Here is a 144,179-nt window from a genome sequence, read left to right as displayed (position 1 = left end):
CTTGGGCTTGAGCTTCCGAAGGACACTCTCTTCCTCTTCCTTTGCAACAGTCTCAGGCACTGGGGCCTTGTTCTTCTCAGTGGCTGGGATACTTCTTGTGTTTCTCTTTGGTGCACTCTTAGGCTTAGATGCAGCCTTAGGTGCTTCCTTGGGCTTGGATGCAGCTCCCCCTGACCTTATGGCATCTCCCATAAGTTTGGCTGCCTTGGGCGCTGGTGCAGCTGCCTCTTCTTCCTCCTCCTCTTCTACCATGATGGAGGCCTTCCCAAGCACTCTAGCCACAGTCTTCTTCACTCTCTCTTTCCTTTTCTTGCCCTCAGCTGCAGCAGGCTCAATGGGAGCAGGCTTCTCAGTTGAGGCTCTAGCCTTTGACATGGGCTGCCTGCCTGCTGGCCTCTTGATTTTCAGGCCTGGCTTTGAGCTTTAAGCTGGCTCAACTCTCTTGGAAGTGGCCTCTTCCTCTGCCACATAGTCCTCATCTTCAGAATCTGAGGTTTTCTTCCTCCTTTGTCTCGTGGCAGCTTTAGGCAGGTTGCTGGGTGTGCTCCTGCTGCCATCATCTGAGGAACTTGAGGGGCTAGTGCCCTCACTCAACTGCACTTGCTGCTCTGACAAGTTTTGGCTGTCACTCTGGTCTGACATGTTGCAAACTGACTGCTGACCCTGTGAATAGATTATAGAGGAGATAGAGTGGATGAGCATCACAAAATGCAGAGATTTTTGCAAAAAGAATGATCCAAAAACTTAGTTTTAGTTTCCCACTGAAATCATCTCGGATCTACCGATTTTCAAACTCGGTGATACCGAAGCAGTTTTGGAACCTAAACTAGTGAACTCGGTCAGACCGAGTCACAGTTCGGTGGCACCGAGACTGCTAGGGTTTCACTGAGTTCAAAAATCGGTCACACCGATAGTAGTTCTCGGTCAGACCGAGTTTTACTTGTGCAATGGCATAAGCCAAATCGGTGGGACCGAGTTTTTCAACTCGGTGGGTCCGAGATGGTTTCGGCGGAAACCTAAACCTAGAATTTTTGAATCAAACCTAATCTATGAGCGTTTTGACTGGATAGAAGTTTATCAAACGTGGCCAGAAACAATGTGATCACAATGTGCTAGGAATCAGATTGAGGAATAGCACAAAGATCAAGTCCATACCCTAGTTCGGCGGGGACTTGCTACGGCGGCAACGGCGGGGCAGAAATCCCGTTGACGGCGACGGAGACCAGCGACTGGAGGCTGCTAGCGGCGAGAAGACGATCCGGAGACCTCGGGGGCAGAGCAGGCTATCGCGCGGGCGAAGGGGTTCGGAGAAATTTCCAAATTTTGCCCGTGACTATATATAGCCCGACCCTGTCGGTGTGACCGAGTTGAACAACTCGGTGGCAACGAGATTCATAACTGCGTGCAGTTAACAAAACTCGGTGAGGCCGAAAGGTTCAAATCGGTTGCACCGAGATTGAAAACTTAGATCAACTTAATGATCTCGGTAGGACCGAAAGTGGAGTATCGGTCAGACCGAGAATCATAAAGAGGTTTTGGAAGTTTAAGTCTATGACGAATCGGGGACTCCGAGCGCTCCTCACACAGAGTGGTTCGAATCTGACTTGATCAAATTTTGTGATGCGGCATGAATAGAGTTTGAGACGAGAAAAGCATAGATAGCTAGAGGAGGTTCTTAGGCATTCTTGTCCATCCACTTGGCAAAAAGAAATAAAACCGAACAATCAAAGCAACAAGTGGATGTCCTCGAATGAGTAAAATATGCAATCAGCATGCTCACACAATAAGATGGCAAATGAAATATGTGGCAAGGCATGCACAACCAATTCTAGCATCTATCAAGCAATTTGCGATGACTAGGTCATCTATATATGAGTATATTGACTTAGGAGTCAAGTGAGAACACTTGATCGTAGGTCATACTCATCGTTTAAGCTCAAGTGGGGTTACCACTTTTACATAAAGCATTGTTTTGTTCACATCTTTAGAGTTGCTTTAGCTCAAGTCTTAGAGTAAAGCTCCCCCTAGATGTGATATCCCCCCCTAAGAGGGATGAACTAACCTTGGGTTTTGTCGATGATGACTTCATGTAGATATTGAAGATGTGGATGCTCAATGTTGATGTAGATCTCTTGGAGCTACCCATTTGAGTGAATTGCACTTTCAATACCTACATGGGTTAGTCCCACAAGGAACAAACAAGGATATCCATAGACATAGAGTGATGCACACAAAATATGATGTCCATGATAACTTTTTAGGTTACCTTGTCCCTTGTCTTACCAACAAGAGGGTTTGTGACTCCTTGAACTAGTGCAAGATGTGGAAGTTGATTGCACTTGTTCTTGCCAAAATGATAAGAGTGAAGTATGTTGGCGGAGTCACCCTCAAGAACTCTCTAGTTCTTCTTCTTTTGGATCCACATCATCTTGATGGGAATCCTTGGAGTTGTAGTCATACTTGATGAAGTAGAGCTTGAAGTAATCTTGGGAATTCACTTGACTAAGGTCTTAGGAGCTTCTTCAGATGCATCAATTTCCTCTTGAAGCTTGTCCTTGCCTTTTTGCTCGTAGTCTTGTGGTGGAAGATCATCTTGAGCTTGTGTCCCCTTGAAAGAAGTATACTTCTCTTGTTGAGGGACAAACTTTGTCTTGGGGTATTGATATTCTTCCCACTCAACTCCATTGGCATTGAACTTTCGTTCAAAACCAACACCTTGATTCTTCCGGTGCATTCCTTGCTTGCGCACAATTTCCTCGAATTGCTTACTCCCGGCAAGGCTTTTGTAGACTCCTTTCTCTATAATTCCCTTCAATAAGCTATTTTCTTGCTCAAGTGTAACTTGGCTAAGAGAATCATTAGTGGAATCAAGAGAACTACTAGAAGCAACAATATTGGATTTAGCATGATCATTGTTACTACTAGAGGAAGAATCTTTCTTGTTAGACTTGACTTGAGGCATGTAAGTGGATAAGAGCAAACTCTTGGCAATGTAAGAAGAACTTTTCTTGCGGAGATCATCATTGATTGCCTTTAAGAACTCATGCTCTTGCTCAAGATTGAGCTTTTCAAAGCGTAGTTTCTCATGAGCTCTTAAAAGTTCTCGATGATCTTCGAAGATAGTGTCATGAGCTAACTTAAGAGTTTTTAGTTCTTTAGTTAGAGCCTCAATCTTCTCCTTATCATTGTCATTCGTTTTATCTTGATTAGCATGATTAATTGGTCTTTCATCATAGTATTCATCACTAGAGTTGTCACCAAGCAAATCATCACCTAACAAGTCATCTTCATCACTATTGAAATCAACATACTCGGGGTGTGTTACCTTAGGACCTTTGGCCATGAAGCATCTTCCAATTCCTTCATTTGGTGAGTCAAATATGTCATAGGAGTTGGTTGACACAAGTGCTAGACCGGCAACACCTTCATCTTGAGTATCTTCGGAGTTGGAGTGATAACTTCTCTCGGAGTGGCTGTCGGAGTCGGAGCCAGATACCCATTCACCAACATGAGCTTGATGTCTTCGTCTTGTGTAGCTCCTTGATGATTTTCCTTCCTTTCCGAATCCTTGCTTCTCCATGAGTATCTTCGTTCATAACGATCATCTCTACTCCTTCTCTCTCTTGGTGGTGATCCTTTGCTTCTTCTTTTTGGAGAATCTTCTCTTCTCTTGTAGGGAGCCGTACACTCATTGGAATAGTGTCCGGGTCTTCCACAATTGTAACAGTTTCGCTCTCGACTAGAAGGTCTTTTGTCATTGTAGGACCTTGATTTGGAGCTTGTATCTTTGCTTCTACTCTTGTAGAACTTGTTGAAGTTCTTCACCATTAAGCTCAATTCTTCATTGAAGTCTTGTTTCTCACTTGATGATGTAGGGGCTTCACATGAGGCTTTATAGGCACCACTTGATTTGTTGTGAAGTTCCTCTTTATCCTTAAGTGACATCTCATGAGCAACAATTCTTCCAATCACCTCCGTTGGCTTGAGATCTTTGTAATTGGGCATCATTTGGATCAATGTGCACACGGTATCATATTTTCCATCCAAGGCTCTTAGGATCTTCTTGATGATGAATTTATCGGTCATCTCTTCACTTCCTAAGCCGGCAAGCTCATTTGTGATGAGAGCAAGCCTAGAGTACATTTCAGCGACACCTTCACCATCCTTCATCTTGAACTTGTCAAGTTGGCTTTGAAGCACATCCAACTTGGATTCCTTAACGGAGTCGGTACCTTCGTGCATATCAATCAAAGTGTCCCAAATTTCCTTTGCATTCTCAAGGCGGATGATTTTGTTGAATTCTTCGGGGCACAATCCGTTGAAGAGAATATCACAAGCTTGAGCATTGTATTGCAACATCTTCAACTCATCCGCGGTAGCTTCACGGTTTGGTTCTCTCCCATCAAAGAAGTCACCTTGCAAACCAACACACACAATAGCCCAAACAGCGGGGTTATGTCCAAGAATATGCATTTTCATTTTATGCTTCCAACTAGCAAAATTAGTACCATCAAAGTAAGGACCTCTACGGTGATAATTTCCCTCGCTAGACGCCATACTCTCCTAGGTTGTGAAACCAAGGCTATGACCACCAAAAGCTATGGAGATCAAGCAAATGGAGACCAAAGCTCTGATACCACTTGTAGGATCGAAAGTATGTCTAGAGGGGAGGTGATTAGACTACTTGACCAAATAAAAACTTAACCTTTTCCCAATTTTAGTTCTTGGCAGATTTTAGCTATTTTAGGACAAGTCAAGCAATCATCACATAATTCAAGCAAGCATGCAAAGAGTTTATGGGCAGCGGAAAGTAAAGCATGCAACTTGCAAGAATATAAAGGGAAGGGTTTGGAGAATTCAAACGCTATTGGAGACACGGATGTTTTTCCTGTGGTTCGGATAGGTGGTGCTATCCTAGATCCACGTTGATGGAGACTTCAACCCACGAAGGGTAACGGTTGCGCGAGTCCACACAGGGCTCCATCCAAGGGCAACGGTTGCGCGAGTCCACGAAGGGCTCCACCCACGAAGGGTCCTCGAAGAAGCAACCACCCACAAAGGATCCATGAAGAAGCAACCTTGTCTATCCCACCATGGCCATCGCCCACCGAAGGACTTGCCTCACTAGCGGTAGATCTTCACGAAGTAGGCGATCTCCTTGCCCTTACAAACTCCTTGGTTCACTCCACAATCTTGTCGGAGGCTCCCAAGTGACACCTAGCCAATCTAGGAGACACCACTCTCCAAGAAGTAACAAATGGTGTGTAGGTAATGAACTCCTTGCTCTTGTGCTTCAAATGATAGTCTCCCCAACACTCAACTCTCTCTCATAGGATTTGGATTTGGTGGAAAGAAGGATTTGAGTGGAAAGCAACTTGGGAAGGCTAGAGATTCTCCGATCAACAAAAAAAAAACAGAAAAAACTGCTTCAAAAAAAAAACAAAAAAAAAACTTGGGAAAGAGATCAAGATTCATATGGTAGGAATGGAATGTCTTGGTCTCAACACATGAGTAGGTGGTTCTCTCTCAGAACATATGAGTTGGAATGATGTGTGTGTTCTGATGGCTCTCTCACTGAATGAGGAGGTGGAGGGGTATATATAGCCTCCACACAAAATCCAACCGTTACACAATTTACCAATCTCGGTGGGACCGAATCAGAAAACTCGGTCTGACCGAAATAGTAAACCTAGTGACCGTTAGGAATTTCGGTGGGACTGACATGCAACTCGGTAGGACCGATTCGGTTAGGGTTTGGGCATAACGTAATCTCGGTGAGACCGATTACACAAACTCGGTGAGACCGAATTTGGTAATTAGCTAACCAGAGAGTTGGTCAGGCAAACTCGGTGGGACCGATTTGCTCTTTCGGTGAGACCGAGTGGAACTCGGTGAGACCGAAAAGTTACAAAGGGGAAACACTGAGTTTACATTGCAATCTCGGTGGGACTGATTCGCTCTTTCGGTGGGACCGAAAAGTTACGAAAGGGAAACAGAGAGTTTGCAACCCCATCTCGGTGAGACCGAGATCCTTATCGGTAGAACGAATTGCTAGGGTTTGGCAGTGGCTAATGACAAGTGAAACTCGGTGGCGCCGGATAGGAAGAATCGGTAGGACCGAGTTTGGCTTAGGGTTTAGGTCATATGTGGATATGGGAAAGTAGTTGAGGGTTTTGGAGCATATCACTAAGCACATGAAGCAAGAGGCTCATTAAGCAACACCTCATCCCTCCTTAATAGTATTGGCTTTTCCTATAAGACTCAATGTGATCTTGGATCACTAAAATATAAAATGAAGAGTCTTGAGCTTTTGAGCTTGAGCCAATCCTTTGTCCTTAGCATTTTGAGGGTTCCACTTTCACATCCATGCCATGCCAATCATTGAGCTTTCCTGAAATAATCATCTTGAATAGCATTTAGCTCAATGAGCTATATGTTGTTATGAATTACCAAAACCACCTAGATAGTTGCACTTTCAGACTTCGTAGTCCAAGTCCGGGCGTCTTAGGATAATAGTTCCCGCCTGTTCTGGTGCCCCTAATTCCTCGGACTCCGTCGCTCTCGCTAGGCAAGGCATCTTCAGATGCGATGCGTCCGGCGCGCCGTTAGCTCGTTGTCTGCTTCGACTGGCAGGCGGGTTCCTCCTCGAACTACACCATGGAAAGAGTTGAATGCACGATCAGTGTTCTGCCTTACAAACATAATTCCACATCCACGTAGAGACGATCACTACTTCACAACATCTCTCTGCTGACGTTTTGTAGGTATCACAATACTTCCTGGTCCTTGGTTATCTTATTCTCGCAATGCTTTTTAATACCGTACTGCCGTTAGCACCCTACTCGCGACCGGTAGTGTGTCTTGAGCGAGTCGTCTCCGTACGCGCATCTGTTCCGTTATACGGGAGTACCTCATCCACGCGCGTCGCGGTAATCCCACGACTCGCACAGATGCTCATCTAGCTTTCCGTGGGGACATAAGTCGCTCTTTTCTCGGAAAGAGTAGGCGACGTCATCGCGCTGCTTCTCCGCCCTCCTGAAAGGGGCAGAACGTCTTACGTGTTTTGTCACCACGCTTATTTCTTCTTCGCCCCGCTCTACCCTTTCGCACACGCTGCGGCTAGCGCTACCAAACTCCGTTTTTTCATTGAAAACTCATCATGTCGTAGCAGGAGGCGAGCTGGATTGTCTCCCATTCACGTTGAGACATCAAAGTATCGGGAAGCCGGCTACCTAGCTGTGATATTCACGCACCGGACTTACCGAATGCGGCGGATGTCCACACAGCTCCGCTCGAGAGTAGCTTTTCCCATTTTCGTCGTGGCACCTGCATTTCCTCTACCACTTTTCTTAGTCGCGGGGCTCTGTTCTTCTCGGGCTGCGGTAGGTCACTATTTTGGCCCTCACTTATCCTCAACATCTCGGCGCTTTATGCTTCGGGCGATGGCCTTCTCCGTCGTCAGCCACTTCGGGCCTATCGATGAGAACCTTTCCTGTTCAAACCGAGTGGTGGGTGGCCGCAAGAGATAGATTAGCGAAAGACCGCATGAGTGGGCAGCGACTGCTGCCCGTTATGCGTCTTCGGATCGAGGGTACCTCTGCGCTGATACCATAACGGAAGGCGGCAAGCGCAGGTGGTTCCAGCGATCAGCGATCCGCTCACGCCGTAGAGGCCACGTGGTCGCAAAATGCCTGTCACCGCGTACTAGCGCACGATGTGGATACCATAAAGGGGTGGCAATCGGGGTGGTTCTACATCACCGAGCCGCGCGACTCCAACTGGGTGGCGGCCCCCAAATTTCGATCCGGAATCCCCACGCGGCTCACCTCTTGGAAAAAGAAGGGCCTGTCCTGGGGTTCTTCGGTAGAGCTGACCGGACTCCAGACCTGCATCCAGAACATGACGAACAAGAAAATCAAGCTCGTCAACGTGGTCCAGGTTATGCTCTTCCGCCGGATCCTTCCGTGCCAACGACGGGCATTTGTTTTGTGGGAGTTCGACTCGGCCAGCACCAGATGCTGCGAGAGCTCTACGACACGCACGAGGACGTCTGGAGGGTGCTGTTCAAGGGCGCGATGCCTCCCTCCCTCACCGAGGACCGCGGACTCAGCGCAAAGCGCCGCGCCCATCCGTAGGCTTTTATATCTCTCAGGGTATTTATTGCCCTGGTTTAGTTATGTGCTTGATCTAAGCTTTCATGTCATTAACAGGACTGGATAAGACAGCGGAGCAGCTTGATTCGCCCCCCCTGCCTGAGATCTGTAAAGGTCTCTTATAAGAGTAGACTCAGGCCCTTCGAGGTGCCCGGAAGTAAATTCCGAGGTATATTAGTGGGAAATCTCGGGAGCCATGAACGCGTCATCGGGGCATGGTGATCGTCTGGAACTATCATCCAATGATCGACAGCATCCTCCCACGGTGAAGACGGAGTTGAAGGAGGACAAACGCGAGTTCTTATCCCCTCCAGACCGCAGTGCCGACAATGAAAAAGGAAGGTCGACCCATCTGGTGTAGGGCCAAGTTGGTGCCAAGAAGAGGATAACCCTCCTCCGGATTCTGATGCTAGGCGCGGCCTGCATAGCAGCAGCAACGTATCGGGTACCACTTAGAGTACAACCTCCAGTGTGTGCGAAAGTGTAGAGCATGTCTCTGGACTACATAGTCTTTCGATGGTTGTTTTTATCTTTACTGCCTCTATCGCTGATGTAGGACGATAGATGAATCTATGTAGCCTCGTCGGTGCGAGCTCATCTCGCGTTTCCTCGTCGATGCGGGTCTATGGCATTAATGGAATTATGTGGAGTTATGCGGTTTCTGCCTCCGACTCGTCTCCCCCTCTCGCCCTTTCGTTTATCAGGAGCGATGCTGCTGTCTCTCTCAAAGGCACGACCTCCAAGGGGAGGTGAGTCCTAGGGGCGCCTCACGGCGACCTCCCGGACCCTGGGTACCAAGGGAGCGAGGCTCCTACGGGCTTCGAGTTTGGGCCCCAGCGACACTGCGCGGAACCTTCGATGGTTCCGGACTCCGGCAGGCGGTCCCCCATTAAGGGGGGCCAACCATCCGTGCCGGTGTCCTCTGTCCAACCAGAGGCACCGGACAACTTGCTGGAAGCGCTTCACAGCGCTTCCATCGATGAGCACCGCACTATCATGAGTGCGGTGGTCAAGGATTCAGTCCGCCAAAAACGGACTGACCGAAGCTTGCGCCAGCCTCCTAACAGGCTTTGAGGTAAGCATTCAAAATATAAGAAAATATTACCGCATAGATAGTAGCCCCTGATGCTCTGTTCGGCGTTCGCGAAGAAAAGCCGAATAGAGTATCAAATGATAACTCAGGAGTCTAATTAGAGTATGTCTATGTGTATGTGCAGGCTTCACTGCTGGCCGCTGCCGCATACTGCGGAGGTCTCTGCGCTGAAGCAGGCCTGAAGCGGTCCGAGGACGAGCTCGGCCTTACCAAGAGGCAGCTCGAAGAGAGCAAAGGTAAGATATACCCTGTCTATATAGTTAAAAAGAAGTTCGGGTGTAAAGTAATAGGATCATCATGAATTTGCAGGGGCCACGACCGAGGTGGAGACCCTGAGGAAGGCGTTGTCCGCGGCCGAAGACAAAGCGGCCAAAGAACGCATTGAACGGGAAACAAGAAGCCCGAGTGGGCGAGGTGCAGCAAGAGCTCGAGGCTCTCGCCAAAAAGCACGAGTCCTTGGAGCTTGACTCCAAGACGCGAGAGTCCGAGCTCGCGCAGCGCTTGAAAGCGTCCGGAGCGCCAAGGCCGAAGCCCACAAGGCCCTCCAGGAGATTGATGCGGCGAAGAAGATAGCAGCGGGTAAGGCATTCAATATGCAAAGCAAGCATGTGAAGGAGACTTTCCTTTTTCTTACCCGAGTTGGAGCTCTCCAGGAGCGTTTGCAGATCTTCCCCGTGCTGGATGCCGCGGAGTTTTACCGGGCTGAGGAGGGGAGCTCAACGGAGAAGTTGTTCTGGTCTCAGTATACTGGGACCGAACACCCCGTGTCCTTGAGCGACCAGCTGAAGCAGTTGGTCGAACTTCACAAGGCGGCCGAACAGGCCATGAGGGGCCTTATAGTCCGGATGTGGCTGGCGAGCCCCTGTCCGGCAGCTACTTCGGTCTGTGAGGCGGCTTGTGGAAGCCTGCCCACGGCTTGAAGTCATCAAGCGGTCCGTCTGCATCGAGGGTGCACGCAGGGCTTTTGCCCGGGCGAAGGTGCACTGGGCGAAGCTGGACGCCGTGAAGCTGGTGAAGGAGGGGCCGCCGAGGGCAAGGAGCATCGCTGCCCCGAGAATTACTATGAGAGCGTCCTGAAGGGTTCCCGCTTAGTGGCAGATGAGTGTGCCAAGGATGTAATTTTGAATGAACATGCCCATGTGATCCTGTAATATGAAACGAGTTCTTTTGCGCCATGCGACGCTTTCTTAATTTAAAATATTACCTTCTGTGCGGCCGTTTATAAAATCTGAGAGTTGGCCAGTCGTCGGCTTCTGCCCCCATGTAACTAGTACTGGGGTGTTCGGGGTAAATCTGAACACTCTTTACCCCAATTTTGGGTCCTTCAAGGGAGGTGCTCAGCGCAACGAACCAGGCAATCGGACTATAATGCTTTATCACTCTCACTTAGCCATAGAAGTCTAAATTTTAAATTTTTGGCGAAGCCCCTGGTATTCGGAAGGCCGAATTTGGGGCGCTATACACGCCTAAGCCGGACAAGCCGACTCCTCGCCCGAAGCGGAAAAAGTCTTTAAGGACTTGAGACCTCTCGAACAGCGACCAGTCTCTCGCCTTATCATGACAGTCAGTTTTTGGCTTTCTCTACTGAGGTGCTCGTCCGGAAGAACCGGGACACAATCGCAGTAGTTCTCCCACCGCTACCTTAGCCGATATAGCGGAACGTAAGGTACCAAAGCATGGGAGCCGGGCAACCCAACATTTGACCCAAGACATGATTCGGAGCTGATGCATATAATGCTATAAGTTCGGGGTGCCGCACTATCGAAAGTGTTCGGACTTCTTGCGCCGTATTATGGGGTAAACGAGAGCCCCTGGCGTACTGACCACCCGAGCGTGCAGGTGCGGAATGTCGTAAATGGACATATAAGAGAAAGAGAAAAACTTAAATAATGCAATGACAGATTAATAATATGCATTGTTATTTGAATAATACGTCGAAGCGTACTGGTACAAGTAGTGCAATAAGCATAAAGTAGGACAATTCGAAATGTCCTATCCCAAGGCAAGCTACGCATAAATAGTGAAAAGCGGGTATATCAAGTATTACTAGAGACCACCTGGCGGTTCCCGTGTTCATCTTAGCTTCTTGCCGCCTTGGTTGTTGCTTCCGGAATGTGTCCGGCAATCGGACTGCCGAAGAGGCTTCCGAAGAGTTAGGCCCTGAAAGAGAAAAGGAATGTCAAAGGTATAACCTGGTGTGGTTAAGCCACAATGCGGGGCGTGTCCTGATTGTGCCCCCGCTATGTCCATGGTATTTTCAATGCGTAGTTATGTACGCGCGCACGAATTTCGTCGCTGCACTGGGACTGGGACGGGGCCGGATTGCTAGGCGAGCGTTATCGCCAGGCGATCCTGTTGCAGATTGTTCCGGACTCGCTTGAAGGTGTCCGGGGGCTGTAACGCCGAATGAGTGGTCTGCCTGAACAGGCTGCTTTGTGCCTCTGCTGCAAGGGCCGCAGTGTGCTCTTCCGTATGGAGCGAGCGTTCTGTGTTTCCATTTACTGTTATGACCCCGCGAGGTCCTGGCATCTTGAGCTTGAGGTATGCGTAATGCGGCATGCATTGAATTTTGCATGCTGTCCGTCCGAGCAGTGCATGATAGCCACTGCGAAACGGGACGATGTCGAAGATTAACTCTTCGCTTCGGAAGTTGTCCGGTGATCCGAAGACCACTTCCAGTGTGATTGAGCCTGTGCAATGGGCCTCTACACTGGGATGACGCCTTTAAAGGTGGTTTTGCTGGGTTTGATCCTGAGGGTCGATACCCATTTTTCGCTCTGTCTCCGTTGTAGAGAAGGTTCAAGCTGCTGCGCCGTTCCCATCAGACCTTAGTGAAGATGAGCGTGGTGGGTAGATCCGTTAGTGCATGGGTAGGACCAGTGGGGCGGTTGAGTCTTGGCGAATGCAAGGATCGCTGTGACCACTGCGTAACCTGTGATCAAGGTATCGAACGACGGCGCCGATGGTGTGACTTCGGGGCGGACGGGCAACCGTCATCGGCGTTCGAGACATACCTCTTAGTGCTTATCGCTTACCTCGCTCTGAGGTTGGTGAGTGGTTGCCGGGGGGATATCTAGTGTTCAGAGTGGCTATTCACTTGGCTGGGGAAACCCTTCTGTCCCTCGCTAGGGTCTTCCGGCGCAGCGGCGGGCCTCTTCTCGGCTATAGTCGATCGTTGCGAGCCACCGGTGTACCTTCCTATAGTGTTTGCGCATGTAGTCTTGCGGCCTCGCTTGAACCAGCATTCTCTATCTGGGGTTGGAAAGGGTGTTGCCCTGTAGTGGCTCGCTTGTCGAGGAGGGGTGCCGTGGAATTTGACTTACGAATGCTTCGTCTCAGTATCTAATCCAATGGGCGTGAGCCGAGTATTTCTTTCGAATGGCTGTTTTATGACGAATAGAAGAGCTTGTTTTGAATCCGGCGCTTTAAAGTGACCTTTGTATCGTTCGGTGTTATCACTGTATATTGCAGCGCTTCTTAGGGTTCCTAGTTACCGGAGACCAGCTGTTGGTAATATGCGCGATTAACGGTTTGTGGGTATTCGTAGTATCCAGGGTGTCCTGATGTGTTGTTGCTGTCGAAGCACGTTCCTAGTGTCTCAACTCACCGCGCGCACAGCGGTCATGAGAGTGTTGTGAGGGCTGCATAGATTGTTGCTTCTCCTGGCTTCGTGCTACTCCGTCACAGGGGTATGTTGATCTCGTGAGATTTGACGCTAGGCGCTGGTCTGCGCGTGCTTCCGCATTACAGTGTTTGTACAATTTGAGTTTTTATCTTAATGGTCCAGTTAGATGCCTTTCTCAGAAAGGTGGTACCTGTCCGTTCTGGTGCTGGGTTATGTGGCGTGCCAGTCGGATCCTTCAGAGCTTACGTGTGGTGTGCGCCCTAAGTGGCCCGGGAAGTTGGTTCGCAAGAGATGCCATCTTCGAACACCAGATACGTGCCAACGGCCGACGGATCTGCTTGCAGCTATTCGCCAATTTGCGAGTGGTCCTTTGGTTTTGTGGAGGTACTTGATGGCTTGTAGATCGTCCCGCGAGCCATGGATGGGGATGTGAGAGAAATCCTCATCACATACAGCGGGATGTGCGTGCGTGCCGTCGTATGATTCGATTTACTTGGTTTGAAACCTCAGGTTTCTGGACTGGATTCTCCCCCCCTTCATACGCTGCAACGCAGTAGTGGTGTGTGCGGTCGACCTCTGTCTGGGCGGGAAGTGGAGTGGAATACTCCGCCGTAGTTTCGTTGAGTCTTGCTCTGCTGTTAGTGAATCGGGCCCGCGGGATTTACTTCGTGTGGTTGTACGACGCGGATGGGCATGTTCCCGTGCTAGGGTGCGCACTGTTTATGCGTTCACGGGTATATGGTATTAACCTTGTATTGTTGCTTAGGTCAGATGTCTCGCAGGGCTTGTGTTGCCCAGCGCGCTTAGTATCTTTGACTGGAGATGGCGACTGGGTCCGGTCTGGAACTTTAGTCTGCATGTTCTCCTCTTGTGCTCTCGGTCTGTCGTGCCGGTCCTTCTCGCAGTTCGGTGCTCCTGTGAATGTTTTCTGCTTCCTTCTCGAGGTGACAGTAGAACCTGTTTTGTCTATTTGTTTATGCTCTTGGCGGGCACTCGAGTCCTGCTCCTGTGGCCGCAGGTCTTCGGTCCAAATTTGTCTGCTAGCAAGTCTTGATTAGTTCTTGAAGGTTGCTTACTCCTTTCTTTTTCTCTTACGGCTATTCCGTTGGCCAGTAATCTGGTGCTTGAAGGTGTGTCTGTGTGTGCTCAGGCGCGTAACTCGTCATGCCGAGGCTCGCCTCGATCGCTGGGAGATAGTTTGCTGACTTGTTCTCTCCGGTCTTCTCCGGCTTCTCGTCATCTGCTGCTGGCGTTCTCTGAGGGCTAGCGGTTGTTTCGCTCCTCTGTAGATCTCTACCCGTTCTGTAGTGGTTGTTTGATGTTCTATCGCGCACTTATCCGACTGTTACTATCTCCTTGTGCCGTTCATCTCTCTTGCTGTGGCCAGGGTGCTTAGAGTGGCGCGCTGCGTCGGCGCTGGTTTTGCTGTTTGGCGGGTCATCTCGCGTCTCGCGCCGTTTTGCTTCTTTGTTGGTCCACAATAGACTAGTATTATATCATATTTGTGAATGTTATGGGTGGCGCCAGCTCCAGTGATGCTCCGGGGGGCGGTGATCCTTGTGTGTCTCGGCTTGCGTTCGGTCTCTAATTTTGAGTGTCGAAGTATTCGGAGCGAAGCTTCGAGGCATGTCGGTTAGTCTTCGAATCAGTTGCTAACTGATGTTTGTGGCAACTTGGCCTTGGCGCGAATTCTTCGTCGTGGTCTGGGTGCATTGTTGTCGGCCCAGGTTCTACGCTGACAGGAGGGACGTATCTTATGGAATTGGACTCTCTAAGGCGAGTGCTGACGATCACGGAGGTGACTACGTCGGATGACTCGCGCGCGCAGTCAGACCTACGACGGGACACCGATATGAGTGTCGGGTCGTGGAGCGAGAGATGCGAAGTGGTGGGCGACCAGGTTACTATGGGGAAGCCAGTATCCGGCTCTTATCGCTCACTGAGTAGTGAACGGCTTGCCGTAGTGTTGGCGGGTCATCCCTCGCCTCGTGCGAGACTGGCGTGGATTGCTCCGTTAAGCGCGTTATGCTGGGCGAGTAGCGATCTCCCGACCTGTCGATCGTGAGTTGAGTGTCTTGCTGTTGCTGACTGCCGCGGCGCTCCGACTGGCGCAATCCGTCGAAGATCAGGTCTCCGCTCGATATGGCCGTAGTAGTTCAAGTGTTCAATTGACCTGATGGCCAGATCGCGTTAGCTGTTCTCATTGTCTTGTCCGGAGTATGGCCAAGGATTTGGCCTCGCAGTGCAGCGCAATATGGGTCCGTTTTCTCCGCGCGAGGAGATGCCTTGTCACCGTGGACTTCCGCTCGCTTAGCGTGAGTCTGGGTCAGAGCCTTATGTCGGTTGACTACACAGTGGACTCTTAATGAAAGCAGCAAATGTCGGTGCTTGACACAACGGCAGATCTCTTGGGTGGGGTCCGAGTGCGTCTGTAGGCGATGCGTGGGAGGACCGTAACAAGGAGTGCGGACCGACTGCTCTCTACGTTCGGTCTCTTGTGATGTGTGTTGGCGTGGCTTGATTGTTCCTGAGGATGCAGTTGTAGTACTAGAGAGGGGTCAGGAGGGCCGTTGTCGGTGTCAAAACCGGCGGATCTCGAGTAGGGGGTCCCAAACTATGCGTCTAAGGTGGGTGGTAACAGGAGGCAGGGGACACGATGTTTTACCCAGGTTCGGGCCCTCTAGGAGTTGATCTACCACGAGATCGAGAGGCTAAACCCTAGAAGCTAGCCTATGGTATGATTGTATGTTGTCCTACGGACTAAAACCCTCCGGTTTATATAGACACCGGAGGGGGCTAGGGTTACACAAGGTCGGTTACAAAGGAGGAGATATACATATCCGTATTGCCTAGCTTGCCTTCCACGCCAAGTAGAGTCCCATCCGGACACGGACGAAGTCTTCAATCTTGTATCTTCATAGTCCAACAGTCCGGCCAAAGGATATAGTCCGGCTGTCCGGAGACCCCCTAATCCAGGACTCCCTCAGGCCCCACCTGGCTTCCCACCGACTACTTCTTCCTCCTATATATACCTCATACCCTGAAACTCAGAGAGCCACGAAACCACTTTTCCACCACCGCAACCTTCTGTACCCGTGCAGATCCCATCTGGGACCTTTTCTGGCGATCTGCCGGAGGGGGATTTGATCACGGAGGGCTTCTACATCAACACCATAGCCTCTTCGATGATGTGTGAGTAGTTTAGCACAGACCTTCGGGTCCATAGTTATTAGCTATATGGCTTCTTCTCTCTCTTTGGATCTCAATACAAAGTTCTCCTCGATGTTCTTGGAGATCTATTCGATGTAATACTTTTTGCAGTGTGTTTGCCGAGATCTGATGAATTGTGGATTTATGATCAAGTTTAACTATGAATAATATTTGGTTCTTCTCTGAATTCTTATATGCATGATTTGATATCTTTGCAAGTCTCTTCGAATTATCAGTTTAGTTTGCCCTACTAGATTGATCTTTCGTGCAATGGGAGAAGTGCTTAGCTTTGGCTTCAATCTTGCGATGTCCTTTCCTAGTGACAGTAGGGCAGCAAGGCACGTATTGTATTGTTGCCATCGAGGATAAGAAGATGGGGTTTATATCATATTGCTTGAGTTTATCCCTCTACATCATGTCATCTTGCTTAAAGCGTTACTCTGTTCTTATGAGCTTAATACTCTAGATGCATGCTGGATAGCAGTCAATTTGTGGGGTAATAGTAGTAGATGCAGAATCATTTCGGTCTACTTAACACGGACGTGATGCCTATATTCATAATCATTGCCTAGATATTCTTATAACTATAAGCTCTTCTATCAATTGCTCGGCAGTAATTTGTTCACCCACCGTAATACATGCTATCATGAGAGAAGCCACTAGTGAAACCTATGCCCCCCAGGGTCTCTTTCTTATTATATTGCATCTCTTTTTATTTTCATCGCATCTTGTTTACTATTTTGCAATCTTTACTTTCCAATCTATACAACAAAATACCAAAAATATTTATCTTGCTATCTTTACCAGATCTCACTTTCGCAAGTGACCATGAAGGATTGGCAACCCCTTTATCGCGTTGGTTGCGAGATTCTTGACTTGCGTGTTATCTCCTACTGGATTGATACCTTGGTTCTCAAAAACTGAGGGAAATACTTACGCTACTCTGCTGCATCACCCTTTCATCTTCAAGGGAAAACCAACGCATGCTCAAGAGGTAGCAAGAAGGATTTCTGGCGCCGTTGCCGGGGAGATCTACGCTCAAGTCAAGACATACCAAGTACCCATCATAAACTCTTCTCCCTCGCATTACATTATTTGCCATTCGCCTCTCGTTTACCTCTCCCCCACTTCACCTTTGATGTTTTATTCGCCCCTTTTTCGTTCGCCTTCTTCTGCTTGCCTCTTGTGTGTTCGTTCTTAGTGCGGCTTGTTGCCATCATGTCTGAACCTAGGGAGGTTATATTTGAAAAGGATAGTAGTAACGATGGGGGAAATGTTGATTCTTTTGATTATCCTCATGAAGAACCTACTATTTTACACACTAAAAAGTTTCGGATTGGTAGTGGTGATATTATTGGAAAAGGAGTTATTCAAGATTTCTTTCCTTGCGCCGGTGCTTTGCCCACTTTGGGTGGGTCTATTCTTCATAAAACTAGTAGTCTTGCGGATGCTATATCTTTGCTCGTGGTTGAACTTGAAAAACAATTTATCCACATGCATCCTTGCATATAAAGGATTTTTCTAGAATTTTCCAATATTGAGCATTCTTCTGTTAAGCGAGCAGCTACCATCTTTTTAGCTCATGAGTTCAGGTTTATAATAAAAGAGGCCAACGAAATTTTTGTGCATTATAGGGTGGATGTCGGCCGTCCTCCCATAGAAGCAATCTTTTTTTATCAAGAAGACATAATGCGTTTACGATCTTTAGATCATGTTGCTTATAATGAAAATCTTAGAAAAAAGGTTCTAACTGATGTTCTAGTTGACAGGATTTCTGAACTTAATGATAATTTTGCTATCCAGAATAATGGGTTAGCTTTTTCCCTTGAACAAAGGCTCATGAATTTTTGCCAAAAGAATGCTTATAATGATGAATTGGTTGTGCAATATGAGGGGCCAAAGGAGGAACCAATACCTCCCGAGCTTGATCTTGGGGTCTTTTGTCCCATTAAATTTAGCCCTTTTGATTACTTTTGCTTTCCACAAAGAAAACTTGCTGCTGAACGTAGGGAGTATGAGACGAGTTTTCGCGATTTGCCTTATCATTATCATGGCAATACCTAGATCTATTCTTGCTTTTATGCCTAGCTAGCGGCGTTAAACGATAGCGCTTGATGGGAGGCAACCCAATTTTATTTTTTGTTCTTTACTTTTTGTTCCTGTTTAGTAATAAATAATTTATCTAGCCTCTGTTATGATTGTGTTTTTATGTTTTAATTAGTGTTTGTGCCAAGTAAAGCCTTTAGGATCTTCTTGGGTGATTGTTGTTTGATCTTGCTGAAAAAACAGAAAGTATGCGCTCACGAAAGTAATTTTAGTTTTTTACGAAAGAGCGATAAAATACCAATTCCAACTGCAGTAGATCAATATGAAAATTATTTAGGTCGTCCTAATTTCTCAGAATTTTTGGAGTTGCAGAAGTATTCAAAACCTCCAGATTGTTACGGACTGTTCTGTTTTGACAGATTCTGTTTTTCGTGTGTTGTTTGCTTATTTTGATGAATCTATGGCTAGTATCGGGGGGGGGGGGTATGAACCATAGAGAAGTCATAATACAGTAGGTTTAACACTAACATAAATAAAGAATGAGTTAATTACAGTACATTAAAGTGGTGGTTTGCTTTCTTATACTAATGGAGCTTAGGAGATTTTCTGTTAAGTTTTGTGTTGTGAAGTTTTCAAGTTTTGGGGTAAAGATTTGATGGATTTTGGAACAAGGAGTGGCAAGAGCCTAAGCTTGGGGATGCCCAAGGCACCCCAAGGTAAAATTCAAGGCCAACCAAAAGCCTAAGCTTGGGGATGCCCCAGAAGGCATCCCCTCTTTCGTTTTCGTCTATCGGTAACTTTACTTGAAGCTATATTTTTATTCACCACATGATATGTGTTTTGCTTGGAGCATCTTGTATGATTTGAGTCTTTGCTTTTTAGTTTACCACAATCATCATTTCTATACACACCTTTTGGGAGAGACACAAATGAATCGGAATTTATTAGAATACTCTATGTGCTTCACTTATATCTTTTGAGCTAGATAATTTTGCTCTAGTGCTTCACTTGTATCTTTTTAGAGCACGGTGATGGTTTTATTTTATAGAAATTATTGATCACTCATGCTTCACTTATATTATTTTGAGAGTCTTTTAGAACAGCATGGTAATTTGCTTTGGTTATAAAATTAGTCCTAATATGATCGGCATCCAAGATGGGTATAATAAAAACTTTCATATAGAGTGCATTATGAGAAGTTTGATACTTGATAATTGTTTTGATATATAAAGATGGTGACATTAGAGTCATGCTAGTTGATTAATTGTGAAATTGAGAAATACTTGTGTTGAGGTTTGCAAGTCCCGTAGCATGCATGTATGGTAACCATTGTGTGACAAATTTGAAGCATGAGGTGTTCTTTGATTGCCTTTCTTATGAGTGGCGGTCGGGGACGAGCGATGGTCTTTTCCTAGCAATCTATCCTCCTAGGAGCATGCGCGTAGTGCTTGGTTTTGATGACTTGTAGATTTTTGCAATAAGTATGTGAGTTCTTTATGACTAATGTTGAGTCCATGGATTATACAAACTCTCACCCTTCCACCATTGCTAGCCTCTCTTGTGCCGCACAACTTTCACCGGTACCATAAACCCATCATTTACCTTCCTCAAAATAGCCACCATACCTACCTATTATGGCATTTCCACAGCCATTCCGAGATATACTTTCCACCGTTCCGTTTATTATGACACGCTTTATCATAGTCATATTGCTTGCATGATCATGTAGTTGACATCATATTTGTGGCATGGCCACCATTCATAATTTTTTATACATGTCACTCTTGATTCATTGCACATCCCGGTACACCGCCGGAGGCATTCACATAGAGTCATATTTTGTTCTAAGTATCGAGTTGTAAGTAAATAAAAGTGTGATGATCTTCATTATTAGAGCGATACCATCCATGGATGCTTCCACATTCCTACTGATTTGAGTGAGCAGGCACTTCTAAATCATGTGCATGAATGTGGCACCAACATTCTTAAGACCAAAGGGCATGCTGACATAACAAAAACACCGAAATGGGGTGATGAAGGCTGTTTTTATATCATCGGGTCTGTACAGTTGATGTCTACTACACAAACTTCGTGTAGACGTTGTTGGGCCTCCAAGTGCAAAGGTTTTAGGACAGTAGCAAATTTCCCTCAAGTGGATGACCTAAGGTTTATCAATCCGAGGGAGGCATAGGATGAAGATGGTCTCTCTCAAACAACCCTGCAACCAAATAGCAAAGAGTCTCTTGTGTCCCCAACACACCCAATACAATGGTAAATTGTATAGGTGCACTAGTTCGGCGAAGAGATGGTGATACAAGTGCAATATGGATGGTAGATATAGGTTTTTGTAATCTGAAAATATAAAAACAGCAAGGTAACTAATGATAAAAGTGAGCACAAACGGTATTGCAATGCTTCAAAACAAGGCCTAGGGTTCGTACTTTCAGTAGTGCAATGTCTCTCAACAATACTAACATAATTGGATCATATAACAATCCCTCAACATGCAACAAAGAGTCACTCCAAATTCACTAATAGCGGAGAACAAACGAACAGATTATTGTAGGGTACGAAACCACCTCAAAGTTATTCTTTCCGATCAATCCATTGGGCTATGCCTATAAGTGCCACAAACAGCCCTAGAGTTCGTAGTAAAATAACACCTTAAGACACAAATCAACCAAAACCCTAATGCCACCTAGATTCTCCAATGTCACCTCAAGTATCCACGGGTATGATTATACGATATGCATCAAACAATCTCAGATTCATCTATTCAACCAACACAAAGAACTTCAAAGAGTGCCCCAAAGATTCTACCGGAGAGTCAAGACGAAAACGTGTGCCAACCCCTATGCATAAGTTCACAAGGTAACAAAACTCGCAAGTTGATCACCAAAACATACATCAAGTGGATCACGTGAATATCCCATTGTCATCACAGATAAGCACATACAAGACATACATCAAGTGTTCTCAAATCCTTAAAGACTCAATCTGATAGGATAACTTCAAAGGGAAAACTCAATCCATTACAAGAGATGGAGGGGAAGAAACATCATAAGATCCAACTATAATAGCAAAGCTCGTGGTACATCAAGATCGTGTGTCGGGACCCTGATTCCAAGTCACATCGATCTAGCCGGTAACACCTCATATCACTTTGCGGCCTCACGCACGGTATTCCCATAGGTGTCGCCTTACCCTGGCCCGGGACCGTTTGCGCCTTTTGGCTCACGTATATGATTGTGTCGCTAGCATCCATATGACAGAGAACCCGGGCCGACATGGCTAGTCGTGAACCCAAAGCGGCACTAACCTATGGGGACAGGCATACATGATTCACATCGAGCATGTCGGTCAACAGCGTGTGAATCCGGGCTGTAGCACTGGGCTAACAGGACTCCGGGGAACCCGGGCTGTAGCAGGCTAGGCAGGACTCCGGATGTCACCGTGTGACACTTCCCCGAAGGGACAAACACAGGAACGAAGTGAAACACATGCCGGCCAGTCAAGTGTCCTGAGCAGTAGTGCTGGGCTAGTAGGACTCTGGTGAACCGGGCTGTAGCGGACTACTATGGCTCAAGGAAGCACTAGACTACATTTCCCCATAAGAGAGGCTGCCAAGGATAAACAACTAGATTGTCGGATCCCACACATAGCAATACACATCACACGTACGCATAACATGCAAGTATGTGCTGTACAACATGGCATCACAACATAACGCAACTCATATAGATAAAGGCCCAGAAGAGCCACATAGCATTAAATACAAACAGGGGTCACATGACCCATCATTCAGAGCATACAAGCAACGTAAGCATTACATGTCTGAGTACAGACAACTACAAAAGAAAAAGGCTAAGAAGCCTGACTATCTACAAGTCCCTCCCAAGGGTACAAGATCGTAGCTGAGGTAACAAGCTACTCGTCGAAGTCCAAGCGGTACTACTAGTGAGACAGATGTCTCACCTACAAAACATAAATAAAGCAAACGTGAGTACAAAGGTACTCAACAAGACTTACATCAGATCCTATCATACATGCATTTGTATCAAGAAGGTAATGTGGGGTTTAGTTGCAGCAAGCCAGCTTTGACTCAGTGGCTATCATGTTCTACGACAATGAGAAACTTCTTTGAGATGAGGCAGCGCACACGAGTCCACTAATCACCACATCAATACACTACCATGGATTCATCCTTGTCTCCTTACGAGAAGGCCATCCATAGCACTCACACTTGTCTTGAGCATTTTAGAGTATCCACTTAAAGTTGTCTATGTACCACGTAAGCATCCAAGAAGTCCATAACCGAGGACACGGCTATTCGAATAGATCATGATAACCCTGCAGGGGTGTACTTCTTCACACACACTCTCACCACTTATCACCATGTACACGTCATGTACCTCGGCAACCTTCAAACGGAAGCCTGGCGAGGGTTTCGGCCACGACCTGACTAACCACACAAGTCTCTCATCCAGGTTTATCGCCTATTCGGGTTCCATCCGCAAGGAGATCCGGCCGGGGTGTCGCTCACGGCCCCAAACGATGTGAGCAGGGTTCCCAAGTCCACCATCCGGGTGCCACTTGGTACACCATGCCACTGTGCCTAGTCTGCCCCAAGCCCACCTGGTCGGGTGCCACTTGGTAGACTACTAACACTACCTACAAACACCAGAAACTAGTTGCGACTCCTGGACAGAAATCAAGTTGGTTAATAAGTTGAGAGGGGTCGAGTTACCGGAACCCAATGTGTGGTAGTATCGAGTCATTGGACAACATACATAGAACTCAGTGCTTAAGGACGGCTCTAGTGAGACAACGCACCATGTACTCCTACATGGCCTCTCACTGCTACCTTTACCAAATCGTGTTCACACGCTTAACTCTCAGCACCAGAACATATCGTACCACTCCAATTCATTCCCGATGAATCAGACCTGACACAACTCTAAGCAATAGCAGGCATGGCATGGAAAGAACATAACATGGCTCAATCAACTCCTACACATGCTAGTGGGTTTTAACTATTTACTGTGGCAATGACAGGTCATGCAGAGGAATGGGTTCAACTACCGCAGCATAAAGTAGCAGTTGAATCGTTGTTGTCCTAATGCAGTAAATGAGAGCAGGAGCGAGAGAGTAGGATTGTATCGGAATGAACAAGGGGGTTTGCTTGCCTGGTAGATCAATAGGGGGCACTGCTCCTCTGACATGTACTCTGGATCGGTCTCCGGAGCAGGACCTATCAAGAAGGAACGGTGTTAGAATCAAAACACATGCATATGCAACAATATGATGCATGAACATGACATGAATATGTGATGCTATTTGAGTTAATGCATCTAGCATTTATTTGGTTGAAGTCCATTTGAACCAAGGGTTCAAATACAACTCCAAAATAAGCTCTTAAATATGCCATAAGTGTGTTTTCATATATACAGCATGTATAGATGGTTTGTCATGCATGAAAATGGTACAGATGGATAGATTGAATTTTTTTGATAATTTTTCATATATAAATTATTTCAATCTAAGCTACGGTTGAATTTCTATGAATTTTTGAAGTTTTGAACATTTTTTGGAATTTATGAATTATTTTAAATCCAGAAACTCAATTACTGCATCAGCACTGCGTCATGCCTGCGTCAGTAGGTCAACAACGCTGACCAGGTCAAACCTAACGTGTGGGGTCAACACGTCAGTGTCACAGTGTTAAACGGAGGTTTTTTTCTAATCTAATTTAGATTAGTGGCGCTGGGGCCCACTGTCAGTGTCACCGGTTAGACTAACCACGGGGTTAGTGGCTAATCTAATCTGCCACGTCAACTAACTGGTGATTAGCCGCCGGTGCTAATCAGAACGCGGTGGCGCTCCTCGTCCGGCCATCTCCAGCGATGAGAGCTCGCGTGGCTGGGCTCTACGGACGCGTCGTGGCGAGGCACGTCGTTTGGTAGCAGCGGGAGGTGCTGGGGTGGTCGGAATCAACAACGGCGGCAAGCGAGGCGGCAGCCAGAGCTCGGGTGGGTGCGGGGTTAGCGCTGCGGCTTGCAAACGAGCTGGCTGTCGCGCTAGCGTTGCTGCACGGGTTGTTGCGAGTGCAACAGACGCACGCGCGGGGCCATTTGGTCACCGGGGCTTCGCCGGTGACGAGCCCGAGCGACGACGGCTATGGTAAGCAAGGGGGCGACGGCTACGGCGACCAAACGGGGGCAGGGTTAGTGGGGAAATGACCGAGGTCTCACCGCGGTCACGGAGAGCTTCTCGGCGAGCTCGGGGAGGCTCGGACGGCGACGGATTTGACGGCGGCGATGCACGGCCGTGCACGGAGACGACAGGTCGATGGCGAGGCGACAGGGCGTCCGACGATGCTCGCGTTGAGGGGAGCTTCAAGGCGTCGAGGCGGACGTAGGGGGCATCACGGGGAGGCGAGGCGTGCCCGGTGGCTGCGGTGGTGCTCGGCGGCGCGCTGCGCTCCGCTCGGGTGTGAGGTGGAGGGGGACCAGAGAAGGGGGGGAAGCACGGGGGAGAGTGAGAGAGGTTCGGGGGAGTGCGTGGCGTCGTCGGGTGCCTCCAGCGGCGAGCGGGGAAGCAGGAGGTGGCCGGCGTGTGCTCACGCGCGGCGAGCGCGTGCCCCTGTCCTCCTGGCGCGAGGAAGGGGACGACTGGCAGTGCCAGTCGGCTGGGCCGGCCTGCTGGGCCGCTGGGCCAGGCCGGCTGCACAGTGCCAGGCCGCAGGTAAGCACAAGTAGGCTTTCTCCACTTTTGTTTTCTTTTCTATTTTTCTGACATTTGTTCTGACTTAGTAATAAAACTAAACCATTTTATTTAATTCTGTCAAATTTGGTAGGGACCTAAGGGATTAATCGAAAGCCCCTCACCAAAATTCAGAATTTTTGGACATATATTATATGTATGGCAAATATATATCCAAAGCAAATAAATACTGGATTAATTCCAAATGCCCAAGATAAATACTTATGAGCTCATAAAAATATTGATTTGATTTTTATCTCTGTCCAATATTTTCAGAGAGCAACATGAGCATTTTCTTGGACCCTTTTGGAGCAATTTTTACTTCGGTCATTTTCAGAAATGATTCTGAGGGTTTCACAAATCCCCATTTCAAATTTTAATGGAATTTAAACATGATGCAAACATGAAGGGCTAGCCTAGGTCATACCAGAAATGGGATGTGACATCGTGCCAAATTGAGAACACGAGAGAGAGAGAGAGAGAGAGAGAGAGATCAAACACATAGCTACTGGTACATACCTTGAGCTCCGAGGGTGAACTACTCCATCCTCGTCATGGAGAGTGCCGGGATGATGAAGATGGCCATCGGTGATGGATCCCCCTCCGGCAGGGTGCCGAAACATGGCCCCGGATGTTTTTTGGTGGCTACAGAGGCTTGCGGCGGCGGAACTCCTGATCTAGGTTTCTTTTCGGGGTTTTTTGTATTTATAGGAATTTTTGGCGTCGATATCACGTCAGGTTGGTCTCCGAGTCGTCCACGAGGCAGGGGGCGCGCCTAGGGGGTAGGGCGGGCCCTCCACCCTTGTGGATGGCTCGGGACTCTTCTGGCCCAACTATTTTACTCCGGGGGGCTTCTTTTGGTCTATAAACAATCATCAAAAATTGGCACGTCAATTGGACTTCGTTTGATATTCCTTTTCCATAAACTCAAAAACAAGGAAAAATAGAAACTGGCACTGGTATCTAGGTTAATAGGTTAGTCCCAAAAATAATATAAAATAGCATATAAATGCATATAAAACATCCAAGATGGATAATATAATAGCATGGAACAATTAAAAATTATAGATACGTTGGAGACGTAGCAAGCATCCCCAAGCTTAATTCCTGCTCGTCCTCGAGTAGGTAAATGATAAAAACAAATTTTTTGATGTGGAATGCTACCTAACATATTTATCCATGTAATTCTCTTTATTGTGGCAAGAATATTCAGATCCATAAGATTCAAAACAAAAGTTTAATATTGACATAAAAATAATAATACTTCAAGCATACTAACAAGGCAATTATGTCTTCTCAAAATAACATGGCCAAAGAAAGCTTATCCCTACAAAATCATATAGTCTGGCTATGCTCCATCTTCATCACACAAAATATTCAAATCATGCACAACCCCGATGACAAGTCAAGCCATTGTTTCATACTTTTGATGTTCTCAAGCTTTTTCAACTTTCACGCAATACATGAGCATGAGCCATGGACATAGCACTATAGGTGGAATAGACGGTGGTTGTGGAGAAGACAAAAGGAAGGAGATAGTCTCACATCAACTAGGTGTATCAATGGGCTATGGAAATGCCCATCAATAGATATCAATGTGAGTGAGTAGGGATTGCCATGCAGCGGATGCACTAGAGCTATAAGTGTATGAAAGCTCAAAAGGAAACTAAGTGGGTGTGCATCCAACTTGCTTGCTCACGAAGACCTAGGGCACTTTGAGGAAGCCCATCATTGGAATATACAAGCCAATTTCTATAATGAAAATTTTCCACTCGTATATGAAAGTGACAACATAGGAGACTCTCTATCATGAAGATCATGGTGCTGCTTTGAAGCACAAGTGTGTTAAAAGGATAGTAGCATTGCCCCTTCTCTCTTTTTCTCTCATTTTTTGTTTTTTTGTTTTTTGTCCTTCTCTTTCTTTCTTTGGCCTTTCTTTTTTTATTTCCTCACATGGGACAATGCTCTAATAATGATGATCATCACACTTTTATTTACTTACAACTCAAGAATTACAACTCGACACTTAGAATAAAATATGACTCTATATGAATGCCTCTGGCGGTGTACCGGGATGTGAAATGAATCAAGAGTGACATGTATGAAAGAATTATGAATGGTGGCTTTGCCACAAATACGATATCAACTACATGATCATGCAAAGCAATATGACAATGATGAATCGTGTAATAATAAATGGAACGGTGGAAAGTTGTATGGCAATATTTCTCAGAATGGCTATGAAAATGCCATAATAGGTAGGTATGGTGGCTGTTTTGGGGAAGGTAATGGTGGCTGTATGGTACAGGTGAAAGTTGCGCGGCACAAGAGAGGCTAGCAATGGTGGAAGGATGAGAGTGTGTATAATCCATGGACTCAACATTAGTCATAAAGAACTCACATACTTATTGCAGAAGTCTATTAGCTATCGAAACAAAGAACTACGCGCATGCTCCTAGGAGGATAAATTGGTAGGAAAAGACCATCGCTCATGCCCGGCCGCCACTCATAAGGAAGACATTCAAAAAATATCCTATGCTCCAACTTCGTTACATAACAGTTCACCATACGTGCATGCTACGGGACTCACGAACCTTAACACAAGCATTTATCAAATTCACAACTAATCACTAGCATGACTCTAATATCACCATCTTCATATCTCAAAACAATCATAAGGAATCAAACTTCTCATAGTATTCAATGCACTTTATATGAGAGTTTTTATTATATCCCTCTTGGATGCCCATCATATTAGGACTAAATTCATAACCAAAGCAAACTACCATGGTGTCTAGAGACTCTCAAAATGATATAAGTGAATCATGAGAGTCCAACAATTTCTTCAAAATAAAACTACCGCCATGCTCTAAAAAGATATAAGTGAAGCACTAGAGCAAACGACAAACTACTCCAAAAGATGTAAGCGAAGCACAATGATTAGTTGAATAATTATGAAACTATGTGAAGACTCCTTCTCATAAATAAAATTTCAGATATTAAGTACTTTATTCAAACAGCAAGCAAAACAAAATAAAATGACATTCTAAGGATAACACATATCATGTGAAGAAGCAAAAACTTAGGCTCAACCAAAACTGGCCGATAGTTGTTAAAGAAGAATGGTGGGATGCCTACCGGGGCATCCCCAAGCTTACATGCTTGAGACTTCTTGAAATATTAATTAGGGATGCCTTGGGCATCCCCAAGCTTGAGCTTTTGTGTCTCCTTAATTCCTTTTATATCGCGGTTTCTCTAAATCTTAAAAACATCATCCACACAAAACTCAACAAGAACTCATGAGATAAGTTAGTATAAATCCATGCTAAGCCTTATCATTATCTACTGTAGCAAATCACCAAAATTATTATTTAACATTGCCTACTAATTGCCTCTGCCTATTTAACACTCCTATCCTCAAATAGAATCATTAAACAGGCAAACATATGCAAACAATGCAAACATAACAGCAATCTGTCTAAACATGATAGTCTGTAAAGAATGCAAGAGGAATCGTACTTATTTAACTCCAAAAATTCTGAAAAATTACCACACTGTAGATAATTTGTTTTTACTGATGGTGTAAAAATTTCAAGATTTTATCATGTTCTGAATATTCACCAATATTCAAAACATAACAGCAAACTTTCTGTTTTTAAAACAGCAACATATGGACTTGCAAAATAAGCATGGTAAAGACTACACTTGACTTTTTATTGAACTAAAAGATGAAAAACATTACTCTAAATAACAGCAAGAAAATCCTAATAAAATAAAATGATGCTCCAAGCAAAACATATATCATGTGGTGAATAAAAATATAGCTCCAAGTAAGGTTACCGATGAACGAAGACGAAAGAGGGGATGCCATTCGGGGCATCCCCAAGCTTAGGCTCTTGGTTGTCCTTGAATATTACCTTTGGTTGCCTTGGGCATACCCAAGCTTAGGCTCTTTCCACTCCTTATTCCATAGTCCATCGAATATTTACCCAAAACTTGAAAACTTCACAACACAAAACTCAACAGAAATCTCGTAAGCTCCGTTAGTATAAGAAAATAAATCACCACTTCGGTACTGTCAATACAAGATTCATAATTTTTCTCACATGATGCCTACTGTACCATATCATTTCTACAATTTATATTAAGCAATATAAGCCACAGAAACTAGAAAACAAGCAAACTATGCATCGAAAACAGGATCTATCAAAAACAGAACATCCTGTAGTAATCTGTAACTCTCGAATACTTCTGTAACTCCAAAAATCCTGAAAAATTAGGAAGTCCTAGGAAATTTTTTTATTAATCCTATGAAAAATAAATCAGTATTTTATCATGCTTCTGTTAAAAATTAAAACTAATCTCCTGGGCGCAAAAGTTTCTGTTTTTCAGCAAGATCAAATCAACTATCACCATATATCATCCCAACGGTCTTAATTGGCACTTTATTGAAACAAAAGCTATAAAACATGATTAATACAGTAGCATAATCATCTTAACATGCAAAAACAGTAGGTAAAGGTGTTGGGTTGTCTCCCAACAAGCGCTTTTCTTTAATGCCTTTCTAGCTAGGCATGATAATTTCAATGATGCTCACATAAAAGGTAAGAATTGAAACATAAAGAGAGCATCATGAATAATATGACTAGCACATTTAAGTCTAACCCACTTCCTATGCACAGGGATTTTGTGAGCAAACAATTTATGGGAACAATAATCAACTAGCATAGGAAAGCAAAACAAGCATAACTTCAAGATTTTAAGCACATAGAGAGGAAACTTGATATTATTGCAATTCCTACAAGCATATATTCCTCCCTCATAATAATTTTCAGTAGCATCATGAATGAATTCAACAATATAACTATCACATAAAGCATTGTTTTCATGAGCCACAAGCATAGAATTTTTATTACTCTCCACATAAGCAAAACTCTTCTCATTCAGAATAATGGGAGTATCATATGAAACTCGAATACTATAAATTGTTTCCACATTAAAAGAGTAATGTTCAGAAAAAGGGTAATCATAATCATGACAAGTTTGTAATTATAATCATCACTACTTTTTATAACATAAGTATCATCACAATAATCATCATAAGTAGCAACTTTGTTCTCATCATAATCAATTGAAACCTCTTCCAAGATAGTGGAATCATTACTAAATAAAGTCATGACCTCTCCAAATCCACTTTTATAATTATCACAATAAGATTCAACATCCTCCAAAATAGTGGGATCATTAATTCCTAAAGTTGACACTCTTCCAAACCCACTTCCATCAATATAATCATCATAAATAGGAGGCATGCTATTATCATAATAAATTTGCTCATCAAAACTTGGGAGACTAAAAATATCACTTCATTAAACATAGAATCCCCAAGCTTGGGACAAACATTAATTGCAGCAAATAAATTATCAAAAATGTCATTCTCATCAAACATAGCATCCCCAAGATTGGGCCTTTTCATATCATAAGCATAATCATTCTCATCATTAATAGTATGGATAGCACCAATAGTATAGCAATTATCATCATCACAATGAGTAATAGGAGCAACATCATTTGGGAGGGATACCTTTTTACCTTTGCTTCTCCCTCTTTTCTTTTTATTCTTCACATTATGTATGGGTTTAATCCTCTTTTTGGAGCTCCTTATTAATGAGATTGGTTGAATAGAAGGCTCCTCCTGGTTACCTGATTCATCATAAGAAAGAATAGGAGGATATTGGGAAGTCTCTTACCTTTCATTAGTATTCTCTTCATATTCTATTTGTTTTCTTGTCTTTATGTAATTGGCAATATAAGGATTTTCAATGCAATTCACCGCACAATACATATAAATTTCCTCTAGATCAAAATCAAGAACTGTCTCAAGGGCAAATTCTGGAGTACCCATAGTTATACGTTACATTTCTTCATAACCATGAAGCAAACTAAGTTCATTATGATGCGCAAGGGAAATAAAGTCATCACAAATTTTGGACATGATTGGATCATGAAACAATTTGCATTGGACATTTAAATGACCACATTCATTGCAAAGTTCACAAGGATGGCTAAGAAAATTTAAATTTTCAGCACAAACATCTAGCCTTTCTTGCAACCATTTAGTTTCTAAATACTTATGCCTCTTGCAAAATTTATCTTCCCTATTTGGTGTGTACTTGCAAACTCTATGCACTCCACAAAAATTGACATGCTTCTAAGAGACATTTTCATCATGACTAGTGCAATCATCATTAGTACTATAGATATTCAAAGAGTTTGTACTAACAACATTGCAATCATGCTCATTATTCAAAGATTTAGTGCCAAACATTTTAATGCATTCTTCTTCTAGCACTTGGGAACTATTTTCCTTTCCATCATTTTCACAAAAGATACTAAAAATATGAAGGATATGACACACCCTCAATTCCATTTTTTGTAGTTTTCTTTTATAAACTAAACTAGTGATAAAACAGGAAACTAAAAGATTCGATTGCAAGATCTAAAGATACACCTTCAAGCACTAACCTCCTCGGCAACGGCACCAAAAAAGAGCTTGATGTCTACTACACAACCTTCTTCTTGTAGATGTTGTTGGGCCTCCAAGTGCATAGGTTTGTAGGACAGTAGCAAATTTCCCTCAAGTGGATGACCTAAGTTTAACAATCCGTGGGAGGCATAGGATGAAGATGGTCTCTCTCAAACAACCCTGCAACCAAATAGAAAAGAGTCTCTTGTGTCCCCAGCACACCCAATACAATGGTAAATTGTACAGGTGCACTAGTTCGACAAAGAGATGGTGATACAAGTGCAATATGGATGGTAGATATAGGTTTTTGTAATCTGAAAATATAAAAACAGCAAGGTAACTAATGATAAAAGTGAGCACAAACGGTATTGCAATGCTTCAAAACAAGGCCTAGGGTTCGTACTTTCAGTAGTGCAATGTCTCTCAACAATACTAACATAATTGGATCATATAACAATCCCTCAACATGCAACAAAGAGTCACTCCAAATTCACTAATAGCGGAGAACAAACGAACAGATTATTGTAGGGTACGAAACCACCTCAAAGTTATTCTTTCCGATCAATCCATTGGGCTATGCCTATAAGTGCCACAAACAGCCCTATAGTTCGTAGTAAAATAACACCTTAAGACACAAATCAACCAAAACCCTAATGTAACCTACATACTCCAATGTCACCTCAAGTATCCGCGGGTATGATTATACGATATGCATCACACAATCTCAGATTCATCTATTCAACCAACACAAAGAACTTCAAAGAGTGCCCCAAAGTTTCTACCGGAGAGTCAAGACGAAAACGTGTGCCAACCCCTATGCACAAGTTCACAAGGTCACAGAACTCGCAAGTTGATCACCAAAACATACATCAAGTGGATCACGTGAATATCCCATTGTCACCATAGATAAGCACATACAAGACATGCATCAAGTATTCTCAAATCCTTAAAGACTCAATCCGATAGGATAACTTCAAAGCGAAAAATCAATCCATTACAAGAGATAGAGGGGAAGAAACATCATAAGATCCAACTATAATAGCAAAGCTCGCGGTATATCAAGATCGTGCCAAATCAAGAACACGAGAGAGAGAGAGAGAGAGAGATCAAACACATAGCTACTGGTACATACCCTCAGCCCTGAGGGTGAACTACTCCCTCTTCCTCATGGAGAGCGCCGGGATGATGAAGATGGCCACCGGTGATGGATCCCCCCTCCGGTAGGGTGCCGCAACAGGGTCCCGATTGGTTTTTGGTGGCTACAGAGGCTTGTGGCGGTGGAACTCCCGGTCTAGGTTTCTTTTCGGGGGTTTCTGTATTTATAGGAATTTTTGGCGTCGGTCTCACGTCAGGGGGGTCTCCGAGTCGTCCACGAGGCATGGGGCATGCCCAGGGGGTAGGGCGTGCCCTCCACCCTTATGGATGGCTCGGGACTCTTCTGGACCAACTATTTTACTCATGGGGCTTCTTTTGGTCCATAAAAAATCATCAAAAATTGGCATGTCAATTGGACTCCGTTTGGTATTCCTTTTCTGTAAAACTCAAAAACAAGGAAAAACAGAAACTGGCACTGGGCTCTAGGTTAATAGGTTAGTCCCAAAAATCATAGAAAAAGCATATAAAAAGCATATAGAACATCCAAGATGGATAATATAATAGCATGGAACAATCAAAATATATAGATACGTTGGAGATGTATCAACAGTCAGATCTGATGGTACCGAGTATACGCATCCAAAAAGGACAAACGCTCACACCCCATAGTTGAGTCGACGATCTGGTTGATGCGGTGGAGAGCGAAGTGATCTTTCGGGAAGGCCTGATTGACGTGCTTTAAATCAGTACACATACGAAGTGAATCATCTCTCTTGGGGACTGCTACCTATTGAGCATGCGTTGGTTTTCCCTTGAAGAGGAAAGGGTGATGCATCAAAGTAGCGTAAGTATTTCCCTCAGTTTTGAGAACCAAGGTATCAATCCAGTAGGAGACAACGCACAAGTCACCTAGTACCTGCACAAACAATCAAGAACCTTCCAACCAACGCGATAAAGGGGTTGTCAATCCCTTCACGGTCACTCGCAAAAGTGAGATCTAATAGAGATAGTAAAGTAAATATTTTTTGGTATTTTTATTGTATAGATTGGAAAGTAAAGATTGCAAAATAGGAAACGAGATGCGATGTAAATAAAAGAGATTTAATATATTAGGAAAGAGACCCGGGGGCCATAGGTTTCACTAATGTCTTCTCTCAAGATAGCATGTATTACGGTGGGTGAACAAATTACTACCGAGCAATTGATAGAAAAGCGCATAGTTATGAAGATATCTAAGGCAATGATCATGAATATAGGCATCACGTCTGTGTCAAGTAGACCGAAATGATTCTGCATCTACTACTATTACTCCACACATCGACCGCTATCCAGCATGCATCTAGAGTATTAAGTTCATAAGAACGAAGTAACGCATTAAGGAAGATGACATGATTTAGAGGGATAAACTCAAGCAATATGATACAAACACCATCTTTTTATCCTCGATGGCAACAATACAATATGTGCCTTGCTGCCCCTATTGTCACTGGGAAAGGACACCGCAAGATTGAATCCAAAGCTAAGCACTTCTCCCATTGCAAGAAATATCAATCTAGTAGGCCAAACTAAACCGATAATTCGAAGAGACCTGCAAAGATATCAAATCATGCATATAAGAATTCAGAGAAGAACCAAATAATATTCATAGATAATCTTGTTCGTAAATCCACAATTCATCGGATCTCGGCAAACACACCGCAAAAGAGTATTAGATCGAATAGATCTCCAAGAACATCGAGGAGAACTTTGTATTGAGAATCAAAGAGAGAGAAGAAGCCATCTAGCTAATAACTATGGACCCAAAGGTCTATGGTAAACTACCCACGCTTCATCAGAGAGGCAATGGTGTTGATGTAGAAGCCCTCCGTGATCGATTCCCCTCTGGCAAATCGCCGGAAAAGGACCCAAGATGGGATCTCACGAGTACAGAAGGTTGCGGTGGTGGAGAAGTGCTTTCGTGGCTCTCCCTGATGTTTCTAGGGTATAAGAGTATATATAGGCGAAAGAAGTACGTCGGTGGAGCTACGAGGGGCCCACGAGGGTGGGGGCACCTGAGGGAGTCCTGGATTAGGGGGTCTCCCGACAGCCGGACTATATCCTTTGGCCGGACTGTTGGACTATGAAGATACAAGATTGAAGACTTTGTCCCGTGTCCGGATGGGACTCTACTTGGTGTGGGAGGCAAGCTAGGCAATACGGATATGTATATCTCCTCCTTTGTAACCGACCTTGTGTAACCCTAGCCCCCTCCGGTGTCTATATAAACCGGAGGGTTTTAGTCCGTAGGACAACAGATAATCATACCATAGGCTAGCTTCTAGGGTTTAGCCTCTCTGATCTCGTGGTAGATCAACTCTTGTAGTACTCATATCATCAAGAACAATCAAGCAGGATGTAGGGTATTACCTCTATCAAGAGGGACCGAACCTGGGTAAACATCGTGTCCCCTACCTCTTGTTACCATCCGCCTTAGACGCACAGTTCGGGACCCCCTACCCAAGATCTGCCGGTTTTGACACCGACATTGGTGCTTTCATTAAGAGTTCCACTGTGTCGTCACCATAAGGCTTGATGGCTCCTTCGATCATCGCTAGCGATGCGGTCCAGGGTGAGGCTTTCCTCCCTGGAAAGATCTTCATATTTGGCGGCTTTGCACTGCGGGCCAATTCGCTTGGCCATCTGGAGCAGATTGAGAGCTACGCCTCTGGCCATCAGGTCAGATTTGGAAACTTGAACTACACGGCCAATATCCGCGGAGACCTGATCTTCGACGGATTTGAGCCCATGTCGGACGCGCCGCGCAGTCAGAACGAGCAAGACATAACTCTACCATCGAACAGTGTTCGGGAGATCGCATCCGCAGCTACTCCGGCTTTTAATCCGGAGCAAGTCACGCCATCCGAGAGCGGAGGGATGGACCCCGCCATGGAGGCCGCACTATCAGTGGCGATAGAGCCGGATACTGACTTCACCCCTTACGAGAGCTGTGTCGCCGAACCACTGGATTCATCTCCGGCCACGGACTCCGAGCCACTCATATCCGTGCCCGTCGAGTCTGACTGGGCGCCGATCATGGAGTTCACCTCCGTGGATATCTTTCAGCACTCGCCTTTTGGAGATGTGCTAAATTCATTAAGATATCTCTCCCTGTCAGGAGAACCTTGGCCGAACTATGTCCGGCTAGAATGGGATGCGGACGACGAAGAAATTCGCTGCCCACCCACCACCCACTTAGTAGCCACTGTCGACGACTTAACCGACATGCTCGACTTCGGCTCCGAAGACTTCGACAGTACGGACGACGAAGCCGGAGACGAACAGGATCCACCGCCCTCGGGGCACTGGACCGCCACCTCATCATATGATATATATATATATGGTGGACACCCCCAAAGAAGCCAATGGCGACGAGACAGCGGAGGATGACCCCGCCAAAAAGCAACCCAAGCGCCGACGTCAGCGGCGCCACTCTAAGTCCCGCCACAGCAAGAGCAGTGATACCGGCACAGGAGATAGTAACACTCCGGATAGTGCCGAAGACAACAACAATCCACTCCAGCACGGTGTAGAGCTAGAGGACGAACAAGCTAGCCCTCCAGAGCAGGCAGCAGATGGAGAACCGGAGGAGGACCGGAGGAGGACAATTACATGCCTCTCTCCGAAGACGAGGCGAGCCTCGGCGATGACGAGTTTATCGTGCCTGAGGGCCCCGTCGAGCAAGAGCGCTTCAAGCACCGGTTTCTGGCCACGGCAAATAGCCTAAAGAAGAAATATCAACAGCTTCAAGCTAATCAAGACTTGCTAGCAGACAAATGGACCGAAGTCCTTGCGGCCAAGGAGCATGAACTCGAGTGCCCGTCCAAGAGTTACCCAAAACGCAGGTTGCTACCTCACCTCGAGGAGGAAGCATTGAAACCTCATTCACCAGTGTACGATGCGGCTGACCGGCTACTACGCGACCGAGCCAGAGAGACATTTCAGCCTAAAGTTCAGACCGCACCCCGTCGCCACTCAGTCAAAGATACTAAGGCCTGGGGCAACACAGAGGACCTGCGAGACATCTTGGACAGTAAGGCAAAAATAGCAAGGTTAATATACGGGACACAAACACGTGCGCCCACACGGGACGATGATCATCGCGTCGGATACACCAAGAGTAAATCCGGCCGGGCCGAATACAGCAGACAAGACTCATACGAACTACGGCGGGATATAGCCCAGCACAGAGGCGCCGCACACCCCCTATTCTTCACTGATGAAGTTATGAATCATGAATTCCTGGAGGGTTTCAAACCAGTAAATATCGAATCATACGACGGCACAACAGATCCCGCTGTATGGATTGAGGATTTCCTCCTTCACATCCACATGGCTCGCGGTGACGATCTACAAGCCATCAAGTACCTCCCACTAAAACTCAAAGGACCAGCTCGGCATTGGCTGAATAGCTTGCCAGCAGATTCCGTCGGCAGTTGGGAAGATTTCGAAGATGCATTTCTTGACAACTTCCAGGGCACTTATGTGCGGCCACCGGATGCTGATGACTTGAGCCACATAACCCAGCAACCAGGGGAATCGGTCAGACAATTCTGGAAATGGTTCCTGACTAAGAAAAATCAAATTGTAGACTGTCCGGATGCAGAAGCCCTAGCGGCATTCAAGCATAACATCCGTGACGAGTGGCTCGGCCAGGAGAAGCCAAAATCTATGGCAGCCCTCACAACACTCATGACCCGCTTTTGCGCGGGCGAGGACAGCTAGCTGGCTCGCAGCAACAACACATCAAGGAATCTGGATACCTCGGATACCAAAGACGTTAATGGTAGACAGCGTCGTAATAGACCAAAGCGCCGCAATAACAGTGATAACACCGAAGATACGACAGTCAATGCCGGATTCAAAGGCTCTAGATTCAGTCAATAGAAAAAGCCATTCGAAAGAAATACTCCGGCTCCGTCCATTCTGGATCACATACTGGATCGCTCGTGTCAAATCCACGGCACCCCTGACAAGCCAGCCAATTACACCAACAGAGAATGCTGGGTGTTCAAGCAGGCCGGCAAGTTAAATGCCAAAAACAAGGACAAGGGGCTGCATAGCGATGACAAGGAGGAGCCCCGGCCGCCGAACCCAGGAGGACAGAAGGGGTTTCCCCCACAAGTGAAGACAGTGAACATGATATACGCAACCCACATTCCCAAGAGGGAGCGGAAGCGTGCACTAAGGGATGTCTACGCGATGGAGCCCGTCGCCCCGAAGTTCAACCCATGGTCTGCTTGTTCGATCACCTTTGATCACAGGTACCACCCCACCAGCATCCTTCATGGCAGATCCGCCGCACTGGTCCTAGACCCCATCACTAACGGATTTCACCTCACTCGAGTCCTTATGGACGGCGGCAGCAGCTTGAACCTTCTTTATCAGGATACAGTGCGAAAAATGGGTATCGATTCCTCAAGGATCAAACCCAGCAAAACCACCTTTAAAGGCGTCATCCCAGGTGTAGAGGCCCATTGCACAGGCTCAATCACACTGGAAGTGGTCTTCGGATCACTGGCAAAGTGAAGAGTTAATCTTTGACATCGCCCCGTTTCACAGTGGCTATCATGCACTGCTCGGACGGACAGCATTTGCAAAATTCAATGCAGTGTCGCATTATGCATACCTCAAGCTCAAGACGCCAGGACCCTGCGGGGTCATAACAGTAAATGGAAACACAGAACGGTCGCTCCGTACGGAAGAACACACTGCGGCCCTTGCAACAGAGGCACAAAGCAGCCTGTTCAGGCAGACCACTCATTTGGCGTTACAGCCCCCGGACACCTTCAAGCGACTCCGGAACAATCTGCAACAAGATCGCCTGACGCGATCTACGCTCGCCTAGCAATCCGGCCCCCGTCCCAGTCCCAGTGCAGTGACGAAATTCGTGCTGCGCGTACATAACTACGCATTGAAAATACCATGGACATAGGCGGGGGCACAATCAGGACACGCCCCGCATTGTGGCTTAACCACACTAGGGGTTGTATACCTTTGACATTCCTTTTCTCTTTCAGGGCCTAACTGTTCGGAAGCCCTTTCTGGCAGTCCGATTGCCGGACACATTCCGGAAGCAACAACCAAGGCGGCAAGAAGCTAAGATGAACACGGGAACTGCCAGCTGGTCTCTAGTAATACTTGATATACCTGCTTTTCACTATTTATGCGTAGCTTGCCTTGGGATAGGACATTTTGAATTGTCCTACTTTATGCTTATTGCACTACTTGTACCAGTACGCTTCGACGTATTATTCAAACAACAATGCATATTATTAATCTGTCGTTGCATTATTTAAGTTTTTCTCTTTCTCTTATATGTCCATTTACGACATTCCGCACCTATACGCTCAGGTATGATCAGTACGCCAGGGGCTCTCATTTACCCCATAATACGGCGCAAGAAGTCCGAACACTTTCGATAGTGCGGCACCCCAAACTTATAGAATTATATACATCAGCTCCGAATCATGTCTTGGGTCAAATGTTGGGTTGCCCGGCTCCCATGCTTTGGTACCTTATGTTTTGCTATATCAGCTAAGGTAGCGGTGGGAGAACTACTGCGATTGTGTCCCGTTCTTCCGGACGAGCACCTCAGTAGAGAAAGCCAAAAACTGACTGTCATGATAAGGCGAGAGACTGGTCGCTATTCGAGAGGTCTCAAGTCCTTAAAGACTTTTTCCGCATCGGGCGAGGAGTCGTCCTTGTCCGGCTTAGGCGTGTATAGCGCCCGAAATTCGGCCCCCAAATACCAGGGGCTTCGCCAAAAATTTAAAATCATAGACTTCTATGGCTAAGTGAGAGTGATAAAGCATTATAGTCTGATTGCCTGGTTCGTTGCGCTGAGCACCTCCCTTGAAGGACCCAAAATTGGGGTAAAGAGTGTTCAGATTTACCCCGAACACCCCAGTACTAGTTACATGGGGGCAGAAGCCGACGACTGGCCAACTCTCAAATTTTATAAACAGCCGCACAGAAGGTAATATTTTAAATTAAGAAAGCGTCGCATGGCGCAAAAGAACTCGTTTCATATTACAGGATCACATGGGCATGTTCATTCAAAAATTACATCCTTAGCACACTCATCTGCCACTAAGCGGGAACCCTTCAGGACGCTCTCATAGTAATTCTCGGGGCAGCGATGCTCCTTGCCCTCCGACGGCCCCTCCTTCACAAGCTTCACAGCGTCCAGCTTCACCCAGTGCACCTTCGCCCGGGCAAAAGCTCTGCGTGCACCTTCGATGCAGACGGACCGCTTGATGACTTCTAGCCGTGGGCAGGCTTCCACCAGCCGCCTCACCAGACCGAAGTAGCTGCCGGACAGGGGCTCGCTAGGCCACATCCGGACTATAAGGCCCCTCATGGCCTGTTCGTCCACCTTGTGAAGTTCGACCAACTGCTTCAGCTGGTCGCACAAGGACACGGGGTGTTCGGTCCTAGTATACTGAGACCAGAACAACTTCTCCGTTGAGCTCCCCTCCTTAGCCCGGTAAAAGTCCGCGGCATCCAGCAAACTATGGGGAAGATCTGCAAACGCTCCTGGAGAGCTCCGAACTCGGGTAAGAAAAAGGAAAGTCTCCTTCACATGCTTGCTTTGCATATTGAATGCCTTACCCGTTGCTATCTTCTTCGCCGCATCAATCTCCTGGAGGGCCTTGTGGGCTTCGACCTCGGTGCCCCGGACGCTTTCAAGCGCCTGCGCGAGCTCGGACTCTCGCGTCTTGGAGTCAAGCTCCAAGGACTCGTGCTTTTTCACGAGAGCCTCGAGCTCTTGCTGCACCTCGCCCACTCGGGCTTCTTGTTTCTCCCGTTCAATGCGTTCTTTGGCCACTCTGTCTTCGGCCGCGGACAACGCCTTCTCAGGGTCTCCACCTCGGTCGTGGTCCCTGACAAATTCATGATGATCCTATTACTTTACACCGAACTTCTTTTTAACTATATAAATTGGGGTATATCTTACCTTTGCTCTCTTCGAGCTGCCCCTTGGTAAGGCCGAGCTCGTCCTTGGACTGCTTCAGGGCCTGCTTCGGCGCAGAGACCTCCGCAGTACATGCGGCAGCGGCCAGCAGGGAAGCCTGCACATACACATAGACATACTCTAATTAGACTCCTGAGTTATCATTTGATACTCTATTCGGCTTTTCTTCGCGAACGCCGAACAGAGCATCAGGGGCTACTATCTATGCGGTAATATTTTTATATTTTGAATTCTTACCTCAAAGCCTGTTAGGAGGCTGGCGCAAGCTTCGGTCAGTCCGTTTTTGGCGGACTGAACCTTCTTGACCACCGCATTCATGATAGTGCGGTGTTCTTCATCGATGGAAGCGCTCTGAAGCGCTTCCAGCAAGTTGTCCGGTGCCTCTGGTTGGACAGAGGACACCGGCACGGATGGTTGGCCCCCCTTAATGGGGGACCGCCTGCCGGAGTCCGGAACCATCGAAGGTTCCGGCGCAGTGTCCGGCTGGGGCCCAAACTCGAAGCCCGTAGGAGCCTCGCTCCCTTGGTACCCAGGGTCCGGGAGGTCGCCGTGAGGCGCCCCTAGGATCACCTCCCCTTGGGTCGGTGCCTTTTGAGACACCACCTCGGCGTTGTACGTAGGGCGAGGGGTGGAAGCCGTCGGAGGAGAACCGCTATTCATATCCGATGATCCCAAAGAGCCGCTCGACGAGGGTACGTCGAGATGAGCTCGAGACGGGCTACATAATCATGTTCGGCATGAGCAAAGGCAGTACAATAAAACATACCATGAAGTACTATGGTGTCCGGACACTTACGACTTCGCCAGGGGCTTGTCCCTGGGTAGCCACTCGTTGTCGCTGTCGGCGGCCGTCGTGGCACAGTCCGGAGGGAGGGTCTTTCCCTTCTTGGACCCTTTGGCCTCCCCAGATGGGTCGGCCTTCCTTTTCTTGTCTCCCTCGGCTGGGGGGAGAACTTTTGTCCTCCTCCTCGTTTCCGTGGGAGGAGTGCGCGTCGGACTCATTGGATGATGAGTCCGACAGAACCTTGCACCGGAGACCCTTTCAGGTCCCCGCGGTCTTCTTCTTGGCCTTCTTTTCCGGCACCTCGTAAGGTGCCGGAGTCAACATCTTTTTAGAAGAGCATTTGCAGGATCTTCGGGCAGGGGGGGCTGGACAATCAAGCTGCTCCGTTGTCTTTATCCAGTCCTGTTAATGACATGAAAGCTTAGATCCAGCACATAACTAAACCAAGGCAAATAAATACCCTGAGAGATATAAAAGCCTACCGGATGGGCGCGGCGCTTTGCGCTGAGTCGGCGGTCCTCGGTGAGGGAGGGAGGGAGGCATCTCAGCGCCCTTGAACAGCACCCTCCAAACGTCCTTGTGCATCGTGTCGTAGAGCTCTCGCAACGTCTGATGCTGGGCCGAGTCAAACTCCCACAAAACAAATGCCCGTTGTTGGCACGGAAGGATCCGGCGGAAGAGCATAACCTGGACCACGCTAACGAGCTTGATTTTCTTGTTCGTCATGTTCTGGATGCAGGTCTGGAGTCTGGTCAGCTCTACCGAAGAACCCCAGGACAGGCCCTTCTTTTTCCAGGAGGTGAGCCGCGTGGGGATTCCGGATCGAAATTTGGGGGCTGCCACCCAGTTGGATTCGCGCGGCTCGGTGATGTAGAACCACCCCGATTGCCGCCCCTTTATGGTATCCGCGTAGGTACCCTCGAGCCAAGTGACATTAGGCATCTTGCCCACCATGGCGCCTTCGCATTCTTCTTGCTGGCCACCCACCACCTTCGGTTTGACATTGAAGGTTCTCATCCATAGGCCGAAGTGGGGCCTGATGCGGAGGAAGGCCTCGCACACGATGATAAACGCCGAGATGTTGAGGATGAAGTTGGGGGCCAAATCATGAAAATCCAGCCCGTAGTAGAACATGAGCCCGCGGACAAACGGGTGGAGAGGAAATCCTAGTCCACGGACGAAATGGGTAAGAAAACTACCCTCTCATGGGATTCGGGTGTTGGGACAATCTGCCCCGCATTCGGTAGCCGGTGCGTGATATTCACAGCTAGGTATCCGGCTTCCCGTAACTTTTTTATGTTCTCATCCGTGATAGAGGAGACAATCCACTTGCCTCCTGCTACGGACATGATTGGAGTGGTTCAAGAAGAAGAACGTGAGCTTTGGCGCTAGAGCTCGGGTGTGCGGGAATGGGTAAGCGAGAAGAAAGAAGGCGTGGGTGAAAAAAGTAAATCTTTGACCCTTTATAAGGGCGGAGGAGGCGATGAGTCTCCCCACTTTCCTGGAAAAACCGCTTATTCCCCAGGCGCTGTAATTGATGGTGCGGTTGGGTTACCCACGTCCGTATTGATGAGAATCCCGTGATAACGGGAACATGATCTCTTAATTGACGAGACGCGTCAAGAAAACTACCTCGCGATATGTGCGGAGCTGGTTAAGAAAAGCAGTTCGAATAATAACCAGGCCATGAAGTGATGTCATACTATCAAAACGTGTCAGCAGATGAGATTTGTGGAAGTATTATTCTCTCTACGGTGGTATGTGGAACTTATTTTGTAGGGTCGGACACTATCCTTGCATTCAAACTCTTCCATGGTGTATTCGGAGGAGGAACCCGCCTTGCAATGCCGAAGACAACACTGCGCGCCGGACTCATCGTCATTGAAGCCTGGTTCAGGGGCTACTGACGGAGTCCTGGATTAGGGGGTCTCCGGACAGCCGGACTATATCCTTTGGTCGGACTGTTGGACTATGAAGATATGAAAGTGCAACTATCCCTAGGTGGTTTTGGTAATTCATAACAACATATAGCTCATTGAGCTAATACTATTCCAAGATAATTATTTCAGGAAAGCTCAATGATTGGCATGGCATGGATGTGAAAGTGGAAACCTCAAAATGCTAAGGACAATGGATTGGCTCAAGCTCAAAAGCTCAAGACTCTTCATTTTATATTTTAGTGATCCAAGATCACATTGAGTCCATAGGAAAAGCCAATACTATTAAGGAGGGATGAGGTGTTGCTTAATGAGCCTCTTGCTTCATGTGCTTAGTGATATGCTCCAAAAACCCTCAACTACTTTCCCATATCCACATATGACCTAAACTGTAATCCAAACTCGGTCCTACCGATTCTTCCTATCCGGCGCCACCGAGTTTCACTTGTCATTAGCCACTGCCAAACCCTAGCAATTCGGTTCTACCGATAAGGATCTCGGTCCCACCGGGATGGGGTTGCAAACTCTCTGTTTCCCTTTCATAACTTTTCGGTCCCACCGAAAGAGCGAATCGGTCCCACCGAGATTGCAATGTAAACTCAGTGTTTCCCCTTTGTAACTTTTTGGTCTCACCGAGTTCCACTCGGTCTCACCGAAAGAGCAAATCGGTCCCACCGAGTTTGCCTGACCAACTCTCTGGTTAGCTAATTACCAAATTCGGTCTCACTGAGTTTGTGTAATCGGTCTCACCGAGATTACGTTATGCCCAAACCCTAACCGAATCGGTCCTACCAGGTTGCATGTCAGTCCCACCGAAATTCCTAACGGTCACTAGGTTTACTATTTCGGTCAGACCGAGTTTTCTGATTCGGTCCCATCGAGATTGGTAAATTGTGTGTAACGGTTGGATTTTGTGTGGAGGCTATATATACCCCTCCACCTCTTTCTCATTCAGTGTGAGAGCCATCAGAACACACACATCATTCCAACTCATATGTTCTGAGAGAGAACCACCTACTCATGTGTTGAGACCAAGACATTCCATTCCTACCATATGAATCTTGATCTCTAGCCTTCCCAAGTTGCTTTCCACTCAAATCTTCTTTCCACCAAATCCAAATCCTATGAGAGAGAGTTGAGTGTTGGGGAGACTATCGTTTGAAGCACAAGAGCAAGGAGTTCATTACCTACACACCATTTGTTACTTCTTGGAGAGTGGTGTCTCCTAGATTGGCTAGGTGTCACTTGGGAGCCTCCGACAAGATTGTGGAGTTGAACCAAGGAGTTTGTAAGGGCAAGGAGATCGCCTACTTCGTGAAGATCTACCGCTAGTGAGGCAAGTCCTTTGTGGGCGATGGCCATGGTGGGATAGACAAGGTTGCTTCTTCATGGATCCTTTGTGGGTGGTTGCTTCTTCGTGGACCCTTCGTGGGTGGAGCCCTTCATGGACTCGCGCAACCGTTGCCCTTGGATGGAGCCCTGTGTGGACTCGCGCAACCGTTACCCTTCGTGGGTTGAAGTCTCCATCAACGTGGATGTAGGATATCACCACCTATCCGAACCACGGGACAAACATCCGTGTCTCCAATAGCGTTTGAATTCTCCAAACCCTTCCCTTTATATTCTTGCAAGTTGCATGCTTTACTTTCCGCTGCCCATAAACTCTTTGCATGCTTGCTTGAATTATGTGATGATTGCTTGACTTGTCCTAAAATAGCTAAAATCTGCCAAGAACTAAAATTGGGAAAAGGTTAAGTTTTTATTTGGTCAAGTAGTCTAATCACCCCCCCTCTAGACATACTTTCGATCCTACAAGATACAAGAGTGAAGACTTCGTCCCGTGTCCGGATGGGACTCTACTTGGCGTGGAAGGCAAGCTAGGAAATACGGATATGTATATCTCCTCCTTTGTAACCGACCTTGTGTAACCCTAGCCCCCTCCGGTGTCTATATAAACTGGAGGGTTTTAGTCCATAGGACAACATACAATCATACCATAGGCTAGCTTCTAGGGTTTAGCCTCTCTGATCTCGTGGTAGATCAACTCTTGTAATACTCATATCATCAAGAACAATCAAGCAGGACGTAGGGTAGTACCTCTATCAAGAGGGCCCGAACCTGGGTAAACATCGTGTCCCCTGCCTCCTGTTACCATCCGCCTTAGACGCATAGTTCGGGACCCCCTACCCGAGATCCGCCGGTTTTGACACCGACACGCGCCCTCCTGCCTCGTGGAGTTCCAGACTTCGAATCCAAGTCTTCTGGATTGCTTTCGGTCCAAGAAAGATCATCGTGAAGGTTTCATTCCGTTTGGACTCCGTTTGGTATTCCTTTTCTGCAAAACTCTAAAATAGGCAAAAAAAAACAGAAACTGGCACTAGGCCTCCGGTTAATAGGTTAGTCCAAAAAATAATATGAAAGAGCATATTAAAGCCCATTAAATATCCATAACAGATAATATAATAGTATGGAACAATAAAAAATTATAGATACGTTGGAGACATATCAGGGACCATGACAACATTGGCGAGCCACTCGGAGTGGTATATCTCGCGGATGAACTTAGCTGCCAGAAGCCGAGCCACCTCGCCAATTGCCTTTCTCTTCTCCACGGTGGAACAACGGAGATGTTCTTTGACAGGTTTCACTTTTGGGTCGACACGCAAACGACGCTCAGCCAGTCCCTTGGGTACACCCGGCATGTCAGATGGTTTCCATGTGAAGATGTCCCAGTTCTCATGGAGGAACTGGACGAGCGCTCCTTCCTATTTGTTGTCGAGCATTGTTGAGATGTGGGTCAAAGCAGCATTGGGATCAGTCGGGTGAATATGAACATGCTTTGTCTCACCGGCCAACTGAAATGCAGACTCTGAAGCAGGCTTCTCGGCTGGTAAAAAATCACTCGGATTTGCATTTTTGTTGTATTCTTCCATCTCAACTGCCGCCATCTGTTCATCGGAAACCTTTGAGCCTTTCTGGAGGCATTCTTCTGCTCTTTGCCAATTCCCTGTGACTGTGATCACACCTCAGGGACCAGGAATCTTCAACTTGAGGTATACATAACATGGTCGAGCCATGAAATGAGCATATGCAGGCCTGCCCAGAATAGCATGGTAGGCATTGTGAAAATCCACCACCTCAAACGTCAACTTTTCCTTGCGTTAATTCTTTGAATCACCGAAAACCACGTCAAGAGTTATCTGACCGAGTGAATCTGCTTTCTTTCCTGGGATGACTCCGTGAAACCGCATATTACTCTCACTGAGCTTGGACATCGGAATGCCCATCCCTCGGAGGGTCTCACCATACAGAATGTTCAAGCCACTACAGTCATCCATCAGAACCTTGGTCAGTCGGGTGCCCCCAATGACTGGGTCGACCACCAGCGCTTGCCGCCCAGGGGTAGCAACGAGTGCTGGGTCATTAGACTGATCGAATGTAATGGGAGTTTTTGACCACTTCTAATATGTCGTAGTTGTCGGAGCAACCATTTTCACTTCTCTATTGATAACTTTCAGTTGACTTTTGCTCTTGATGTCAACAAAAATCACCAAAGTAGCATTGACATTGGGGTAACCATCATCTTACTACTTATCCTCGTCCTTATCAGATTCTTTTTCTTTCTTAGTGGGCTGACCTTCTCGGAAACTCTGAATTAGGAGTCAACACTGCCAAGTGCTATGCTTGGGCAGAATCAAGTTACCCTTTGCATCTCTTTTGGTGTGTATGTGGCACGGCAAATCAAGAACATCATTTCTTGCCTGATCTTTTACTTTTTGGGGGATCCATGGCCCTTTAGGCTTTCCTTGAACTTCCCTTGATTCAAAGCTGCAGCTTCAGCAGGACTTGCAGCTTCAGCCTTGCGCTTATGCTTCCGACTGGAATTTCCTCCTTCAGTGTCTTGGGCGACTTGTTTGTTCTTGCCACTGCAGAGTCGGTCCTCCTCTTCCCGTTAGCGTATTGAGTGGCTATTTCCATCATTCGGGCCAAAGACATGTCACCTGACCGACCGAATTTCAGGTTTACCTCTCTATATCGAACGCTCTCTTTGAAGGCGCAAACTGCTTGGTGCTCCGACACATTTTCCACAGTATGATGAAGAGTAGTCCATCTCTGGATGACGTTTCTCTAAGTCTCACTCTGTTTCTGAATGCAGTGCTACAATTCAGTCAGTCCAGCAGGTTGCTTGCAGGTGCCCTCAAATGTTTTGATAAACACTCGAGCCAATTCTTCCCAACTGAAAATACTTCCAGGGGCCAAGTGATTCAACCAAGCACTTACTGAACCCTCGAGCATCAGGGGGAGGTGCTTCATGGCTACATCATCATTGCCTCCACCAATCTGCACTGCCACTCGGTAATCTTCCTATTGGGGAACGCAGTATTTCAAAAAAATTACCTACGATCACGCAAGATCTATCTAGGAGATGCATAGCAACGAGCAGGCAGAGTGTGTCCACGTACCCTCGTAGAGCGAAAGCGGAAGCGTTTAGTAACGCAGTTGATGTAGTCGAACGTCTTCGCAATCCAACCGATCCAAGTACCTAACGTACGATACCTCCGCGTTCAACACACATTCAGCTTGATGACATCCCTCGATCTCTTTGATCCAGTTGAGGATGAGGGAGAGTTCCGTCAGCACGACAGTGTGGCGACGGTGACGATGAAGTTACCGGCGCAGGGCTTCGCCTAAGCACTACAACGATATGACCGAGGTGTGTAACTATGGAGGGGGCACCGCACACGGTTAAGAGAAACTTGTGTGTTCTAGGGTGCCCTCTGCTCCCGTATATAAAGGAGGGGAGGGGCAGGCCGGACGACCCTGTAAGGTGCGCCAGGAGGAGGGAGTCCTACTACGACTCCAAGTCCTAGTAGGATTTCACCTAGAGGAAAGGGGGGAGAAGGAAGGGAGAGGGGGAAGGGAAGGAAAGGGGGGCGCCGCCCCCTTCTCCTAGTCCAATTCGGACCCAAGGGGGGCAGCCCCTTGTGGCCCTTCCTCTCTCCCCACTAAGGCCCATCAAGGCCAATTAGTTCCCCTGGGGGGTTCCGATAACCCTCCGGCACTCCGATAATTATCCGATACCTCTCAGAACTCATCCGGTGTCCGAATAACATCGTCCAATATATCAATCTTTATGTCTCGACCATTTCGAGACTCCTTGTCATGTCCGTGATCTCATCCGGGGCTCCAAAAAATCTTCGGTCATCAAATCACATAACTCATAATACAAATCGTCATCGAACGTTAAGCGTGCGGACCCTACGGGTTCGAGAACTATGTAGACATGACCGAGACACATCTCCGGTCAATAACCAATAGCGGAGCCTGGATGCTCATACTGGCTCCTACATATTCTACGAAGATCTTTATCGATCAAACCGCATAACAACATACGTTGTTCCCTTTGTCATGGGTATGTTACTTGCCCGAGATTCGATCATCGGTATCATCATACCTAGTTCAATCTCGTTACCGACAAGTCTCTTTACTCGTTCTATAATGAATCATCCCACAACTAACTCATTAGTCACATTGCTTGCAAGGCTTATAGTGATGAGCATTACCGAGAGGGCCCAGAGATACCTCTCTGAAACACGGAGTGACAAATCCTAATTTCGATATATGCCAACTCAACAAACACCATCGGAGACACGTGTAGAGCATCTTTATAATCACTCAGTTACCTTGTGACGTTTGATATCACACACGGTGTTCCTACGGTATTTGGGAGCTGCATAATCTCATAGTCTGAGGAACATGTATAAGTCATGAAGAAAGCAATAGCAATACAACTAAACGAATATTCATGCTCAGCTAATGGATGGGTCTTGTCCATCACATCATTCTCTAATGATGTGATCCCGTTCATCAAATGACAACACATATCTATGGTCAGGAAACTTAACCATCTTTCATTAACGAGCTAGTCAAGTAGAGGCATACTAGGGACATTATGTTTGTCTATGTATTCACACATGCACTAAGTTTCCGGTTAATACATTTCTAGCATGAATAATAAACATTTATAATGATATAAGGAAATATAAATAACAACTTTATTATTGCCTCTAGGGCATATTTCCTTCAGTCTCCCACTTGCACTAGAGTCAATAATCTAGCTTACATAGTAATGTTTCTAACACCCATGGAGTCTTGGTGCTGATCATGTTTTGCTCGTGAGAGAGGTTTAGTCAATGGGTCTGCAACATTTAGATCTGTATGTATCTTGCAAATCTCTATGTCTCCCACTTGACTTGATCATGGATGGAATTGAAGCGTCTCTTGATGTGCTTGGTTCTCTTGTGAAATCTGGATTCCTTTTCCAAGGCAATTGCACCAGTATTATCACAAAATATTTTCATTGGACCCGATGCACTAGGTATGACACCTAGATCGGATATGAACTCCTTCATCCAGACTCCTTCATTTGCTGCTTCCGAAGCAGCTATGTGCTCCTCTTCACACGTAGATCCCGCCATGACGCTCTGCTTAGAACTGCACCAACTGACAGCTCCACCATTCAATATAAATACGTGTACGGTTTGTGACTTAGAGTCATCCAGATCAGTGTCAAAGCTAGCATCGACGTAACCATTTACGACGAGCTCTTTGTCACCTCCATAAATGACAAACATATCCTTAGTCCTTTTCAGGACACTGATGCAATTGCCTTGAGGGTACACCAGAATTTCATCTACTCACTTTCATCATGTTGATTCACCTCGTGTTCGCTACTTTGATAATTTGATATGTGGGTGGACCAGTGCTTAGGTGTTGTTATTACTTGAAAAAACCTCCTACTTATGATTAACCCCCTCATAGGCATCCGCAACTACAAGAAAAGTATTAATAATAAATTCTGACCGTAGCATTAAACTTTTGGATCCAATCAATCCCTTACGTAATAGCGCATAAACTAGGGTTTAAGCTTCTGTCACTCTCACAACCCATCATCTAATAACTACTCCACAATGCATTCCCTAAGGCCCAAATATGGTGAAGTGTCATGTAGTCGACGTTCACATGACACCACTAAGGGAATCACAACATACAACATACTATCAAAATATCAAACACATATCAAGTTCACATGATTAGTTGCAAATGATTTCTCCTGTGACCTCAAGAACAAAAGCAAGTACTCACAAGTGATAAACATGCTCAAGATCAGAGGGGTATTAAATAGCATAATGGATCTGAACATATAATCTTCCACCAAATAAACCATATAGTAATCAACTACAAGATGTAATCAACAATACTAGTCACCCACAAGCACCAATCTCTAGTTTCGGTATAAAGATTGAACACAAGAGATGAACTATGGTTTGAGAGAAGATGGTGCTGTTGAAGATTTCGATGGAGATTACCCTTCCCAAGATGGGAGAGTTGTTGATGATGATGATGACGATGATTTCCCCCTCCGGGAGGGAAGTTCCCCCAGCGAAATCTCTCCGCCGGAGTGCAAAAGTGCTCTTGCCCAAGTTCCACCTCGAGACGGCGGCGCTCCGTCATGAAAGTCCTCCCCATATTTTCTTTAGTTCAAAATGACTTATATACTAGAATATGGGCACCGGAGGTGGTCCAAGGGGAGCAAAACACACCAGGACGCGCCTGGGCTTCCTGGCGCACCCAGGTGGGTTGTGCCCACCTGGTGGGCCACCTCTGGTACTCATTGGCTCCAATATTCCTAATATATTCCATAAAAAATCCCCATAAACTTTCAGCTCATTTGGAGTTGTGCAGAATAGGTGGCCTGACGTAGCTTTTCTAGGTCCAGAATTTCAGCTGTCGAAATTCTCCCTCTTTGTGTGTACCTTGCATATTATGAGAGAAAAGGCATTAGAATTACCGCAAAAAGCATTATTATGCATAGAAAACATCATAAATAACAGTACAAAACATGATGCAAAATGGACATATCAACTCCCCCAAGCTTAGACCTCGCTTGTGTTGGGGAACGGAGTATTTCAAAAAAATTCCTACGATCACGCAAGATCTATCTAGGAGATGCATAGCAACGAGAGGGGAGAGTGTGTCTACGTACCCTCGTAGACCGAAATCGGAAGCGTTTAGTTACGGGGTTGATGTAGTCGAACGTCTTCACGATCCAACCGATCAAGTACCAAATGCACGACACCTCCGCGATCCGCACATGTTCAGCTCGGTGACGTCCCTCGTACTCTTGATCCAACTGAGGACGAGGGTGAGTTCCGTCAGCACGATGGCGTGTTGATGGTGATGATGAAGTTACCGACGCAGGGTTCGCGTAAGCACTACGACAATATGACCGAGGTGTAAAACGGTGGAGGGGGGGCACCGCACACGGCTAAGGAACAACTTGTGTATCTATAGTGTGCCCCTCCCCCGTATATAAAGGAGGGGAGGACACAAGGGGCACGCCCAAGGGGGGGGGTCCTACTCCTAGTAGGAGTAGGTTCCCTCCTTTCCTAGTCCTAGTAGGAGAAGAAGGAAGGAGAGGAAGAAGAGAAGGAAAGGGGGGCCTAGCCCTAGTCCAATTCGGTTTGGGCTAGGGGGGCGCGCGCCGCACCTTGGCCTGCCTCCTCTCTTCCACCATTAGGACCATGAGGCCCAATAACTTCCGGGGGGGTTCCGGTAACCCTCGGTACTCAGAAACTTATCCGAAACGACCCGAACCATTCCGGTGTCCGAATGTAGCCTTCCAATATATGAATCTTTATGTCTCGACCATTTCAAGACTCATTGTCATGTCTGTGATCTCATCCGGGACACCGAACAACCTTCGGTGCATCAAATCACATAACTCATAATACATATCGTCATCGAACGTTAAGCGTGTGGACCCTACGGGTTCGAGAACTATGTAGACATGACCGAGACACATCTCCAGTCAATAACCAATAGTGGAACCTGGATGCTCATATTGGTTCCTATATATTCTACGAAGATCCCGAGATTCTATCGTCGGTATCATCATACCTAGTTCAATCTCGTCACCGACAAGTCTCTTTACTCGTTTCATAGTGCATCATCCCGCAACTAACTCATTAGACACATTGCTTGCAAGGCTTATAGTGATGTGCATTACCGAGAGGGCCCAGAGATACCTCTCCGACAATCAGAGTGACAAATCCTAATCTCGATCTATGCCAACTCAGCAAACACCATCGGGGACACCTGTAGAGCATCTTTATAATCACCCAGTTATGTTGTGACGCACTGGTACGCGTCGGTCCTATACAAACGGTTTTTAACCCCTTTCCGCGATGGCATTTGGAACCGTTGCCTAGTGAGTGTGGGCGATAGGGGGGTCCTTCCCACACGACCCAGAATCCATCGAGGATAAGCTCTCCTGGCATACACGCTCAGCAAAATGAGGTCGTGTGCGACCGGCGAGCGCTCAAATACGGAAATACGTACAGTAGAGCTAAAAAATACAATTATACGGTGAAATTGTTTCTGGTCGCAAGTACATCCCACACAGTCAGTCCCCGCTAAACGTTTACGTTCGTATGTACATCCCAGACAGACGCTCCAAGGAAAACATTTCCGTTCACAGGTACATCACACACAATTTTTCTCGTTAAATCATTTGCGTTATTGAATGCATCACACACGGTCCATAGAAGAAACTGTGTGGAAAAGGCTGTCCATCACACACATTTTTTATGTGGTAAACGTTTGTGCAAGGTGGCTTAACGCAAACAGTTTTCAAGAGAAATTTGTGTGTGATTGTTCATTGATCCAACACGGTTTATTCCTAGAAACTTTGTGCGTTGCCTGAGGTCATTGCCCACGGTATTTTTTCAACAACCGTTTGCAATAGCAAAACCCAATTAGCAGGCTAATTATCTAATTATTCATAATCGATTTATTAATCTAATTGACATTTCATATTAAGAACACAATATATTTCATTTTCATAATTGAAATACATCAGAGTACAATATCATATAGCTTCAGCACTCAGCTACCCCATTACACAACAAAGCAGGACCAAGTTTCACATGCAACATCTATAACCTTTCGAAATTAGCATCATAGACGGTACATAGACAGATGTATCTCATCTGGAAAACTGTAGAAGCAGAAGGCGAATATTGAGCCTTTATTGGTGTTGAACGTCTTTGTAACTTTAGGCCAGTGCCTGTGGATGATTGACCGTCCATCCTTCGTCCTCTTCAGGAACACTTTAATATTGAACCGTGGGTGTTTTATGAATACCTTCCTCGCCTCCTGACCATACAGGTGGTTTGAGAGGTAATCATCAGTGAACTTCTTTGGAAAGGCTTGAAAACAAGGATGTGCATAAATATCTTCTCTATATTGGAAATGGGGCAAAGGAATAAAAAGGCAAGGTATGATAGTTAGTACCATCCTATAGTGAACTGATGTCTTCTTCACTGTGCAGACAAAGATCTTGTTGTTTTTTGTTGCTAATTTCTTTATCCTAACAATCTTTCTGAGTTTCTTGACTTGACTGATACTCATGGACAACTCATTTCCCCATATGCAAAAAGGGTCGAACAGTGGGTCAAAACCTCTGACAATAGGACCTACATGTGCAAGACCAAATTGTTAAAAAGCTAAATATTAGAATGGTTCCTGCAATTTCCCAATAATGTGCTATTAGACAACGGACCATGCACATGCTAACCTCGATTGTAAACCTCAGGGCTTCCCATTGTTTCCCTGCAACACATATAAGGTAGTTAGATATCAGGTTAAGTAAGAGTTCGCATGCTATCAGTAAAATATGTTGATGAAAAATAAGCACATTGCAGATTCATCATATTAATTCAAGCCACATCGAAAACCCATTTATCCAAACCAGGCATGATTAAGAACTAGGAAATATAGCACTTGTATATGTTTCTAATGTATTAAGTGCAGCCAAATTCAATTTATTCCTCACATGCACAACAATAAAAAATTCTACACACAACAATTGGACATCGCAGTGTAGAATTGAACCAAGCAGTTAGCTAAACACCACAACAAATGAACCAAACATTAACTGAGCACCACATTGCACAATATAACATACTCCTAATAGAAGATCAGACAGTTAACCAAACCAAGCATGCTTAACAACATGGAAATATAGCAATTGTATTTGTTTCTCATGTATTTAGTACCGCCAAATTAGATTTATTTCTCACATGGTATACAATAAAAGAATGCACCCACAACAATTGAACATCGCATTGCAGAATTGAACCAAACAACCAACCGCGTCGCGTCGTCGGCACACGAGGTGTGGAAGGTGGCCTCGACGGTGAGGTGCTCCTCCAAGATCTGGGGGTCGACACGAATGGCAGCCGTCGCGACCTCATCCGCGCGTGTGGCCGCGATTTGTTTCTCCGCTGCCAAATGGTCCTTGGGATCCTGGCTATACTATGTGCACCATGGGTTAGGGCGGCACTTATTTGGTGGAGGGGTCGGTGATTTGGGTGGAAGGTGTCGCGCCGACGGTCGGGGCATGTGGGATGTGGAAGGAGAAGGAGGATGGGGGTCGGGTGTGGATTGCCTGCCTGGATAGGCGAGGCCGAGCAACATGGAGGAGGGTCGCCGGTGAGGAGGCGGTGCTGCAAACAAGGAGTGAAGGTTTCAACTTGGAAAGGAAGGCGGAAACAGGGAAATGTAGCTTTTGGTAAGGGGGAGGGGCGGGGAGGTAGATATTTCCGCGAAAGCCAAAAATTTGGAATCGCTTCAGCAAGAAAATTGGCGCGCAAAGTGTCATCAGACACGGTCCCTTATTTAGAACTGTGTACGATATGTGAACATCACAAACAATTCAGATAGCTTAACCCGTGTGTGTTGAGTTTCAATTTCAAAAATTTTGGTTCGACTTTCCCTGGTTACAGTGGTCATCCATGTCATTGCATAATTTGCGTACACAAAGGAGACTAACTTCTTAATCAAGCAAGTTCAGCAATTAAACAGAGCTAGCTGACCTAAACATTACTCTAAAAAATTAAAGACCGGCACTCTTAATTAAACAAAACAAAGAGTACTACTAGGGCTGGTGCTCGTCGATCTCTGCCACCGCCTCCATTCCGGCTCTTGCCCGACGGTCTCCTGGGGAAGGGGCTCCATGGCATCAATTGCACGATACTCGGCAAGCATCTCGCCATCTACGTCCGCCATATCTTTGGAATAGTCCGCCATGAGACGGGCATGGGCGGTCGCGATCTGGGCTCTGGCGGGCTCTGTCGTGGCAAGGTATTCCGCGCAGGAACGGACGGCTGCTCGAACTCTCTCAGCGATTGCCAACTCTTCTGTCATGGGTTGCCGACCGTTGTCGGAGAAGCTTCGTTCGATTTGTGCGGTGACCACCACGAGCTGGGCGTGGACGGCCTCGACATGGTAGTGGGTGGCCTCCATCAGGGCTAAGGCCGCCTCCACGGAACGGACAGCTGTTGTGCTGCTCTCGCCAGTTGCTATCCCCGAGGCAGATGCTGCTGCCGCCGCTTGAGAAGCAATAGCGGCCGTTTGTGCTGCCCTGGCCACCCAGATGCAGACTACGGTCGCCCTCACGAAGCTTGTTAGCACGCGCCTGGCAGTTGCGGCCACGCTCTCGCCGGAATGGGCCATCAAAGTTGCCCCCACGACGTGGGTCCACGTCCCCATCTTTCACCGACAACGAATGAACAGTGAAATGATATTTGGGGAGTGAGCTAGTGTGCTTGACACGCTGGTTGCGGACTATAGTCGACGCACCTTCTCGTGTCAGCCATAGGCATACTATACACCGATGGTGCTCCAAGATATTTTGTGCCGCATCCCACACGGTTGGTGATAATAAACTGTGTGTGATCTACTTGATTTATCGTCGTGACTTGAATTACGTAATGGGGTCACATCTACAAAGGATGGTGTTTGAATTGCTAGAACTTTTATCGGAAGTGAACATGCAACTATAGGTGTGTCGTCAAAAAATGGAATTATTCAGGGTTCGTTTGGACGTTTGTATACATTAACTTGGTTTTGTAGGCATTTCAGGTACATAATTCTAATTTGAACTACATGCACATGCTCCAGTGCATATAAACGGGTTGAAAAATCAAATATGTGTCCTTGGTTGCATGCTTAGGTCCCATGCAAGAAACGGGAATGAATGTCACACACCCTGCCACTGTCACTAGGCTGGAAACATTGAGATATCTGGTTTTTTAATTCTAGTAAATCCAAAAATCGTTTGAAATTCACGAGACTTGGCATGCTATCATGGAGCGGCATCAACATGCCATGGTAAAAAAATTGTCCCATTTGGGGCAGGTTTGGGTATAAGCTTCTCACAAACCAGAGCTTCTCACAACAAGTGTGATGGTTTCGGTAGGGAACGTGCCACCTTTGGGGACGAAATGATATCCGTTGCCTCTTATTGCTTTCAAAAAATTTCGAGTGTCAACATAGAACAACAGGAGTGTTGTGTTTAATTTTGGAATTTTTCGGGGTTCGTTTGGACATTCTTATACATTAACTGGGTTTCCCAGGCATTTTATGTGCATAATTCAAATTTGAACTACATGCACATTCTCCAGTGCATATAAACTGGTTAAAAAATCAAATCTATGTCCTTGGTTGCATGCTTAGGTCCCATGAGAAATGGGAATGAATTTCAAACACCCTGCCACCATAACTCGGCCGCAAACATTGAGATACCTGGTTTTTAAATTCTAGTAAATCCAAAACTCGTCTAAAATTCATGAAACTTGGCATGATATCATGGAGCGACATCAACATGCCGTGGTAAATTTTTTGTCCCATTTGGGGCAGGTTTGGGTATAAGCTTCTCATAAAGCAGAGTTCTCACAACAAGCGTGATGGTTTCGGTAGGGAACGTGCCACCTTTGGGGACGAAACGATATCCGTTGCCTCCTATTGCTTTCAAATTTTTTCGAGTGTCAACATAGAACAACATGAGTGTTATGTTTAATTATGGAATTTTTCGGGGTTCATTTGGACATTTTTATACATTAACTGGGTTTCCCAGGCATTTTTTGTGCGTAATTCAAATTTGAACTACATGCACATTCTCTAGTGCATATAAACTGATTGAAAAATCAAATATGTGTCCTTGGTTGCATGCTTAGGTCCCATGCAAGAAATGGGAATGAATTTCAAACACCCTACCATCGTCACTCAGCCGCAAACATTGAGATACCTGGTTTTTAAATTCTAGTAAATCCAAAACTCGTTTGAAATTCATGAAACCTGGCATGCTATCATGGAGCAGCATCAACATGCCATGGTAAAAAAATTGTCCCATTTGGGTCAGGTTTGGGTGTAAGCTTCTCACAAACCTTAGCTTCTCACAACAAGCGTGATGGTTTTGGTAGGGAACGTGTCACCTTTGGGGACGAAACGGTATCCGTTGCCTCTTATTGCTTTCAAAAAAATTCTAGTGTCAACATAGAACAACAGGAGTGTTGTGTTTACTTTTGGAAATTTTCGGGGTTTGTTTGGACATTTTTATACATTAACTGGGTTTTCTAGGCATTTCATGTGCATAATTCAAATTTTAACTACATGCACAAGCTCCAGTGCATATAAATTGGTTAAAAATCAATTAGTTGTCCTTCGGGGCATGCTTAGGTCCCATGCAAGAAATGGGAATGAATTTCAAACACCAGGGCACTGTTGATAGCCGGCAAAACATTGAGATACCTCGTTTTTAAATTCTAGTAAATCCAAAACTCGTCTGAAATTCTTGAAACTTGGCATGCTATCAGGGAGCGGCATCAACATGTCGTGGTAATTTTTTTGTCCCATTTGGGGCAGGTTTGGGTATAAGCTTCTCATAAACCTTAGCTTCTCACAACAAGTGTGATGGTTTCGGTAGGGAACGTGCCACCTTCGGGGACAAAACGATATTCGTTGCCTCTTATTGCTTTCAAAAAATTTCTAGTGTCAACATAGAACAACAGGAGTGTTGTGTTTACTTTTGGAATTTTTTGGGGTTTGTTTGGAAATGTTTATACATTAACTGGGTTTTCTAGGCATGTCATGTGCATAATTCAAATTTGAAATACATGCACAAGTTCCAGTGCATATAAATTGATTGGAAAATCAAATATGTGTCCATCGGGGCATGCTTAGGTCCCATGCAAGAAATGGGAATGAATTTCAAACACCAGGGCACTATTGATTGTCGGCAAAACGTTGAGATACTTTGTTTTTAAATTCTAGTAAATCCAAAACTCGTCTGAAATTCATGAAACTTAGCATGCTATAATGGAATGGCACCCGACATGCTATGGTATTTTTCGTGTCCATTTTGAGAGAAGGCGCACTCGAATAACAGCCAACAAAGGCATTTTGAAACAAATAGCTACCACTGTAACATCGCAAACGTTTTGTATAATTTAAATTGTGTGCATTCTATTAACCATCCATGTGACACCACGCCTCACTCTTTTAATGGCTAGGAGGTGCCGTGCGGACAGGTGCTTGAGTGCTTGACTAAACGGAAGGCGTGCCAACAACTTCCCCAGGAAGCCAAGAGAAAATGTGCCGAGCAGGATTTATGCAACTCTTGATTGCAAACGTTTTAGATAGAACACCCGTATGCAAAGTGAGAGCTATGGTCTTCCCCCTTAAGTCAAGCGAAAATCCGCAGCGCATGATTTGTGCATCCCTTCAACGCAAACGGTTGTTTTGGATGACCCGTGTGCAACCACGTACAAACAATTTGGTAAGATTTGCATCTGTCATATTGGGTATGTTGCCATTTGTCAAACTGGAAAGATTTACATTTGTTGATATAGTGATGTTGCCATTTATCAATCCTTGTAACACTGCGATTTGTCAAAATATGCAGCTATAAATCACCAGCATAATCTAATTTTCGCAACTAAAATTTAGTAATTAAGCATAGATTTCATTCCTAGATTAAGTAGTCGTACTTAATTTATACAAACAATTCAACTTGACAGCTGAACCGACCAAACTTTTCCTCAATTGTTGCCAACCACGTACTGAAATAGCTAGTTCAACTATATATAGTAGCTAATTTTAAGTACGTTGTACAGTTCGACCACACATCTATAGTCAGATGAACTGAACAAAATAGCCCCTAAATACTAATACTACCACGGAGGGGATTTGTGCTACTTCCGGCAGCCTCTCCTCTTCCGAGCGCGCTCAGTAACAGGCAGAGGAGGAGGAGGAGGAGCCTACCAACGGGCTGGAGAAATGCAATACGGTGCCTGCCGCTACTGCACATTCAGCGACGCTCGCCAGCTCGAACGCCCACTGCCGCTCCAAACGATCCCTCTTGAAGCGCCCGGACTGCTCGTAGATCTCTTGATTCCCCGCCTCTGCGTCGGCGTGTGCTGCGGCCACCGCTGCGGTAAGCCTCTTTGCATGCTCGACAAGGCGCTCCTCCTCCTCCCGTAGGAACTCGATGTAGTGTGCAAGGTCGCTGACGCACGTGCGGGCCTCCACCTCCCCCTCCCTCCTTCAGGCGGTGGTGGCGGAGTGGGTGATGATCCCAGCGGTCGATGGTGGGATGGCGGCCACGGCGGCTGACAATGGGGTGGCGGCCACGACCACCACCTCTAGCCTTCAGGCCGCGGTGGCGGAGCGGGTGATGGCCACGGTGGCCGGCAGTGGGGTGGCGGCCACGACGGCCACCTCCTGTCTTCGGGCCACACGGTGGAGCGGGAGATGGCCCTGGCGTTCGACGGTGGTGTGGAGGCAACGGTGGCCAGCAACAGCTGCTGATAGGCAGCGGCGGCGGAGCGTGTGGTGGGTGTTCTGCGCACACGCAACAGGGACGCCACGCGCACTACACTATGCCGGGGACTGCGCCGCCATCACGGTGTAGCCTCCCAACTGGAGTTGTCCTTTGATGACGGTGGAGTGGCTGAGCGACGACGACGGACTAGTGTCATTGGCGATTGTGGAAGAAGCACACGAGATAAGCTATAGAGAGGGATGGGAAAATGCGACGCAGGACTCGCCGGTCATGAGGATTTTTATAGCAGGCCGGTAAGCATTGGTATTTTGGGGGATTTCACCGAGTCGGGCGGGAAGCTTGCGCGGGAACCTACGAGGTTGCGCGGGAACGGGCTCACCGACGATTCATTGGCGCCACCGTTTGGCCAAAAGAACGCCCCCGCGTGCTGCACAAGCTTGTGTTGTAAGCCGTCTATGGCAGCGGGGTGACAAGACGTGCGAGAGGAGGACGAAAGGACATGTACACATACGGTTAATACAAAAAAAGTTTGCGATTTAATTACCAACTATACCCTGTCCTGGTTTATAAGTAGGATTTAACTAATAAAATACGAACGGATGTCACCAAAGATTATATCATTGGAGTCGTGTTTGAACATAGTTTCCAGCTATACAATTTTTGTAACATGCATTAACACTTTTTTGGTTAAATTTAAGGTTATATACCAGCAAGCATTTGCCCACAACACACACGGCTTATTCCATCACAAACAGCTCAGATGGATCAATTGTATGCCACGTATCGCACACACAACTCTAATCTGATTCGTGCTTGATGTCTCCGACATCGCTCGCACAGTTCGTCTTATTTTCCACGTATCACTGTGCCAGCCTCTGCTCGCATCCCTCGGCAAGCTCTGCTCGCTGTTAGGCACCGCAGCACGCTGTGCACGCCATTAGGCGCCGCGGCGCGCTCTGCTCACGTCCGCCGGCGCGCCCGGCTTGTGGACAGCTTTTCCTTGCGCGTTCAACTGCTATATGCACACACACACACACACACACACACACATATATATATATGGTTGCTCGCCGTTGCTTCATCAGGACCGGTTTGTACTAGTACCGGGCCCAAATGAGATGGGCGAATTTCGTCCGACTTTCGTCTTTTTCGGACGAAATTGTTGGGGAACGTAGTAATTTCAAAAAAATTCCTACACACATGCAAGATCATGGTGATGCATAGCAACGAGGGGAGAGTATGATCTACATACCCTTGTAGATCGCAACGGAAGCGTTGACACAATGTAGAGGAAGTAGTCGTACGTCTTCTTCCCGATCCGACCGATCCAAGCACCGTTACTCCGGCACCTCCGAGTTCTTAGCACACGTACAGCTCGATGACGATCCCCGGGCTCCGATCCAGCAAAGCGGCGGGGAAGAGTTCCGTCAGCACGACGGCGTGGTGACGATCTTGATGTTCTACCGACGCAGGGCTTCGCCTAAGCACTACAACGATATGATCGAGGTGGAATATGGTGGCAGGGGGCACTGCACACGGCTAAGGAACGATCTCAATGATCAACTTGTGTGTCTAGAGGTGCCCCCTGCCTCCGTATATAAAGGAGCCAAGGGGGAGGGGTGCGGCCAGCCCTATGGAGGCGCAGGAGGAGTCCTACTCCTATCGGGAGTAGGACTCCCCCCCCCCCAATCCTATTCCAAATAGGACTCCCAAGGGGGAAAAGAGAGAGAGAGGTGGCCGGCCACCTCTCCTAGTCCTAATAGGACTAGGGGAGGGGGGAGGCGCGCAGCCCACTATGGGCAGCCCCTTTCACCTTTCCACTAAAGCCCAATAAGGCCCATATGACTCCCGGGGAGGTTCCGGTAACCTCCCGGTAATCCGGTAAAATCCTGATTTCACCCGGAACACTTCCGATGTCCAAACATAGGCTTCCAATATATCAATCTTTATGTCTCGACCATTTCGAGACTCCTCGTCATGTCCGTGATCACATCCGGGACTCCGAACAACCTTCGGTACATCAAAATGCATAAACTCATAATAACTGTCATCGTAACGTTAAGCGTGCGGACCCTACGGTTCGAGAACAATGTAGACATGACTGAGACACATCTCTGGTCAATAACGAATAGCGGGACCTGGATGCCCATATTGGTTCCTACATATTCTATGAAGATCTTTTATCGATCAGACCGCATAACAACATACGTTGTTCCCTTTGTCATCGGTATGTTACTTGCCCGAGATTCGATCGTCGGTATCCAATACCTAGTTCAATCTCGTTACCGGCAAGTCTCTTTACTTGTTCCGTAATACATCATCCCGCAACTAACTCATTAGTTGCAATGCTTGCAAGGCTTATGTGATGTGCATTACTGAGAGGGCCCAGAGATACCTCTCCGACAATCGGAGTGACAAATCCTAATCTCGAAATACGCCAACCCAACATCTACCTTTGGAGACACCTGTAGTACTCCTTTATTATCACCCAGTTACGTTGTGACGTTTGGTAGCACCCAAAGTGTTCCTCCGGCAAACGGGAGTTGCCTAATCTCATAGTCATAGGAACATGTATAAGTCATGAAGAAAGCAAATAGCAACATACTAAACGATCGGGTGCTAAGCTAATGGAATGGGTCATGTCAATCAGATCATTCAACTAATGATGTGACCTCGTTAATCAAATAACAACTCTTTGTTCATGGTTAGGAAACATAACCATCTTTGATTAACGAGCTAGTCTAGTAGAGGCATACTAGTGACACTCTGTTTGTCTATGTATTCACACATGTATTATGTTTCCGGTTAATACAATTCTAGCATGAATAATAAACATTTATCATGATATAAGGAAATAAATAACAACTTTATTATTGCCTCTAGGGCATATTTCCTTCAGTCTCCCACTTGCACTAGAGTCAATAATCTAGATTAAACTGTAATGATTCTAACACCCATGGAGTCTTGGTGCTGATCATGTTTTGCTCGTGGAAGAGGCTTAGTCAACGGGTCTGCAACATTCAGATCCGTATGTATCTTGCAAATCTCTATGTCTCCCACCTAGACTAGATCCCGGATGGAATTGAAGCGTCTCTTGATGTGCTTGGTCCTTTTGTGAAATCTGGATTCCTTTGCCATGGCAAGTGCACCAGTATTGTCACAAAAGATTTTCATTGGACCCGATGCACAAGGTATGACACCTAGATCGGATATGAACTCCTTCATCCAGACTCATTCGTTCGCTGCTTCCGAAGCAGCTATGTACTCCGCTTCACATGTAGATCCCGCTACGACGCTTTGTTTAGAACTGCACCAACCTACCAGCTCCACCATTCAATGTAAACACGTATCCGGTTTGCGATTTAGAATCGTCCGGATCAGTGTCAAAGCTTCCATCAACGTAACCTTTTACGGTGAGCTCTTTGTCACCTCCATATACGAGAAACATATCCTTAGTCCTTTTCAGGTATTTCAGGATGTTCTTGACCGCTGTCCAGTGATCCACTCCTGGATTACTTTGGTACCTCCCTGCTAAACTTATAGCAAGGCACACATCAGGTCTGGTACATAGCATTGCATACATGATAGAGCCTATGGCTTAAGCATAGGGAACATCTTTCATTTTCTCTCTATCTTCTGCAGTGGTCGGGCATTGAGTCTGACTCAACTTCACACCTTGTAACACAGGCAAGAACCCTTTCTTTGCTTGATCCATTTTGAACTTCTTCAAAATCTTGTCAAGGTATGTGCTTTGTGAAAGTCCAATTAAGCGTCTTGATCTATCTCTATAGATCTTTATGCCTAATATGTAAGCAGCTTCACCGAGGTCTTTCATTGAAAAACTCTTATTCAAGTATCCCTTTATGCTATCCAGAAATTCTATATCATTTCCAATCAATAATATGTCATCCACATATAATATCAGAAATGCTACAGAGCTCCCACTCACTTTCTTGTAAATACAGGCTTCTCCGAAAGTCTGTATAAACCCAAATGCTTTGATCACACTATCAAAGCGTTTATTCCAACTCCGAGAGGCTTGCACCAGTCCATAAATGGATCGCTGGAGCTTGCACACTTTGTTAGCTCCCTTTGGATCAACAAAACCTTCTGGTTGCATCATATACAACTCTTCTTCCAGAAATCCATTCAGGAATGCAGTTTTGACATCCATCTGCCAAATTTCATAATTATAAAATGCGGCAATTGCTAACATGATTCGGACAGACTTAAGCATCGCTACGGGTGAGAAGGTCTCATCATAGTCAACCCCTTGAACTTGTCGAAAACCTTTTGCGACAAGTCAAGCTTTATAGACAGTAACATTACCGTCAGCGTCAGTCTTTTTCTTGAAGATCCATTTATTCTCAATTGCTTGCCGATCATCGGGCAAGTCAACCAAAGTCCATACTTTGTTTTCATACATGGATCCCATCTCAGATTTCATGGCTTCAAGCCACTTTGCAGAATCTGGGCTCACCATCGCTTCTTCATAGTTCGTAGGTTCATCATGATCTAGTAGCATGACTTCCAGAACTGGATTACCGTACCACTCTGGTGTGGATCTTACTCTGGTTGATCTACGAGGTTCAGTAGTATCTTGTTCTGAAGTTTCATGATCATTATCATTAACTTCCTCACTTATTGGTGTAGGTGTCGCAGAAACAGTTTTCTGTGATGTACTACTTTCCAACAAGGGAGCAGGTACAGTTACCTCGTCAAGTTCTACTTTCCTCCCACTCACTTCTTTCGAGAGAAACTCCTTCTCAAGAAAGTTTCCGAATTTAGCAACAAAAGTCTTGCCTTCGGATCTGTGATAGAAGGTGTATCCAATAGTTTCCTTTGGATATCCTATGAAGACACATTTCTCCGATTTGGGTTCAAGCTTATCAGGTTGAACCTTTTCACATAAGCATCGCAGCCCCAAACTTTCAGAAACGACAACTTTGGTTTCTTGCCAAACCATAGTTCATAAGGCGTCATCTCAACGGATTTTGATGGTGCCCTGTTTAACGTGAATGTGGCCGTTGATAGCGGTAAATCAGTAAGAGACATCATAGATCGCACCATATCTAGTAAAGTACGATTACGACGTTCGGACACACCATTACGCTGTGGTGTTCCGGGTGGCGTGAGTTGCGAAACTATTCCACAATTCTTCAAATGTACACCAAACTCGTAACTCAAATATTCTCCTCTACGATCAGATCGTAGAAACTTTATTTTCTTGTTACGATGATTTTCCACTTCACTCTGAAATTCTTTGAACTTTTCAAATGTTTCAGACTTATGTTTCATTAAGTAGATATAACCATATCTGCTTAAATCATCTGTGAAGGTGAGAAAATAACGATATCCGCCACGAGCCTCAATATTCATCGGACCACATACATCTGTATGTATGATTTCCAACAAATCTGTTGCTCTCTCCATAGTACCGGAGAACGGTGTTTTAGTCATCTTGCCCATGAGGCACGGTTCGCAAGTACCAAGCGATTCATAATCAAGTGGTTCCAAAAGTCCATCAGTATGGAGTTTCTTCATGCGCTTTACGCCGATATGACCTAAACGGCAGTGCCACAAATAAGTTGCACCATCATTATCAACTCTGCATCTTTTGGCTTCAACATTATGAATATGTGTATTACTACTCTCGAGATTCAATAAGAATAGACCACTCTTCAAGGGTGCGTGACCATAAAAGATATTACTCATATAAATAGAACAACCATTATTCTCTGATTTAAATGAATAACCGTCTCGCATCAAACAAGATCCAGATATAATGTTCATGCTTAACGCTGGCACCAAATAACAATTATTTAGGTCTAATACTAATCCCGAAGGTAGATGTAGAGGTAGCGTGCCGACCGCGATCACATCGACTTTGGAACCGTTTCCCACGTGCATCGTCACCTCGTCCTTAGCCAATCTTCGCTTAATCCGTAGCCCCTGTTCCGAGTTGCAAATATTAGCAACAGAACCAGTATCAAATACCCAGGTGCTATTGCGAGCATTAGTAAGGTACACATCAATAACATGTATATCATATATACCTTTGTTCACCTTGCCATCCTTCTTATCCGCCAAATACTTTGGGCAGTTCCGCTTCCAGTGACCAGTCTGCTTGCAGTAGAAGCACTCAGTTTCAGGCTTAGGGCCAGACTTGGGTTTCTTCTCTTGAGCAGCAACTTGCTTGCCGTTCTTCTTGAAGTTCCCCTTCTTCTTCCCTTTGCCTTTTTCTTGAAACTAGTGGTTTTGTTAACCATCAACACTTGATGCTCCTTTTTGATTTCTACCTCCGCAGCTTTCAGCATTGCGAAGAGCTCGGGAATAGTCTTGTTCATCCCTTGCATATTATAGTTCATCACGAAGCTCTTGTAGCTTGGTGGCAGTGATTGGAGAATTCTGTCAATGACGCAATCATCTGGAAGATTAACTCCCAATTGAATCAAGTGATTATTATACCCAGACATTTTGAGTATATGCTCACTGACAGAACTGTTCTCTTCCATCTTGCAGCTATAGAACTTATTGGAGACTTCATATCTCTCAATCCGGGCATTTGCTTGAAATATTAACTTCAACTCTTGAAACATCTCATAGGCTCCATGACGTTCAAAACGTCGTTGAAGTCCCGATTCTAAGCCGTAAAGCATGGCACACTGAACTATCGAGTAGTCATCAGCTTTGCTCTGCCAGATGTTCATAACATCTGGTGTTGCTCCAGCAGCAGGCCTGGCACCCAGCGGTGCTTCCAGGACGTAATTCTTCTGTGCAGCAGTGAGGATAATCCTCAAGTTACGGACCCAGTCCGTGTAATTGCTACCATCATCTTTCAACTTTGCTTTCTCAAGGAACGCATTAAAATTCAACGGAACAACAGCACGAGCCATCTATCCACAATCAACATAAACAAGCAAGATACTATCAGGTACTAAGTTCATGATAAATTTAAGTTCAATTAATCATATTACTTAAGAACTCCCACTTAGATAGACATCCCTCTAAACCTCTAAGTGATCACGTGATCCAAATCAACTAAACCATGTCCGATCATCACGTGAGATGGAGTAGTTTCATCGGTGAACATCATTATGTTGATCATATCTACTATATGATTCACGCTCGACCTTTCGGTCTCCGTGTTCCGAGGCCATATCTGTATATGCTTGGCTCGTCAAGTATAACCTGAGTATTCCGCGTGTGCAACTGTTTTGCACCCGTTGTATTTGAACATAGAGCCTATCACTCCCGATCATCACGTGGTGTCTGGGCACGACGAACTTTGGCAACGGTGCATACTCAGGGAGAACACTTCTTGATAATTTAGTGAGAGATCATCTTATAATGCTACCGTCAATCAAAGCAAGATAAGATGCATAAAAAGATAAACATCACATGCAATCAATATAAGTGATATGATATGGCCATCATCATCTTGTGCCTGTGATCTCCATCTCCGAAGCACCGTCATGATCACCATCGTCACCGGCGCGACACCTTGATCTCCATCGTAGCATGGTTGTCGTCTCGCCAATCTTATGCTTCCACGACTATCGCTACCGTTTAGTGATAAAGTAAAGCATTACATCGCGATTGCATTGCATACAATAAAGCGACAACCATATGGCTCCTGCCAGTTGCCGATAACTCGGTTACAAAACATGATCATCTCATACAATAAAATTTAGCATCATGTCTTGACCATATCACATCACAACATGCCCTGCAAAAACAAGTTAGACGTCCTCTACTTTGTTGTTGCAAGTTTTACGTGGCTGCTACGGGCTTTAAGCAAGAACCAATCTCACCTACACATCAAAAACCACAACGATAGTTTGTCAAATAGACTCCGTTTTAACCTTCGCAAGGACCGGGCGTAGCCACACTCGGTTCAACTAAAGTTGGAGAGACAGTCGCCCGCAAGCCATCTATGTGCAAAGCACGTCGAGGGAACCGGTCTCGCGTAAGCGTACGCGTAAGGTTGGTCCGGGTCGTCTCATCCAACAATACCACCGAACCAAAGTATGACATGCTGGTAGGTAGTATGACTTGTATCGTCCACAACTCACTTGTGTTCTACTCGTGCAAATAACATCAAACCATAAAACCTAGGCTCTGATACCACTGTTGGGGAACGTAGTAATTTCAAAAAAATTCCTACGCACACGCAAGATCATGGTGATGCATAGCAACGAGGGGAGAGTATGATCTACATACCCTTGTAGATCGCAATGGAAGCGTTGACACAACGTAGAGGAAGTAGTCGTACGTCTTCTTCCTGATCCGACCGATCCAAGCACCGTTACTCCGGCACCTCCGAGTTCTTAGCACAAGTACAGCTCGATGACGATCCCCGGGCTCCGATCCAGCAAAGCGTCGGGGAAGAGTTCCGTCAGCACGACGGCGTGGTGACGATCTTGATGTTCTACCGACGCAGGGCTTCGCCTAAGCACTACAATGATATGATCGAGGTGGAACATGGTGGCAGGGGGCACCGCACACGGCTAAGGAACGATCTCAATGATCAACTTGTGTGTCTAGAGGTGCCCCCTGCCTCCGTATATAAAGGAGCCAAGGGGGAGGGGTGCGGCCAGCCCTATGGAGGCGCAGGAGGAGTCCTACTCCTACCGGGAGTAGGACTCCCCCCCCCCCAATCCTATTCCAAATAGGACTCCCAAGGGGGAAAAAGAGAGAGAGGTGGCCGGCCACCTCTCCTAGTCCTAATAGGACTAGGGGAGGGGGGAGGCGCGCAGCCCACTATGGGCAGCCCCTTTCACCTTTCCACTAAAGCCCAATAAGGCCCATATGACTCCCGGGGGGGTTCCGGTAACCTCCCGGTAATCCGGTAAAATCCTGATTTCACCCGGAACACTTCCGATGTCCAAACATAGGCTTCCAATATATCAATCTTTATGTCTCGACCATTTCGAGACTCCTCGTCATGTCCGTGATCACATCCGGGACTCCGAACAACCTTCGGTACATCAAAATGCATAAACTCATAATAACTGTCATCGTAACGTTAAGCGTGCGGACCCTACGGTTCAAGAACAATGTAGACATGACTGAGACATATCTCTGGTCAATAACCAATAGAGGGACCTGGATGCCCATATTGGTTCCTACATATTCTACGAAGATCTTTTATCGGTCAGGCCGCATAACAACATACGTTGTTCCCTTTGTCATCGGTATGTTACTTGCCCGAGATTCGATCGTCGGTATCCAATACCTAGTTCAATCTCGTTACCGGCAAGTCTCTTTACTCGTTCCGTAATACATCATCCCGCAACTAACTCATTAGTTGCAATGCTTGCAAGGCTTATGTGATGTGCATTACTGAGAGGGCCCAGAGATACCTCTCCGACAATCGGAGTGACAAATCCTAATCTCGAAATACGCCAACCCAACATCTACCTTTGGAGACACCTGTAGTACTCCTTTATTATCACCCAGTTACGTTGTGACGTTTGGTAGCACCCAAAGTGTTCCTCCGGCAAACGGGAGTTGCCTAATCTCATAGTCATAGGAACATGTATAAGTCATGAAGAAAGCAAATAGCAACATACTAAACGATCGGGTGCTAAGCTAATGGAATGGGTCATGTCAATCAGATCATTCAACTAATGATGTGACCTCGTTAATCAAATAACAACTCTTTGTTCATGGTTAGGAAACATAACCATCTTTGATTAACGAGCTAGTCTAGTAGAGGCATACTAGTGACACTCTGTTTGTCTATGTATTCACACATGTATTATGTTTCCGGTTAATACAATTCTAGCATGAATAATAAACATTTATCATGATATAAGGAAATAAATAACAACTTTATTATTGCCTCTAGGGCATATTTCCTTTAGTAATCCAAAACTCTGCCGCGGAGTGCTCTGCTCGCGTCCCTCCACGCGCGCTCTGCCAGCGGTTGGGCGTGCACACGATCACGTCGGGGGCCCATATGCATGCGGTTGTGCCACGCGCATTGTCACGTGATGCAGTTACGTGCGGCACGATGGAGTTATGCCCTGCAAATTAGAACTGCCATCAGGGCCTGCCGATATTCCTGGCCGTCCGGTTTCCCCTTTAATTCCCATGGTCATTATAACCTTAGTCTCTTCAACCTTTCGATCGCGCCCCACAACAGAACAAGCACACCCACGGCGACACATAGAGAGGGGATGTCCAGCGGCGCTCCAATGGAGTTCGGCGAGCATAGAGTGGAGACCCATGCGAGGGAGACGGGTCTCTCGGTGGTGTACACCATCGACCCGGCCGTGGTGGAAAACTACATCAACAGCGTTGAGCAGTTGCTTGCTCGAGACAAGTACAAGGTGGTCGGCATCGACCTCCAGTACATCACCGGTCGTCCCGGCATAGATCAGAAGTTTGCCATTGCCCAGTTGTGCATGGGCCATCATGTCCTCATCTACCACTACTGCATGTCCACAGAGCCTTGCGACCGTTTCAACAGGTTTGTCAACAGCACCGACTACAAGTTTTTCATGGTGGAAACCACCGACGATGTAAATGTGCTACGTGTTACGGGCTTGGCCTGCAAGAACCTTGTCGAAATTCGTGACCACTATAGGATCTGGGGCAGCACGAAGAAGGACTCCCTGGTCAAACTCGCCTCGGCCATCATCGAGCCCTACTACGAAAAGATGAAGCAAGATACCCAGAGAACAAGTCCCCTATCCTGGCACAGGGCCTGGATGCGGCAACTGGATGAACCTCACCTCAGGTTCGCGGCCAAGAGCGTGTACACATGCTACGAGATGCACAGGCGGATCATTGACATGAGGAAGTGCCTTGTTACCAAAATCGACGAGCCCGGATCGAGCCACAAGCAGAGCAAGCGTCACAAGAAGTATATGATGATCAGATGATCATTTATGCTAGTTAATCATGCATGTAAAATATAGTTTACTTCATTGGTGCGTGGAAATGTCATGTGTGTAGTATCCACCTATGTAATTATGCATGTAATAGTTTACTTTGGTGTGTGCAAATGCCATGGTTGTAGTAGCCACCTATGTAAGTGGATGTTTAACTTGGTTATGCAAGCATGTCCTGATAAGTGTGTGTGTGTGTGTGTATGTTTTTGTTATGTATGCAATCCCATCGCACAACACACACGTCTTATTAGCAGCAACTGTCTGTGTTATTATTGGTCTTCAGACACATTTCTGATTACAGACCTGTTTGTCGAGTATCACACACATCTTGTTAAGTTGAACCGTTTATGTTCTCATGTATCAATGCAAACAATTCATCCGAATGAACCGCATGCTGTATATCGCACACACCTTCAACTGGCTGACCGTTTCTTTTGTGTTGCCTAATCACAAACAGTTCACCCGAGTGAACTGTATGATGTATATCGCACACACCTCCATCTGGCTGCCCGTTTCTTTTGTTCCTCCGCATCGCAAACAGTTAATTGAACTGAACCGTATGCCCTACATCACACACGCAACTAAAATCTGAACTGTGTTTGATGGCTCCGTGATACATCTCCAACCAATCTACATTTTTTTAATGTTCCATGCTATTATATTATCTGTTTTGGATGTTTAATGGGTTTTAATATGCTCTTTTATATTATTTTTGGGACTAACCTATTAACCGGAGGCCCAGTGCCAGTTTCTGTTTTTTTGCCTATTTTAGAGTTTTGCAGAAAAGAAATACCAAACGGAATCCAAACGGAACGAAACCTTCGCGATGATCTTTCTTGGACCGAAAGCAATCCAGAAGACTTGGAGTCGAAGTCTGGAACTCCACGAGGAAGCCACGAGGTAGGAAGGCGCGCCCCCACCCTCGTGGGCCCCTCGTAGCTCCACCGATGTACTTCTTTCGCCTATATATACTCTTATACCCTAGAAACATTAGGGAGAGCCACAAAATCACTTTTCCACCGCCGCAACCTTCTGTACATGTGAGATCCCATCTTGGGGCCTTTTCCGGCAATCTGCCGGAGGGGGAATCGATCACGGAGGGCTTCTACATCAACACAATTGCCTCTCTGATGAAGCGTGAGTATTTTACCACAGACCTTGGGGTCCATAGTTATTAGCTAGATGGCTTCTTCTCTCTCTTTGATTCTCAATACAAAGTTCTCCTCGATGTTCTTGGAGATCTATTCGATGTAATACTCTTTTGCGGTGTGTTTGTCGAGATCCGATGAATTGTGGATTTATGAACAAGATTATCTATGAATATTATTTGGTTCTTCTCTGAATTCTTATATGCATGATTTGATATCTTTGCAAGTCTCTTCTAATTATCAGTTTAGTTTGTCCTGCTATATTGATCTTTCTTGCAATGGGAGACGTCCTTAGCTTTGGGTTCAATCTTGCGGTGTCCTTTCCCAGTGACAGTAGGGGCAGCAAGGCACGTATTGTATTGTTGCCATCGAGTATAAAATATGGGGTTTATATCATATTGCTTGAGTTTATCCCTCTACACCATGTCATCTTGCTTAATGCGTTACTCCGTTCTTATGAACTTGATACACTAGATGCATGCTGGATAGCGGTCGATGTGTGGAGTAATAATAGTAGATGCAGAATCATTTTGATCTACTTGACACAGACGTGATGCCTATATTCATGATCATTGCCTTGGGTATCTTCATAACTATGCGCTTTTCTATCAATTGCTCGGCAGTAATTTGTTCACCCACCGTAATACATGCTATCTTGAGAGAAGCCACTAGTGAAACCTATGGCCCCGGGTCTCTTTCCTATTATATTACATCTCTTTTATTTACATCGCATCTCGTTTAGTATTTTGTAATCTTTACTTTCCAATCTATAAAAAAATACCAAAAATATTTACTTTACTATCTCTATTAGATCTCACTTTTGCGAGTGACCGTGAAGGGATTGACAACCCCTTTATTGATTTTGGTTGCATGTTTCTTGATTGTTTTGCAAGTACTAGGTGACTTGTGCGTTGTCTCCTACTGGATTCATAACTTGGTTCTCAAAACTAAGGTAAACTAGTTAAATGACCGTGCATTGCTACGGGCAAATGATTGAAAATAAATCAGCCTGGATACCTATATGTCAGGTACCTGAAAATCTCTTCGCACCTGTCACTTTTATCTTTGTCTATCAAATCAATATCCAACGGTTAGGAGCACACCGTCATCTGTTCATCTTCTTCCTCCCGCACCTTCTTCTCTTGTTCCATGACGTTCCCCCTCCTCAACCATGCCCTACCCAGAGTCCCAGACCTAAACTCCTGCCTCCACCCCCCCCCCCCCCCCCCACGGCCGGTGGATATTGCCGCCCCACCCTCCCCTCGACCTCCTCCAGGACCATGCTGGCTGCCGCCCCACCCATCCATCTAAGCCTCAGCCCGATGAACAACTTCGACCCCCCCCCCCGGTACCCCATGCACCGTCACACATTCTTCCTCTTGTTTCGCGACGGTTCCTCCTCCTCAACCATGGTCTACCCAGGCCTAAACTCCTGCCTCCACCCCCACACGCGCCCCCTGGGTCGACGGATATCGCCACCCCACCCTCCCCTCGACCTCCTCCACCATGCTGGCTGTCGGCCCACACATCCATCTAAGCCTCACCCCGGCGGATAACCCCTCCCCCCCGGTACCCCATGCACCGTCACACATTCTTCCTCTTGTTTCGCGACGGTTCCTCCTCCTCAACCATGGTCTACCCAGGCCTAAACTCCTGCCTCCACCCCCACACGCACCCCCTGGGTCGGCGGATAGCGCCACCCCACCCTCCCCTCGACCTCCTCCACCATGCTGGCTGTCGGCCCACACATCCATCTAAGCCTCACCCCGGCGGATTACCCCCCCCCCCCCCCCCCACCCCATACATCACAGCTATGCCCACCCCCTAAGCCTCACCCTAATGAGGAAATTGCCCGTGCATTGTAAAGGGGGCATAGATAATATATTCTAATAGTTTGACAACAATTGTGGTTAACCATATATGTTTAGTATTGTATGCACGTCAATAGCATTGTCAACTTTTTATCGTTAAATCGTTACTTTTCTTCTTCTTCCATCTTCGGCTCTCAATCTATCAATGCCACACCAGGCTCAGAATCCCCCCCCCCACCACCACCATGGAAGCATCTCCCCTGATGTATTGCAAGATGTAGTTGGGCCACTGACATGAGGGCCGCTGCAGTAGGGATCCCTGTCCCACCAACACACCCATTTTGAATTTTAAGGAGATAACTGTAATTGTAATATTTTTGGTCGTTGATGACAGAAAAAGATGTAATGGATTTTGACCAAGTCACCATCATGTATTGTACTCAGCCGCATCCTCGAGTAATTGATAATGGGGAAAATATCATATGGTAACCAACATTCGTAAGATAAAGTACACTTACATACATTACTTGTCATTACAAACTTTGTGAACATCAAATTTTCTAAGGACACACAATATTTTTTGAAAATCAAATCATTACACTGAATCTAGTCTGGCGTTACACATGAATATATTTGCATCACGTCAGTACACACAAAATACATATGCACTAAGTTGGTCCTACTAAACACTGATTCAGCATCACAAACTACATGATGTTACATCAAGATGCACATGCTCGAGAAGGACTTTCAGTTGTACTCCTATATGAAAGTTCAAGCCAACTCAACTGCTTGCACTATATAACTTAGAAACGTGTATTAGCATTGAAAACCTGAAAAATAAAATCTCTAGTGTTCTTCTAAACCTCTAGGACTTTTTTTCAAGATAGTTAGGGAGGCATGGAAGGATCTCAAACCAGTCGGTCTGGCCAATGTTGGGGCGATTCTATTGTCTAACATTGAACCAGTCCAAACTATGCTGCTCACCATTATTCTGCTCCCCTGCAAATCGGCCAACAGATGTTACCGCTGCCACTGCTCCGCACCGTCAAATCAGTAATAGGAAACTATATTATACATCCAAAAGATTGTCAAGGAAGGATCAATAATAGGTATAACATATTGCATATGATGAAATTGAAGCATCTTTGTTCTGCACACATGTCACAATTTCTTGGAGATCTGGTGCAATACACAATATAGATAAACTCTCGGATGTTTGACATCCTATTAAAATATGTACACAGAATAATAATAAAATCTTTAATAAAAGAAACCTTTGTACCTTTGTACCTTGTCTGGCATTACACATGAATATATTTGCATCACGTCAGTACACACAAAATACATATACACTAAGTTGGTCCTACTAAACACTGATTCAGCATCACAAACTACATGATGTTACATCAAGATGCACACGCTCGAGAAGGACCTTCAGTTGTACTGTATATGAAAGTTCAAGCCAACTCAACTGCTTGCACTATATAACTTAGAAACGTGTATTAGCATTGAAAACCTGAAAAATAAAATCTCTAGTGTTCTTCTAAACCTCCAGGACTTCTTTTCAAGATAGTTAGGGAGGCATGGAAGGATCTCAAACCAGTCGGTCTGGCCAATGTTGGGGCGATTCTATTGTCTAACATTGAACCAGTCCACACTATGCTGCTCACCGTTATTCTGCTCCCTTCCAAATCGGCCAACAGGTGTTACCGCTGCCACTGCTCCGCACCGTCAAATCAGTAATAGGAAACTATATTATACCTCCAAAAAATTGTCAAGGAAGGATCAATAATAGGTATAACATATTGCATATGATGAAATTGAAGCATCTTTGTTCTGCACACATGTCACAATTTCTTGGAGATCTGGTGCAATACACAATATAGATAAACTCTCGGATGTTTGACATCCTATTAAAATATGTACACATAATAATAATAAAATCTTTAATAAAAGAAAAGAAAGAGAATCATAAAAAGGGATCATAGAACCAGTGTTGACATATATATTTCATTTACCCACCAATTCGTGTGATATAAAAAATAACACTCGCAAAAATCTCCTTCGATCTCACCACGTGATGCAACTGAATGACATCTCAACCTTCTCATGACTTCTAATTTTTTTTCAGTTGCAAAATTCTTTAGTTAAGCTCACTGATTTTTATCATACAATATCCTAGAGCTATATTTTTGCCAGGTTGCAATATGAAAGATCACTCTGATTAGCCATCATAGCAATATGCATCATCGCAAGCAATAATTAGCACATAATTTCCATTAAAACAATTATCACCAATCAAGCTCCTGCAAAATCATTACAATCAAACTTCTTATAAAAAAATCATATTCACATAACTTCTACCATCAATGTCATATTATATTTATGCGTGCCTCAAAAAATATCTAAAGTTCAAACCCAATAATCAGTTAAGCTCTGTCTTTTACATCATTTCTGAAAACATGCCACTCTATAGCATGATTCTTTTCAATGGTAATAGCTCATGGTGTTGACATAACTGACTCTTTCTCATTCATCAAAAACCTTGTGTGTTTTAAGAAAATGAATGTTTCGAAAATTCATACAAACATATATATGAGTTTATTAACAGGTTAAACTCTTCATGCTTGTGACCATAAGTCAATTTTCTTGATTGCAATAAAACCTGCAAACTCAAAGGTTGAGACAGGATTCTCCAAGAGGCATAAAATACTGGGTGGTTCACAAATTTAGGACACAAAAAACTATATCCAAGAGGCATAATATACATATAAGATGGCTTTGTCGTCCTGCTCGTAGATGGTGGCTGCACCGAAAAACCTCATGGGCGAGACCTTGTCCCTGGCGGCCGGCGGGGTGGACTCCTCAAAGACCTCATCGGCGGGGGCAGTCAAGATGCATCTAGTAATTTTGGTGAACACACATGAGCTCATTGCTAAGTGCTAACTCCAATTGCCTGTGTTGTAGAACTAATACTATCGTCAGACATTGGCATTGCAAAAGTCTAAAACGAACACCTAGCATATCGAAGTCTGGAGTCGATCAATCCACCTACCACCGGACTATGCACGACGTGAGCTAGTGATTGGAAGGCCTGCAACATGGGCATATCACGTCTTGGTATTCATCTCACAATCATCATGATCGGAAGAGTCCTCAACGGACATATCACATGAGCCGACACCGGAATAACCGTACTGGATGGCAGTTCGATGACGTGAGGTAGTGCAGCGCCACAGATCGAGCAGCTCGATCGATGCATCTTTGCCGAGTGGCCGCGCGGCTGCCGACGACAAGGTTCCATCGCGCGACCGCCACAGATAAAGAGTCCGTCCGGCCACAGGCGACGAGGTTTTGTCTTGTCGCCGCCGTAGACGAGGAGTCCGTCTGGCCACCGGAGACGAGGTCTTGTTGCATGCCCACCATCAACGAAAGTACCATGAGAAAGCCGCAACAAAATGATAGGATGGAAATCGGGACTGGCTAGAAGCATGGGTTGAGATTAGAGTTGCTAGGTACTGATGAGGGGCAGTGTAGTCTGGTCGGAGGCAGCGCTCTTTTTACCTAGTGCATCACGTAATCAAATCGTATCTTGTCCTGATTTTTCTGGAGAAACTTACCTTACAGGAATACGAGGGATTGTATGCTGATTTTGTTTCTCGGCAGAAAAAATTAATGAGGAGGGGAAGGAATCGATAGATTTAGGCAAGTCACATAAAACCGGAAGGTGGGGAGCGAAAGGAATCGATTGGGATAAACAAAATCGGTGGGATCTATCGAGGTGAGGAGCTAACGAACGAAGGAAACGACCTACGGATGACGATGATGATGATTTGATTAGCGTCGTATATGGAAGGGAAGGATGGAAGGATTGGTGTTTTATATGGAAGGGGATGGAAGGGTTGGTTTGGTTCTCGTGATGCATGAATTAAAATCGGTCTTGGTTTTCGGAGGGAGGAAAAAGATCGATGGGGGGAGATATCGCCTGGTGGGAGGAGATCGATGGAAGGGTGAACGAATGAAACGAACGAACGACTTACGTACTCAGACATTAGGAGTAGAGATACTTACGCTACTTTGCTCCATCACCCTTTCCCCTTCAAGGGAAAGCCAACGCATGCTCAAGAAGTAGCAAGAAGGATTTCTGGCGCCATTGCCGGGGTGATCTACGCCAAGTCAAGACATACCAAGTACCCACCATAAACTCTTCTCCCTCACATTATATTATTTGCCATTCGTATCTCGTTTTCCTCTCCCCCACTTCTAAAACAATTTTCGAAAAAAATCACCCTTCTCTTTCGCCCTTCTTCCGTTCGTCTTTTTCGTTTCCCATTTTGCTCGTTTGCTATGTTTGTTTGTGTTACCATGTGCCCTCAATTTGCTTGCATCTTTGCTTGCTAAAATCTAAGTTTAAGGATCCTCATCCACTTGCTAATATTTTTAATAGATCCAGTTATGATGAACCAATTGCTAGTGAGTTTTGTGTGCTGGATTATCTTTATGAAGTTTTGCTTGAAATTCGTGAATCTGAGAATTGTGATGAAGAAATTTATGAAGTGATTCACGATAGCTCCTCGAATAAAAAGCATGATTGCAATGGTTTTACTATAAATTCTATTAATATCAATTGTGCTAATAATATGCAAAACCCTAAGCTTGGGGATGCTAGTTTTGCTATGTCCACTACTTGTTGCAATGATCATGATTGGTGAGATTCTTCTTATGATCTTGAAAATTTATTTAAGCCTCATGATAATAGTGTTTGCAATAATATTGAAAGTGGGTTTGTAAGAGTGTCCACTTTAGGAAATAAAGATCCCACTACTTTGGAGAATGATCAATCTCATGATTTTTTTGATAAAAGTGGGTTTGGAGAGGTCACGACTTTATTTGATGATAATCCCACTATTTTGGAAGAGTGTCAACTTTGCATGCATGTTGATCATGAAGTGAAAATTTTATGTGATAGTTATATTGTTGAATTTGATTATGATCCTACATGGAATTATTATGAGAGAGGAAAATATGGTTGTAAAAATCCTCATGTTACTAAATTACCCCTCGTTATGTTGAGATTGCTATTGTTTCTTTCTTCTTCCTTGCATATGCTAGATCTTGCTTGTTTTGCTAAAAAAATTTACTATAAAATTCCTATGAATAGGAAGCATGTTAGACTTATATTTATTTGTCACATGTTTTATGATGCTCTTTTTTTGTTTCAATTATTATCTTTCATGTGAGCATTATTGAAATTTCAATGCCTAGCTAGGGGCGTTAAATAATAGAGCTTGTTTGGAGGCAACCCAATTTTATTTTTGTTCTTTGATTTTGCTCCTGTTTAGTAATAAATAATTCATCTAGCTTCTGTTATGATTGTGTTTTTATGTTTTAATTAGTGTTTGTTCCAAGTAAAGCCTTTAGGATCTTCTTGGGTGATAGTTGTTTGATCTTGCTGTAAAAAACTGAAACTTTTACGCTCACGAAATTAATTTTCATTTTTTACCAGGGAGCGATAAAATACCTACTCCACTTGAAGTAGATCAATATACAAATTTCTCAGTCCATCCTAATTTTTTAGAATTTTTGTAGTTACATAAGTATTCGAAAGTTACAGATTGCTACAGACTGTTCTGTTTTTGACAGATTCTATTTTTCGTGTGTTGTTTGCTTATTTTGATGAATCTATGAGTAGTATCGGGGGGTATGAACCATAGAGAAGTTGGAATACAGTAAGTTTAACACCAATATAAATAAAGTATGAGTTCATTACGGTACCTTAAAGTGGTGGTTTATTTTCTTATACTAACGGAGCTCATGGGATTTTCTGTTGAAGTTTTGTGTTGTGAAGTTTTCAAGTTTTCGGGTAAAAGATTTGATGGATTTTGGAATAAGGAGTGGCAAGAGCCTAAGCTTGGGGATTCCCAAGGCACCCCAAGGTAAAATTCAAGGACAACCAAAAGCTTAAGTTTGGGGATGCCCCGGAAGGCATCCCCTCTTTCGTCTTCGTTTATCGGTAACTTTACTTGAGGCTATATTTTTATTCACCACAGGGTATGTGTTTTGCTTGGAGCGTCTTGTATGATTTGAGTCTTTGATTTTTAGTTTACCACAATCATCCTTGCTGTACACACCCTTTGGGAGATACACGCATGAATCGGAATTTATTAGAGTACTCTATGTGCTTCACTTATATCTTTTGAGCTAGATAATTTTGCTCAAGTGCTTCACTTATATCTTTTTAGAGCATGGTGGTGGTTTTATTTTATAGAAATTATTGATCTCTCATGATTCACTTATATTATTTTGAGAGTCTTTTAGAACAACATGGTAATCTTCTTTGCCTATAAAGCTAGTCCTAATATGATGGGCATCCAAGATGGGTATAATAAAAACTTTCATGTAAAGTGCGTTGAATACAATGAGAAGTTTGATTCTTTATGATTGTTTTGAGATATGAAGATGGTGATATTAGAGTCATGCTAGTATAGTAGTTGTGAATTTGAGAGATACTTGTGTTAAAGTTTCTAATTCCCGTAGCATGCACGTATGGTGAACCGTTATGTGATGAAGTTGGAGCATGATCTATTTATTGATTGTCTTCCTTATGAGTGGCGGTCGGGGACGAGCGATGGTCTTTTCCTACCAATATACCCCCCTAGGAGCATGCGCGTAGTACTTCATTTCGACAACTAATAGATTTTTGCAATAAGTATGTGAGTTCTTTATGACTAATGTTGAGTCCATGGATTATACGCACTCTCACCCTTCCACCATTGCTAGCCTCTCTAGTACCGCGCAACTTTCGCTGGTACCATAAACCCACCATTTACCTTCCTCAAAACAGCCACCATACCTACCTATTATGGCATTTCCATAGCCATTCCGAGATATATTGCCATGCAACTTTCCACCGTTCCGTTTATTATGACATGCTCCATCATTGTCATATTGCCTTGCATGCTCATGTAGTTGACATCGTATTTGTGGCAAAGCCACCATTCATAATTCTTTCATATATGTTACTCTTGATTCATTGCACATCCCGGTACACCGACGGAGGGATTCACATAGTCATATTTTTTTCTAAGTATCGAGTTGTAATTCTTGAGTTGTAAGTAAATAAAAGTGTAATGATCATCATTATTAGAGCATTGTCCCAGCGAGGAAAGGATGATGGAGACTATGATTCCCCCACAAGTCCGGATGAGACTTTGGACAAAAAGATAAAAATAAAAAAGAGGCCAAAAAAAGAGAGGGCCCCAAAACAAAAAATGAGTGAAAAAGAGAGAAGGGACAATGCTACTATCCTTTTTCCACACTTGTGCTTCAAAGTAGAACCATGATATTCGTGATAGAGAGTCTCTTATTTTATCACTTTCATATACTAGTGGGAATTTTTCATTATAGATTGGTTTGTATATTCCAATGATGGGCTTCCTCAAAATGCCCTAGGTCTTTGTGAGCAAGCGAGTTGGATGCACACCCACTTAGTTTCTTTTTGAGCTTTCATACACTTATAGCACTAGTGCATCCATTGCATGGCAATCCCTACTCACTCACATTAATATCTATTGATGGGCATCTCCATAGCCCGTTGATACTCCTAGTTGATGTGAGACTATCTTCTCCATTTGTCTTCTCCACAACCACCCCTCTATTCCACCTATAGTGCTATATCCATGGCTCATGCTCATGTATTGCGTGAAGATTGAAAAAGTTTGAGAACATCAAAAGTATGAAACAATTGCTTGGCTTGTCATCGGGGTTGTGCATGATTAAATATTTTGTGTGATGAATATAGAGCATAGACGGACTATATGATTTTGTAGGGATACCTTTCTTTGGCCATGTTATTTTAAGAAGTCATGATTGCTTTGTCAGTATGGTTGAAGTATTGTTGTTTTTATGTCAATATTAAACTTTTGTCTTGAATCTTTAGGATCTGAACATTCATGCCACAATAAATAAAATTACATTGATAATTTTGTTAGGTAGAATTCCACATCAAAAATTCTGTTTTTATCATTTACCTACTTGAGGACGAGAAGGAATTAAGCTTGGGGATGCTTGATACGTCTCCAACGTATCTATAACTTTTGATTGTTCCATGCTATTATATTATCTGTTTTGGATGTTTAATGGGCTTTAATATGCTCTTTTATATTATTTTTGGGACTAACCTATTAACCGGAGGCCTAGTGCCAGTTTCTGTTTTTTTGCGTATTTTAGAGTTTTGCAAAATAGGAATACGAAACGGAGTCCAAACGGAATGAAACCTTCGCGTTGATCTTTCATGGACAGAAAGCAATCCAGAAGACTTGGAGTCGAAGTCTAGAATTCCACGAGGAAGGCACGAGGCAGGAGGGCGCGCCCAGGGGGGTAGGCGTGCCCCCACCCTCGTGGGCCCCTCATAGCCCCACCGACGTACTTCTTTCGCCTATATATACTCTTATACCCAAGAAACATCAGGGAGAGCCATTAAACCACTTTTCCACTGCCACAACCTTCTGTACCCATGAGACCCCATCTTGGGGCCTTTTCAGGCAATCTACCGGAGGGGGAATCGATCACGGAGGGCTTCTACAACAACACCATTGCCTCTCCGATGAAGCGTGAGTAGTTTACCACAGACCTTCGGGTCCATAGTTATTAGCTATATGCCTTCTTCTCTCTCTTTGATTCTCAATACAAAGTTCTCCTCGAAGTTCTTGGAGATCTATTCGATGTAATACTCTTTTGCGGCGTGTTTGCCGAGATCCGATGAATTGTGGATTTATGAACAAGATTATCTATGAATATTATTTGGTTCTTCTCTGAATTCTTATATGCATGATTTGATATCTTTGCAAGTCTCTTCGAATTATCGGTTTAGTTTGGCCTACTAGATTGATCTTTCTTGCAATGGGAGAAGTGCTTAGCTTTGGGTTCAATCTTGCGGTGTCCTTTCCCAGTGAAAGTAGGGGCAGCAAGGCACGTATTGTATTGTTGCCATCGAGGATAAAAAGATGGGGTTTATATCATATTGCTTGAGTTTATCCCTCTACATCATGTCATCTTACTTAATGTGTTACTCCGTTCTTATGAACTTGATACTCTAGATGCATGCTGGATAGCGGTCGATGTGTGGAGTAATAGTAGTAGATGTAGAATCGTTTTGATCTACTTGACATGGACGTGACGCCTTGTTGGGGAACGCGGTAATTTCAAAAAAATTCCTATGCACACGCAAGATCATGGTGATGCATAGCAACGAGAGGGGAAGAGTGGTGTCTACGTACCCTCGTAGACCGTAAGCGGAAGCGTTATGACAAGGTGGTTGATGTAGTCGTACATCTTCACGATCGACCGATCCTAGTACCAAAATTACGACACCTCCGCGATCTGCACACGTTCGGCTCGGTGACGTCCCACGAACTCACAATCCAGTAGAGTGTTGAGAGATTCGTTAGCACAACAGCGTGATGACGGTAATGATGATGCTACCAGAACAGGGCTTCGCCTAAGCACTGCTATGATATGACCGAGATGGATTATGGTGGAGGGGGGCACCGCACATGGCTAAGAGATCAATGATCAACTTGTGTGTCGATAGGGTGCCCCTTGGCCACGTATATAAAGGATGGAGGGAGGAGGAGGCCGACCCTCATAGGGCGTGCCCAAAGTGTGGAGTCCTACTAGGACTCCTTAGTCCTATGCTAGGATTCCACCTCCTTCATTGAATAGGAAAAAGGGAAGGGAGAAGGAAGGAAGGGGGCGCCCCCTTTCCCTAGTCCAATTCGGACCAGTCCATGGGGAAGGGGCTCGGCCACCCTTGAGGCCTTTCTCTCCTTTCCCGTATGGCCCATTAAGGCCCAATACGAATTCCTGTAACTCTCCGGTACTCCGAAAAATAACCGAACACTCGGAACCTTTCCGATGTCCGAATATACCCTTCCAATATATCAATCTTTACGTCTTGACCATTTCGAGACTCCTCGTCATGTTCCTGATCTCATCCGGGACTCCGAACAAACTTCGGTCATCAAATCACATAACTCATAATACAAATCGCCGCAGAACGTTAAGCGCGCGGACCCTACGGGTTCGAGAACTATGTAGACATGACCGAGACACATCTTCGATCAATAACCAATAGTGGCACCTGGATGCTCATATTGGTCCAACATATTCTACGAAGATCTTTATCGGTCAAACCGCATAACAACATACGTTGTTCCCTTTGTCATCGGTATGTTATTTGCCCGATATTCGATCGTCGATATCTCAATACCTAGTTCAATCTTGTTACCGGCAAGTCTCTTTACTCATTCCATAATGTATCATCCCGCAACTAACTCGTTACTCACATTGCTTGCAAGGCTTATAGTGATGTGCATTACCGAGAGGGCCCAGAGATACCTCTCCGATACTCGGAGTGACAAATCCTAATCTCGATCTATGCCAACCCAACAAACACCATCGAAGACACATGTAGAGAACCTTTATAATCACCCAGTTACGTTGTGACGTTTGGTAGAACACAAAGTGTTCCTCTGGTATTCGGGAGTTGCATAATCTCGTAGTCATAGGAACATGTATAAGTCATGAAGCAAGCAATAGCAATATACTAAATGATCAAGTGCTAAGCTAACATAATGGGTCAAGTAAATCACATATTCTCTAATGATGTGATCCCGTTAATCAAATGACAACTCATGTCTATGGCTAGGAAACTTAACCATCTTTGATTCAACGAGCTAGTCAAATAGAGGCATACTAGTGACACTCTGTTTGACTATGTATTCACACATGTACTAAGTTTCCGGTTAATACAATTCTAGCATGAATAATAAACATTTATCATGATATAAGGAAATATAAATAACAACTTTATTATTGCCTTTAGGGCATATTTCCTTTAGTCTCCCACTTGCACTAAAGTCAATAATCTAGTTCACATCGTCATGAGATTTACCACCAATAGTTCACATCTTTATTTGATTAGTTCACATCTCCATGTGACTAACACCCAAAAGATTTACTAGAGTCGATAATCTAGCTAGTTCACATTGCTATGTGATTAACACCCAAAGAGTGATCATGTTTTGCTTGTGAGAGAAATTTAGTCAACAGGTCTGCCACACTTAGAGCCGTATGTATTTTGCAAATTTTCTATGTCTACAATGCTTTGCATGGAGCTACTCTAGCTAATTGCTCCCTCTTTCAATATGTATCTAGAGCGAGACTTAGAGTCATCTAGATCGGTGTCAAAGCTTGCATCAATGTAACTCTTTACGACGAACTATTTGTCACCTCCATAACCGAGAAACATGTCCTTATTCCACTAAGGATATTTTTGACCGCTGTCTAGTGATCCACTCCTGGATCACTATTGTACCCTCTTGCTAAACTTATGGTGAGGTACACAATAGGTCTGGTACACAGCATAGCATATTTTATAGAACCTATGACTGAGGCATAGGGAATGACTTTTCATTCTCTTTCTATTTTCTGTTGTGGTCGGGTTTTGAGTCTTTACTCAACTTCACACCTTGCAACACAGGCAAGAACTCCTTCTTTGACTGTTCCATTTTGAACTACTTGAAAATCATGTCAAGGTATGTACTCATTGAAAAATCTTATCAAGCATCTTGATCTATCTCTATAGATCTTGATGCTCAATGTGTAAGCAGCTTCACCGAGGTCTTCCTTTGAAAAACTCCTTTCAAACACTCCTTTATGCGTTCGAGAAAATTCTACATCATTTCCGATCAACAATATGTCACACATATATACTTATCAGAAAGGTTGTAGTGCTCCCACTCACTTTCTTGTAAATACAGGCTTTACCGCAAATCTATATAAAACCATATGCTTTGATCACTTTATCAAAGCATATATTCCAACTCCGAGCTCCTTGCACCAGTCCATAGATGGATTGCTGGAGCTTGCACACTTTATTAGCACCTTTAGGATTGACAAAACCTTCTGGTTGCATAATATACAACTCTTCTTTAATAAATCCATTAAGGAATGTAGTTTTCATATCCATTTGTCAGATCCCATAAAATGTGGCAACTGCTAACATGATTCGGACAGAATTTTAAGCATCGATACGAGTGAGAAATTCTCATCGTAGTCAACACCTTGAACTTGTCGAAAACCTTTTTGCGACAATTCGAGCTTTGTAGATAGTAACACTACTATCAGCGTCCGTCTTCCTCTTGAAGATCCATTTATTCTGAATGGCTCACCGATCAGCGGGCAAGTCAATCAAAGTCCATACTTTGTTCTCATACCTGGATCCCATCTCAGATTTCTTGGCCTTAAGACATTTTGCGGAATCTGGGCTTATCATCACTTCCTCATAGTTCATAGGTTCATCATGGTCTAGTAACATGACTTCCAGAACAGGATTACCGTACCACTCTGGTGCGGAACATACTCTGGTTAACCTACGAGGTTCAGTAGTAACTTGATCTAAAGTTTCATGATCATCATCATTAACTTCCTCACTAATTGGTGTAGGCATCACTAGAACTGATTTATGTGATGAACTATTTTCCAATTCGGGAGAAGGTACAATTAGCTCATCAAGTTCTACTTTCCTCCCACTCACTTCTTTCGAGAGAAACTCCTTCTCTAGAAAGGATCCATTCTTAGCAACAAAATATCTTGCCTTCGGATCTGTGATAGAAGGTGTACCCACAGTTTCTTTTGGGTATCCTATGAGGACGCACTACTCCGATTTGGATTTGAGCTTATTAGTTTGAAACTTTATCACATAAGCATTGCAACCTCAAACTTTAAGAAACAACAACTTTGGTTTCTTGCCAAACCATAGTTCATACGTTGTCATCTCAACGGATTTAGATGGTGCCCTATTTAACATGAATGCAGTTGTATCTAATGCATAACCCCAAAACGATAGTGGTAAATCGGTAAGAGACATCATAGATCACACCATATCCAATAAAGTACGATTACAACGTTTGGACACACCATTATGTTGTGGTGTTCCAGTTGGCGTGAGTTGCGAAACTATTCCACATTGTTTCAAATGAAGACCAAACTCGTAACTCAAATATTCGCCTCCACGATCAGATCATAGAAACCTTATTTTCTTGTTATGATGATTTTCCACTTCACTCTGAAATTCTTTGAACTTTTCAAATGTTTTAGACTATGTTTCATTAAGTAGATATACCCACATCTGCTCAAATCATCTGTGAAGGTAAGAAAATGACGATACCCGCCGCGAGCCTCAACACTTATCGGATCGCATACATCAGTATGTATTATTTCCAATAAGTCAGTTGTTCGCTCCATTGTTCTGAAGAACGGAGTCTTAGTCATCTTGCCCGTGAGGCATGGTTTGCAAACATCAAGTGATTCCAAAAGTCCATCAGCATGGAGTTTCTTCATGGGCTTTACACCAATATGACCTAAACGGCAGTGCCACAAATAGGTTGCACTATCATTATTAACTTTGCATCTTTTGGCTTCAATATTATGAATATCTCTATCACTACGATTGAGATTCAATAAACCATTCACCTTGGGTGTATGACCACAGAAGGTTTTATTCATGTAAACAGAATAACAATTATTCTTTGATTTAAATGAATAATCGTATTGCAATAAACATGATCCAATCATATTATGCTCAACGCAAACACCAAATAACATTTATTTTAGGTTCAACACTAATCCCGAAGGTAAAGGGAGTGTGTGATGGTGATCTTATCAACCTTGGAATCATTTCCAACACACATCGTCACCTCGTCCTCAACTAGTCTTTGTTTATTTTGCAACTCCCGTTTCGAGTTACTACTCTTAGCAACTGAACAAGTATGAAATACCGAGGGGTTTGCTGTAAACACTAGTAAAGTACACATCAATAACATGTATATCAAATATACCTTTGTTCACTTTGTCATCCTTCTTATCCGCCAAGTATCCAGGGCAGTTCCACTTCCAGTGACCGTTTCCTTTGCAGTAGAAGCACTCAGTTTTAGGCTTGGGTCTAGCTTTGGGCTTCTTCATAGGAGTGGCAACTTGCTTGCCATTCTTCTTTAAGTTCCCTTTCTTTCCCTTGCCCTTTTACTTGAAACTAGTGGTCTTGTCAACCATCAACACTTGATGTTTTTTCTTGATTTCTATCTTCGCCGATTTCAACATCGTGAAGAGCTTTGGGAATCGTTTCCGTAATCCCTTGCATATTATAGTTCATCACGAAGTTCTAGTAACTTGGTGATAGTGACTAGAGAACTCTGTCAATCACTATCTTATCGGGAAGATTAACTCCCACTTGATTCAAGTGATTGTAGGACACAGACATTCTGAGCACATGCTCACTCGTTGAGCTATTCTCCTCCATCTTGTAGGTAAAGTATTGTCAGAGGTCTCACACCTCTTGACACGGGCATGAGTATGAGATACCAATTTCAACTCTTGGAACATCTTATATGCTCCGTGGCATTCAAAACATTTTTGAAGTCCCGGTTCTAAGCCGTAAAGCATGGTGCACTAAACTATCAAGTAGTCATCATACCGAGCTTGTCAAACGTTCATAACGTCTGCATCTGCTCCTGCAATAGGTCTGTCACCTAGAGATGCATCAAGGACATAATTCTTCTATGCAGCAATGAGGATAATTCTCAGATCATGGACCTAGTCCACATCATTGCTACTATCATCTTTCAACATAGTTTTTATCTAGGAACATATCAAAAATAAACGGGGAGCTACATCGCGAGCTATTGATCTACAACATTGTTATGCAAGTACTATCAGGACTAAGTTCATGATTAAATTAAAGTTCAATTAATCATATTACTTAAGAACTCCCACTTAGATAGAAATCCCTCTAGTCATCTAAATGATCACGTGAGATCATGGACCTAGTCCACATCATTGCTACTATCATCTTTCAACATAGTTTTTATCTAGGAACATATCAAAAATAAACGGGGAGCTACATCGCGAGCTATTGATCTACAACATTGTTATGCAAGTACTATCAGGACTAAGTTCATGATAAATTAAAGTTCAATTAATCATATTACTTAAGAACTCCCACTTAGATAGAAATCCCTCTAGTCATCTAAATGATCACGTGAAGATCATGGACCTAGTCCACATCATTGCTACTATCATCTTTCAACATAGTTTTTATCTAGGAACATATCAAAAATAAACGGGGAGCTACATCGCGAGATATTGATCTACAACATTGTTATGAAAATACTATCAGGACTAAGTTCATGATAAATTAAAGTTCATTTAATCATATTACTTAAGAACTCCCACTTAGATAGACATCCCTCTAGTCATCTAAATGATCACGTGATCCAAATCAACTAAACCATGTCCGATCATCACATGAGATGGAGTAGTTTTCAATGGTGAACATCACTATGTTGATCATATCTACTATATGATTCACGCTCGACCTTTCGGTCTCCAGTGTTCCGAGGCCATATCTGCATATGCTAGGCTCGTCAAGTTTAACCCGAGTATTCTGCGTGTGCAAAACCTGGCTTGCACCCGTTGTATGTGAACGTAGAGCTCATCACACCCGATCATCACGTGGTGTCTCGGCACGACGAATTGTCGCAATGGTGCATACTCAGGGAGAACACTTATACCTTGAAATTCAGTGAGAGATCATCTTATAATGCTACCGCCAAACTAAGCAAAATAAGATGCATAAAGGATAAACATCACATGCAATCAAAATATGTGATATGATACGGCCATGATCATCTTGCGCCTTTGATCTCCACTCTCCAAAGTACCGTCATGATCTCCATCATCACCGGCATGACACCATGATCTCCATCATCTTGATCTCTATCAACATGTCGTCACATGGTCGTCTCGCCAACTATTGCTATTGCATATCAATAAAGTAAAACAATTGTATGGAGCTTGCATCTTATGCAATAAAGAGACAACCATAAGGCTCCTGCGAGTTGCCGATATGTTTAACAAAACATGATCATCTCATACAACAATTTATATCTCACCACGTCTTGACCATATCACATCACAACATGCCCTGCAAAAACAAGTTAGACGTCCTCTACTTTTTTGTTGCAAGTTTTACGTGGCTGCTACGGGCTGAGCAAGAACCGTTCTTACCTACACATCAAAAACCACAATGTGGTATAGTGATTGCTTTTTGATCTTCAGAAAGAACCCTCTTCATTGAATCCAATTCAACTAAAGTTGGAGAAACTGACACCCACCAGCCACCTGTGTGCGAAGCACGTCGGTAGTACCAGTCTCACATAAGCGTACACGTAATGTCGGTCTGGGCCGCTTCATCCAACAATACTGCTAAATCAAGAATCAACTAGTGACGGCAAGAAATATGTATGTACCCACCCCCACAACTCCTTTGTGTTCTACTCGTGCATATAACATCTACGCATAAACCTGGCTCTGATACCACTGTTGGGGAACGCAGTAATTTCAAAACAATTCCTACGCACACGCAAGATCATGGTGATGCATAGCAACGAGAGGGGAAGAGTGTTGTCTACGTACCCTCGTAGACCGTAAGCGGAAGCTTTATGACAATGCGGTTGATGTAGTCGTACGTCTTCACGATCGATCAATCCTAGTACCGAAAGTACGGCACCTCCGCAATCTGCACACATTCGGCTCGGTGACGTCCCATGAACTCGCGATTATGTAGAGTGTTTACGGAGAGTTTCGTCAGCACAACGGCATGATGATGGTGATGATGATGCTACCGGAACAGGGCTTTTCCTAGTGATACAGATGGATTATGGTGGAGGGGGGCACCACACAGGGCTAAGAGATCAATGATCAACTTGTGTGTCTATGGGGTGCCCCCTGGCCACGTATATAAAGGATGGAGGGAGGAGGAGGCCGACCCTCATAGGGTGCGCCCAAAGTGTGGGTCCTACTAGGACTCCCTAGTCCTATACTAGGATTCCACCTCCTCATGGAATAGGAAAAAGGGAAGGGAGAAGGAGAAGGAAGGAAGGGAGTGCCCCCTTTCCCGAGTCCAATTCGGACCAGTCCATGGGGAAGGGGCTCGGCCACCCTTGAGGCCTTTCTCTCCTTTCCCGTATGGCCCATTAAGGCCCAATACGAATTCCCGTAACTCTTCGGTACTCTGAAAAATAGCCGAATCACTCGGAACCTTTCCGATGTCCGAAATAGCCTTCCAATATATCGATCTTTACGTCTTGACCATTTCGAGACTCCCCGTCATGTCCCTGATCTCATCCGGGACTCCGAACAAACTTCGATCATCAAATCACATAACTCATAATACAAATCGTCACAGAATGTTAAGCGTGCGGACCCTACGGGTTCGAGAACTATGTAGACATGACCGATACACATCTTCGATCAATAACCAATAGTGGAACCTAGATGCTCATATTGGCTCCTACATATTCTATGAAGATCTTTATTGGTCAAACCGCATAATAACATACGGTGTTCCCTTTGTCATCGGTATGTTATTTGCTCGATATTCGATCGTCGGTATCTCAATACCTAGTTTAATCTCGTTACCGACAAGTCTCTTTACTTGTTTCGTAATGTATCATCCCGAAACTAACTCATTACTCACATTGCTTGCAAGGCTTATAGTGATGTGCATTACCGAGAGGGCCCAGAGATACCTCTCTGATACTCGGCGTGACAAATCCTAATCTCGATCTATGCCAACCCAACAAACACCATCGGAGACACCTGTAGAGCACCTTTATAACACCCAGTTATGTTGTGACATTTGGTAGCACACAAAGTGTTCCTCTGGTATTCAGGAGTTGCATAATCTCGTAGTCACAGGAACATGTATAAGTCATGAAGCAAACAATAGAAATATACTAAACGATCAAGTGCTAAGCTAACAGAATGGGTCAAGTAAATCACATCATTCTCTAATGATGTGATCCCGTTAATCAAATGACAACTCATGTCTATGGCTAGGAAACTTAACCATCTTTGATTCAACGAGCTAGTCAAATAGAGGCATACTAGTGACACTCTGTTTGTCTATGTATTCACACATGTACTAAGTATCTGGTTAATACAATTCTAGCATGAATAATAAACATTTATCATGGGATAAGGAAATATAAATAACAACTTTATTATTGCCTCTAGGGCATATTTCCTTCATGCCTATATTCATGATCATTTCCTTAGATATCTTCATAACTATGCGCTTTTCTATCAATTGCTCGGAAGTAATTTATTCAACCACCGTAATACATGTTATCTTGAGAGAAGCCACTAGTGAAACCTATGGCCCCCGGGTCTCTTTCCTATTATATTACATCTATTTTATTTACATCGCATCTCGTTTACTATTTTGCAATCTTTACTTTCCAATCTATACAACAAAAATACCAAAAAATATTTACTTTACTATCTCTATTAGATCTCACTTTTGTGAGTGACCGTGAAGGGATTGACAACCCCTTTGTCACGTTGGTTGCAAGGTTCTTGATTGTTTGTGCAGGTACTAGTTGACTTGTGCATTGTCTCCTACTAGATTGATACCATGGTTCTCAAAACTGAGGGAAATACTTACGCTACTTTGCTGCATCACCCTTTCCTCTTAAAGGTAAAACCAACGCATGCTCAAGAGGTAGCACTCCACCATCGCAAATGTTTTGCACCTATTTAACGGGGGTTTTTTACACCACCGTTTGTGATTATGGCATCACACATAGTTTTGTCGAAGGGTCCCTGATCGTAGTGTCCTGTTAGCAGCATCCTGCAGTAGTGACGTTTGATAGCACACAAACTGTTCCTCCGGTAGTCAGGAGTTGCATAATGTCATAGTCATAGGGACATGTATAAGTCATGAAGAAAGCAATAGCAATAAACTAAACGATCATACTGCTAAGCTAACGGATGGGTCTAGTCCATCACATCATTCTCTAATGATGTGATCCCGTTCATCAAATGACAACACATGTCGATGGCTAGGAAACTTAACTATCTTTGATTAACGAGCTAGTCAAGTAGAGGCGTACTTTGGACACTTTGTTTGTCTATGTATTCACACATGTACTAAGTTTCCGGATGATACAATTCTAGCATGAATAATAAACATGTATCATGATATAAGGAAATATAAATAACAACTTTATTATTGCCTCTAGGGCATATTTCCTTCAGTCTCCCACTTGCACTAGAGTCAATAATCTAGATTACACAGTAATGATTCTAACACCCATGGAGTCTTGGTGTTGATCATGTTTTGCTCGTCAGAAAGGCTTAGTCAACGGGTCTGCAACATTCAGATCCATATGTATCTTGCAAATCTCTATGTCTCCCTCCTTGCCTTGATCGCGGATGGAATTGAAACGTCTTTTGATGTGCTTGGTTCTATTGTGAAATCTGGATTTCTTTGCCAAGGCAATTGCACCGGTATTGTCACAAAAGATTTTCATTGGACCCGATGCACTAGGTATTACACCTAGATCGGATATGAACTCCTTCATCCGGACTCCTTCATTTGCTGCTTCCGAAGCAGCTATGTATTCCGCTTCACACGTAGATCCCGCCACGACACTCTGCTTAGAAGTACACCAACTGATAGCTCCATCATTCAATAAAAATACGTATCCGGTTTGTGACTTAGATTCATCCGTATTAGTGTCAAATCTTGCATCGACGTAACCGTTTACGATGAGCTCTTTGTCACCCCCATAAACGAGAAACATATCCTTAGTCCTTTTCAGGTATTTCAGGATGTTCTTGACCGCTGTCCAGTGATCCACTCCTGGATTACTTTGGTACCTCCCTGCTAAACTAATAGCAAGGCACACATCAGGTCTGGTACACAGCATTGCATAGATGATAGAACCTATGGCTGAAGCATAGGGAATGACTTTCATTTTCTCTATATCTTCTGCAGTGGTCGGGCATTGAGTCTGACTCAACTTCACACCTTGTAACACAGGCAAGAACCCTTTCTTTGATTGATCCATTTTGAACTTCTTCAAAAATTTATCAAGGTATGTGCTTTGTGAAAGTCCAATTAGGCGTCTTGATCTATCTCTATAGATCTTGGTGCCCAATATATAAGCAGCTTCACCAAGGTCTTTCATTGAAAAATTCTTATTCAAGTATCCTTTTATGCTATTTGGAAATTCAGTATCATTTCTGATCAACAATATGTCATCCACATATAATATCAGAAATGCTACAGAGCCCCGGTCACTTTCTTGTAAATACGGGCTTCTCCAAAAGTCCGTATAAAAGCATATGCTTTGATCACACTATCAAAGTGTATATTCCAACTCCGAGATGCTTGCACCAGTCCATAAATGGATCGTTGGAGCTTGCACACTTTGTTAGCACCTTTTGGATCGACAAAACCTTCTGGTTTTATCATATACAACTCTTGTTAAGATATCCATTAAGGAATGCAGTTTTGACATCCATTTGCGAAATTTCATAATCATAAAATGCGGCAATTGCTAACATGATTCGGACGGACTTAAGCATCGCTACGGGTGAGAAGGTCTCATTGTAGTAAACTCCTTGAACTTGTCGAAAACCTTTCGCAACAAGTTGAGATTTGTAGACAGTAACATTACCGTCTGTGTCCGTCTTCTTCCTGAAGATCAATTTATTCTCTATGACTTGCTGACCATCGGGCAAGTCAACCAAAGTCCACACTTTGTTCTCATACATGGATCCCATCTTAGATTTCATGGCTTCAAGCCACTTTGCGGAATCTGGGCTCACCATCGCTTCTTCATGACCAGGCGCTACTGCGAGCATTAGTAAGGTACACATCAATAACATGTATATCAAATATACCTTTCACTTTGCCATCCTTCTTATCCGCCAAATACTTAGGGCAGTTCCGCTTCCAGTGACCAGTCCCTTTGCAGTAGAAGCACTCAGTCTCAGGCTTAGGTCCAAACTTGGGCTTCTTCACTTGATCAGCAACTTTCTTGCTGTTCTTCTTGAAGTTCCCCTTCTTCCCTTTGATCTTCTTCTTGAAACTAGTGGTCTTGTTGACCGTCAACACTTGATGCTCCTTCTTGATTTGTACCTCCGCAGCTTTAAGCATTGCGAAGAGCTCGGGAATTGTCTTATCCATCCGTTGCATATTATAGTTCATCATGAAGCTTTTGTATCTTGGTGGCAGTGATTAAAGAACTCTATCAATGACACTATCATCAGGAAGATTAACTCCCAGTTGAGTCAAGTGGTTGTGGTACCCAGACATTCTGAGTATATGTTCACTGACAGAACTATTCTCCTCCATCTTGCAGCTATAGAACTTATTGGAGACTTCATATCTCTCAATTTGGGCTGCTTGAAATATTAACTTCAACTCCTGGAACATCTCATATGCTCCATGACGTTCAAAACGTCGTTGAAGTCCCGATTCTAAGCCGTAAAGCATGGCACACTGAACTATCGAGTAGTCATTAGCTTTGCTCCGCCGGACGTTCGTAACATCTGGTGTGCTCCTGCAACGGGCTTTGCACCTAGCGGTGCTTCCAGGACGTAATCCTTCTATGCAGCAATGAGGATAATCCTCATGTTACAGGCCCAGTCCGTGTAGTTGCTACCATCATCTTTCAACTTAGCTTTCTCTAGGAACGCGTTAAAATTCAAATGAACAGTAGGACTGGCCATTTATCTACAACAACATAGACATGCAAAATACTATCAGGTACTAAGTTCATGATAAATTTTAGTTCAATTAATCATATTACTTAAGAACTCCCACTTAGATAGACATCCCTCTAGTCATCTAAATGATTATGTGATCCATATCAACTAAACCATGTCCGATCATCACGTGAGATGGAGAAGTTTTCAATGGTGAACATCACTATGTTGATCATATCTACTATATGACTCACGCTCAACCTTTCGGTCTCAGTGTTCCGAGGCCATATCTGCATATGCTAGGCTCGTCAAGTTTAACCTGAGTATTCTGCTTGTGCAAAACTGGCTTGCGCCCATTGCATGTGATTGTAGAGCTTATCACACCCGATCATCACGTGGTGTCTCAGCACGACGAACTGTAGCAACGGTGCATACTCAGGGAGAACACTTATACCTTGAAATTTAGTGAGAGGTCATCTTATAATGCTACGCCGTACTAAGAAAAATAAGATGCATAAAAGATAAACATCACATGTAATCAATATAAGTGATATGATATGGCCATCATCATCTTGTGCCTTTGATCTCCATCTCTAAAGCACCGTCATGATCACCACTGTCACCGGCTTGACACCTTGATCTCGATCGTAGCATTGTTGTCGTCTCGCAAACTATTGCTTCCACGACTATCGCTGCCGCTTAGAGATAAAGTAAAGCAATTACATGGCGATTGCATTTCATACAATAAAGCGACAACCATATGGATCCTGCCAGTTGCCGATAACTTTATTACAAAACATGATCATCTCATACAACAATTTATATAATCACGTCTTGACCATATCACATCACAACATGCCCTACAAAAACAAGTTAGACGTCCTCTACTTTGTTGTTGCAAGTTTTTACGTGGCTGCTACGGGTTTAGCAAGAACCATTCTTACCTACGCATCAAAAACCACAACGATTTTTCGTCAAGTGTGCTATTTTAACCTTCAACAAGGACCAGGCGTAGTCACACTCGATTCAACTAAAGTTGGAGAAACATACACCCACTAGCCACCTGTGTGCGAAGTACGTCGGTAGAACCAGTCTCATGAACGCGGTCATGTAATGTCGGTCTGGGCCGCTTCATCCAACAATACCGCCGAATCAAAGTATGACATGCTGGTAAGCAGTATGACTATTAACGCCCACAACTCTTTGTGTTCTACCCATGCATATAACATCTACGCATAGACCTTGCTCGGATGCCACTGTTGGGGAACGCGGTATTTCAAAAAAAAAAATCCTATGATCACGCAAGATCAATCTAGTAGATGCATAGCAACGAGAGGGGAGAGTGTGTCTACGTACCCTCATAGACCGAAAGCGGAAGCGTTTAGTAACGTGGTTGATGTAGTCAAACATCTTCGTGATCAAACCGATCAAGTACCGAATGCACGGCACCTCCGCGATCAACACATGTTCAGCTCATGACATCCCTCATACTCTTGATCCAGCTGAGGCCGAGGGTGAGTTCCGTCAGCACAACAGTGTGTTGACGGTGATGATGAAGTTACCGATGCAGGGCTTTGCCTAAGCACTACGACAATATGACTGAGGTGTAAAACTGTGGAGGGGGGCACCGCACATGGCTAAAGATCAACTTGTGTGTCTATGGGGTGCCCCCCTCCCCCGTATATAAAGGAGGGGAGGAGGAGGAGGGATGGCCACAAGGGGCGCGCCCAAGGGGGGAATCCTACTCCTAGTAGGAGTAGGTTCCCTCCTTTCCTAGTCCTAGTAGGAGAAGAAGGAAGGAGAGGAAGAAGAGAAGAAAAGGGGGGCGGCCCCCTAGCCCTAGTCCAATTCATTTTGGGCTAGGGGGCGCGCACCACACCTTGGCCTGCCTCCTCTCTTCCACCATTAGGCCCATGAGGCCCAATAACTTCCCGGGGGGGTTCTGGTAACCCTCGGTACTCCAAAATGATCGGAACCATTCCGGTGTCCGAATGTAGCCTTCCAATATATGAATCTTTATGTCTCGACCATTTCGATACTCCTCATCATGTCTGTTATATCATTCGGGACTTCGAACAACCTTTGGTGCATCAAATCACACAACTCATAATACATATCGTCATCGAACGTTAAGCGTGTGGACCCTACCGGTTCGAAAACTATGTAGACATGACCGAGACACATCTCTGGTCAATAACCAATAGCGGAACCTGGATGCTCATATTGGTTCCTACATATTCTACGAAGATCTTTATCGGTCAAACCGCACAACAACATATGTTGTTCCCTTTGTCATCAGTATGTTACTTGCCCGAGATTCAATCATCGGTATCATCATACCTAGTTCAATCTCGTCACCGGCAAGTCTCTTTACTCATTCCATAATGCATCATCTCGCAACTACCTCATTAGTGACATTGCTTGCAAGGCTTATAGTGATGTGTGATACGTCTCTGTCGTATCTACTTTTCCAAAAACTTTTGCCCTTGTTTTGGACTCTACCTTGCATGATTTGAATGGAACTAACCCGGACTGACACTGTTTTCAGCAGAATTACCATGGTGTTATTTATGTGCAGAAACAAACATTCTCGGAATGACCTGAAACTTCACGGAGCAAATTTTTGGAAAATATAAAAAATACCTGCAAAAGATGAAGGCCAGGGGGGCACCACCTGTCCACGAGGGTGGGGGCGCGCCCCCCTACCTCATGGCCCGCCTGGTGCCTCTCCGACTCCAACTCTATATATTGTATTTCGGGGAGAAAAAAATCAGGGATAAGAATTCATCGTGTTTTACGATATGGAGCCGCCGCCAAGCCCTAAAACCTCTCGGGAGGGCTGATCTGGAGTCCGTTCGGGGCTCCGGAGAGGGGAATCCATCGCCATCGTCATCATCAACCATCCTCCATCACCAATTTAATGATGCTCACCGCCGTGCGTGAGTAATTCCATCGTAGGCTTGCTGGACGGTGATGGGTTGGATGGGATCTATCATGTAATCGATTTAGTTTTGTTAGGGTTTGATCCCTAGTATCCACTATGTTCTAAGATTGATGTTGCTATGACTTTGCTATGCTTAATGCTTGTCACTAGGGCCCTGAGTGCCATGATTTCAGATCTGAATCTATTATGTTTTCATCAATATATGAGTGTTCTTGATCCTATCTTGCAAGTCTATAGTCACCTATTATGTGTTACGATCCGTTAACCCCGAAGTGACAATAATCGGGATACTTACCGGTGATGACCGTAGTTTGAGGAGTTCATGTATTCACTACGTGTTAATGCTTTGTTCCTGTACTCTATTAAAAGGAGGCCTTAATATCCCTTAGTTTCCGTAAGGACCCCGCTGCCACGGGAGGGTAGGACAAAAGATGTCATGCAAGTTCTTTTCCATAAGCACGTATGACTATATTCGGAATACATGCCTACATTACATTGATGAACTGGAGCTAGTTCTGTGTCACCCTAAGTTATGACTGTTACATGATGAACCGCATCCGGCATAATTCTCCATCATTGATCCATTGCCTACGAGCTTCCATATATTGTTATTCGCTTATTTACTTTCCCGTTGCTATTGCTATCATCACTACAAAATACCAAAAACATTACTTTTACTACTGTTACCTTTTGCTACCGTTACCACTACTATCATATTACTTTGCTACTAAATACTTTGCTGCAGATACTAAGTTTCCAGGTGTGGCGGAATTGACAACTCAGCTGCTAATACTTGAGAGTATTCTTTGGCTCCCCTTGTGTCGAATCAATAAATTTGGGTTGAATACTTTACCCTCGAAAACTGTTGCGATCCCCTATACTTGTGGGTTATCAAGACTATTTTCTGGCGCCGTTGCCGGGGAGCATAGCTCTATTCTTTGAGTCACCTGGGATTTATATCTGCTTATCATTATGAGGAACTTGAAAGATCCAAGAACCAAGATTTATCCCTCAACTACTAGGGGAGGTAAGGAACTGCCATCTAGCTCTGCACTTGATTCACCTTCTGTTTTGAGTAAGCTTGCGATGCCTAAAACTGCTTCCGCTGGCGAAAGGGGGATGTGCTGCAAGGCGATTAAGTTGGGTAACGCCAGGGTTTTCCCAGTCACGACGTTGTAAAACGACGGCCAGTGAATTGTAATACGACTCACTATAGGGCGAATTCCTTGATGAACAACTTGCTAGGGCTAGAGAGATTGAAAATATTGAATCTGATAATACTGATGAAAGTGATGATGAAGAATCACGTGTTATTCCTGAGGGTTATGTTTCTGATCAAGAAGCCTCTTTAGCTATTTTAGCTTGCAAAGATAGATACGAACTTAAGAGGTTATTAGCTAAATGGAACAAGCAATCTCTAAATGCTAGAATGAAACCTGACCCTGCTTTCGCTACTTCACCAATCTATGTTATCTATAAGGATTATGAATTCTCTGTTGATCCTGATATAATTACTTTGGTTGAATTTGATCCTTTTCATGGCTATGAATCTGAAATTGTTGTGGCACATCTTACTAAATTAAATGATATAGCCACCCTGTTCACTACTGATGAGAGAACTCATTACTTTTATATCCTTAAAATATTTCCGTTCTCATTAAAGGGTGATGCTAAGATATGGTTTAATTCTCTTGATCCTGGTTGTGTGCGTAGTCCCCAGGATATGATTTATTACTTCTCTCCTAAATACTTCCCTGCTCATAAGAAACAAGCTGCTTTAAGGGATATATATATATAATTTTGTGCAAATTAAAGAAGAGAGTCTCCCACAAGCTTGGGGGAGGATTCTCCAATTACTTAATGCTTTGCCTGATCATCCTCTTAAGAAAAATGAAATACTTGATATCTTTTATAATGGACTAACCGATGCTTCCAGAGATTACCTGGATAGTTGTGTTGGTTCTGTTTTCAGGGAAAGAACATCGGATGAAGCTGAAATTCTATTGAATAATATGTTGACAAATGAAAATAATTGGACACCTCCGGAGCCAATTCCCGAGCCTATTCCTAAACCAACTCCGAAGAAAAGGGGTATTCTATTTCTTAGTCCTGAAGATATGCAAGAGGCAAAGAAATCTATGAAATAAAAAGGTATTAAAGCTCAAGATGTTAAGAATTTACCTCCTATTGAAGAAATTCAAGGTCTTAATTTACCGCCTATTGAAGAAACATATGATCTTGATCCATCACCTATTGAAGAAACTCATGGTCTTGATAACCCAACACAGGTAGTAAAGGTAAATTCTCTCTATAGATATGATAAAGCTGAAATCCCATTTACTAAGTTTGCTAGCCCATGCTTAGATAAGTTTGATAAATTTATGGCTAAGCAAGAAGACTTTAATGCTTATTTTGGTAGACAATTGAAGTACAATTCAAATATGCTTGAACACTTGGGTGATTATATGGCTAATGTCAAAGGTGAACTTAAACTTATTAGTAAACATGCTTCTATGGTTACCACTCAAGTAGAACAAGTACTTAAAGCTCAAAATGATTTGCTCAATGAATTGAATAGTAAGAATAATGATTATGATGTTAGAGTGTCTACTAGAATTGGTAGAATGACTCGGGAACCTTTGTATCCTGAAGGCCACCCTAAGAGAATTGAGCAAGATTCTCAGAGAAATAATATAGATGCACCTAGTCCTTCTAAAAGGAAGAAAAAGAAAAATGGTAGGACTTTGCATGCTTCTAGTGAACCTGTTACTGAAACACCTGAGAATCCAAATGATATTTATATTTCTGATGTTGAAACTCAATCCGGTAATGAACCTGACACTAGTAATAATGTTAATGATAATGTTCATGATGATGCTCAACCTAGTAATGATAATGATGTAGAAATTGAACCTGTTGTTGATCTTGATAACCCACAATCAAAGAATCAACGTTATGATAAGAAAGACTTTGTTGCTAGGAAACATGGTAAAGAAAGAGAGCCTTGGGTTCTAAAACCCATGCCTTTTCCTCCCAAACCATCCAAGAAAAAATATGATGAGGATTTTGAGCGCTTTGCTGAAATGATTAGACCTATCTTTTGCGTATGAGATTAACTGATATGCTCAAAATGAATCCTTATGCTAAGTATATGAAAGAAATTGTTACAAATAAAAGAAAGATACCGGAAGCTGAAATTTCCACCATGCTTGCTAATTATACTTTTAAGGGTGGAATACCTTAGAAACTTGGAGATCCTGGTGTACCCACTATACCATGCTCTATTAAAAGAAACTATGTTAAAACTGCTTCATGTGATCTTGGAGCCGGTGTTCGTGTTATGCCTCTCTCTTTATATCGTAGACTTGATTTGAATAAGTTGACACCTACTAAAATATCTTTACAAATGGCTGATAAATCAACTGCTATACCTGTCGGTATTTGTGAGGATGTGCCCGTTGTAGTTGCAAATGTTACTATTTTAACGGACTTTGTTATTCTTGATATTCCCGAGGATGATAGTATTTCTATTATTCTTGGAAGACCCTTTTTGAATACTATAGGGGCTGTTATTGATTGCACTAAAGGCAATGTTACTTTTCATGTTAATGGTAATGAGCATACGGCACACTTTCCGAGGAAACAACCTCAAGTTCATAGTATCAACTCTATTGGAAAAATTACATCGATTATATTTGGAGGTTTTGAATTTCCTCTTCCTACTGTCAAGAAGAAATATGATATTCTTATTATTGGGGATATGCATATCCCCGTTGAGGTAACATAGTGTTATTCGAAATTTTGACGGTTCCATGTTATTCAGAATGAGTTCGTTAACAAGACTTGATCAACCTTGTTAGTGGATTCCTTTTGAGGAGCATGAGATGGATGAAACTACAAAGCACAACCTTTTGTACCCCACTTTTACTTTTTGTTATTTATATTAAATAAAATAAAAATAAATATTTTTCTATTTGTTATCTGATTATCGGTGCAATATAAAAATACCCCAAAAATAAAAGTTCTCCAAATGCCCTGAAATTTAAATATGATTTTTTTAGAATATTTGAGAATATTTGGCACTCAGAACACAGCAGGGGGTCAACCACCTGCCCACGAGGGTGGAGGGCGCGCCCTACCCCCTGGGAGCTCCCCCTGCCTCGTGGGCCCACGGTGGCCCTCCTCCACTTATCCTTTCACCCACACACTCCTTCTTTGTCCCCCAAACACGAATAACCAGCTCAAACCCGAGTCCAAGCTCATTTTGCTGCCATTTTCGATCTCCTTGCTCAAAGCACCTCTCACAAAACTGCTTGGGGAGATTGTTCCTTGGTATGTGACTCCTCCATTGGTCCAATTAGTTTTTGTTCTAGTGCTTTATTCATTGCAAATTTTTGCTGCTTAGGTGACCCTGTTCTTGAGCTTGCATGTCAAATTTATATGGTCAAAAGTAGTTTTGATGCATGATATAGGCCCTAGGCACTTGTAGGAGTGGTTGCTATCAATATCATTGAGTTTTGTTTACTTTTATTTTGAAGTTACTAAAAATTTCAGAATTTTTCAAAAAATGATGAAGAGACTTTTGAGGGGCTCATCAAGCCGAAGCTCGAAGGAAAAGGCACCAAAGCCTAAGTATAATCTGCCTCGCACCGCGGAGGTTCGGGCGTGTGAATGGCCTTCCGATGATTTCTTGAGAGCAGCCGGGATTTATGAAGATTTTCATGAATTAGCCAGGAATGCAAGCCTCACCGCTTTCCTCCACGACCAATGCGATCAGTATATCTTACTCACAAATATCTTTGTGCAAAACTTTCATTGCCATTCTAGGAGCTCACCACCTACGGTGGAGTCATAAAGTGACATCTCCTCTGAGCATAAGGAGATGTCACTTTATGATTTTTGTCGGGTTTGTTTAGTCCCTTTCGAGGGCAAGACAGAGGAACCACATCACGAGGATGTGGATGGGTTTATTGATACTATCACTGTAGGGGAAACAAGGAAGGTTTCCGATGCATGAATCACTAGCATACATTTTCCTGTTATACGCTATTTTGCATTATTTGCTAGTCGTTGTTTAATTGGTCACGGAAACTGTGGAAACCTTAGTATCCCTGATATTATTATTTGGCTCCACGGTTTATACAATGATAAATCTATTAGTATGGGCGGCATTATTGCTAAACGGTTAAGTCTGAACTGTACCAAGGGCCCCATCTTTGGAGGCATCTATGCTTCACGCCTAGCTGCACATTTTAACATACCTATTAGGCATTATGAGAAGGAAGAAAAAGTGTTGCCTCGTGTTTATCTAGATTATAAAAGTATGGTGGCACATGATTTTATTGTTAAGAATAGGGAAGGAGAGCTTAAATACATATTGTTCTTTGATAAACATCATCCTGAGACTATTACCCTGCCTGCTCCTTCTCTGTTTGATTTATCTGCAGGTTAGTACCTTGTTCCATTGAAGGCTATTCACGCCTACCAGAACCCTGCACCAGCCATGGAACCAGAGCCGGAACCACAAGTTGATCCTTCACGATAGTCTAATTACCAGTGGGATCCGGAGATGATCGCCAGCCAGTGGCAATCGGAGTCTTCTTCTTCTTCTCAATACGACCCAACTATTATTATGGATATCCGCCAGGTCAGCCGTGGCCATAGACCAACTTAGGCCAAAAGCCTAAGCTTGGGGGAGTACGTATCTCTCACCGACATTACATTTATGTTCACACACTCATTGCTAGATGTCGGTGCTCATACTTTTTCATTGTATCATCCATGCTAGTTTATTTCCTTTTTTATGCTTTCTTCTTGTGTGTTTAATAAACCTTAAGAAAAACAACAACAAAAATTTAGTTGTAGCTTTTGACTAGTTTACTTTCCATGCTTGTAGTAGTAATTAAAAAGAAAACCCAAAAAGATTTCTTGTTCTTCTTTTGCTTGTTGGGAGCTTTCCCGTGTAAATAGTTTTATTTCTTTTCTTTTCTCTGGGGGTCGATAGGAGAAGACCTGTAACACCCCCAATATCATGCTACAGTAATCTCATGCCTGATGATGCCATGTCATCATAATGAAGTTGCTAACCCTCACTTTGATTCAAACCAAACTCAAATTCAAATTCAAAATGCAACTCAAATATTTATTTCTTCAAGCAGTAAAACAAAAATATTCACTTTGTCCTATAAATTACCCTAACCATTTTCATGTTGGAACCAACCTCTTTTGGATTCCCAAATGCCCTTGGAAAATTATTTAGTAGTCGGCCAACATTTATAATTGGCCTTTTCAATTTTGAAAAATGGTTAGACAACTCCTTTTCGCCTCAAACTTTTTGTGACTCCTAGAAATAATGTGCTTGAGTTATGTGCCAACTTTCTTGTTCACCCAAAATTCATTTGCTACTTAATCTAAATGCAAAGCAGAAACAAAAAGAGAAAGGCCAAAAAAAACCCCTTTCCCCACCAGGCCTCAACCCCGCCGGCCCAGTCGGCCACCCCCACAGGCCGGCCCACCCGTCGCCTCCTTATCCCCTCAATCTCTCGTGACCTAAACCGCTACTCAACCACGTCGTCGCCGCGCCGTCCTCTCCATGTCATCGTCGTCCCTGACATCCGCCCCGCGCACATTGCCTTTGCCCTACGGCCCCGCCGTGAGCTCCGGCATCCCTCCCTCTCTCCCCTAGTTCTCGGCCACCGGCGCCGTCCACTCGCGCGCGCATGACCGTAGCCCCGCCTCGTCGCCCCTGCTCGCCTGGCCTCGGCATGGCGCGTGCCCACGCGCGCCCGGCCGCCCGCTGCACACTGGCGCCCGCCGTCGTCCGCGTAGCGCTCCGGCCACGCCCGCGCCTTGGTTGCGACCGCGCCCCCTGCCCTTCTGCTCGTGGCCTCGCTCGCCTGCCCCACACCCCCCTGTCCGCTGCGCGCTCTTGCGCCTCCTGCTGCCGCAGTCGCCAGTCGGGCTGCCCGGCGCCAGCCCGTGCAGCGCCTCCGCCTCTAGTCCCGCAAGCCATCGCCGCGCTCGCGGCCAACTCCGGCGCCCCGTCGCGCCCCAGAGGCCATCGCCTGCGCCCGGGCTCGCCGCCCCATCGGATGCCCGCAACCGCGCTCGACACCCGCGCTCGTTCGCCCGCTATGCCCCCTGGGCCTATGACAGTGGGGCCCGCCCCCAAAATGTTTGAAAGAAATTGTATTATAAAAATAAAAAATAATAATAAGTAATTAGTTAAGTAATTAATTAATCAAATAGGTAATTAATTAACTTAATTAATTCTGTTTAGTACTTAATTAACTTGTTTAGTTAATTAAAATTGTCAATTAGTTGTTAGACTATGACAGAACGGCCCCATACGTCAAGGTTGACTTTGGTCAACTCTGTTGACTGCTGACGTCATGATGACTTCATGATGTTGCAATAACCCCCATTTTATATTTAATAATAATTTCAGAATATTGTTTAAATCTTTGAAAATCATATAAAATAATCTATAACTCGGATGAAAATGTTTTCTACATGAAAGTTGCTCAGAACGACGAGACGAATCCGGATACGCAACCCGTTTGTCCGCCACACGTCCCTAGCATAGCAAACCTGCAACCGTCCCCCTCCGTTTCATCTGTCCGAAAATGCCTAACTCCGGGAAAACTTTCATGGATGTTTCCCCCCTTCGCCAGTATCGCCTAGTACTGCATTAGCTCACCCCTGGCACCACGTTTTGCCTTGTTATGCCTTGTGATGCATTGATTGCTCTGTATTTGCTGTTTCTTCCCCCTCTTCTCTCCGGTAGACGCCGAGACCGATGATGCCGCTGTGATCGACTACGTCACCGACGACCCCTCCTTCTTGTCTGAGCAACCAGGCAAGCAAACCCCCCTTCAGCATTCCGATATCGCCCATTTCTTTCCCTCTGATGCTTGCATTAGAACTGCTACTGCTTTCTGTATGATCCTACTCTGATGCATAGCCTGTTGTTGTTACCTACTTTCATACCTTATCTGCTTGTCCTAATCTGCTTAGTATAGGTTGGTTAGTGATCCATCAGTGACCCCCACCTTGTCCCAGTTGCCCTGCTTTATGTTCGATGACTCGATCAACGTGATCGACGTCCAGGCCCCGACACCGCACATCACCCCCCTTAGTTGTACGATTCTATAGAGTTACCATCGAGTGCCGAGGGTGGAACCTCTTACATCACTCCTGATGAGGCCTCTGTAGGGTAGCTATCCGGTCGTGGTCATCGAGGGTGATTTCCTCCTTAACCACTTCCGATACGGCTCTGTCATGCAACCCCTCAAGCGCGAACCTCGAGGGTGGATCCTCTTACGTTCACCTTGATGGTTACATCGAGTGGAATTCACCGGGGGTGATTCCCCGGGTTTTTCCCCTTGGTGTTAGACACACAGTTACTATGGTTACTATGACTTTGCACTGAGCCATGTTACTAAAGACGGGCCGGCCCTAAGGGGTACCCGCACGAGCTTAAGAGAGAGTGATGTGGAGTCGGGTTGACCTGGAAGGTGCCCGCGAGATACTTACGAGGCGTGGTCGGGCATTCTTAGCCCTTGCCGCAAGTACTCGATACGGGGCGACGGGGTCACATCGATCGTGAGTCTCTGCTCGTTACCGCGCATTCCTAATCCACTATGATTTGGATATTTGATCCGAGGGGCCTATGGCCTGATAGCACTAACCATCACGTGGGCATAGTATGGGCGTTCTGCGTCGTATGCATCAGCCGAAGCTTAATAGACGTCAGCGACTGAGCGGCGCGCGCCGGGTTGGACTGGTAAGCACCTACCTTTTTGAAGGAGGTAGCTAGGTCTGCTCATCGGCCGCCCACGCAACGTGCAGGAGTTCCCGGGGAGATGGCCCATGACCCCTGGGGGCATAGGTTCAGTTCGGCGTGCTGACATCTCTATTAAGCCTAGGTCGGGTTGCGGTGTATTGTTTGGCCGAGGCCGGGCATGACCCAGGAAAGTGTGTCTGGCCGGAGTTAATCGAGCGTGGTAGGTAAGTTAGTGCACCCCTGCAGGGAAGAAAACATCTATCGATAGCCTGTCCTACGGTAACGGACACTTGGAGTTGTATCCCGATCGGTACAACTAGAACTGGATACTTGTGATGAGAACTGGATGGTGATGAGATTCGGAATGTGTTGACACTTGGATAGTATGGCTCTGGGATTGCTTTCTCGCAGGGAGTCGAGAAAGGATCTCTGGCCGAGGTTGATAACACTTCTACTACTTTACTCTATGCTACTCTACTCCCTCCTGTTGCTGCACGATGGTGGTTTCCAGAAGATGCGAGCCTTTGATAGGACTAGGCCTTCTCTCTATTGTGGCATTCTACAGTTTAGTCCACAGATACAGCCCATTCGTTTGATACAGATGCATACTTAGTTTAGATCTGAAGTAAGTCTTGCGAGTACTTTGGATGAGTACTCACGGTTGCTTTGCTACTTCTTTTTCCCCCATACCCGATTGTTGCGACCAGATGACGAATCCCAGGAGCCAGACGACGCCACTGATGACTACTACTACCCGGAGGATGCCTACTACTATGTGAAGGCCGCAGACAACTAGGAGTAGTTAGGAGGCTCCCGGGCAGGAGGCCTTGCCTTTTCGATCGTTGCTGCTTTTGTGCTAGCCTTCTTAAGGCAAACTTGTCTAATTTAAGTCTATACTTGGATATTGTTGCTTCCACTGACTCTTGTGTATTCAAGTTTATGTATTCGAGCCCTCGAGGCCCCTACCTTGTAATATAAAGCTTGTATTATTTTAATTTGTGTCTAGAGTTGTGTTGTGATATCTTCCCGTGAGTCCTTGATATTGATCGTACACATTTGCGTGTATGATTAGTGTACGACTGAATCGAGGGCGTCACAAGTTGGTATCAGAGCCGACTGCCTGTAGGAATCCCCCTACCACACTCCATGGCCGAAGGTGAGTCTAGTCACTGAAAAACTTTTACTAACATTAGATGTGTGTTGTACGGGCCCACGTCGCCATATGGGTGGTATTAGGATCTTTTATTCCTCGTCTATGCTCTGGGACTCTGATCTCTCTTCTATTCAGGTTAAATGATTTTGCTAACTCTAACTCTAGGTGCTTGTAAATACTTTCTCCCAGAGAGCCCCTTCATTCCAGATGATGGTCTGCTTCACCAGAAGATTCCAAAGATACTCTTCGTTATTCTCTCAAGACCTTGTGCCCACCACTTATTGCCATTCCCGACCACCGATAAATCCCTATAGATTTCTACATGCACTTGCCATTCTTACCTTAGTTCCCAGTTGCTCTTGTTATTAAAAGATGCCCTGAACTGCTCTCCTTTGTTCCGAGAATCCTTTGAGCTTACTGCCTTGTAGTTCCTTGTCACCTGAATACCCCTATGGATAACTTTGTGCACCTACCGAGTATCCGCTCATCCTCAGTTGATTCATGTACTTCACAAAAGTCTTCGTAATAACATTCGTTCTTGTGAAAATCCTTAGCAGCTTATTGCTCTTGAAATTCTTGCTTGCTTGCATTATGGTTAAATCCCATAAGTATAGTAATCTTATTGGCATACTTTGTCATTATCATCTGAGTCTGTTGATTCAATATGTTGCGGATGCTCATAACCCTCAGTCGGATCATAGAATTCATCCTTTCGGCATGGACGTCATTTGACCAAGAGTTGTTTCTCGACCAATCAAATTGTCGTCAATTGTATCCCTAGGGCTATTCAACTTACTTATCTTTTGATCAGAGTGTCTGCTTCTGATCTTCTATTTTTGAAATCATGATTTCTTTGCATTTAAAGCATCGAATTATTCAGATGTTCTATAATCAGAAGCCTTTGCATTCTTTCTTCTTCTGGTTGAGTATCGATACTCACATCAGATCCAATGTGGACCGCCAGATCCTTTGTTGGATTTTATCTGACAATGTTCTTCATATTCAATAACCTCTTGGGGCCTTTCCTCAGATACATAAAGCCATTGGTAAATTGTATCCTCTGCCTTCTCAACCATGCTCTGCCTTTGAGCTTGTGTTATTTTATTCATGGAGTTTGTGGTATTTGTTCCCAAGATGCCCCTATGGGTTGAACCTATGCCTTCCTTAATCCATGTGAACCCAAGAGTTTTCACGAGTCATACTCGTCTGCTGTTTTGCCAGATAACATTTCAACACTACAACTTCATTGAACGCGAGAAGTGAATGAAAGGTTATGCGTTGGAGAAGTGGGAGTCGACCTTGAACTTTGTGTTCATGCCCATGGACACGATGTAGATCTTATCATGGAAGCTTCTCTTAAAATTAATTATCCCCTTGGTATAAGATCATCTTATATCTAGGATTTGATCCTTTGCAACCATGGTTCTGACCATAATTGTTCCCCTTTGATTCCATTTCTCGGACAAGTTATAGCACTTGTCTTCTGTAGATAAATACATCTTCGCAACCTCTATTTTGATCTTCCATCGAGTATTACCATCCGGTATCTCGAGAATAACAAAGAACCATGTTGCTTCCTATGAGTCTTCTTCTGGTATTGCTTCTCATCGGTTTCAGATTTCCCTGGGTTTTGAGTTGTTAGTCACTCTAGGATACCGATAAGTGAAACGATTCCACACTCTGATTCAATAACTCTAAGTAATTTTTGTTGCTTCCGAGTTTAATAATCCTTCAAGTCATTCCTAGCCTAATCGGGTATATCATTATCATGCTAATTTGAACTGTGCTACCTGGTCCTTATTCTTGCAGCACAAATTTTCGATGATGAGCGAAGCTTACGTCGATCTTCCTCATCTTATCATTCCACCTTGAACAACAAGCTTGAATCCGAGATTGTGTCGTGTCCACGGTTCCAATAGCCTTTGCTTCATCATTCCTTTTGCTTGATGTCGTTGCTGCTCGATGGCATCTTCATAGAGCCTCTCGACAAAATTTGTCGTGATCACCATCAATATACTGCCTTGTTCTAAGATATCAGTCGAATTCTTGAGGAGAAATACCATCCTTGACCGTCGATGATTCGTGTTATCATCGACACCATCCTTGACTTCCTACCAATACAGAGTTGGTCATGTTTTGGTTATATCTTACATTCCTTGACATTCTTGGAATTGTTCCTTTGTACTTCTTGTGACCTTCAGATTCAATCTTGCTTGAAACACCATGTTAATGTTACCTCGAAGCATGACTGTGGTACGCCGAACAACAATAAGAATATTGGAAGTGCATTGCCAGATGTTTCTTGGTCTATTATCCAAACATCATTGTATGGATAACATCATGAATTCCCTTGCCCCTTTATCCAAATGGTGTTGTACTTGTTGATCTAACATGTATATCATGCTCTACTTTCCTTGGGAAAAGATACACTCCTAAATCTTGTGTATAAACATATTTTTCCTTTCCGTTGGGTTGCTTAACCTTTCTTGTGATCTATATATGTTATAAGCAAAAATAATTCCCTGCTTATGGAAACATCTCGGTTTACAACTCTGTTAGTGTGACCCTGTTACTATTGCTGACGACATACCGGTAACCCCCGATGGACGAGAACTTTGCCTATTGGTCCGCCTCGTTCAACGAGCAAAAAAATGGTTCTCTTCGTCCCTCGCCCTTGGTACCAACGTTGTTGCCAACATAATTGACATGGCTATATATCCTCTGACCTGCCTTGCTATCATGACCGTGCAAAGTGATTAGCGCCTTTCTGCTGTTAACCCACCTGGTGGGCCCATAACCCACAGTTCCACAGGATCAAAACCTGACTCTCCTGTACACCCTGTTTCTAAAGTTAATCCTCACGCTTGGCTTCATACGAAAATCCCGAGCCGCCTTCTGAGAGGCAATCATTCTGGTATCAGACGTAATACTTACTCTCATTCCTCTGAAACCCTTTCACCTCTTGTTTCAGGCAACAACTGATTGTCTACCCGGTTGAAGCTTCTTATTGCACCTCACCTTGCTCTCGATGGCTTTCTTGAATTTCAACTCGAGGGATGTCCCTATGCCACGTTCACTGAGATAGTCCCCACGTACCTATCTAGTGTTGAGCTTCATCCTTCCCGAGCCTTTCCCCCTTAATCCACCATCTTAAATCTCGGGACGAGATTTCTTGTAGTGGAGGAGATTTGTAACACCCCCAGTATCATGCTACAGTAATCTCATGCCTGATGATGCCATGTCATCATAATGAAGTTGCTAACCCTCACTTTGATTCAAACCAAACTCAAATTCAAATTCAAAATGCTAGTCAAATATTTATTTCTTCAAGCAGTAAAACAAAAATGTTCACTTTGTCCTATAAATTACCGTGACCATTGTCATGTTGGAACCAACCTCTTTTGGATTCCCAAATGCCCTTGGAAAATTATTTAGTAGTCAGCCAACATTTATAATTGGCCTTTTCAATTTCAAAAAATGGTTAGACAACTCCTTTTGGCCTCAAACTTTTTGTGACTCCTAGAAATAATGTGCTTCAGTTATGTGCCAAGTTTCTTGTTCACCCAAAATTCATTTGCTACTTAATCTAAATGCAAAGCAGAAACAAAAAGAGAAAGGCCAAGCCCCCCCCCCCTTTCCCCACCAGGCCTCAACCCCGCCGGCCCAGTCGGCCACCCCCACAGGCCGGCCCACCCGTCGCCTCCTTATCCCCTCAATCTCTCGTGACCTAAACCGCTACCCCCACTCCCCACGCACTCCCCCCCACTCCCCCGATCCCCTTCTGGATCGGGGAAATCGGGCGGACCGCCCCCGACCCTGACGAATCCCCCCTCCCCTGCGGCCCGACGCCGGCACCCAACCCCAGTGTCGCCCCGCCACCTCGTCGCCATCCTTCTCACGGCCTCGTCCCCTCTCCCTCGTGGCACGACGCCGACAACGCCGCCGCCGCACGGATCTCGCACCTCGCCGGAGCTGCCCCGCCTCGACCCTGCCACCTCGTCGTCAACCACGTTGTCGCCTCGTCGTCCTCTCCACATCGTCGTCGTCCCCGACATCCGCCCCGCGCCCATTGCCTTTGCCCTAGAGCCCCGCCGTGAGATCCAGCATCCCTCCCTCTCTCCCCTGGTTCTCGGCCACCGGTGCCGTCCACTCGCGCGCGCATGACCGTAGCCCCGCCTCATCACCCCTGCTCACCTGGCCTCGGCATGGCGCGTGCCCATGCGCGCCCGGCCGCCCGCTGCACACTGGCGCCCGCCGTCGTCCGCGTAGCGCTCCGGCCACGCCCGCGCCTTGGTTGCGACCGCGCCCCCTGCCCTTCTCTGCTCGTGGCCTCGCTCGCCTGCTCCGCACCCCGCCTGTCTGCCGCGCACGCCCGCGCCTCCTGCTGCCGCAGTCACCAGTCGGGCCGCCCGGCGCCAGCCCGTGCAGCGCCTCCGCCTCCAGTCCCGCAAGCCATCGCCGTGCCCGCGGCCAACTCCGGCGCCCCGTCGCGCCCCAGCGGCCATCGCCTGCGCCCGGGCTCACCGCCCCATCGATACAACTAGAAATGGATACTTATGATGAGAACTGGATGGTGATGAGATTCGGAATGTGTTGACACTTGGATAGTATGGCTCTGGGATTGCTTTCTCGCAGGGAGTCGAGAAAGGATCTCTGGCCAAGGTTGATAACACTTTTACTACTTTACTTTATGCTACTCTACTCCCTCCTGTTGCTGCACGATGGTGGTTTCCAGAAGATGCTAGTCTTCGATAGGACTAGGCCTTCTCTCTATTCTGGCATTCTGCAGTTTAGTCCATAGATACAACCCATTCGTTTGATACAGATGCATACTTAGTTTAGATCTGAAGTAAGTCTTGCGAGTACTTTGGATGAGTACTCACGGTTGCTTTGCTACTTCTTTTTCCCCCATACCCGATTGTTGAGACCAGATGATGGATCCCAGGAGCCAGACGACGCCACTGATGACTACTACTACCCGGAGGATGCCTACTACTACGTGAAGGCCGCAGACGGCTAGGAGTAGTTAGGAGGCTCCCGGGCAGGAGGCCTTGCCTTTTCGATCGTTGTTGCTTTTGTGCTAGCCTTCTTAAGGCAAACTTGTCTAACTTATGTTTGTACTCAGATATTGTTGCTTTCGCTGACTCTTGTGTATTCGAGCCCTCGAGGCCCCTGGCTTGTAATATAAAGCTTGTATTATTTTAATTTGTGTCTAGAGTTGTGTTGTGATATCTTCCCGTGAGTCCTTGATCTTGATCGTACACATTTGCGTGTATGATTAGTGTACGATTGAATCGAGGGCGTCACAAGACCATGATTAAATCATTGAAGTGGCTCTTATATGCATAAATGTTGATCTGACAAAAGAGCCCATATTGCCTTGTCTTCTCCTGTTTATTGAATGCTCGCAGATTCCAGCTTAGTCCAATGCACGCGCACTATTATTATTATTCACATCGTTCGGTCGTGCAAGTGAAGGGCAATTATGACGATATATGATGGACGGACTGAGATGAGAAAAGCTGGTATGAACTTGACCTCTTTTGTTTTTGTAAATATGATTAGTTCATCGTTCCTGATTCAGCCTATTATGAATAAACATGTTTGTAATGACAACTAGAGATCATAGTTCCTTGTGCCATGCTTGATTAGCTATGAGTCATAATGGTTTACCTTGCGTGCCAACATGCTATTGAAATGGTTATGATGTGGTATGATAGGGTGGTATCCTCCTCTGAATGATTTAAGTGACTTGACTTGGCGCATGTTCACGCATGTAGTTGAAACAAAATCAACATAGCCTTCCCGATATTTATGTTCATCGTGGATTATAACCTACTCATGCTTGCATTCGGTGTTGATTAATTTTAATGCATGTTCATGACTGTTGTCGCTCTCTAGCTGGTCGCTTCCCTATACTAAGCGGGAATACTGCTTGTGCATCCAATCCCTTAAAACCCCAAAGTTATTCCACATGAGTCCACTATACCTACCTATATATGGTATCTACCTGCCGTTCGAAGTAAATTTGTATGTGCCAAACTCTAAACCTTCAAATAAATATCCTGTTTTGTATGCTCGAATAGCTCATGTATCAACTAGGGCTGTCCGTATCTTCCATGTTAGGAGGGTTATTCTCAAGAGGAGTGGACTCGCTCCTCACTCACGAGATAAATGGCTGGTCACCGGGATGCCCAGTACCATGCTTTATGCAAACTAAATCAAAATAATTGCAAACAAAACTCCCCCTGGGACTCTTGTTAGTTGGAGGCACTCATTGTTTCGAGCAAGCCATGGATTGATGCTTGTTGGTGGAAGGGGGAGTATAAACTTTACCATTCTGTTTGGGAACCGCCTATAATGTGTGTAGCATGGAAGATATCGCCATCTCTTGGTTGTTATGTTGACAATGAAAGTATAACGCTCAAAATATTATTCACCTCTATTTCAAAACCGAGCTCTGGCACCTCTACAAATCCCTGCTTCCCTCTGCGAAGGGCCTATCTATTTACTTTTATGTTGAGTCATCATCTTCTTATTAAAAAGCACCAGTTGGAGAGCACCGCTGTCATTTGCATTCATTACTATTAATTTACATTGAGTATGACTTGACTGGATCTCTTTTACCATGAATTACAATGTCTAGTCAGTCCTTGGTCTTTAAAGGAGCTCTGCATTTATGTGTTGTGATCTCAGAAAGGGCTAGCGAGATACCACCTTGTTATATCATATTATGATTGTTTTGAGAAAGTGTTGTCATCCGAGATCTATTATTATTGATCGCTAGTTGATTATGCTATTGATATGAGTAAACTTGAGACCTAAGCGTCATTGCGAATGTGGTTAGTTATAATCTTTGCTGAAAACTTGAATGCTGGCTTTACATATTTACAACAACAAGAGCAAACAGAGTTTGTAAAAGTTTTTCTTTATCACTTTCAGTTTGTCAACTGAATTGCTTGAGGACAAGCAAAGGTTTAAGCTTGGGGGAGTTGATACGTCTCCGTCGTATGTACTTTTCCAAACACTTTTGCCCTTGTTTTGGACTCTAACTTGCATGATTTGAATGGAACTAACCCGGACTGACGCTGTTTTCAGCAGAATTACCATGGTGTTATTTATGTGCAGAAACAAACGTTCTCGGAATGACCTGAAACTTCACGGAGCAACTTTTTGGAAAAAAAATACAAAATACCTGCAAAAGATGAAGGCCAGGGGGCCCACCACCTGTCCACGAGGGTGGGGGCGCGCCTGCCGCCCTAAGGCGCGCCCCCTACCTCGTGGGCCCCCTGGTGCCTCTTCGACTCCAACTCTATATATTGTGTTTCGGGGAGAAAAAACTCAGAGAGAAGAATTCATCACGTTTTACGATACGAAGCCGCCGCCAAGCCCTAAAACCTCTCGGGAGGGCTGATCTGGAGTCCGTTCGGGGCTCCGGAGAGGGGAATCCGTCGCCATCGTCATCATCAACCATCCTCCATCACCAATTTCATGATGCTCACTGCCCTGCGTGATTAATTCCATCGTAGGCTTGCTGGACGGTGATGGGTTGGATGGGATCTATCATGTAATCGAGTTAGTTTTGTTAGGGTTTGATCCCTAGTATCCACTATGTTCTGAGATTGATGTTGCTATGACTTTGCTATGCTTAATGCTTGTCAGTAGGGCCTGAGTGCCATGATTTCAGATCTGAATCTATTATGTTTTCATCAATATATGAGTGTTCTTGATCCTATCTTGCAAGTCTATAGTCACCTATTATGTGTTATGATCTGTTAACCCCGAAGTGACAATAATCGGGATATTACCGGTGATGACCGTAGTTTGAGGAGTTCATGTATTCACTATGTGTTAATGCTTTGTTCCGGCACTCTATTAAAAGGAGGCCTTAATATGCCTTAGTTTCCGTAAGGACCCCGCTGCCACGGGAGGGTAGGACAAAAGATGTCATGCAAGTTCTTTTCCATAAGCACGTATGACTATATTCGGAATACATGCCTACATTACATTGATGAACTGGAGCTAGTTCTGTGTCACCCTAGGTTATGACTGTTACGTGATGAACCGCATCCGGCATAATTCTCCATCACTGATCCATTGCCTACGAGCTTCCATATATTGTTCTTCGCTTATTTACTTTCCCGTTGCTATTGCTACCATCACTACAAAATACCAAAAAACATTACTTTTACTACTATTACCTTTTGCTACCGTTACCACTACTATCATATTACTTTGCTACTAAATACTTTGCTGCAGATACTAAGTTTCCAAGTGTGGTTGAATTGACAACTCAGCTGCTAATACTTGAGAGTATTCTTTGGCTCCCCTTGTGTCGAATCAATAAATTTGGGTTGAATACTTTACCCTCGAAAACTGTTGCGATCCCCTATACTTGTGGGTTATCAATGTGCATTACCGAGAGGGCCCAGAGATACCTCTCCGACAATCCGAGTGACAAATCCTAATCTGGATCTATGCCAACTCGACAAACACCATTGGAGACACCTGTAGAGCATCTTTATAATCACCCAGTTATGTTGTGACGTTTGATATCACACAAAGTGTTCCTCCGGTATTAGGGAGTTGCACAATCTCATAGTTATAGGAACATGTATAAGTCATGAAGAAAGCAATAGCAATAAACTAAACGATCATAGTGCTAAGCTAACGGATGGGTCTAGTCCATCACATCATTCTCTAATGATGTGATCCCATTCATCAAATGACAACACATGTCCATGGCTAGGAAACTTAACCATCTTTGATTAACGAGCTAGTCAAGTGGAGGCATACTAGGGACACTCTGTTTGTCTATGTATTCAACATGTACTAAGATTCTGGTTAATAAAATTCTAGCATGAAAAATAAACATTTATCATGATATAAGGAAATATAAATAACAACTTTATTATTGCCTCTAGGGCATATTTCCTTCATCTTGTCCTCAAGCAAAAATAGAAATAAAAAAACATGTCCACATGGTTAGAGAGAGGTGTCGATAAAAACAAAATACGGACATAGAAGATTATTATAACAGAAACAAACTTTAACATAAAACTTTTATCATAGACTTCTCATGAATAAGTAACAATTCATCACATTATCGAAGTATAAAGCATAAACTCTATTAGAAACCAACAAACTACTCACAAATGATAATCATGCTCAAGATCAGAGGGGTATTAAATGGCATAATGGATCTGAACATACGATATTCCACCAAATAAACCATATAGTAATCAACTACAAGATGTAATCAACACTACTAGTCACCCACAAGTACCAATCTATAGTTTCGGTACAGAGATTGAACACAAGAGATGAACTAGGGTTTGAGAGGACATGGTGTTGTTGAAGATGTTGACGGAGATTGCCCTCCCCAAGATGGGAGAGTTGTTGGTGATGATGATGACGGTGGTTTCCCCCTCCGGGAGGGAAGTTCCCCCGGTGGGATCGCTCCGCCGGAGGGCAAAACTGCTCCTGCCCAAGTTCCGCCTCCAGGCGGTGGCGCTTCGTCCCGAAAGTCCTCTCCTCATTTTTTCTAGGTCGAAATGACTTTGACTCTTGCATAAAAATTGCTTGCCAGAAGAGAAAAATAAAAAGTAATAGAGAGAAAAACTTTGACTCTTGCATAAAAATTGCTTGCCAGAAGAGAAAAATAAAAAGTAATAGAGAGAAAAACTCTGACTCTTGCATGAAAGTAAATACATAAAAGTAAAAGATAGGCCCTTCGCAAACGGAAGTAGAGGTTGCCATGCACTTTTTTTTGTATGCTCAATCACTTAGTGCAAACGAATGTCATGTTATATTGCCCCTTGTGATAGCAACCTTTATTATGCAGTCTGTCACTTTTATTCTTTGCCATCACAAGTTCGTAAAACACTCAATTTTCTCTTACACTAAATGATCTAACACTTTTAGAAGCAATTTTTATTGTCGTATTGCACCGATGACAACTTACTTGAAGGATCTTACTCAATCCTTAGATAGGTATGGTGGACTCTTGAAAATAAGATTTGGGTTTAAGGGTTTTTGGATGCACAAGTAGTATCTCTACCTAGTGCGGAATTTTTGGCTAGCAAAGATGGGGGGCAAGCACCACATGATAAAGGATCTATGGCAATATAACTTCTATGTGGATATGAATAAACATAAATCATTATATTGTCTTCCTTGTCCAACATCAACAATTTTGGCATATAACATTTTGATGGGGGCTCACAATCACAAAAGATTTCCAAGATAGTGTATTTGCATGTGAATATTCTCTTCCCTTATTAATTATTTCATGAATTGCATCATTGAACAATGCTATGTTTGTTAATCTCCAATAAAATTTTCTACTTATACTTTTCCTTATGTGGCGTCATTACTTACCATAAGATTAGCATATGATCTTCTTCATTTATTTCCTTTCTTTTTAATTGAACATGAGAGTAAAGAAAACAGAACTCTAACTAAACTTTATTATATATCTCGCACACGATTAGAAAGATAGATCATTAAGCAAACTCTCGACAAGAAAGGATCGAACTAAACTTTTATTCATCTAAAGCAAAAGATAACTATGGATCGAACTAAGATAAGTAAAGTGAAAAGATAGTGGAGGTGATACGATACCGGGGCACCTCCCCCAAACTTGGCGCAAGCCAAGGGGGGTGCCCATACTCGATACTCAATTTTCTTTTGGTAATGAAGAAGGAGGTGGTGGTGATGAAGTGGTAGAGATCTTGTCCTTATTTTCCTCCAACTTACGCCGGAGGATAGAGTTATCTATCCTCAACTCGTCATTCTCCATCTCGAGCTTTATTATCCTCCTGCTTAACGCCTCCATGCTTTCGTTCTTGAAACAAGGAGGGGCTGGTTCATCTTCATCTTCCTCATCGGTGTACCACATATAGGGATAGGTATCCTTGAAGATATTCTTGTCCAGAGGCCGATAGGAAAGTGGACAATCCTACTCCGAACCTTGAGACGGCATATTTTTAGATCCGGCAGAAACAACAAGAAAGAAGAACGGAAGATTTCTTCGCGATACGCTGGTCAATAGGTTTGGGGGGTATATAAAGATTTTTTTTATCTTGTGAAACAAGCAAACTGAAGAAAAACGGAGTCCGGAAGGTACCCGAGGTGGGCACAACCCACCTGGGCGCGCATGGCTGGGCGCGCATGGGTGTCTTATACCCACCAGGGTCACCTTACTGGTAGTTTCTTATTTTCCTAATTTTTTAAATATTCCAAAACCGACAAAAAATATTTTTGCGGATTTTTTGGAGTCTGTTTACTTACTGTATCATGTAGCTCCTCTTTTTCACGATTCTGGAGTGTTCCGGAAGGTTCCTTTTATGTGTTCTTCCGGTGTCATAGTTTGGCTAATATTGCTTTCAACATTAATGGGTGTACCTGACATATAATGTTTTATTCGTTGCCCATTGACAACCTTCGGGTTAGTACCTTTGGCATTATTTATTTTGATAGCTCCAAATCAGTAAACCTCCTCGATAACATAGGGTCCTTCCCATTTGGAGAGGATTTTTCCTGCAAAAAATCCGAAACGAGAGTTGTACAAAAGAACATATTCTCCGACCTTAAACTCACGCTTTCGGATTCTTTTATCATGTCATATTTTAACTTTTTCTTTAAATAACTTGGCATTTTCATATGTTTCGGTTCTCCATTCATCTAATGAGCTAATATCAAATAACCTCTTTTCAACGGCAAGTTTGAACTCATAGTTGAGTTCTTTAATTGCACAATAAGCTTTATGTTCTAACTCAAGAGGTAAATGACAAGCTTTTCCATAAACCATTGTATAAGGAGACATACCCATAGGATTTTATCTGATGTTCTATAAGCCCAAAGTGCATCATATAATTTCTTAGACCAATTCTTCTGGGACCTATTGAGAGTCTTTTGTAAAATTAATTTTATTTCTCTATTGCTAAGTTCAACTTGACCACTAGACTGAGGATGATAGGGTAACGCAATTCTGTGGTTAACATCATACTTGGCAAGCATTTTATGGAAAGAACCATGAATAAATTGTGAACCATCATTGGTCATTAAATATCTAGGGACTCTAAACCTTGGGAAAATAACTTCCTTAAGCATTTTAATATAGGTGTTGTTATCAGCACTACTAGTTGGAATAGCTTCTACCCACTTAGTAACATAATCAACATCAACCAAAATATGAGTATACCCATTAGAGGAAGGAAAAGGTCCCATGTAATCAAATCCCCAAACATCAAATGGTTCAACAGCAAGTGAATAATTCATACACATTTCTTGACGCTTACCGATATTACCTATTCTTTGACATTCATCACAAGATAAGATGAACGTACAAGCATCCTTGAAGAGAGTAGGCCAATAAAACCCAGATTGCAATACCTTGTGAGCAGTTCTGTCTCTCGCGTGATGTCCTCCATAAGCTTTGGAGTGAAATTTCCGTAGGATTTGTTCTTATTCATGCTCACGTACACAACGTCTAATAATACCATCTACTCCTTCTTTATAAAGACGTGGCTCATCCCAAAAGTAATGTCATAAATCATAGAAGAATTTTTTCTTTTGTTGGTATGTAAAACTAGGTGGTATGTATTTAGCAACAATATAATTAGCATAGTCAGCATACCAAGGAGTGTTATGAGAGAAATTTATTGCAGCTAATTGCTCATTAGGAAAACTATCATTAATAGGTTGTGGGTCATCAAGAATATTCTCTAACCTAGATAGGTTATCAGCTACAGGGTTCTCCGATCCTTTTCTATCAGAGATATGCAAATCAAATTCTTGTAGCAAGAGAACATATTGAATAAGCTTAGATTTGGCATCTTTCTTTTCCATAAGATACTTTATTGCAACATGATCAGTGTGAACAATTACTTTAGAATCAACAATGTAAGATCTAAATTGATCACAAGCAAACACCACTGCTAAGAATTCTTTTTTTAGTTGTAGCATAATTTCTTTGTGCATTGTCTAGAGTTTTACTTGCATAATGAATAATATTCAGTTTCTTATCAACTCTTTGTCCTAGAATAGCACCAACAGCATAATCACTAGCATCACACATAATTTCAAAAGGCAAGTTCCAATCAGGTGGTTGAACAATAGGTGCAGAAACTAAGGCTTTCTTGAGTGTTTCAAAGGCTTCTAAACAATCATCATCAATAACAAATGGAATATCCTTTTGCAAAAGATTTGTAAGGGGCCTAGAAATTTTAGAAAAGTCTTTGATAAATCTCCTATAGAAACCAACATCACCGAGGAAACTACGAATACCTTTGATATCTTTAGGACATGGCATTTTCTCAATTGCATCAACCTTAGTTTGTCCACCTCAATACCTCTTTCAGAAATTTTGTGGCCCAAAACAATACATTCGTTAACCATAAAGTGGCACTTCTCCCAATTCAAGACAAGATTTGTTTGCTCGCATCTCTGCAAAACTCGATCAAGATTGCTTAAACAATCATCAAAAGACTTCGCATAAACAGAAAAGTCATCCATGAAAACCTCAACAATATTTTCACAAAAGTCAGAAAAAATAGCAGTCATACATCTTTGAAAGGTAGCAGGTGCATTGCATAAACCAAAAGGCATACGTCTATAAGCATAAGTTCCAAAAGGACAAGTAAAAGTGGTCTTTTCTTGATCAGGTTGAGAAGCAGGTATTTGTGAAAAATCAGAATATCCATCAAGGAAGCAAAAATGTGTGTGCTTAGATAATCTTTCTAGCATTTGATCAATAAAAGGCAGAGGGTAATGATCTTTTCTAGTTGCTTTGTTTAATTTTCTAAAATCAATTACCATTCTATAGCCTGTAACAATTCTTTGTGGAATAAGTTCATTCTTATCATTAGGAACAACAGTAATACCTCCTTTCTTAGGGACACAATGAACAAGACTTACCCATCTACTATCAATTATCGGATAGATTATTCCTACTTACAGAAGTTTTAATATTTCTGTTCTTACCACTTCTATCATCTTCGGATTTAACCTATGTTGGTGATCAACAACGGGTATAGCATCAGGTTCCATATTAATCTTGTGCTGACATAGAGTGGGACTGATGCCCCTAAGATCATCGGGAGTATATCCAATAGCAGCTCGGTGCTTCCTTAGAACTCTCAATAATCTTCTTATTCATGTTCTGAAAGGTTAGCACTAATAATAATAGGATAAATCTTTTTCTCACCGAGATAAGCATATTTCAAAGTGTCTGGCAATTGTTTTAATTCAAACACAGGATCACCCTTAGGTGGAGGAGGACCCCCTAGAGTTTCAATAGGCAAATTGTGATTAAGAAGAGTTTGTTGTTCGAACAAGATTCTATCTATTTCATTTCTTTTGTGCATATGCAAATCATTCTCATGGTCTAACAAATATTATTCTAAAGGATCAATAGGAGGTACAACAATAGAATCAAGGCCAATAATTTCATCCTTACTAGGCAATTCTTTTTTATGAGGTTTTCTACTAAACTTGAAAAAATTGAACTCATGAGACTCGTCACCAAAGCTAACACCGTCAGTTTGTTTCTCACAATCTATTTTAGCATTGACTGTGTTCAAGAAAGGTCTACCAAAGATAATGGGACAAAAGTCATCCTGTCGGGAACCAAGAACAAGAAAATCGGTAGGGTATTTTATTTTCTCACACAAGACTTCAACATCTCTAACCCAAGTGGTGTGATGGTGTCTCTATTAGAAAGTTTAATAGTAACATCTATGTCTTCTATTTCAGCGGGTGTTATGTCATTCATAATTTATTGATATAAGGTAAAAGGAATAGCACTCATGCTAGCACCTATGTCACATAAACCATGATAACAGTGATCTCCTATCTTAACTGAGACAACAGGCATGCCAACAACAGGTCTATGTTTATCTTTCCCATCGGGTTTGGCAATTCTGGCAGCTTCATCACAGAAGTAAATAACATGCCCATCAATATTATTGACCTAGAGATCCTTAACCATAGCAACACTAGGTTCTACCTTGATTTGTGCAGCTAGTTTAGGTGCCCTAATATTACTTTTATTTACCACAGTTGAAACTTTAGCATGTTCCTTCATCCTAACAGGGAAAGGTGGTTTTCAATATAAGCAGTAGGAACAACTGGATCAACATTATAGATAATGGTCATCTTTAGCTACTACCGGTTCTTTAATTTCTTCTTTAATAGGTGGGTGATATTTTAACCACTTCTCCTTAGGGAGATCAACATGAGTAGCAAAAGATTCACAAAAGGAGGCTACTATCTCAGAGTCAAGTCCATATTTAGTATTAAACTTTTGAAAAGCATCAGTATTCATAGAAGATTTAACACAATCAAACTTAAGCTTAATACCTGACTCTTTACCTTCTCGAGTTCCCAATCTTCAGAGTTGTGTTTAATTCTTTCTAAAATATCCCACCGGAAATCAATAGTCTTCTTCATAAAGGAACCAGTACAAGAAGTATCAAGCATGGATCGATCATCATGAGAAAGCCGAGCATAAAAATTTTGAATGATAATTTCTTTTGAGAGCTCATGATTGGGGAATGAATATAACATTGACTTAAGCCTCCCCCAAGCTGTAGCGATACTTTCTCCTTCACGAGGCCAAAAATTAATATATAATTTCAATCTCGATGAACTAGATGCATAGGATATTTTTTTTGTGAAACTCCAATTTCAATCGATCCAATTCCAAGATCCAATATCATCGCATAGCCTATACCATGTCAATGATTTTCCCTTCAAAGATAAAGGAAAACCTTCTTCTTAGCTTCATCTTCGGGTAAACCTGCAAGCTTAAATAATCCACAAATTTCTTCCACATATATCAAGTGCATATTAGGATGCTCGGTTCCATCTCCTGCATAAGGATTAGCTAGCAGTTGTTCTATCATACCCGAAGGAATTTAATATTCAATATTTTCAGTAGGTGCAGCAGGTTGAGGGGTGACTAATTGTTGTTCCGGTCAAGGTGAAGATACGTCGAACAAACCCCTCAAAGGATTATTTTCCATAGTAACTAGTGACAGTAAATTTCAGCACGTAGTAATAATTTTCCCTTACCAATTTCCACTTACCAAGAGCGCTTCACTCCCCGGCAACGGTGCTAGAAAAGAGCCTTGATGACCCACAAGTATAGGGGATCAATTGTAGTCCTTTCGATAAGTAAGAGTGTCGAACCCAACGAGGAGCAGAAGGAAATGACAAGTGTTTTTCAGCAAGGTATTCTCTGCAAGCACTGAAATTATAAGTAATGAGTAGTTTGATAGCAAGATAAATTGTAACGAGCAAGTAACAATAGTGGTAACTAAAGTGCAGCAAGGTAGCCCAATCCTTTCGAGGCAAGGACATGCAAAAATGGTCTCTCATGATAAGCAAAGTGTTCTTGAGGGTACACGGGATTTTCATCTAGTCACTTTCATCATGTTGGTTTGATTTGTGTTCGCTACTTTGATAATTTGATATGTGGGTGGACCGGTGCTTAGGTGATGTTCTTACTTGAACAAACCACCTGCTTATGATTAACCCCCTTGCAAGCATCCGCAACTACGAGAAAAGTATTAAGAATAAATTCTAACCATAGCATTAAACTTTTGGATCCAAATCAGTCCCTTACAGAATAGCGCATAAACTAGGGTTTAAGCTTCTGTCACTCTCGCAACCCATCATCTAATAACCACTCCACAATGCATTCCCTTAGGCCCAAATATGGTGAAGTGTCATGTAGTCGACGTTCACATGACACCACTAAGGGAATCACAACATACATACCATCAAAGTATCGAACACATATAAAATTCACATGATTACTTGCAACAAGATTTCTCCCGTGACCTCAAGAACAAAAGTAACTACTCACAAATGATAATCATGCTCAAGATCAGAGGGGTATTAAATATCATAATGGATCTGAATATATAATCTTCCACCAAATAAACCATATAGTAATCAACTACAAGATGTAATCAACACTACTAGTCACCCACAAGTACCAATCTATAGTCCTGATACAGAGATTGAACACAAGAGATGAACTAGGGTTTGAGAGGAATGGCACCCGCATGGTTTGGTCATGGGTGGAGCCACCCCATACCCTTACCCGTCATCCCAAACCTTATCCATCACCCGTACCCATACCCGTTGACGAGTACAAATTTTTCCCATACCCATCACCAATTAGGGTAAATGGGTTCCCATGGGTAAAATTACCCAGATTTGCAACACATCAATTTGAGCATTACATAGTCATAAACAACAACTTATAACAATAATTTATAAACAACAACATGTCATGACAACAACACACACTCGTTCGTTGTCTAGCTACTGTGGTGCGGCGGCCTAACATGAATGCAAGATGAGGTCTTTTTAGGGTTGTGGGATTTACATACATATAATATATTTAATATGTGAATAGATAATATATATAAGGCCTATTTGTCAGAATATATGTGGGTACATGGGTATGGGTTATACAAAACCATACCCGTACCCATTATATTCGATGGGTATGAAATTTTCCTATCTATGTACCCATGGGTATTTTTTTGACCCATACCCTTGACCTAATAGGGTTTTTACCCACATGGTATGCAGGTAATGGGTACCCATTGACATCCCTAAGAGGAGATGGTGTTGTTGAAGATGTTGATGGAGATTGCCCTCCCCAAGATGGGAGAGTTGTTGGTGATGATCATGACAATGATTTCCCCCTCCGGGAGGGAAGTTCCCCCGGCGGAATCGCTCCGCCAGAGGGCAGAAGTGCTCCAGCCCAAGTTTCGCCTCGAGACAGCGGCGCTTCATCCCGAAAGTTCTCTCCTCATTTTTTTCTAGCTCAAAATGACTTATATACCAGAAGATGGGCACCGGAGGTGGGCTGGGCTGAGCACAACCCACCAGGGAGCACCTAGGGGGCCTGGAGCGCCCTGGTGTCTTGTGCTCACCAAGTGGCCCCCTCCGGTAGTTATTTGCTCCAGTATTTTTCATATATTCCATAAAAATTCCATGTAAAGTTTTAGCTCATTTGGAGTTGTGTAGAATAGGTAGCCCGACGTAGCTTTTTTAGGTCCAGATTTCTAGCTGCTGGAATTCTCCCTATTCGTGTGAACCTTGCATATTATGAGAGAAAAGGCATTAGAATTACTCCAAAAAGCCTTATTATGCATAAAAACATTATAAATAACAGTAGGTAAACATGATGCAAAATGGATGTATCACTCGCCGATCTTGCCAATGAAGACATGAATTCCGCCAAAGGGGACCCGGTACCCGTACTCGATTGAGTCGGACTCGGGGCCCCAACCGGCATCGTCGATGTAGATATTACCATGGCGACTCTTATTCACCTAGCCCATGGCGTATCCTTCGATCCCTGAGAAGTTGCCTTCAAGAACTTGAAACCTCCGTGCTCTGGCCCAAAGTGGGCGCCACCTGTCATGGTTTTGTCACGGTAGATGCCCTTGCGAAAGGACTTAGGTGTGGAGCCATCGCAACGTAGGTTAGCTTGAAGGGGTTAAGCGGGACAAAGGACACAAGGTTTACCCAGGTTCGGCCCCTCACAACTACGTAAAAGCCTACGTCCTGCTTTCGGTTGTATTGCTTGGATATTGATTACAACGAAGCGGAATCGCTTAACCTAGCTATCGATTAGTTGTTTCTTGAGTTAACACGCCGCCGGGTCTCGCCTTTATATACACAAGTCGAGGCTCCGAGGCTTACAAGAGTCCGAGTTGGGTCACACAACGTGACCAGCTGGGTTTCTAAGTCACCTTGCCTTACCAAGCAAGTTGCCATCGGGTGGCTCACACCTCTGGGTCTTGGACCACTGTCAGGCCCGCCTCTTATGAGTCGTCGTCTTCATGTTTTGTCTTCTTGGACCTATTTGGGCCTTCTTCACATTGAGTCGCAAATGGTTTAATCCGGCCCCTCCTGGGCGGGTCACACCTCGGTGTTATATCCCCAACACAACCCAATGTATTTGTTTAAGTACTTTGAATTAACATCTCGTACGTGTAACATAAAGTTAGTCCGTAGTTGTCTCTTCTCTCGTTCGCGTTTTTCATCCCTGCAGGTACCTGATAGCCTGCAAGTACACAGGCTTTAGTTGTCGCTTTTCAAGTAAGAGTATCGATCCCATAGGGAGCATAGGAATCAAACTTTTGTCTCTTGGATGGTTTAAATATTATGCATGTAGGTTGTGAGTAACCCAAAGCAGTAGTGTTGTAATTGAAACGATGTAGCAAGCATAAAAGTAAATATTACAATGAAAGTAAATAGGGAGGATTGCAAACGAGAGCCTTGAAACCAATAGGACTAAACCGTCCCTAGGGTGTCCGGAATCCCCTCTAGTGTGCATCTATAGCGGTGCTAAACCATTGTTGGGGATATCGCTTATCGGGAACTTATCGGTCGTCCTACGATAAGGGGTAAATCGGCCAGTTTATCGGCATATCGGCCGATTTATCGCCATATCGGTTGATTTATCGGCCGATTTATCTTATCAGTCAAACCACGATAAGCGATAAATCGGTGGATTTTTCAGAATATCGGAAGATATCTTGAACAGTGCCCTAAACACAATGCTACGTAGGATTCGTAAGCCACTTTGCATGTTTCTATTTGCGGACAAAGCCGATACAGATACGTCCAAACAAAGTGCAGTTGCATTGAAAGACCTGCTATTAGATATTTCTATTACATTATCACTAACTCGTTGCATGCACGAGGAGAAGTTTCTAATGTGAATGATGAGAATATGCTAATTCTTGGGAAAGCAGTCAACCTAAACATTGGTTATTCGCCCAAACTAGGGGTTATACTTTTGCTACACCTCGCGCACCAAGCAAATCATGGACAAGGGGAAATCACGTGTGGAGGAGCTATCACCATGTTGGCTAACTTACTTGGCCTCAAGTACAACCATCTCCACCCCATTATCGGTAACAACCTTGTTAACATCCGAGTTCTTTCTAGCGCTGGAATGGTAGTAGTTCGTCGTGGTCATCATTGTATTCAAATTCCTGGAGTTAGGTACTTCTTGCCAACTCCTATGACTAAATGTTTGTCCATAGATGATGGCCAATTGTATTATGTGCCATAGGAAGGCGATGCAACTTTTGACCGAGAGGCCTCTGAACCCAAACAAGTTAATGAAGAAGATCCAGCCATCGACAAAGAAGAGTAGCATCCTGTGATGGCCTGGCTTATTAGGAATGATAGACTACTCATATCAATAAGGAATTCCTTCTTTTCCGGGAGCCCATTCGGACAGAACTCCAAAGTTAAGCGTGCTCAGCTTGGAGTAGTGTTAGGATGGGTGACCGACCGGGAAGTTGCTCCCGGGTGCGCACGAGTGAGGACAAAGTGCGCAGAAAAGACTAGTATTTATCTGTGGGGCCAGTCTAGATCCCACCAGGAGTAACGACCACCGGCGGGTGTGTCCGGGGCATTACAAGTTGGTATCAGAGCCGACCCTCGCGGTTACACGGATGGTTGCGGACAGGTGCGCGGTCATGTTGTTCATGACGTTTGTAACCCGTCGTGGCACACAGCATGACACATGTACCGGACTGGATGCACAGACGGTTGTGCCAAGAGGGAACGTTCCTGTGGCCCGACGAGGACGTCGGTTCCTCTGAGTGGAGGTGTATGTGATGGCCTGGCTTATTAGGAATGATAGACTACTCATATCAATAAGGAATTCCTTCTTTTCCGGGAGCCCATTCAGACAGAACTCCAAAGTTAAGCGTGCTCAGCTTGGAGTAGTGTCAGGATGGGTGATCGACCGGGAAGTTGCTCCCGGGTGCGCACGAGTGAGGACAAAGTGCGCAGAAAAGGCTAGTATTGATCTGTGGGGCCAGGCTAGATCCCGCCAGGAGTGACGACCACCGGCGGGTATGTCCGGGGCGTTACACATCCCCAAGAAGAGTAGCCACAACAAGAAGCCTACACTATTGATACATCTCCAATGTATATACTTTTCCAAACACTTTTGCTCTTGTTTTGCAATCTAATTTGCACGATTTGAATGAAACTAACCCGGACTGATGTTGTTTTTAGTAGAATTACTTTGGTTCTATTTTGTGAAGAAAAAAGGATTTCTGTGGATGAAACTTTATAGAGAATTTTTCTGGAATAGATAAAAATACTGGCACAAAGAACTATCGGAGGGGGACCATCAGGGAGCCACAAGCTCAGGTGGCGCGCCCTTCCCCCTGGGGGGCGCCATGCGAGCTTGTGCGCCCCACAAGCCTCCGTTTTACGTAAACCCAATTCCATAAGTATCTTCGTCCCGAGAAAAAAAATCAAAGATAAAGTTTCATCGTGTTCTATGATATGGTGTCGCTGCCACCTCCTGTTCTTCGCCCGGAGGCCTGATTTGGAGTCTGGTCGGGACTCCAAAGAGGGGAATTCGTCGTTGTCATCATCAACAACCCTTGTTCAACAACAACCTCATGATGCTCACTGAAGGAAATATCCCCTAGAGGCAATAATAAAGTTGTTATTTCATATTTCCTTATACCATGATAAATGTTTATTATTCATGCTAGAATTGTATTAACCGAAAACTTGATACATGTGTGGATACATAGACAAAACACCGTGTCCCTAGTAAGCCTCTACTAGACAAGCTCGTTTATCAAAGATGGTTAAGTTTCCTAACCATAGACATGTGTTGTCATTTGATGAACGGGATCACATCATTATGAGAATGATGTGATGGACAAGACCCATCCGTTAGCTTAGCATATTGATCGTTTAGTTTTATTGCTATTGCTTTCCTCATGTCATATACATATTCCTTTGACTATGAGATTATGCAACTCCCTGATACCGAAGGAATACCTTGTGTGCTATCAAACGTCACAACATAACTGGGTGATTATAAAGATGCTCTACAGGTATCTCCGAAGGTGTTTTTTGGGTTGGCATGGATCGAGATTAGGATTTGTCACTCCGAGTATCGGAGAGGTATCTTTGGACCCTCTCGGTAATGCACATTATAATAAGCCTTTTAAGCAATGTGACTAATGAGTTAGTTGCGAGATGGTGCATTACAGAACGAGTAAAGAGACTTGCCAGTAACGAGATTGAACTGGGTATGAAGATACCGACGATCGAATCTCGGGCAAGTAACATACCGATGACAAAGGGAATAACGTATGTTGTCATTACGGTACGACCGATAAAGATCTTCGTAGAATATGTAGGAACCAATATGAGCATCCAGGTTCCGTTGTTGGTTATTGACCGGAGAGGTGTCTCGGTCATGTTTGCATAGTTCTCGAACCCGTAGGGTCTGCACGCTTAACGTTCAATGATGATTTTGTATTATATGAGTTATGTGATTTGGTGACCAAATGTTGTTTGGAGTCCCGGATGAGATCACGGACATGACGAGGAGTTTCAAAATGGTCGAGAGATAAAGATTCATATATAGGACGATGATATTCGGACACCGGAATTGTTCTTGTTAGGGAACGCAGTAATTACAAAAAATTTCCTACGAACACGCAAGATCTATCTAGGTGATGCATAGCACCGAGAGGGGAGAGGGTTGTCCACGTACCCTCGTAGACCGAAAGCGGAAGCATTATGACAACGTGGTTGATGTAGTCGTACGTCTTCACGATCTGACCGATCCTGGCACGGAAGGTACGGCACCTTCGCGATCTGCACACGTTCAGCTCGGTTACATCCCACGAACTCTAGATCCAGCTGAGGTCGAGGGAGAGTTTCATCGCACGACGGCGTGATGACGGTGATGATGACGTTACCATCGGAGGGCTTCACCTAAGCACTACTATGATATGACCGAGGTGGAATGTGGAGGGGGGCACCGCACACGGCTAAACAATCAACTTGTGTGTCCTAGGGTGCCCCCTGCCCTGGTATATAAAGGAGCAAGGGGGAGGCCGGCTGGCCCTCATAGGGCGTGCCCCTAAGTAGGATTCCTACTAGGTATAGGAATCCTATTCCTAGTAGGTTTCCAACAAGGGAAGAGAGGGGGGAAGAAGGAGAGGGAGAGAGGGAGAAGGTAAGGGAGGGGGCGCTGCCCCCTCCTAGTCCAATTTGGACTCCTCAAGGGGGGAGCGGCCAGCCCTAGGGCCCTCTCCTCTCTCTCACACAAGGCCCATGATTGCCCACTACTTCCCCCGGTGAATTCCCGTAACTCTCCGGTACTTCGAAAAATACCCGAATCACTCGGAACCTTTCCGATGTCCGAATATAGCCTTCTGATATATCGATCTTTACGTCTCGACCATTTCGAGACTCCTCGTCATGTCTGTGATCTCATACGGGACTCCGAACTACCTTCGGTACATCAAAACACATAAACTCATAATATCGATCGTCATCGAACGTTAAGCGTGCGGACCCTACGGGTTCGAGAACTATGTAGACATTGCCGAGACTCACTTCTGGTCAATAACCAATAGCGGAACCTGGATGCTCATATTGGTTCCTACATATTCTACGAAGATCTTTATCGGTCAAACCACATAATAATATATGTTGTTCCTTTTGTCATCGGTATGTTACTTGCCCGAGATTCGATCGTCGGTATCTCAATACCTAGTTCAGTCTTGTTACCAGCAAGTCTCTTTACTCGTTGCGTAATGCATCATCCCGTAACTAACTCATTAGTCACATTGCTTGCAAGGTTTATAGTGATGTGCATTATCGAGAGGGCCCAGAGATACCTCTCCGACAATCGGAGTGACAAATCCTAATCTCGATCTATGCAAACTCAACAAACACCATCGGAGACACCTGTAGAGCATCTTTATAATCACCCAGTTACGTTGTGACGTTTGATAGCACACTAAGTGTTCCTCCGGTATCCGGGAGTTGCATAATCTCATAGTTGTAGTGTCGTGGAATTGTCACGGCAGATGTCCTAGTGTGAGGACTTAGTCGTGAGGCCAACGCATCTATGTGATAGCTTGAGAGGGGTTGATCAGGACGATAGACGCAACACACAAGATAAGGAGTTAGACAGCTTCGGGCCCCGGGAAACATCATCCGGTAATAGCCCTACATGTTGTTTGTGGCTAGGTCTCATTATGCTCATGAGGGAGACGCCGTAAATACAGCTCTCCTCTCTTTGTGTCTAGCCTTAATGATTCTTTTTTCTGTCCCTCTGGGGTGCCCTGCCCCTCCTTATATATGTTGAAGGGGCGGGTTACATGAGTGGTCCTATTAGGATAAGGATTACTCTATTACAAGTGGAGTCCTAGTCTTGCTTCCTTTGTAGGATAATATTCCTTATGCCTTTCTTCTTAAGCCGGCCCATCATAACGTGAGCCAGCCTTCTGGGCCTCAGGCTTTGTCATCCATCTGAAACACTCGCCAGGTCACCAATGAGTCTTCAGGCTCGTGAGTCGTCACACCAGTGAACCGCCAGACATGTGAGTCGCCAATCCTCTGGCGGGTTACCAATGAAACACCAAGTCCGGTCGGGTCATATATCCGGCTGGGTCATACCATGGGGTATATCCCCGACATTAGCCCCCAGTTTAATTTGGATTTATTCATGTTAAACTGGTCTGCAATATAAACACAAGATCAAATTTGACAGGTTGTGATCCGGGTTAAATATTCTTGTAAACCGGCACCTGATCATCCTTAAGTCCTTGTCATTTCCTCCTTCTAGAAAATCCAGGTCAATAGGCTGGGTTCATAATCAACTTTCTTGTTAAAGAAATATTGTAAATAAAGAATCCATTTGAGTCGGTCTTCAATGCCCTGACTTGACAAAAATATTGGTCTTCAAATATTCAACTGATATTCAGCTAGCTTGAAGATGTAGAACTTGTCGGTTTATGATTGCCAAAATTGTCGGGTTATAAACAAATGATGTCGGGTCATGTAATTGTTGCTGATGCCGGGTTAATCTTATGATGACGCCGGGTCATAAACTTTGCAGATTTCTCCGATAATAATATAATACCTGATTTGCTCAAAACTGAGAATTTGAAGTTATTCCTCCTTTATATGCATATCACCTCTAGCACCCAAGTGTCGGGTTGTCATGCTTGCAGTAACATGGGACTTGTAATTGCCTTATGCTCATAAAAATTTCAACCAGTGTAGCCCCCAAGGGCCAGGTCATTATGCAATAATGAGCAGGGACTTTGTAAATATGATCATGTAAACTTGAGTAGCAACGTGTAGCCCCCAAGGGCCGGCTCGGTAAGATATTACTGAGCTGGGACTTTGTATATTCTTCATTGATAATAACATCATATGATGTAATCTCCACCATGGGGCTTGAACCCACGTCCACAAGGTTAAGAGCTTTGTACTCTACCAACTGAGTAGTGGATCTTTCAATATAATGGACTGAGGCTTGTGTACCTTGAATTTTTGACAGGAGCAATTGGTAGCCCCCAAGGGCCGGCTCATTACAATGGGATGAGTCGGGTCTTCAATAAGATGATCAAAAAATGACTTTACATTAGCCCCCAAGTGCCATGGTGCATGCTGGCAGTGACATGGGACTTGCATATTTGATGTAATTTCAATTTGAATAATGTAGCCCCCATGTAGCGACCAGACCTCAAACGGTCCAATCATTGTGCTCCGGTGTCATCCCTGGATCAGTAATGCTGACACCACACAGTACTTGAAGGATTTATAACAGAGTAGCAATCACACACTTATTACATCGAGTGTCTCAATAGAGAACGTATTACAATAAATATGGCTTAAGGCCATCTAATAACGATAACAACAGAAGGCTTAGAAGATAAGTGAATCCATCAACTCCAACGGCATCACTGAGTATAGAACCACGACCTAAAACTCCTTAATCATCGTCTGAAAAGTCTACAACATTAACGTTGCAGCCCGAAAACGGGTCAGCACATGGAATATGCTGGCAAGGTAACACATAGAGAGTACTGGAATGAAACAGCTATACTATATGCATATTTGGCTGGTGGAAAGCTCTATGGTTACAGTTTTGCGAAAAGCCAATTTTTCCCTACTGCAAAGGAATAAATTTATTTAACTACCATGGTGGTTGTTAAACATTGAGAATGGTTGACAGCATTCTCAATCCCAATTAAACATCATTAAACAAACCCGTCAAACTTAATTTTATAGTAACATGTTGAGATTCACATGATAATCCAAGTACTAGATACTCAAGACGTCCATAACCGGGGACACGACTAACCATGATTAGTTTATACACTCTGCAGAGGTTTGCGCACTTTTCCCCACAAGACTCGATCTCCTCCGTTGGATTTCTCGCACTACATGGTGTTTGAGAAACGGATGACCGAGACATAGTCTTTCAGAAGCGCTAGCACCTTACGATCGGGTAGACCGTACCACCTACATCCCCTACATCTGCTAGTCTACCACTGTAAGAGTTTGCACGACTTAGTCAACTATGCTAGAGCCCATAATAGCTTGTGGCTGCACACAGAAGTTTCTAGCATGAATAATCTCATGATCCCTTTGAGCCTGGGTGGCGGTCCAAAAGAAAACAGGCAATCCTGGAATACCCAGGTACCTCAATCCACCCAGATGTGTGTTTAAGTTGCCACCTTAAATAAACTATTAATTAACAATCTCACATCTGTCATGGATACACTCACCCAATCCACGTCTACTAGCATAGCAAATCAATAGTAAGCAAACGTAGAAGTAACTCCCAAGGTTTGATAACAAACAGGTAATAGGTACTATCTCAACTACTTCCCAAACCCACAATTTAATTAGATCCTAATCATGCAATGTGTAGAGATTGATCTAATGCAATAAAGCTGGGTAATAGAAGGTATGATCAAAGTGTTACTTGCCTTGCTGATGATCTGGGAAACGTAGTGATTCGAAGTAACAAGCGGCGCACTCCGGGTACTCTATCGCAAACGAACAAGCATACAATAAGTACTCAACTAATGCACAGGTAAAATTCAAATAAGAGAACTAACCAGAAAGTTCAACTTAAGAACTCCAGTTGGCAAAAAGAATCAAATCGAACGAAGCAACGAAAGACAAATGACAAAAGAAATAGGCTTCGATTACTATTATGGATCTAGGGCAATTTTTACAGAAACAAAAACTTGTTTAAGTTGGTTAAACAGAAAGAGGGTTTCGAGAAGAAACTTCACGCGCTTGAATCGCCTGATTCCGATAAACGAGCGAAAAGTTATACTAAAACGAAAATCGCGATCAGAAATAATCGCGGAAAATCCGAGAAAAAGAAAAACGACGAACAAATTAACGAACAAACATTCGTTAACTGGATCTAAACGACGAACACGTTCGTTAAAACGAACGAACGGGCGAACGCTCACTAAATAGACTAAACCAAAAATAAAATCGATCTAATAAAAAAACAAAATCAAACAAAATAATAAACCGCGGTTTTTTTAAAAAAACCGGGCGGTTTTTTCTAAAGAAAACCGCCGGCGACGGCGGCTACCTCGGGCGGCGGGGCGGCTCCGGTGAGCGGGCGAGGCGGCGGCGGGGCGGCTCCAGCAAGCGACGCGGGCGGCGGGGCAGCGGCGAGGCGGCGCGGGGCAGCGCGGCGTGGGCAGCGGCAGCAGCGGCGCGGGGCGGCGCGGCAGCGGCGGCGGCGGCTAGGGTTAGGGTTAGGGCGCGGGTGGGCTGGTGGGCTGCGACGGGGCTCGGGCGGCGCTATTTAAAGGCTGCCCCGGGCGGAGTCCCGCTCGGGTACGGCCCAGAGTCGGTTCGGATTTTTTTAAAATTAATTCCGCATAGAAAAACAAATAAAAGAAATACTAAACGGACTCCAAAAATCCCGAAATAAATTTTCCCCGGCTTATAAAATCAAGCCGCACAGGATGAACATTTATTTGGGGCCTAAATGCAATTTTGAAAAACGCACATTTTTCCTAAATTCAAATAAAATAGCAAATAAAACCAAATAAAATCTTATTTGATTTTTTATTAAATCCTCAATATTTATTTATTTCGGGAAAGTCATTTTATTCCCTCTCTCATATTTTTGTAATAGAAATTATTGAAGATAAAATAAATAAAATCAAATGATCCTATTTTCAAAATTTGAGACAACTTAAATATGAAAATAACGAAATCCCCAACTCTCTCCGAGGGTCCTTGAGTTGCGAAAAATTTCTAGGATCAACCAAAATGCAATAAATATGATATGCAATGATGATCTAGTATATAACATTCCAAATTGAAAATTTGGGATGTTACAAACCTACCCCCCCTTAAGATGAATCTCTCCCTCGAGATTCGGGTTGGCTAGAAAATAGGTGAGGGTGGTCCTTCAGCAAATCTTCCTCTCGTTCCCAAGTGGCTTCATCCTTCGTGTGGTGGCTCCACTGAACTTTGCAAAACTTGATAACCTTGTTGCGGGTGACTCGACTGGCATACTCTAGAATCTTAACTGTTTCTCCTCATAGATCAAATCACTGTCCAACTGAATTGCTTCCAGTGGTACCGTATCCCTCAGCGGTATGTCAGCCATCTCTGCGTGGCACTTCTTCAACTGGGATACATGAAACACGTCGTGAACTCCTGACAGTCCTTCGGGTAATTCCAACTTGTAGGCTACTTCTCCCATACGTTCCAACACCTTGTATGGGCCTGCAAAACGTGGCGCTAGTTTTCCCTTAACTCCAAAGCGCTTAACTCCTCAAAGTGGTGATACTCGAAGATAAACTCGGTCTCCGACTTCGTAACCTGTCTCCTTGCATTTAGAGTCTGCATAACTCTTCTGCCTGGATTGAGCTACCTTTAGTCTGTCGCGAATTAATTTCACTTTCTGTTCAGATTCCTTTATCAGATCCGGTCCAAACAACTGGCGATCTCCAACTTCATCCTAGGACAATGGGGTCCTGCACCTCCTTCCGTACAAGGCTTCGAAAGGGGCCATCTTCAAACTGGATTGGTAGCTGTTGTTGTAAGAGAACTCTGCATATGGCAAATTCTCATCCCAACTAGATCCGTAATCTAGCGCACAAGCTCTTAGCATATCCTCCAAGATCTGGTTGACTCTCTCAGTCTGTCCATCTGTCTGCGGGTGGAAAGCTGTGCTAAACTCTAGTCTGGTTCCCAAAGTCTCATGCAACTGATTCCAGAACTTTGAAGTAAACTGGGTTCCTCTATCTGATACAATGCTCCTCGGAACTCCATGCAGACATACGATCCTGGTCATGTATATCTTTGCCAACTTTGCACTGGTATAGGTAGTCTTCACTGGAATGAAATGATCTACCTTTGTCAAACGATCGACTACAACCCATATCGAGCCGTAGCCTGAACGTGTTCTGGGCAATCCTGTAATAAAATCCATGCCTAGCTTATCCCACTTCCATTCGCGTATCGGCAATGGTTGTAGCAATCCTGCTGGCTTCTGATGCTCTGCCTTCACTCTCTGACATACATCACAAACTGCTACGTACTCCGCAATATCCTTCTTTATTCCGGTCCACCAGAAAATATCCTTCAAATCCAAATACATCTTGGTATTTCCTGGGTGAATCGAATATGGTGAATCATGGGCCTCTTGCAGAATTAGCTTTCTAATCTCCGGATCATTTGGTACATATACGCAGTCTTCAAACCATAGGGTATCGTGCTCATCCTCACGAAATCCCTTAGCTTTTCCTTTGCTAATTTTCTCCTTAATAGAAGCAATCTCCTTGTCAGTCCTTTGGGCTTCTCTGATTTTATCCATCAATGTAGACTGAATCTCCAATGCTGCTACATAGCCTCTCGGGACTATTTCTAAACATAACTCTCAAAGATTTCCAGCTAACTTCCTTGGTAAATCTCCCGTCATTAGGGTGTTGACATGACTCTTACGGCTTAATGCGTCAGCTACTACATTAGCCTTTCCGGGTGATAATGCAATTTCATATCATAATCCTTGATGAGCTCCAACCATCTCCTTTGTCTGAGTTTCAACTCCTTCTGTGTGAAAATATACTTCAAACTCTTATGATCCATATACACCTCGCAATGGTTTCCAATCAGAAAATGTCTCCAAGTCTTCAGTGCATGCACTACGGCTGCTAACTCCAAATCATGCGTAGCATAATTCAACTCATGAGGCTTAAGCTGTCGTGAGGCATATGAAACAACTCTCCCTTCCTGCATAAGCATGGCTCCAAGTCCTCGACGTGAAGCATCGCAATATACCTCATAATCCTTGGTCTGGTCTGGCAAAATCAACACTGGTGAAGTAACCAAGCATTTCTCCAACTCCTGAAAACTAGCCTCACATTCCTCCGCCCATATGAACTTGGTGTCCTTCCTCAACAACTCCGTCATAGGCTTCGCAATCTTTGAGAAATTCTTAATAAACCTCCGGTAGTATCCTGCGAGTCCAAGAAAACTCCGGATCTCTCCCACGGTGGTTGGTGCTTCCCACTTGGTCACGGTATCAACTTTTGTGGGATCTACTGTTATACCTTCTCCGGATATAACGTGTCCGAGAAATCCAACTTCCTTCAACCAAAACTCACATTTGCTAAACTTGGCATATAATTGGTGTTCTCTAAGCTTTCCAAGAACCAAACGCAAATGTTCCTTATGCTCCTCTTCATTCTTCGAGTAAACCAGGATATCATCAATGAACACTACGACGAACTTATCCAAGAACTCCATAAACACCTTGTTCATCATGTTCATAAAATATGCAGGTGCGGTAGTCAGACCAAATGACATAACGGTATACTCATACAGCCCATACCTGGTGGTAAAAGCTGTCTTGGGTATATCCTATTCCCGAATCTTCAACTGGTGGTATCCTGATCGCAGATCGATCTTGAAAAATATCTTAGCTCCTTGCAATCGATCAAACAGATCATTGATCATCGGTAGTGGGTACTTGTTCTTGATGGTTACTTCATTCAATCCTCGATAATCGACGACCATCCTTAACGATCCATCCTTCTTCTCCACTAGAAGTACCGGCGATCCCCAAGGTGAAGAACTTGGGCGAATATAACCTTTATTCAGTAACTCCTTAATTTGCTTCTTAATTTCCACCAAATCCTTTGCAGGCATCCTATATGGTCTCTTTGATATTGGCCCTGTGCCTGGCAATAGCTCAATCAAAAACTCAATATCTCTATCCAGTGGCATGCCTGGCAACTCTTCTGGAAATACTTCGGGGAAATCCTTTACTACTGGTACTTCCTCCTGCACAACTCCTGTTAAGCAATTTACTTGAGTCCTCTTTGGCACATGTCGGGATACATACTTGATCCTTCTCCCTTCTGGGGTGGTAAGCAAAATTGACTTACTAGCACATTCAATATTCCCTTCATACTTTGATAACCAATCCATGCCTAATATCACATCCAATCCTTGGGATTCCAATACTATTAGGTCTGAGGGAAAACATAGTTACCAATCCTTAATGGTAACCGATCACACCATAGACTAGCCGTATATTCTGCTCCATGCGAGGTTACTAACATGGGTGACCTAAGGGCTTGGGTTGGCTGTTTATACTTATCCACAAATCCCCTGGATATGTATGAATGCGATGCACCAGTATCGAAAAGAACGAGTGCAGTAAATGACTTAACCAAAAACTTACCGATTACTGCATCTGGCTGTTCTTCAACCTCCTCCACACTAACGTGGTTCACCTGTCCCCTATTGAAAGGGTTCGGCTTCTCCCCAGTGCTTCCATTGCCATTTCCATTTTGTGATTCCAGACATTCATTGGCATAATGTCCGGTCTTCTGGCACTTAAAGCAAGTGACTTGGCTCAGGTCTTTCTTGGCTGGGGTTGATGGGTTGGTACAGTTCTGGCCGTTGCTTCCTCCATTACCATTACCATTCCTGGGGCCATTGTGATTGTGCGGCTACCTCCAACATGGGTATGCTGAAAATGTCCTCCCGGTCTAGGGGTAAATCGTGGCTTCTGCTGAACTCCTGAATTGTACTTTCCTTGTGCATACTTCCTCTTGCGATTTTCAATTTGCTGCTGCTTCCCTTCAATCATAAGAGCACGATCTACCAACTCTTGGTAGTTGTTGAAGGTTGCTACCATCAACTGCATGCTCAACTCATCATTCAGTCCTTCCAGAAACTTCTCCTGCTTAGCTGCATCTGTAGCAACGTCATCTGGGGCATAACGTGCTAATTTACTAAAGTCCTCCACATACTGGCCAACTGTCCGTCCTCCTTGGCGCAAGTTGCGAAACTCTCGCTTCTTCAAGGCCATAGCTCCTGCTGAAACATGGGCAGTTCGAAAAGCCTGCTGAAACTGGTCCCATGTGACAGTGTCGACAGGGAAAGTGGCTGTGAAATTCTCCCACCATGATGCTGCGGGTCCTTCAAGCTGATGTGCGGCAAACTTCACCTTCTCCGCATCTGTGCATCCTGCTGTGGTCAACTCTCTAGCTGTCTTGCGGAGCCAATCATCTGCTACTATCGGCTCGGTGCTACTGGAAAACACCGGCGGATTCAGCCTAAGAAAACGGGCTAAGTGATCAACAGGTGGTGGTGGTGGTGGTGGGTTGTTGTTGTTGTTCCCCTGATTCTGATTCTGGACTAGCAACTGCATCAATGTGTTCTACTGCTCGATCAACTGAGTGAGCTCCGGTGGAAAGGTAAATCCGGGGTCACATCTCGGAGGCATCTGAGGGTTTAGAAAAGATGAGATTTAAGAATAGAGGGGGTCTAAAGAGAAAACACTACCCATATGCACATGAGGCAAAAGCAAACAATTCGCTTCATTCAAGCAAACAAGGGCATATAATCAATCTAACTATCGCAAAAGTGCTCGGACTACTGTATTTACATGGTGGACTACTACTACTGATGAGGTGGTCTACTAGAAATATTCTTCAGTTGCAGACTCCATGATATCTGCTCTGGCTTCATCAACATAGTCATCATCGCTATCATCTGGATCCGAGTCGGTGTCGTCGATGATGATGTAGTCTTCCGGGCGAATCTCCTTGGGTTCTTCGTCTTCATCTACTGGTGTAGGGCCTCCCATAAATATCCCGATCTTCATTGTTAGGTCGGCATTCTTATCCACTAATACTTCAATTTCTTCTTCATAATCTTCACGTGTAGCCTTGAGTTCTTCCTCCAGTTCCTTGATTCTTGTCCTTGCCTTCTTCAGGTCTATCATGTCGGCGCACATCTGGTTCTCCTGACATCGAATGTGCTGGTTTAATTCCTGGATAAAAGCTGCAATTGATCTATCCTTTATGGTGCTGATCATCTCCCAGTGCTCATCTCGGCGCCCACAAATCTGGTAGATAGTATCCTTGAGATCATTGCGGCAGACTTCTCCAATGCGTCCCATGGCGATGTGAGCTGCCATGCTCTTTCCTAGACTCCAAGTTGGTGCATCAAAAGAAAACTCTATGGGCTCAGTGACTGGCATGAACGTCCATTCTGGAACTTGAACTTGAATCATCCAGCGCTCTTCTTCAGGTAAAGTGGCGTTGTAGGTTCCGGTGAAGCTTGGTACTCCTATGTTCAGGTATCTAGTGACTTCCTTCAAGTGACGTTCAAAGGGTGTATCTTCATCCGGTTGCGTGAACTTGTTCCTTGCATCTGCCATCCTAAAGAGTAGAAAAGATGAGAGGTCAGAAGAGAAGAGAGTGAGTAGTGATCTAGGTCTTTAGCTTAATGGTCATGTCCTACAGTCAGCGTGTGCTCTGATACCATCTTGTAGCGACCAGACCTCAAACGGTCCAATCTCTATGCTTCGGTGTCATCCCTGGATCAGTAATGCTGACACCACACAGTACTTGAAGGATTTATTACAAAGTAGCAATCACACACTTATTACATCGAGTGTCTCAACAGAGAACTTATTACAATAAATATGGCTTAAGGCCATCTAATAACGATAACAGCGGAAGGCTTAGAAGATAAGTGAGTCCATCAACTCCAACGGCATCACTGAGTATAGAACCACGACCTAAAACTTCTTAATCGTCATCTGAAAAATCTGCAACATTAATGTTGCAGCCCGAAAATGGGTCAGGACATGGAATATGCTGGCAAGGTAACACATAGAGAGTAATGGAATGAGACGGCTATACTATATGCATATTTGCCTGGTGGAAAGCTCTATGGTTACAGTTTTGTGAAAAGCCAATTTTTCCCTACTGCAAAGGAATAAATTTATTTAACTATCATGGTGGTTGTTAAACATTGAGAATGGTTGACAGCATTCTCAATCCCAATTAAACATCATTAAACAAACCCGTCAAACTTAATTTTATAGTAACATGTTGAAATTCACATGATAATCCAAGTACTAGATACTCAAGATGTCCATAATTGGGGACACGGCTAACCATGATTAGTTTATACACTCTGCAGAGGTTTGTGCACTTTTCCCCACAAGACTCGATCTCCTCCGTTGGATTCTCGCACTACATGGTGTTTGAGAAACGGATGACCGAGACAGTCTTTCAGAAGCGCTAGCACCTTACGATCAGGTAGACCGTACCACCTACATCCCCTACATCTGCTAGTCTACCACTGTAAGAGTTCGCACGACTTAGTCAACTATGTTAGAGCCCATAATAGCTTGTGGCTGCACAAGGAAGTTTCTAGCATGAATAATCTCATGATCCCTTTGAGCCTCGGTGGCGGTCCAAAAGAAAACATGCAATCCTGGAATACCCAGGTACCTCAATCCACCCAGATGTGTGTTTAAGTTGCCACCTTAAATAAACCATTAATTAACAATATCACATCTGTCATGGATACACTCACCCAATCCACGTCTACTAGCATAGCATAGCAATAGTAAGCAAACGTAGAAGTAACTCCCAAGGTTTGATAACAAACAGGTAATAGGTACTACCTCAACTACTTCCCAAACCCACAATTTAATTAGATCCTAATCATGCAATATGTAGAGATTGATCTAGTGCAATAAAACTGGGTAGTAGAAGGTATGATCAAAGTGTTACTTGCCTTGCTGATGATCCGGGAAACCTAGTGATTCAAAGTAACAAGCGGCGCACTCTGGGTACTCTATCGCAAACAAACAAGCATACAATAAGTACTCAACTAATGCACAGGTAAAACTCAAATAAGAGAACTAACCAGAAAGTTCAACTTAAGAAGTCCAGTTGGCAAAAAGAATCAAATCGAACGAGGCAACGAAAGACAAATGGCAAAAGAAATAGGCTTCGATTACTATTCTGGATCTAGGGAAATTTTTACAGAAACAAAAACTTGTTTAAGTTGGTTAAACGGAAAGAGAGTTTCGAGACGAAACTCCAGGCGCTTGAATCGCTTGATTCCGATAAACGAGCGAAAAGTTATACTAAAACGAAAATCGGATCAGAAATCGCGATCAGAAATAATCGCGGAAAATCCGAGAAAAAGAAAAATGACGAACAGATTAACGAACGAACGTTCGTTAACTGGATCTAAATGACGAACACGTTCGTTAAAACAAACGAACGGGCGAACGCTCACTAAATAGACTAAACCGAAAATAAAACCGATCTAATAAAAAAACAAAATAAAAAAAAACCGCGGCTTTTAAAAAAACAGGTTGTTTTTTCTAAAGAAAACCGCCGGCGACGGCGCCTACCTCGGGCGGCGGGGCGGCTCCGGCGAGCGGGCGAGGCGGCGGCGGCTCCGGCGAGCGGCGCGGGCGGCGGTGCAGCGGCGAGGCGGCGCGGGGCGGCGGGGCGACGCGGGGCGGCGCGGGCGGCGGCAGCAGCGGCGGCTAGGGTTAGGGTTAGGGTGCGGGTGGGCTGGTGGGCTGCGGTGGGGCTCGGGCGGCGCTATTTAAAGGCTGCCCCGGGCGGAGTCCCGCTCGGGTACGGCCCGGAGTCGGTTCGGATTTTTTTTAAATTAATTTCGCGCAGAAAAACAAATAAAATAAATACTAAACGGACTCCAAAAATCC

The sequence above is a fragment of the Triticum urartu genome, chromosome 4 (assembly GCF_003073215.2).
Source record: "Triticum urartu cultivar G1812 chromosome 4, Tu2.1, whole genome shotgun sequence".
NCBI classification, from domain to species: Eukaryota; Viridiplantae; Streptophyta; class Magnoliopsida; order Poales; family Poaceae; genus Triticum; species Triticum urartu.
The sequence above is the reverse complement of the archived record's forward strand: the minus strand, read 5'-3'. Positions refer to the sequence as shown.